At 56.2% G+C, this 136,919-nt stretch overlaps 7 protein-coding genes across 9 annotated transcripts in view; 5 read left to right on the forward strand and 2 right to left on the reverse strand.

The window, feature by feature from the left end:
• Positions 1-11,637: 11,637 nt before the first annotated feature.
• COL26A1 (collagen type XXVI alpha 1 chain) lies at positions 11,638-67,895 on the reverse strand. Of its 2 annotated transcripts, none has more exons than XM_040973812.1 (13): positions 67,735-67,895; positions 53,204-53,326; positions 41,592-41,689; positions 19,786-19,847; positions 16,351-16,507; positions 15,574-15,672; positions 15,134-15,262; positions 14,367-14,450; positions 14,133-14,185; positions 13,315-13,350; positions 13,056-13,103; positions 12,384-12,468; positions 11,638-11,801 (listed from the first exon to the last, which is right to left on the reverse strand). In XM_040973812.1, exons 1-13 carry the CDS (start codon positions 67,893-67,895, stop codon positions 11,638-11,640), a joined length of 1,299 nt encoding a protein of 432 aa, XP_040829746.1. The 2 variants fall into 2 exon arrangements, with proteins under 2 accessions (XP_040829746.1, XP_040829745.1); XM_040973811.1 differs by having other exon boundaries at positions 41,592-41,695.
• A 14,883-nt stretch (positions 67,896-82,778) lies between these two features.
• Positions 82,779-86,551, forward strand: IFT22 (intraflagellar transport 22). 2 transcript variants are annotated; one of them, XM_040973815.1, is made up of 5 exons: positions 82,779-82,845; positions 83,537-83,613; positions 83,734-83,823; positions 84,822-85,024; positions 86,225-86,551. In XM_040973815.1, exons 1-5 carry the CDS (start codon positions 82,807-82,809, stop codon positions 86,371-86,373), a joined length of 558 nt encoding a protein of 185 aa, XP_040829749.1. In that variant the 5' UTR covers positions 82,779-82,806; the 3' UTR covers positions 86,374-86,551. The 2 variants fall into 2 exon arrangements, with proteins under 2 accessions (XP_040829749.1, XP_040829750.1); XM_040973816.1 differs by lacking the exon at positions 83,734-83,823.
• Positions 86,552-108,407: 21,856 nt separating this feature from the next.
• On the forward strand, positions 108,408-111,751 carry FIS1 (fission, mitochondrial 1). The gene is made up of 5 exons (XM_040972862.1): positions 108,408-108,587; positions 109,627-109,759; positions 110,637-110,713; positions 111,135-111,240; positions 111,417-111,751. The coding sequence occupies exons 1-5, from the start codon at positions 108,543-108,545 to the stop codon at positions 111,512-111,514; spliced, it is 459 nt and encodes a 152-aa protein (XP_040828796.1). The 5' UTR covers positions 108,408-108,542; the 3' UTR covers positions 111,515-111,751.
• Positions 111,752-112,631: 880 nt separating this feature from the next.
• Positions 112,632-116,557, forward strand: CLDN15 (claudin 15). The gene is made up of 5 exons (XM_040973817.1): positions 112,632-113,515; positions 115,015-115,179; positions 115,645-115,726; positions 115,812-115,928; positions 116,008-116,557. Exons 1-5 carry the CDS (start codon positions 113,299-113,301, stop codon positions 116,108-116,110), a joined length of 684 nt encoding a protein of 227 aa, XP_040829751.1. The 5' UTR covers positions 112,632-113,298; the 3' UTR covers positions 116,111-116,557.
• A 3,711-nt stretch (positions 116,558-120,268) lies between these two features.
• ZNHIT1 (zinc finger HIT-type containing 1) lies at positions 120,269-124,742 on the reverse strand. The gene is made up of 5 exons (XM_040972863.1): positions 124,259-124,742; positions 121,321-121,491; positions 120,870-120,949; positions 120,589-120,758; positions 120,269-120,505 (listed from the first exon to the last, which is right to left on the reverse strand). Exons 1-5 carry the CDS (start codon positions 124,278-124,280, stop codon positions 120,484-120,486), a joined length of 465 nt encoding a protein of 154 aa, XP_040828797.1. The 5' UTR covers positions 124,281-124,742; the 3' UTR covers positions 120,269-120,483.
• Positions 124,743-125,107: 365 nt separating this feature from the next.
• On the forward strand, positions 125,108-131,501 carry PLOD3 (procollagen-lysine,2-oxoglutarate 5-dioxygenase 3). The gene is made up of 19 exons (XM_040972864.1): positions 125,108-125,323; positions 125,599-125,690; positions 125,830-125,966; positions 126,055-126,218; positions 126,347-126,459; positions 126,553-126,616; positions 126,952-127,049; positions 127,160-127,261; positions 127,395-127,520; positions 127,624-127,745; positions 127,837-127,941; positions 128,084-128,209; positions 128,453-128,594; positions 128,694-128,807; positions 128,937-129,005; positions 129,327-129,431; positions 130,326-130,472; positions 130,727-130,852; positions 131,062-131,501. Exons 1-19 carry the CDS (start codon positions 125,212-125,214, stop codon positions 131,215-131,217), a joined length of 2,220 nt encoding a protein of 739 aa, XP_040828798.1. The 5' UTR covers positions 125,108-125,211; the 3' UTR covers positions 131,218-131,501.
• A 4,742-nt stretch (positions 131,502-136,243) lies between these two features.
• Positions 136,244-136,919, forward strand: part of LOC121151842 (2-acylglycerol O-acyltransferase 3-like) — a 2,420-nt gene continuing 1,744 nt past the window's right edge. Inside the window, exons 1-3 of the mRNA XM_040973695.1 lie at positions 136,244-136,352; positions 136,546-136,653; positions 136,734-136,804. Of these exons, the coding sequence (XP_040829629.1) occupies positions 136,244-136,352; positions 136,546-136,653; positions 136,734-136,804 (288 nt within the window). The remainder of the gene's footprint in view (positions 136,353-136,545; positions 136,654-136,733; positions 136,805-136,919) is intronic.

Consider the following 136,919-nt stretch of genomic DNA (forward strand, 5'->3'; position numbering starts at 1 on the left):
TTGTCCCCAAGGCACTCCCACTGGGAGTGGAAAGATCAGAAAAGTGACCTTTTAAACCCAGGACGACAAGTGAAAAGTCAGGAGAAGCCCCTGGACTTGAGGAAACACGGAGGACTTGTCAGTCCCAGCAAGGAGGGCTTCCTGGCAGAGGGGGAGGTGCCTAGCCACAGGCAGCAGGTGTGGGGAGAGAAACTTCCAGCACAGGAAACAGCCCCCACCCCAACCCTCACCCCTGATGACATGACACCTGTCTTCTTTCTACCCCAGCCTCTCCTGCTTGGTCCCCATAGCCCTGGGGCACTCAGCTTCATGAAGGATGATGCTGGAAAGGGGCCCTCAGCCCCACATTGAGGGTGAGCTCGGGGCTTTCAGGAGAGGGGCTATGTTGGACTGGGGTCTCTGCAGCTCTGAGCCCTGGTGGATGTGCAGCTATGGTCTGTCTACGGTCTGGCAGGCAGAGGCCAGCTGGAGCCACCCTAATCTAGGGCTTAGCTTCAAAGCTGATGGCTTTGGCTGCGGGGGGACATCCAGCCATTGGGGAAGGAGGGGCGGCCTTACCTAGCTCCCAACTCATGAAGGCTGCAGACAGATGGGCAGGGCTATGGGGGGCATGGGGACTGGGCTGGGGGTCCTTAAGGTGGGGACATTCCCAGTGGCGCCCTTTCTTGGGCTGTGTGACCTTGACCTGTCTGAGCCCTCCCATCTCTCAACCAGCAGAGCCTCAGGTGAGTGTCCTCGCTCCCCATCTCCCATTTCCTCAATCCTGGCATAATCCTGGTGCTGGGTCCAGTCTGCTTTGAGTACGGACAGCCATCCTTGTGGCCTTGCAGTGCCATCTAGTGGTGGCCATGCAGCCTTGCCCGGCTGCCCTCTGCGGTTCTGTCTACCTCACCACTTCGGATTTAACCTAACAACTTAGCCTCATAGCAACTCAGACAGCAACCCCTGAGCATGCTCTCCCAGTAACCCCACCAGAGTAGCTACAATTGTTGCCAGCCTTGTTTTGCGAGGCCAGCAAGCTGCAGATCCCACAGCCAGGGCTTGCAGACCCAGCTGGGACACCGGCCTCATCCAGCTGCAGGTTGCAGTCCCACCTGGTCATACAGCTGAAAGCTGTTCTAGGAATACCCACAAGATGGGAGGCCCTGATTGCTCTGTGTCGTGGCTATGAGGGCACGCTGGGTCACAGAGTCCTATGCTGTGGGCCCCTCAGTGCCCTGAGTGCTCAAACGGAACAGCTCACTCGGCGCTCAGGACCCTGGAAGGTGTTCACCTGTAAAATTGGCTGAGATATTGTGAGAAATCAGTGCAAATTTGCCATGGCTACAGGCGACAGAGGACCACCCTGATGTCATCTGGCTTGTAGCCTGGCCTTCACCATGGCCTCTGAAGCAGGTCCCAGCACCCTGTAGGTGAGGCTTTATAAAAATAAATTTATTTGAAAGGTGGAGTTACAGAGAGATCCTCCACCCATTGGATCACTCTCCAGATGATAACAATGGTCACAGCAGGAGCCAGGAGCTTCTTCTGGGTCTCTCACATTAGCACAGGGTCCCAAGCACTTGATCCATCTTCCGCTGCTTTCTTAGGCGCATTAGCAGGGAGCTGGCTCAGCAGTGGAGCAGCTGGGACATGACCCTGCACCCATATGAATGCTAGCATTCCAAGCAGTGGCTATTTTCCCATGGCGCCACAGTGACAGTCCCTGCTGGTAAGCTTTTCATTCAACCCTCTGACCTCATGCATACTGGGTGATCTTGTGGGGGGGTAGAACAGGAGGGACCCGCTTGTGGCTCTGAGGGACAAAAGGGACCCCGCTGTGGTGTTTATCTCTCCTCTCCCCCCAGAAGGAGATGGAAACTTTTTTTTTTAAGATTTATTTATTTTTATTGGAAAGGCAGATATGCAGAGAGGAGGAGAGACAGAGGACAGAAGATCTTCTGTCCGATGATTCATTCCCCAAGTGGTGCAACGGCCAGAACTTAACTGATATGGAGCCAGGAGCCAGGGTTTCCCACATGGGTACAGGGTCACAAGGACTTGAACTGTCCTCAACTGCTTTCCCAGGCCACAGGTAGAGAGCTGGATGGGAAGTGGAGCAGCCAGGACATGAACCAGGCCATATGGGATAATGGCATGTACAAGGCAAGGACTTTAGCCACTGGGCTACTGTGCTGGGTCCCAATGAAAGCATGCTATAGCAACACAGATGATAAGAATAGGATGGAATGGTTGAATCGGCGTTGGGGCTGCTGCGCTCACAGACTTGAAGTCCAGCCACTCTGCACCCTCCTTGGCTCAGCCTTGGCAGCACCTCCTAGGCTCTCTGAATGAGGCTGCGCTGGGCTGTGAGAGCCCATTCCACAGAATGGAACATTGAGGCTCAGAGATGTAAAGCAACTTGCTCCAGGTCACACAGGGAGGGCGCACTTGAGCCTGAGTCAGGATTCACTTCCTGGGTTCTTGTTTCCCATTCATTCCTTTATGTCCTCACTGCTACCTCATATCATTATTCATTCACATAGAAGCTGATCAAAGGTCCCCACCCTGACCCTCCCATCCTCTCGCTCCACCCCCCCGCCCCACCTCCTGGCTACTTGATGTCCCCTGGCCAGCTCAGGGTAGCTGTGGTTCCAAGCCAAGCGTCTAGGAGGTGATGAGACCTGACCGTCTCGCGGGGGTGGAGAGAGACGGATGCTGAAGGCAGGACGGGATGCTCCACGAGGGAGGGAGGCTGCCCGCTCTGCTCCACCCAGGTCCCGTGGCATAGCTAGGCCTGTGGCCCCAGAGCAGCGGAGGGACCGGTCCAGGCAGGAGCCCACCCCCCGCTGCCCACCCTTTTCTGCCCGCGCTGTCCTGGGCTGCCCGGGAGGAGCACAGGGTTGGGGCTGGCGGGCAGGCCGGTGTAGTCTCCACCGGGGCTTCAGCGAGGCCCCGGCCCGCCAGGTGCGCCCCAGAAGTCGGCATCAATCTCTCTCTGTGTCTCTCTCTCTCTCTTCTTTCCTGGAGACTTCTCGGAGAAAGGCGGAATCAAAGGCCAGGGGTTGGCACACCAGGGATGAGGCGATGGAAAACAAGATTCCTATCTGAGTAATTTCCTCTAATTGCGGCCGAGAGACACTCATTCTGCTTTTGAAGCTCGCGCCGGGCCCCGGGCGCCGCGGGCCGGGCCAAGGTGGCAGCAGCCGTCTGGCCGGATTAGCTCAGCGCCTGCCGGCGGGGCTGGCGCGGGGCCACGGCGGGGGTGGCGGCGGCTCGGTGCTGCCTGCCTGTCCGCCCGCCCGCCTGGGCTGGACTGTGCAGGACTGGGATGGAGCGGTGAGTGAGTGAGTGTGTGTGTGTGTGTGTGTGTGTGTGTGTGTGTGTGTAGGGGGCGGGGAGTGTGCTGTGCTGTGGGCAGGGCTGTGGCCTGGGTGCCCACCCGGAGATGGGCATAGGCGCAGCTGCACCTCATACAGGGACCGCATTTCAGCACCTCTCTTGCCGGGTCAGCAGGGGTAAAGTGTGTCCCCATTTTTCAGATGTGACCACTGAGGCTCAAGGCACTGAACTGGAAGAGGAGGTCGAGGGCTGCTTTCATCCATGAGCTTGGAGTTACAGACTGCTTTTGGGGTGACAAGGGAGGGGGAACCCAGATTCTCCCATGATGGGCTTCCTAGACAGTCCCAGCACACCCAGTTCCCCACATGGTTTTCTGTCCCCTGACTCTCCCTGGGGCTCCTGGTCCCCCAACTACCCCCAGTGTTGGCCACCCTGAGTCTGGTGCCTCCTTAACCCCCCCCCCCCGAACCTCAGCTGAGCCCCAGCTCATATGTTCCATTCTGCAGGGTGCTCAGAGGCTGGCAGGAAGAAGGAAGTGGTGGCGGGTTGGGGGGCTGTCACCTCGCCTTGTCCCCCCACCACCACCCTACACACTCACCCCACCCTAAGAGTTTTCCCTTTTCTTTGATCCCGGGCATGGAAGGGAAGAGGGCCCATGTGTTTCTGATTAATTTCCACCCTGATCACGGAAGCGTCAGCTTCCTGGGAAGGGCCAGTGGCTGCTTGTTGGGCGGGGGTGGGAAGGGTGAGCTTCTCTCATTTTTTTTTTTTTTTCAGAATCCTGCCTTTGTCCGGGGTATGAGTCTGGGGAGAAAAATAAGGGAGTGGGGTGGGGTCTTGATATGGACCCTGTGAGGTTTGGGACTGGCCATGGTGGAAAGGTGGCCAGTGGGGCACCTTGCATTGCAGAGTGGGCATGGAGTGGAGGGCTGCCTGGAGGCAGCGTTGACCACACAGACCCCTCTAGAATCACCCAGAGGATGTCCGACCTCAGCTCAAGGCTTCCACCGCCCAACCCTCTAATCAAGGTCTCTGCACTCACACTTCCCTCTGCTTCAAAGGGTCTTCCCACCCAAGCTCTGGGTGTGTTGCCTCCTCCAGGAAGCCCTGACCTCTACCCGTACTGACCCCCCCACTGCCACACCGAGTCCTCCTTTGACCCCCAGAGACCTGAGCCTATTTGGCCTCCCAGGGTCCCTGGCCTGGGGGGTACACAGATGAAAAGCTCCTGTGGGGTGGGGATGAGGTTGAGACCATGAGAGCTGTGCCCGGGGGTGTCTGCATCTGGGGTTTTATGGGGTGCTCCAGAAGGGTGAGAGATGGAAAAGAGAATTCCACCGGGAACAAGTAACAGATTTTTCCCTGGGGATGGGAAAAGGGGGAGGAGAAGGAGGGGTAGGCCTCTGGGGCGGAGGCTGATCTGGTATCTTGCCCAAGTTTCAAAAGACCAAGTATGGTGGCTCCAGACCCCAGGGAAAGCCCACACTCCATCCCACTCCCCCAGTAGGGGCTGTGAGGCCAGTTTGTTGGACAGGTGGGACAGATACCAGCCCACTTCATGGATGGGCAGAGCAGAGGCCTGGACATGACAAGAGTTGGCTGGAGGATGCATATGGAGTGGGCAGCCAGGCAAGGAGGAAACCCCAGGCACCTTCTCCTCCAAGACTTGCTGCCTTCCTCCCTTCCCACAACCCCCTGCTTCAGCACACCAAGGGAGGGAGCAGGGTGTGCATGACAGGTTCCAGTCATGAAAAACACCTGATCTAGCTTGGAGACTGCCAGCCCTGGGGACAGGGACGCCCTCTCCTGCTGGGTCCCCTCTTCTTCCTCCTCCAGGCACAGTCCCCAAATGGCTCACCCTTTGCCATGCCTGCAAGTGCCAGAGAAACCATGGAGGGCTTCGTGTAGCCAAGGACCCAGCTGCAAGGTGAAGAGCCATCCTCTTGGGTAATGGGAGTCAGAAGCCATGAAAGAGGTGAGGGGGGAGCCACAGGGACTGCTAGGGTGCTGGTCCTTGGGAGAGGCGAGAGTGTGGGAGAGTGCAACAGGGAGAGCCTGGTCTGATGGACCGTGCACTGTGTCATGAACCAATTGCACCCCGGCTCCTGGGAACCCTCCCACATTGAGGCCCCCATGGGGCTCTCACAGGGACCTCCACCTGCCTGCATATGACACAGAAGGGGGCTGCGAGGGCTGGGGACTCACCAGGGAGCACAGTGCGAGCTCACAGCAAACTCACTTCCGTTTGCCTCACCTATGCAGGATGGAAGTTGGCTACCGGTTCTGTACCTGTTGCGTGGCAAAAGGCAGGTGGAGGCGACAGGGCGGGCAGGGAGAACGCCAGGGCTGCAAACACAATGCAGATGCCTGGGGGGATCGAGGGCCTCGCTAGAAGCTAGCTGACCATCCCATCCCGCACATGCACCCAAGCGCATCTTTGAGGCTTTCCGAACGATCCCATCTGACTGAAAGTGATGTCTGGTGGTGAGTGCGCACTGAGAGCAGTGGGTCTAGCTGGCAGTTCAAGGTCTATGCTGGGCTCCCAGGTAAGCCAGGAGTGGTCCCGTGTGTGTGTGTGGGTGTGTATGTGTGTGTGAGTCCTGGCAGTGGACACTGGTCAACAAGAGCACCTGCTGTTCTGCGGTGTCGGGTGCTGAGCCGAGTCCTGGAGCTCATCAGCCGGCCAAGGGAGGAGAGTGATGACAATGATGGACAGGATGATTGACAGGTAGATGGATGAGGCTACGGCCTGATGTGTCCTTGCCTTCATGTGTTGGAAACCTGTTCATCCATGTGAGTGTTGGTGGGGGTGGCCTTTAAGAGGCAGTTGCTCAGGCCCACCTACAAGAGGATGCTAGATTTGTGAGCCTCACAAGGTGGGGGATTCGCTGGGACTTAGGTTGCCAGGCTCAGGTCTTGGGACCAACAGCAAGGTGGGGTACTGTTTTCATGAGCCCCAGGGGCGGGGGGATCTGCCGGGGCTTGGGCCCACCTGCAAGAATATGCCCTCCTCAATGAAAAAGGTGGAGCAGTGGACACAGATCCTGATGTACATGGAGAATATGGCAGCCCATTTGGTACCATAGCAGAAGAACAGAGCAAGTTGGACAGCATCCCAGCCAAACGATGACAGCAAAAACCTGGAGTGATGGAGACTTGAGACTGACCATGTCAGCCAGTTGATACTGGGAGGGTTGCATCATCCTTATTTGGAAATAATGACTTCATCCATTTATCCCTAACCCTCGATCCTTTCCATTCTGATCAACTATGCAATTACCATGAAAAAAAAATGCACTAAAAAAAAAAAGAGGTGGTTGCTTCAAGAACCTGCCCCCCTCGGGGATCACACATGAGTGGCAGGGACCCAAACACTTGGGTCATTATTTGGCGCCTCCCCGGTGCATTAGCAAGGAGTTGGATCAGAAGTGGAGGTGGCATTCTATGCCTAGCACTCCGGTAGGTGGTGGCTTAGCCCACTATACCACAATGCCAACCCCACCGAATTCATCTTAATCTGCTGGATTGCCGGATAACAGCGTTCTAATTTTCTCTGTACATTTGCTTTCTGGTCTTGTCTTCTTACTTTCCCTTTCTTTGGCTTTGCTCACCTTCTGCCAGGAGGGGTCAAAGTGCAAAGCAGTCTCTGCTTTCTTTTGGGGTACAGTCAGAATCACATCTATGCTTTTGAGGGTGACACCTGTTGCATCCCCATCCTTTTTTAAGTTCTGTTTTTCTTCTTGTGGAGTTCAAATGGTTACAACAGCCAAGACTAAGACAGGAGCCAGGAACTCCGTCCAGGTCTCCCACGTGCACACCGGGGCCCGGCCACTTGGATCATCCTCTGCTGCTTTCCCAGGCGCATGAACAGGGAGCTGGATGGGAAATGGAGCAGCCGGGACTCGAACCCACACACATGGCATGCCAGTGTCACAGGTGGTGACTTAACTGGCTGTACCACAATGCTGGCCCCTGCTTTACATATTTTGGAAATGTGGCATTGGTGGCGGGGTGGGGTACCTCCTGCTGAGGCAACATCTGCATGGCTGTAGTCTATTTATCTCAACTGTTTATCTCTACCCTTGCTACTTAGCTGGAGGTCTGTTTTGTCTCCTGCGATTTCAAGACGCCAGCTGTGTGGGGGTTAGTATGCCTGTGATGCTGACATCATATAGGCATGCAGGTTTGAGTCCTGGCTATTCTACCTTCAATCCAGTTCCCTGTTAATGTGCCTGGGAAAAAAAAACAGAGGATGGCCCAAGTGCTTGGGTCCCTATACCCACATGGCAGACCTGGAGGAAGGTTCCTGGTTTGGGGCAGGACCAGCCCTGGTAGTTGTGCCCATCTCTGCCTTTCTAATAAAAAAAAAATAAACAGAGGGTGCTTACTATGTTTTCTTTAAATTGGCCTGGACAGACTAGGGCAGGTCCAGGGTGGAACTTCGCATTCCAGCTTCCTGCCCATGCTCATCCTGGGAGGCAGCAGGCAATGGATCAAGTCCTGGGCTCCCCTGCCACCCTTGTGGAAGACCCAAAGGGAGTTCCTGGCTCTTGGCTTTGGTCCAGTTCTGATCTGACTATTGCAGGCATTTGCGGAGTAATCCAGTGAATGAAGCTCTCTCTCACACACACACATTCTCTGCCTCAAATAGGGGCCAGCATTGTGGCATAGCGTGTTAAGCCACTGCCTACGATGCCAACAACCCCTATTGGAGTCTAGGTTCGAATCCTGGCTGCTCTGCTTCCAATTCAGCTCCCTGCTAATGTGCCCGGGAAAGCAGCAGAGGCTGCTTGGGGGCCCCTGCACACATGTGAGAGACCTGGATGGAGATCCTGGCTCCTGCATTAGGCCTGGCCCAGCTCCAGCTGCTGCAGCCATTTGGAGAGTGAAATCTATGGATGGAAAAATTTCTCTGTGTCCCCTTCTCTATCTGTAACTCTGCCTTCTCAGATAAATAAATCTCCAGTCATACATCATCATCCTCATCCATTAGCCATCGGGAGCCCTTCCTGTGCTGGTGATAAAAGTGGCCCATGTGCCAGGGTTCTGCGGTCCCCCTTCACAGCCAAGAACATCAAGGCCCCACTGTCACCCACATCCCACACATACATCAGGTGGCGGGTGTTAGCTCCTCAGTCATCAGCCCCTGCCCGAGAAAGTATTTAAGTTGCTTTTGACAATGCACTGATTGGAAGCGAATTAAGTGGCAACTAGAATTTATTAATAACATTGGAAATAAATCCCCTTGGCATTCAATTAACTGGGAACCTCCTGAAGTTCTCTTTTCATCATCCAGAAAACACATCTGGGAGGCAGGGATTCTGGAATCCAAGGCATGGGTGGTGCCAAGCACAGGGGTGGGACGGTCTCAGCATGGAGGGAGTGGATGTGCTCTGATTTGGGCTGGTCTCGGATGCCCGTGTGTACCTGCTCTCAGAGATGAGGCTGGTACCCCTTGCCCGTTGTGAAGGCCCTGTGACGTGTCAGTGATCTCTGTCACTGCAGCGCCCACCTCTTCTGCTCCTGGTGCCAATGGCTGGTACCAGGGACATAGCCACTCACTGACCACTGGGGAGGCAGAGCTGCAAGGGCATCCCTGGAGGTCCTAGCAGGTGACAGCTGGGGCTTGGGCACTGGATGGGGTTCAGTGGGGCTTGGGCTCTGGATGGGGCCCAGCAAGGTTTGGGCACTGGATAGCATCCAGTGGGGTTTGCGTACTGAAAGGGGCTCAGTGCCAGGGTCGGGTTGTTCTTGCCACTTGTGGATTCTTGGGCAGGCTGAGAACAGTGGGTCCCTACCACATGGTGCCACCTTTCATGGGCACCTGACCTAAATCCTCAGCTGACTGGAGGGGCTCCTAGTGGCTGGCTGTGTTGGGGCAGGCAGAGAGCGTGGCTGAGTTCCTCAGGAACCCGCCCAGGACTCCGCTTCAGAGATCCTGCCTTATAGTCAAGGCACTGCCTGAGCATGTGCCTGCTGCAGCTGCAGCACGAGCTGAGAGGGTCCTAGGAAGTCTTGGGGACACAATGAGGACCATGAGGGATCATTGCAGGGGTGCCAGCCCTATTTCCAGCTCACACGCATGCACACACATGTATATGCACACCTCACATACACACGCACTGTGCAGGCACATGGGTGTACCCAGCTCGGTATACCATGGCACCTACACACACATGGTACACACTCATTTGTGCATGCAAACAGAATCACATGTGTAGCCAGAGAGGCCTGGAGTGGTCAGCTGTGAGGACCACCAGTGGGCCTGGCACGGTCACCGAGGGGGAGGAGAGAGGAGGAGGAGGGAGGCAGCTGCAGGGCAGGTGGGTGGTGGGGTGAGGCGAGGTGGGTGGTGGGGTGAGGCGAGGTGAGGCGAGGGGGAGGCCTGTGCTAATTCTCCCTCATTAACCCCCTGGGTGGCCCTGGGCAGCAGTCCAGAGGTGCAGAGCAAGGGTGCCTGAGGCGGCGAGAGGCCTTGCCAGCCCTGCCAGTCCTGCCGTGAGGTCTTCCCCAGGGCCAGGGCAGTTTGGGGCAGAGGAGGAACCAGCAGCTGGGGGCCCAGCTCTCAACACCCGGGCTGGGACCCTCTGTAACCTTCCCTCTAGCGAACATCATGGGCTGTGCCATCTGTCTGAGCGTGGTCATGTAGGCAGGGGCCCTGAGGGCACCCGTAGATACAGGAAACTCACCTGGGTACACTGCCCCAGGACCCAGCCCATCTCCTTGGCTGCAAGGCCCAGGGCAAGGAAGCCCTGAGCCGAGGGCTGCACTCCCACAGGGCCTGTGAAAGCCTGCACCTTGCTCAGACTCCCTACACAGCTGGCGCTGCCCCCATATACCTAGAAAGCAGCACCCGTGGTGGCATGAGGAACCAGCACCCATGGTGGCATAGGGCCGAGGCTGCTCACCGGGCTGAGCTCGCGGGGCACTCCTCAGCGACCAGGAGGACAGGGGCCCCAGGCGGCCAAGCCCAGGCTTGCACAGTCAGGGAGATGGTCCTGGGGCCATGTTCTAGCCACTGCTATTAGCATCCTGTATCATTCTTAACAATGCACTCAGGCCGGCAGCAGAACTTGACCCAAGCGCCAGCCCTAGGCCTGGGCAGGAGCCTTGGGCACAGACCCTCTGCTAAGCTTGGAATTCCTGGGGTGCAGAGCTAAGTCACCCTGCTTTTGGGGGGGAGGGGGGCGGCAGATGCGGCTCGGCCTCCCCCTCCCTGCAGTTGCCACTCGCCCCTCCTCCCTAACCACATCCCCAGGAACAGACACACAGTGGGGAGAGCACCTGTATTGTGGGGTACAGTCATGAGGGGCACGTAAGTGGCTGCCCGTGCCCCTTCCCCCAAGCACCCTTCCCGGGAGACAGAGATGGGGCAGGGCTCCCGAGCACCACAAGGCCTGCGGGCACAGTCACTCCTGTCACTGGACATGCCAACATCCTTGATTGGGAGCTCCTCCACAGCCAGGGCTGAGGGTCTGGAGGGCGGGCTGTATGGAGGTCGTGAGCTTCTTTGGGGTCTTGCGGTGCATCCCAGGGTCCTGCAGCTGCCGTCCCCTGTCCCTCCACAGTTTGTGCAGGGAGCGTGGCTCACCCAGGAGGTTCCCCCAGGGGGACAGGGAGGGGCAGGGGCTGCAGGTGCCCTCCTGCCAATGCACACCCCTGTGCAAGACTCCTGTTTGTGATCGGCAGGTGGGAGGGCTGGGCACGGGATGGTGGGCTCAGTGAGACTGGGAGGCAGCAGTGGGGCACCAATTGAATCTGGGAGGACTTGCCCCTCTCCTGTGCCCCCTAAGTCCATGTAATAGTCAGGAGTTATTCTCTGGTGCAAGCCAGCTTCCCCACCCCAAAACCCAGAACCATGGAGCAGACCCCAAGGCTGGAGAAAGGACCCCACAGAGCAGGGTCCTGCCCAATCTTGCCAAGGAGAAGCTGGTAGGGGCCACAGCTTGGGGCCTCAGGAGGCCCGAGTTCAAGACCTGCCCCCAGCGCCCCTGGGCAAGCCATCCCCACAGAAACAAGGACCATGAAGGGTTAAGTCAGATGACCGGGCCAGCGCCTGGACTGACAGGGGCAGCTGGGACTCAGTAAACAAGGAACATGAGGATTTGTCCCCCCAGTAGGTCCCCTGGCCCCCAGACAGGTTGCACAGAAGGGGCTCTGCCTGGGTGCTGCCCCTCCCGACTCCACCCACGGAGGCATGGCGTGTGCCCAAGGCCCCAGGCCTCGGGCGTCAACAGCTCTCCCTAATGTCCATGGCAGCTCCAGTCCCGTTGGGGTTTCTGCCAGGCTTGGGGCTCAGCCTGGAGTGAGGCGCTCTCACTTCCTGCCACTGGCCTGGTCGGCGGTTCGCTTCTGCCCAGGGTCTGAGCCGAGCAGGGCGGCGAGGGCGCCATCCGACTGGGGGCCACCCCGTTTCATCTTGAGGCTGGCTCTTAGTGCGGCGTCCTGGCCGGAGCCCCCCTCCGGGGAGGCCAGGGGATCTGCGGGGAGAGCTGGGACTTCAGATACAGCTGTGGCGGCAGCCCCCACCCACCCACAGAGAGGGGCTTGGCTTTCATCCCCTCTCCCATTCCTTCACCCACCCACCTACCTACCTAGGTGGCCATTCATCACCCACCCATCCATCTGCCCACCCAACCCTTTGCCCATGAAGCTTTCATTCATTCATTTATGCAAACACACATTCATTTATTTATCCACCCATGCGTTCATTCACCCACTCATTCATTCATTCATCTATACATTCATTCATTCACCTACTCATGCATTCATTTGCCCATCCATCCAAGCGCCACCCTCCCCAGGGCCTCTAGAGTGCCAGGGCAAGACCTGTAAACTCTAATGACTCCTCAGGGCATTTGTGGGGAGGAGAGGAGGGCTCAGGAAGGCCCTCCCTCTCCCAGGGGAGCCCTGTGGGTGGGTCCTGCCCTGGTCCTGCAGCCACGCTGGGGAGGGTCCTGTGATCTTGCACAGGGCCCTGACGCCAATTTGGGGCAGGCCAGTGCGATAGTGGGGAGTGCAGAGGCCACTGGACAGCTCAGGGGACCCCCGGGGGTGCTCACCGTGGACCCCAATCATGTGCTCCAAGATAAGGACCCTCTCCGCCAGGATCTTCAGGGCCTCCCGCAGCTGCTGCACCCCCTCGCCCTGGTGGGGAGGGAATGGTCAGGGCCAGCCTCTCCCAACGCGGGGTCTGAGGGCTTCCCGCTGCTACCCTCACTTCCCCCTCCGCCCCCTCACCATCACCCGCCTCACAGCCAGCACAGACTGAGGCCCTGCTACGTGCCAGCCCGCGGCAGTGGGCAGGGAGTCTCCAATTCTCAAACATAACAACAGAGGCTCTGAAAAGTAGCCGGCGCCCCTGGGGCCACACAGCCCTGCCCTCCATAGCCTTCTTCTATTGGCCTCTGGCTGCCACAATTCCAGAAACTTTTCGGGGACAGGGCAGTACACCTGGTCCAGGGAGCTTTCATTTCCTGCCTGGGCCGCCAGCCAGGGGTGGCTGCGGGAACAGTGCAGAGAGAGTGGCCACAATCATGCTTGGCCAAAGATGAGGGTGGGGGCTAGGGGACACCGAGAGGGAGCCCACACGGACCAGCAGGTGCCCATGTGGGTCAGCAGGTGCCAACATGGGCCAGCAGGTGCCCATGCAGGCCAGTAGGTGCCCACATGGGTCAGCAGGTGCCCACATGGGTCAGTAGGTGCCCACATGGGCAGGCAGGTGCCCACATTACCTCTGTGGTAGTTTTCTCCTCGCTGTCTCCCTTCCCAGCAGGTTCACCCTAGAAAGCAAGTGAACCCATCAGTACCCCAGGGCACAGAAGGTGGCAGGGGCCAAGCCACCCCATCCCAGGCCATCGCTGTTCCATCCAGGTCTTCCCTAGGTCCAGCCCCCCTCCGGCTGGGGACACTGTGAGGCTGAACTCCAGAGCCCTGTGTCCTAGGCCCATCTCCCAGCCCCATGCCTCCAACCCTGCACACGTCCACACTCACGGATGGCCCCGCCGTGGCCCTCTCGCCCGCAAGGCCCTGTAGGAAACCAAACCAGGGAGTGACCCAGGAGGCCACACAGGGTGCTGCTGGCAGTGACCATGGCCCAGGCATCAGTGTGTGGCAACCCCTGACCACAAAGGTCCTCTGTACCTCCCTCAGCAGGGACCCCAGCTTCCCACTCCCACTTTCTGGCCAGGTCTATCTGCTAAATCCATCACCATCCTGGGCCAGCCCACAGCCTCACTGCCAGCCACCCCGGCCTCCCTCCCAGCGCCACTCCGGCCAGCCCGTCCCCACCCACAGTGGCTAGAGGACCCTGTATGGGGGAAGTGGGATCCTGCGCTGGCTCTCCACACCACCTAACGAGAACCAACCCTGCCTGTCCCCTTCCCCCACCCTGCCTCCTCAGCGCATGCTGCTGGTAGTGCCCTGCCTGTGCCTTGAGCCCCTACACTGCCTTCCTCCTCCACCTGGAACAGAGGTGGGGTGCACAGCTGGGGATGCAGTGAGCCCGGGCCTCAGAGCTGCCCAGTCGGGCTCTGGGCACCCCTGCCCACAGATGAGGGGTGACAGGTGGAGGTTGACAGATGAGGTGCCAGGTGAGGGTACAGGTGGGGTGACAGGTGAGATAACACGTGAAGGGTGACAGGTAGGGGTGACAGGTGAATGTGCTGTGACTCTGCTATCCCCTGCACAGTCCCAGGCCTCCTTGGAGCTCAGCTCATCTGTGAAACAGAAGTGACGCTGGCATCGCCTGGCATGCGCAGGAACAGGACATGGGTTCCCCTGCACTGTGCTGGGAACAGTACAGTCCTTACCGGGGATCCGGGGGCTCCTGGCGGTCCCGGGGGCCCGTGTGGTCCAGGGGGGCCTGTGGACAGAGTCACAGATGGGCCTGGTGAGGTCCACTGCCCCTGTGGACCTCCTGCCATGACCCCAACGCTCCGGAGGACAGCAAGAGGAGCCTGGGAATGAATTCTGGGGAGTCAGGGCCCACCCACTCTCCCTACACCTGCTCAGAGGAGAGAGCCCCTCAGAAGCTGTCCACTTGCCTGGGGGGCCAGGGGGACCTCGGGGGCCAGGGACTCCTGCCAGCACGGTGTCCACAACAGCAGGGACCAGCTGGGAGTCTCCATCTGGGAACAGAGCAGAGCGGCTGGTGACACGTTGGAATGGGAGGGAACCTTCATGCCCTGGCCAAGAAGGAGGCCCAGGGCAGTCAGCGGGCAGGGGAAGGTGGGTCAGAAAACTTCTAGAACATTCCAGACTTGCCCCCAAGCCCCAGACTAGTGCTGTCCTCCAAGTTGTGCCCTCCTACGGCCGTCGATGCACCTGCCTGGTTCCCTCTGCAGGGCCTCCTCCAGAGAGCCCTCCAGGCCCAGCCCTCTGGGCTGCGTCCAGCACCACTTCACAACCTGGGACCCCTCCTCAGAACTTCATCCCGTGCCATCCCCAGAGCCCGAGCACCAGGGTATGTGTGCGCAGGTGTGGGGTATCCCCCACTCGAAGGCCAGCTCAGGTGCCCCTGCTGCCCCATCCCCCGATATTCCTGCCTCTCCCCAACCCCTCCCCACCCCCACCAGGGTCAGCCCCGGCTGGCACTGGGCTTTCGGCCTTGCTACACAAAGTGGACATTCCAGCAGCAGTGGCCTCCCCAGGGTTTCTTGTCCCGGGAACACGCATGTGAATGGCACCCCGGCCAGCGGTCAGCCCACCTCCAGGGACACCTGCTGTCAGCTCCCTGCATGCACCCTGGGTGGCTGCGGCGATGGCCTGGCCACCCTCAGGGGAAGACCTGGATGGGGTTCCCAGGACTGACCGGCTCTGTCAGGAGTGGACCTCAGCGAGTAGAGCACACCTTGTGGGCCGGCTGGGCCAGGGGGTCCTGGGGGGCCTGGGCGCCCTGTCTCTCCAGGAAGTCCCCGAGGCCCGGGTGGCCCCAGGAGCCCTATGACAGAGAAGAGAGGGAGGCGTATGTAAACCAAGTAACTTAGGGGTGCACACACACACACACACACCACCACCACCACCACCATGGGCCTAGTGTAGGCAGGGACATGGCAACCAGCTGCATGGGACAGAGACGGGGCCACCTTGATGGGTGGCAGCGCTGTCCCCAGCCTGCCCAGGGGTCACTCCCTCCTGCAGGACCAGGACCCGGTGGGGGGAGAAGGAGGGGTCCCAGAAGTCCTCCAGTGGCTGACAATGCGCCCCGCCCCCCACCAACACGTTCACCACCAGTTGTGGGTGTGTCCGCACCGGGAGGCCCCGCTGGGCCCTTCTCTCCTGTCTGGCCTCGGTCTCCTTTGGAGCCCGGGGGACCTGCAGGGCCTGGGGGTCCCGTCTGTCCTGGGGGTCCTGGAGAGAGAGGAAGATGAGAGCCGAGACCTGATCCATCTGGTCCAACTCACCCGTGCCTCAACCCTCACCCCTACCCTGGGTTGGCATGCCATTGGTCACAGTGGTCTTAATCCATGACCTTAAGGCATACTGCTGCACCCATTACACAGGTGGGCAAACCGAGGCTAGGGAAGGCCAGCTCGGGACCACGTCTCAGGTCCCTGTTAGGGCTCAGGGGGCCCCAGGTTGAACCCTAAAGAACCAAGCAGGATACGCCTGTCCAGTTCCCATCTCCTGGCCCCAAGAGAAGGTAAGCACGCGTGAGGGCCAATCGGTGGTCTGCGGACAGCCGGAGGCCACCCTGGCCACGCCGGCTGTGCCCACTTACTGGCCTGAGGAACAAGGCAGCCCAGAACCAGCCAGGCTGCTCCATTTACGGGGTGTGGGCCCCACCCAGTGGCCATCCTCGGAACTGCACTTCCCCGCAAGACATTTTCCTTCACCTCCGCCCCCACAACCCCATTGCCAACTTTTAGAAGCTGGGAAATTTGGAGCCTGGAACTTCTGCCGGGTGGTATGCGCCCTCTGTCAGTCCCAGAAGAGATACTGGGCATGGGGAGGGGGCGTGAGAGACTTCGGGGCCAGTAGCTTGGGGCTGTGTTCTAAGAGAACCAGAAATCCTGCAGGGGTGCTCACCAGCTGGGCCCGTGGGCCGCCTCCTGGGGGACCCCGGGTAGGCGAGGGGGATGGCGCCAGGCAGGAAGTCCTGGTCCCAGGGCGGCGCCGTGCCGCGGGCGGCCGGCAGGTCGTTGTCCCTGTCCTCTGGGCGCTCGGCAGCTTCCAGGAGGAGGACCTGGGAGAAAGAGGGGTGATGAGGCGTATGGTCAGGCGCCCTGCGCCAGGTCCCCTTCCTTCTTCCCAGCTCAGCGCACACACTTCGTGGTTCGGGAACGCTAATGGCTACGAGGGAAGGAGCAGGAATGCAGGCTGGAGGTAGAGGGTAAAGGGCTGTAACCCTGGGACCCTATCCCCTCCATTCTTACCCCTCCAGCCAAGCAGGATTCAGATTACCCAGCCTGGTCCCGGTGCCAGCCCTCTCTGGGCAGCAGAGGGAGCTGTGCACCAGCCATGGCTGCAGGCCGGTCCCTCTGGGGACGTTCGTGGGTCAGGGCACACAGATGGACTCCATCAGCTTCAGAGGCAGGCCTGGAGGCACTTCTGCGGGTGCACACGCCTGGGGCCCCTCTGGGTGGTCCCTTCACCAACTGCAGCTCCTTGCCCCCACACCACGAGGGGTCACCTGTCCTTTCCCTTCCTGGGCCCCTGAGACAGGTGATGGGCCCAGCCCGTCAGCACCTCCTCCTCCCCACAGCACTGGAAGAAGAGCAGCCTTGAGCCCTGGGCCAGCTCCTGGGCAAAGCTAGGACTGGCCATGGCAGAGAAACAGGAGGGTGTGAGCACCCAGCAGAGCATGGCCACTGGGGGCAGGACCTGGGGCTGGGCCTGGGCTGCCGACCATGAGGCTCACCCACCCCAGCGAGGTGCCCTGCCCTGCCCCCCCACTACCCCCTGTCCCAGCAGGGCCCAGCTCTAGTCCATCTCATCCAGCTCAGCAGGGAGGGTGGCAGTGGGGGTGGGGACTCCAGCCAAGAAAGTCAGACCACAGCTCAGAGCGGGGGCAGGGTCGGCTGGGATGATGTCACCCACTGGGGCCCATCCTGCCCCAGCGAGTGGCTTCTCACAGCCCTTGGTGGCGGAAAAGGCGGATGGAATGTTCCGGTGCCTGGCTGGCCTGCTGTGGGTTGGGTACACCTGCACCCTTCCTCATGCCCCAGGCAGCCTCGCTGTTGCTGGGGTGCCCCTGGTTTCTAACTCCCTGGCTGCGGTCCTGCCTCACTGGCTCTGCCTTTCCCTGCTGGAACCTCAGCCTCTGCTTCACAGTAGCTCTGGGTCCCCCAGGGACCCCCTGCTCATGTTCCCCAAACTCCCTCCAGGCTGCCACCTGGCAGGGACCCCTGCTGTGGGCCCACGAGGCTCTCAGTAGCCCCATTAATTCAGGGGATGCCTGGGCACGTGGGACAGCTGGAAAATGAGCTGGACAAGGTGAGTCAGGGGTTTCCCAACCCCCAGCTGGAAATTCAGGACTAAGGAGAGTGTGGGCTTGCTGCCTGGCCCCTCGCCCCCAGCTCCCACGGGCGGACCAGCCTGGAAGGCACAGGGTGGAGAGGGGACCGAAAGGAAGGTGACTCCTTCACGTCCACTTTACAGGTGAGTAGACCGAGGCTGCTGAAGGAGGGGGCCTGCCCAGCCCACACACCCTGCAGACCCTGCCTCGGCCCACAGGCTCCTCACCCTGCAAGGACTGGAGTCCCAGGCACACCACGCCCCTGCCTGCTGCAGACTTGGGAGCCAAGGAGGGGGCGGAGCTGCTCATGGCAGGCGGGGTGGGTGAGGGCAGCTGGCACGGGGCCGCTCCCCTGCAGCTGTGACTTTTCACACCCTCAGTGCTGGGCAGGGGCCAGGCTGAGCTGTTGGCAGCTGCTTCAGCTGCTCTGTGCCAAACCTCGTGCATGGCTTCCCCAGCCACGCCACGCCGACCCCACCCGTTTCCAGAACGCGGGAGCTGGGAGTTCACTCCTGTGGCTTCCCCAGTGACACCCCTCGCTCTCCAGAGGGCTCCCCAGTTCTTCCTGCCCCGCTAACCTATAGCCTAGGACCTTGCCCATGTGTACCAGGGCCCAAAGCTGTGGGAGGAAGCTCATGGCTGGGGACTCCCCAGGTCACGTGGCATGGGTTCTGACTCAAACCCAGATTCCAGGTCAGCACCCAAACATGGCCAGAGCCGAACTGGGTCCTACCGGCCCACCCGTGGTTCCCAGCAGCCTCAGGAGTCTGGCGTCCTTTACTGCTGGTGGTGCCGATGTGGGGTGGAGGTGCAGGAGCCTGGAGAGAATGGGCGCCCCCTGACTCTGTGCAGTGGCGCCTGTGGGTGCCCACAGGTTCAGGGCTGCCAGAGCAGAGAGGCAACGTGGGCTGTCCAGGACTGCATGTGTGTGCCATGTGTGCATCTGTGGCTATGCGTGTGTGCGGCTGTGTGCACACATTCACACATGCACACGCGTATCTATGTTAATGCAGGGGAGGCCGTGTGTCACAGCTCTATGCATGCATGGGTGTGGCTGTGTGTGCACTTACAGACATATGTTCATATGTGCATGTGAGTGACTGCGTGCAATCAAACCCACACAGTGGCTCTTGAGGCTTCTCAGCCAACCTCTGGGCCTGCCCTTGGGGACTTGTGCTGTCTGGGGCCCCGTGCCCATCCACCTCTCTTGTCTCTCATCCCCACTCGAGCCTCCCTGCCCACTGTGGCGAATGCAGCCCCTCCTGGGTGGCCCCGGCTCTCTCCACTGCCCCAGGAGGCTTGCAAGAGCCGTGGTGCTGGCCTTAGCAGCCTGGTCCCCCGGGCTCGTGCTCCTCCAGGCCCACAATTGTCCCCTCTCTCCTCATCATGGTGGACGCTGTCAGAGCCCCACACGGACCTGCCTGTACCCCACGTGCTGAGACGTCTGTTTGCGGACGCCTGTGTCTCTTGGCTGCGGGGCCCTGCTCCAGCTGCGGGCGTGTGCTAGGTGGGTGCACCCTATCCAGGCTTCCGGAGCGGGTCAGCCCAAGTGCCCACAGGTAACTGCTCCACAAGCACGCCTGCGCCAATCACAGCCTTCCCATTCTTGTTCCTCAGCCAGGCTGTCACCTCAACCCTGACTGAGTCCCTGGAATCCAGCCAGGCTTCTCCCCACATCAGCCCTGGGCTTGTCTTCATGACTGGCATGGGGAGGAGGGGCCGGGGCCAGGACTGCACCCCAAAAAGGGCCTGACAGTGTCCTCTTTACACTGATCTGGGTGCTAAGGCCCCTGGCCCCTTGACCTAGGACTCAGGAGACAAGCACTGCTCCAAGAGCCACAGCCATGTCAGCTGGCCCGGGACCTTCAAATGCCTCACCCTGTCACTCTCTCCATGCCAGGATACCAGCCAGCCCTGCCCAAGGAGGCCGCCTACAGCCAGCCAGAGCCCAGGACCAGGCCGCTCAGGTGTCTGATGTCTTCCAGCCCCGCCCACAGCCCGCTGACCTTGGACTCCAGCGTGGTGAGCCGCTCGCTCATGTCACTGAGCCGGGTGCAGTTCATGCATTCTGGAAGAGAAGAGAGGTGGGGTGAGCCCAGCACAGAGACCCTGGGCAGAGGGGTGCTTGTGGGACCCGGTATTTGACCTGGAAAACTTATTCATCTCCAGGACTTTGTCCTTAAGATCCTTCGATCCTGGCAGTCTGCTGGACCTCTCAGCTTACTTTCATTAGGAAGTCAGAGACTGCTCACCTACTGAGGGCGTGATTGTGTGGGGGCGTAGTCTGCCTGCATGTGTCTGGTCATGGCTGCCCCCGTGTGAGCCCATTCCTGGGCTCCTGACACTGCCTTGCCCCCTCATCCCGGCAACACACACACACACACCCCTCAACCACAGCCCAAGGTGATTTCAAAGGACTGGGGTGCCGTGTCCAGAGGTTGGGCTCTTGCACGTTAAGCCCTATCTCTTTAGGAGAGCGCTTCAGACACCCCCTCCACCCCCATGCCTCCTGTGGGATATATGACCTTGATCAAAGGCTGGGGATCCAGGCCAGGTGCAAATCTGAGAGAGGAGGAGGAATCAGAGCATCCTTGAGTCTGTGATAAACCCCGGAGGCCTGCTGCCCTGATTAAGAAATGGAGGTGGGGGCTGGTCCCTGGCGTAAGCCAGCTTTGGACTGGGTCATCTGGACTTCCGTTGGAGTGCCCCTGCTTCCAGGCCAGGGAGAGGCAGGACAGTCTGCAAGGGCCACAGGGGTGGTCGCTCTCCAGCACCTGCTGACAGCAGGAGCCTCAGGGGAGGGCTTCAAGCTTCCAGATTCCTCCAAGGACGCATCCAGCGGCTGCAGCCAGTCCTTGGGGATCTGGGAAAGGAAGGGGCTTAGGGTCTGTCCCCCACCCCAGGAGAGGCGATCAGATGGGGTTGTTACAAGACTGGGGATTGAGGCGGGGGGTGGGGGGGATGGATGAGGTTTACGCCACACGGCAGGGGCTTTCCTGCAGGTTGCAAGCTCATGGAGGGCCATGTGGGCTCATGGCCCGCACGCTGCATGCTCCTGAACAAGGTCTGTGTGTGCGCGAGGAGAGAACTGTGCCCTGCCTTTGGGAAAGCTTTCCAGCCTGGCGGAGCAAAGCAGAAACCTCCGCCCCAAGCTGCGAGCTCCGCCCATGGCTGGTGTCCACCCGGCAGGCCCACACCTGCCCCCCAGGGGAGCGAGCAGCTGCAAGGAACTCCGGCAGAGGAAGATGCAGGGCGAGCGACCTCCCATCTGACATCATCCGCCTGCGGTTCCAAGAGACTAAAATTAGGCTGAGAAAACGGAGGCCACAGAGCGTGTTACTTGAGGTTTCCAAAGAAAACACGGGTGCGGGCCAGGAAATGGGTCAGGAAAGAATTTCTGTGACTCAGGCCCAGCATGTGGGACTCCATTCACCAGCAGAGGCGAGGCGAGCTGAGCCACCAGTGGGACTCAAGTTTCGGGAGGCTAGCACGTCGCCAAATCCAGGGCCCTGCCTCGCTGAGTCCACTTTACAGATGGCTCAGAAGAGATACGCATCCCCGGGTTGGCTGAGCGCCATCTGAGAGCACCCCCACTCCTACCCCTACCACGACAGAAGCCCACCTCCTCAACCAGAACACTTCCTGAAGCGCTCAGCGCTGCTCAGCAATCAAAGGAATGCCACTAGCACTGGGTGACCAATCAGGAATGTGGACACGAGCTGGACACACCTCTCTCGCCCCCCCCCACTTGAGCACATACAAAGCTTCACCCCTAAGTCCTTGGGAAGTCCAGGGGCTCAACGACAGCAGCTCCTTGCGCTGCACTCGACAAATAAACATCTTCTTTCTTCCACCACCCCATTGATGGAGATTTTTCTAAAGATGTGTTTTATTTATTTGAAAAGTAGAGTTAGAGAGATCTTCCATCTGGCTGGTTCACTCCCCAAATGGCTGTGATGGCGGGGGCCCGGGGCCAAGTTGAAGCCAGCGGGCCAGGAATTCCAGCTGGGTCTCCCACGTGGGTGGCAGGCCCCCCTACTCTCCCCCCCTCTCCCCCTCCCCCATCCTTGGGCTCTTCTGCTGCTTTCCCGCATGAATTAGCAGGGAGCTGAATGGGACAAGGTGCAGCTGGGACTTGAACCAGAGCTTCTATATGGGATGTCAGGGTTGCAAGCAGCGACTTAACTTTCTGTGTCACAACGTTGACCCCCCAGTTTGGGGGTCTGGCAACAACTCCTTCAGCTAGTTGGTGTTGGCGGGGAGGCGAAGCTGTTTTGAAAAAGCAGCGTTTGGCTTCTTAGGAGACCACGACCACGGGGGTTCTGATAAACCCCTGCCACCCCATGGAAATGAGGAGTATCTGTCTCCATAGCAGAGGAAGAAGGCAGGGAGCTAGCAATTCACAAAATGCCACCCGCCCCACAAGGATTTGGGGTCTTAAGTCCAAGAGCAGTGAGAGTTTGGGGACTAAGGTGAGGTTGTCTGTGGCCTAAGTTTGTGTGTCAGCCTCATCTTCTTACAGTGAGAGAAACGTGGCCCAGAGAGGCACAGTTATTTGCCCAAAGTCACACAGCAAAAAGTGGCTAGAGCGATCCCAGCTAAGTCACCATTTCTCCCTCAACCAGCACCCTCTGCCGCCGGCCGTGGTCCTGGGCGGGGGTGGCTTGCCCAGGGGAGACCAGCTGGCCTCGTTGGCTCACCTGAGCAGGTGCATACAGAGTGTGAGACGCAATGCCAAACACAGGAGCAACCAAAGCAGAGAAGTTGGACATCATTCAAGTTAAAAAAAAAAAAAAGAAAGAAAAGAAAAGAAAACCAAACTTTCACACCTCACAGGCTTGTCTCCAGAGAGAAGGCAAGCTACAGAACGGGAGCAAAATCCTCGCACATCTTCGTACACCTGATGAGAGCTGCTATCCCGCTTCTGTGTGATCACCCCAAGAGCTGGCTGGCGCAGCTGGGCAAGGACTCGGCCAGACATTCTGCGAACAAGACAGTCCCCTGGCCAGCAGACACGTGACAAGATGCTCGGGGTAAATGCAAGTCCAAACCACAACCGGATGTCCGTGCACAACCACTTCGATGGGTATAATTAATAAAAAAAAACAAACAACCCTCCAAACAGAACACTCAGCCAGCACTGGTGGAGATGTGGAATCTGCTTGGCTGGGAGACGGTGTGGCTCCTAGGAAGCAGTCAGGGGCAGGACGAAGACCCCACCGTCATCCTCCTCCTGCACACATGCTCAACGGCACGGGCCATCAGCGTCAACAGCACAAACACCAACCGCCTCCACCCCAAGCTGAGAATGCCCATCGACAGACCGGGGGAACCGATGACACGTGGAATACTACTCAGCCATGAAAAGGGTGGAGTTCTGAAGGGGCTACCAGCACACTCGAACCTCCACCACAAAGGTCTGTGTGTGCCCAAGTGTAGGTGATATATTCATAGTAAACAAACCCCTGGGGACAGAGTGTGACTTTTGCTGGTCACAGGCTGGGGAGAAGGAAGGGAGAAGGTCAAGAAAGGACAGCAGCACTCCACGTGGAGTGATGGGACCACATGCAGGGCCACTGCATTTTCGACTCTATGCTTCTTGCTTTAAAAACCAGCCAGAGGGGCTGGCATGATGGCTCAATTGGCTGATCCTCCGCCTGCAGGTGTTGGCATCCTATATGGGCACTGGTTCGACTCCCGTTTACAACCACTGTCCCAAATCCCTGCTTGTGGCCTGGGAAAGCAGTTGAGGATGGCCCAGCGCCTTGAGGCCCTTCATCGGCATGGGGGACCCAGAAGAAGCTCCTGGCTTCCGGCTTAGCTCTGGCCATTACAGCCATGTGGGGAGTGAACCAGTGGATGGAAGATGTTTCTCTCTTTCTCTCCTTTTCTGTATAAATCTGCCTTTCTAATAAAAATAAACTATTAGAAAAAAATCAGGCAGAAAAGGCGACATGGGGGTGCCTTCCTCTGTAGTCCCCGTGACTCCTCCCTCAACCCCAGGAGAGCTGCAGCAGAGGTGGGGGTGGGGGCATGGATCCCAGCCTCATGCACTTGATGGATGCTCACGGACCTCACATGAGGAGGGGCGATCAATTCAGGACCCAACAGGAAAGGGTCTTGGTCTGAAATGTTGCCACTTCCAGCTTGAAGTAGCATCACTTCCCGTGGAAAACGAAATCCTCCAGCCCTGGGATTCCCTTTGTCCCTTCAAAAGGTGACTGCCACCCTCACTGGAGAAACCTCTCCCAGGCCGAGGCCACAATGCTGCCTTCCCTAGGGGGAGCTACCCCACTCTCTCAGCTCCCCAGGAGGGTCAGACTCCACCCCTGCCATCCGCCAGACTGGGTGGGAATTCCTGACGCATGCCTGCACTTCTCCAGAGTGCGAGTGACGGTGGGACTGGAGCAAGCTACCTAACCGGCAGAGCCTCGTGGTCACCCTGTGTTGGCTGTTCTTACTCGTTTTTGTCATTTATTCTACCCAATCCTAACAAGAAAAGTCCCACCTGTCTCACCGAGTTAACCTAACAACCCGTATGACAGTCACTCTGCCTAGAACCAGTGTTAAGCCACCAAAGGCTGAAAGCGAGTGGAACTGATTTTTCAAACTTTTGAAGGTTCCGTGAGGTCTGGAAACTCCCACTTCTCAGGTCTTCCCCAGCTAGGGGCATAGGGCCATGCTTAGGGGCACCGGGGGAATTGAGGGAGCCTCGTTCCAGTCTGTACTGAGATGCAAGGAGACGTGGAGGATGTGTGAAGAGGCAGGAAGAGACAGGACAGACAGGGAACGGAGCTGAGGGATAACAGCCACAGTAGAAAGTACTAATGTGACCTTGGCAATGAACCCACCTGTTTTAAACACAGTCCGACTGTTCACCATAGCCCCGTGGAGCAGGAAATACTACAAGGTGCAGAAGGGAAACTGGACAGGTTAGAGGATCTCGTGGATGGAGCCGGACAGAACTGGGGGATTCGGTCTCCAGGGACCCCCTGCTTGGCCACCACAGGGGCTATCACCAGCCCTGACCAAGGTAAAATGTGAGTAGTTACAGGAGGCGTGAATCCATGTCCAGGCATGCACAACCCCAGGGGGCGCTATTGCATCGCCAGCACCCTGGCTGTGTGCATGCATTGTACCAGCTGTCCAGCAGATGGCAGTCACATGCCTGGAGGGTGAGTGCCTTTACCCAGCAGACCTTGGCTTAGGGCCAGGTGCATCCCACTCAGGGAAGGGGAAGGTTTCTATTTCCGCCAGACAACATGGTCTTGGCTGGGAGGAAGAGGGTGATCCAGGTGAGAGAGGTCCGGGGCCAGGTGCAGCTGGGTACACAGCAGGACCTTTGGGTGGGGACTTGAAGGCTCCAGGGTTCAGCCTTGGATGGAGGAGGGGGCAGGCAGCTCCATCCCTGGGCCAGGAGTGCAGAAAGAGGGGCCTCTCTGCAGCCCAAAATGGAGGGCAAAAGGCAGCTCAAGAAATCTCATTGGGGTACCAGCTTAAGCCACCACCTGCAGGGCTAGCATCCCAGATGGATTCCAGTTCCTGGTTGCTCCACTTCCCATCCAGCTCCCTGCTAATGCACCTGGGAAAGCAGCAGAAGGCAACCCATGTGCTTGGGCCCCTGCACCCATGTGGGAGACCCAAAAGAGGCTCCTGCCTCCTGGCTTTGTCCTGGTCCAGCCCAGGCCGTTGTGATCATTTGGAGACAAGCAGCTGAAGAGCTTTCTCCTTCTCCATCTGCTAACTCTACCTTTCAAAAACGTAAATGCTTCTTGAACAAAAGAATTCTAGATGGCAAGTTGTAGGGAAGTCCGGATACCCTTCTCGCCCACCCCAGTGGGACCCTTGGCCACTCTTCCTTTCCTGTCCCCACGGTCTTTAACCACCTGGGCCTGGTCAAGGTCCTAGGGGAGTCCCTCTCTCAGGAGGCGCAGGCCGGGCGGGTCTGTCCTCTGGAGGATGGCTGGGGTTTTGCCAAGAGGCCTCCCCCAGCCCTTTGATTCCCAGCCAAGAATGCTTCTCTCCAAGTGAGAAAGCAAAGTGAAGCGAGTCCCTCTCCTCCCATTTATTTTAATGTGGTTTGCAACACTGCTTGATGCTGAGCAGGGCTGTGGGCGGCAAACATGTGCTTGCAAGATGCTAGGATGGCGGGGATGCCACTGGCACCAACAGGCGGGACGGGTGGGAAGCTCAGCGGCCCGGGTCTCCGGTGACTCTGGGGACAAGGGGCACTGCCCAGAGCGCTCATTTTCCCATTTGGGGTTCCTTTGAGCAGCTGTCGGGAGATGCGGGGTCTAGCCTGAGACCACCTGGGTTATCTCACTTTTGGTTTCCCCACATAGGAGAGGAGGTATTTGGCTTCAGCATTAGCAGGCCATCCCAGCTCAGGGGGCGGAGTACACCATGGGAGTAGGGATGCTGGTGTGGCCCCAGCTCTCATAGCATCAGGGGTGCCTCAGATGTGAACAGTACACCCCAATATGCCACCTGACTCTGGACCTCAACTTCTCCCTGCTAGCAAGCTGGACAGGAAGTCGCTGTCCAGTCCTATGGGGTGGGGCTTCTCTGACCATGACCCTGGCCCCTCCAGGCCATTTCTCCCAGGTCTGCCCCTCTGGCCTCTTTCCCCACCGTGACAGATGGGTGGTGAATCTCTGTGGACGTGGCTGATGATCCTCTCCCCATCTCCACCATAGCCTCACCCCTCCCCAGGTCAAAGTGGACAGGAGTCCATCCTGTGCTCGGTGCCAGCGGACAGCCGCTGGCACAGCGGATGTTACGACACAGGTCCAAGCCATCTCCCCTTCTGCAAGCCCCAGTCACTCCGAATGCGAGGCTCCCAACAGGGCCCCCCCTCACCGGGCTGTGGAGAGGAACCAGCTGGGATAAACCACCCGCTGGCGCAATGTCAGATGCATACTGGATGGAGGGCATGGCGGCAAAGTGCCAGGGCACCCCACCGGAGTGCCCTAGATCAGAAGTGACCCAAGAAGGTCCTTCCCAAAGGCCAAAGGTTGCCGGCACCTCTTGGAGGCACAACCAGCTAATCTGCCACCTGTAATGCCGGCATCCCATATGGACGCTGGTTCATGTCCTGGTTGCTCCTCTTCCCATCCAGCAACCTGCTTGTGGCCTAGGAAAGCAGTAGAGGATGGCCCAAAGCCTTGGGACGCTGAACCCATGTGGGAGACCCAGAAGGAGCTCCTGGCTCCAGCTTTACCCTGGCTCAGCCCTGTCCGTTGCAGCCACCTAGGGAGTGACCCAGCAGAAGGAAGATCTCTTTATCTCTCTCTCTCTGTAACTCTGACTTCCACTAAATAAGTTGATCTTTTTAAAAAAAAGATTTTATTTTATTTTTATTGGAAAGGCTGATATACAGAGAGGAGGAGAGACAGAGAGGAAGATCTTCCATCCAATGGTTCACTCCCCAATGGCCGTAGCTGAGCCAATCCGAAGCCAGGAGCCAGGAGATTCTTCCGAGCCTCCCTCGTGGGTGCAGGGTCCCAAAGCTTTGGATTGTCCTCGACTGCTTTCCCAGGCCACAGGCAGGGAGCTGGATGGGAAGCAGGGCTGCCGGGACTAGAACCGGCGCCCATATGGGTTCCCGGCGTGTTCAAGGCAAAGACTTTAACCACTATGCTATCGCGCTGGGCCTAATAAGTTGATCTTTAAAAAAAAAAAAAATGGAAATCAAAGGTAAGTTTATTTTAGTACAGACATTTTGAAGTCCAGACATACAAGGGGTTTATGAAAAGTTCACTAGAAAATTCCTATTAAGAAGAAATGGTGGGTGGATTTCTAATGTTTTTGCAACAAAATCAACTTACCTTTGCATTCCATTTCCTGTGGACTTTGGCAAGGGCCCGCACATGTTTCCCATTATCCCCTGCCAGGGCAGCCAGTGTCACAGCATGGTGGTGACCGAGTGTCACAGCCGTGCAGTCGGCCTGGCCTGGGGGGTGAGAGTGAGGAGGGGTCTCCCAGAGTGCTTTGCAAGTGCTAATTGAGGCTCTGATTTGCTCAGAGTATCACACTGAGCCTTCGCCTGAAGCAGCAAGCTGTCAAACACCAGAGCAGAGCTGGGTGGGGGTGGGGGGGAACATCCGGCATCAGGTTCAAGGCTGGAACCGAGAGAGCCTGCTCACTCCGCTCAAGATGTGTGAGAACAGTGGGGGCTGGGTGGGGCTGGGGGTGCTAGCGTGCTTGAATGGGGTACCAGGCTCTCTCTCAGGCCTGGGCCTCCATGGGTGTGCTCTGTGGGTCACCTGCTAGAGGCTCACAGTGACCATGACCTTGATAGATGGTTTCCTCAGGGGTGGGGGCCAAGAAACGAAAGGTCAGGTCACACTGTCAGAGCTTTACTTCTCCTTACAGATTTATTTGAAAACCTTAAAAGGAAAATCTGCCATTTGCTGGTTCCCCAAATAGCCGAAACACCTGGGCCATTTTTCAAAGCCATCTACCCAAGAGCATTAATAGAGAGCTATATGGGAAGTGGAGCAGCTAGGGCTTGAACCCCAGTACCCAGATGTGGGATGCTGACCTCGCAGGAGGTGGTTTCACTTGCTGTGCCATGGTGCCGGCACCTCTCCGTCTAGACACAGGCCTTGCCGCAGCTGGCCAGGGTGTCATCGCCACTCCTGCTGGACCTGCACCCAGAGGGGACGGAAAGGATGATGCAAGAGCCCACATGGGAGACCCAAAGAGGCTCCTGGCTTCGGATCGGCTCAACTCCGACCACTGCGGATGCCTGGGGAGTGAATCAATGGACAGAAGCTCTTCCTCTCTGTCTGCTCCTTTCTGTATATCTGACTTTCCAATAAAAAATAAATCCTTTTTTTAAAAAAAGGATGGTACAAAAGGTAGGGAAGTGTAGGTGGAAGAGAGAAAGAAGTCCCACCACTTCAGCCCATGCCCGGCTACAAGCCCTGAGAGATGCCAGCAGAGGAAGGGGTCAAGTTTGGAGTCTGGGTCCTCACCTTCCACCCACACTGGCACGTGGTGAACAGCGGCTGTGGCCTGGCCGACTGTCAGATGCTCTGTCCTGGGCTACAGTCACCCAGAGCTTCCTGACCACGCCCCCATGGCCAGCTTCCAGGATACAGATGTTTCTCAGCATCCCTTTCCCCATCTTTAGGGAGCGTTGCCACATACCCCGCCCCCCACTTCATGGTCAGTGAAGTGACCATGCCCACCTGTGTAGGCATCAGCTGCCATCCTTTTGGCTCTGCCAGCTTCCCCAGCTTGGTGGACAGCCAGGGGAGGCCATGTGACCTGGCTGGGCCAATCAAAATCTTCCCTGGGCCTTTTGGCTTCCTTGGCTTTGGGCAGGAAGCTGTGAGCTTCTGTCACTCCTGGGTGTAGGGGGCAACTCCTGGGAAGGAACGTAAGTGACACATGGCACAGGAAAGACCCAGAGACAAGAGACAGAGATGGGTCCCGGTCCCCAATCTTCCCTCTCTGGAGGCCAGGTCCCAGTCACGCCTCAGCCGTTTGCTTATGAGTCTGAGGTTTTGGCCAGGAGCATGCACAGGACAGCAGGTGTGTCCCCTAGACAAGGCGACGGGGTGGGGTGGGGTGGGGTGTGGGCTAGCTGTCAACAGACTCTTCCCTGCTGGGGGGAGGGGGTGCTGAGGTCACCACCCCACTGTGACAATCATCCCGTCAAGTGCCGAAGATGCTCATTAAAATTCCTCCTCGGCTGACACAGCTGTTTGGTCGATATGATGTCATCCTGTCCTCCCAGCGACCCCTAGGAGCAAAGTGTAATTATTTCCATCATCACGCAGGGCTCGAACCCAGGCTGCCCTGCCTCCCCGTGGCCTGGATCCGCCCCAACCCCACTTCTACCATAAAGGTGCTTCCCCCAGAGCCTGTGGCTGGGCCAGGGGCTCCAGGGCAACACGACACAGTGAGCTTCCGCCTTCCTGTCGTTCCCTGCCTCATTTTCCCTACCTGTAAAGTGGGACAGTCACGGGGCCTCACCTCCTCCCAGGCTAAGCAGGAGCTGGCGTGGACAGCTGTCCTATGCCCTCCCAGGTGTTTATGGAGCAAAAAGACACAGCTGATGGAGACCCCCAAAGAAATCTTCACTGCACATCACCTGCCTAACACTTGGGCCAGCCATGCCGTCCTGACACTCTGTGTGTGTGTGTGTATGTGTGTGTGTGTGTGTGTGTGTGTGTGTGGTGAGGTATATGCTGTTTAAAAGGGCATTGACCCTGAGTCTTGGGGTGGTGGGCTTGGAGTGCTCAGGAACAAAGGGGGGCCTATGAGGCTGATGAGGGGGGCAGCCAAGGAGGGGAAAGCCCTGCCACACCTGAGGACAGATTGTGCCAGCGTCCAACCAGAGAGGTGACCACGATATTCTGCCCAGTGCGACGCTGGGATAAGTGGAAAGAAATTGGTACCCTGGGGTTCCTGGTTTGTGCCCCCAACACCCAATCTGTTACTCTGATCCTGGCAAGTTCCACACCCTTTGGAGTGCTTAGTGTGCTAAGAACTGAGCCTTCTAGGTCATGGCTACAGATGCTAGGCCCCCTGCTCCAGGGTCACCCACCCAGCACCCTGGGTTCAGGGGAGGGGGTCAGTGGGGCTGGGGGAGGGCTCCTCATCCTTCAATTCCCCAGCTGAGCTTCTCTAGGAGGGAGCAGACTCCTGCCCCCCCACCCCCCGAATCTGGAAAGCATTGAGGCCCGATGGCTCCATTTCAAGCGCAATTATTACAAACCCCTCCAGGGAATGCGCACTCCGAAATGAAATCTCGCTGTCAAAACTTTCATGAATGCGCCGTTCAGGGTGGGGATCGGCTTACACGCCTGCCTGCCCGCCCGCCTGTGCCCCCAGAGCGATCGATGGAGACCACATTCTCAATGAGGGGGAGTAGGGGAGGAGAGGATATGTGGCAGGAAGCCAGGGGGGGAGCCTCTGTCTGCAGCCTGTGTCTCCAGAAGACAATATGGCCTTGGGCTGATAAAACCACCCTGTGGATCTCCCCGCAGCTGGCAAGGCAAACGCAGGACCGCTGGCTGCGTTGGAAGAATCCTTGATCTTACCCCCACCCCACTCCCAAGGAAGGCCAAGACCTTGAGATAACACCCGGGTATAGCAGGTGTACACAGGCACCCACAGATGGAAGGTAGGGGCAGGTTGGTCAGGTGAGGAGTGGGATTTAGAGGTGTCTGTCGGGTGCTTGTGGAAGGTTCAGTTAGGGCTAAGAACCCGGGATCACTGCTCTGTCTGCCAGCCCACCCCAGTGCTGTGTCACACCCTAGACTCCCGTGCACAGCCCTGGCTCTCCTCTTTCAGTCACTCACGTGTGACTTCAGCAGGCACCAGGGCAGACTACAGCCCTGGGTCTGAGCTGTGGTGTTCACCAGCATTGACTGAAGGTCACAGGCTTGCACGGAGCTCCCGTATCCACCTGCACTGCACCAGATGGGAATGGAGCGGCTCCTGGTAGAGCTGCATGCTGAACCTAAGTGGTTTACCTGACCCCATCCGAGAAATCAAGAGGGCTAGGGATGACTGCCACCATCCTCCCCCAACCCAAACAGACAGCGTACACGCAGGCAGGACCAGAGAGCCATCTCTCCTGCTCAGCTCCGTCAATCTGTTTGTTTACTGGAGAGAGGGTACCAACAGTCCCCATGCTCCTTGGGGACAAATCCCAGGGCCTCCAGCACTTAGCCCAGGGGCAAGTCAAGAGTGTGTCGGAGCACTTCTGGCCGACACACACCACTGGAGGTTGACAGGTTCAGGATGGAGCCCCGGCTGGCTGTGCTCAGGCCGAGGCCTTCAACCCTTCTTGCTCTCAGTGGCATCGTTTGCGTCAGGACACCTGTCTCCCAGGTTGCACGCCTCCCAAGGAGCTCGGCTGGGTTCCTGGCACATGAGGGATGCAGTGCACTGTCAGGCCACAAGCACGGGATGCAGACACTACAAGCGCAGTGTGGTCTCTGCTTTTCCGGCGTACAGCTGTGTGACAGAGACTGCCCTGCTTCCCCATGACTATGGACTCCGTCTGCTCACAGATGAAGGCCAGCTCCCTATTGACACATCTGCGGAGGCAGCAGAAAATGGCCCAAGGGCTTGGACCCCTGTAACCCACCTGGGCAACTGGAATGGAGTTCTTGACTCCCGGCTAACATCGACTGTTGGAGCCACTTGAGGAGTGAACCAGAGATCAAAAGATCTGTCTTCCCAGCTTTGTCACACTCCCTCCCAAATAAATAAATCTTTAGAAAAAAAAAAAATAGGGCCCGGCATGATGGCCTAGTGGCTAAAGTCCTCACCGTCAACACACCAGGATCCCATATGGGCGCCAGTTCTAATCCCAGCAGCTCCACTTCCCATCCAGCTCCCTGCTTCTGGCCTGGGAAAGCAGTTGAGGATGGCCCAAAGCCTTGGGACCCTGTACCCGTGTGGGAGACCTGGAGAAAGTTCCTGGCTCCTGGTTTTAGATTGGCGCAGCACTAGCCGTTGCGGTCACTTGGGGAGTGAATCATCGGACCGAAGATCTTCCTCTCTATCTCTCCTCCTCTCTGTATAGCTGACTTTGCAATAAAAATAAAGTAAATCTTTAAAAAAATATTTAAGTTATAAAACAAAAAAGAAAAAAAAATAACTGATTCAAAGAAATCAAATAAGTCTTTAGAAAAATAAAAATAGATTTATATATGTGAAAGGTAGAAAAACAGACACAGGGATGGACAGGGCAGAGCTGTGCTAGCTGCTGGTTCAGCAGTTACCAGGAATGGGCCAGGCTGAGGCCCGGAGCCCAGAACTCCACTCCAGGTCTCCCCCATGGGTGACAGGGACCCAAGCAGGAGCCTCCTGGGGTGACCATTAGCAGGAAGCTGGAATCAGAAGTGAGGGTGGAACTCCTGGCCTAGGAGGCTCACGGGCTACAGAATAAATCACCCAATGTCAAATTTCCTAAGTTGTATACATTACCCTTGGCTTTGGACAGTACATGGCCCAGTGACCAGGACTACATGGTCCCGGGACAATGGCAGTCCCCAAGATTGGTCAGGCTGGGGTATAGGTGCCAGGACTGGGGCCCAGGGTCCCGGGTATCTCCTCAGCCCTCAGGGCCTGATGGAAATGAAAGCTCCCAAGGCACCTGCCTGTCCCTAGGGCTCATGAGTTCTGGCTGCAGGCCTGGAATGTGACATCACGGCAGTCACAGCTGGCTCACCATGACTGGGCAGGGGAACTGCCCGGGCCAGGGCCGTGCTAGCCAGGGCATCACCAGACAGCACTCCACCCTAGGGAACCAAAATCCGCCAACCTTTCTGGAACTTTCCCAGCTCTACCATCTTGGAAGGCCCTTTCTCAGGCTCAGCTGGCACTAAGCAGAGCACTCCAGCCTTAGCCCAGCCCTGGTTGCCAACTGGGGTGCGGTCTGGGCTCTCATGACCTTGCTGGACAGTCTCCCTGACCCCCACCCCAACCTGCAACTGTGTCTTTCCCCATTGCCCTGGGTCGTGGCCTCTTCTCCAGGGCCTCACCAGCTGCTGTCCAGTGCGCCCAGCCCCGGCCACCCTGCCTGTCCCTGGGCTTTAGAACATCTGTATCCTGTTCCCCCCCCCAATACCCACTCGGCTTCTGTGGTCCCCAGGGCCCTCCAGCCTCGCCCCATCAAGCCCTCACCTGCCGGGAATCCTCTCCATTGAACTCCCTTCCTCCTACAACCCCAGGTCCCTGCTGGGGGAGGGAGGGAAGGGAGGGAGGGGGAGGAGGAAGGTTACCAAGGATGGCAGGGGTGGGGGTGTTGTAGTATCTGTCTGCTGACCGTGGGGTGGACACATGGGGCTTGCGGTTTCTTGCAAATCCGCCCACGGGCTACAGAATTAATTTTCCGGAGTCGGATTCCCCAAATCGCATAAATTCCTCCCCCACACTGGAACTGCTCGGCTCTGATGTGTGAGGCAGGAGGAAGCAGCGGTCTGCAGAAGAATAAAAAACATCCTGGAAGCCATTACAGTCCCGAGTGGAAGACAAAGGCTGCGGGAAGGGACGTTAGGGGACGGACGTGCCTAATAGCCGCCGTGCTGGCATCTCCCTTCCACCGGCCATGGATTAACAACAGATGGACCACGCCGAGGTCAATTTGCATGCTAATCTGAAACAACTGCGTGGCCTGCGCTGCCAGGAATTCCATAAACGCAGTGGCGGGAGCAGGGTTGGCTGGGTAGGGGGGTGTCTGGAGTCGCCCCCCCCCGCCGCCGCTGCAGAGCTGCCTGGGGTGGGGGGCACCCCCAACTCGGGCGGCCAGAGCTTCAGCTGCCACATTCTTACTCGTCTCTGCTGAGCCTGGCTGTGAACCTGTGGGGATGGGACGCAGACAGAGAGGACATGGGATGGAGAATTCAGCTCTGTTGAGCTCTGACAACCATGACCGCACCTCCAGGTCCAGCCACGCTCAGAGAGCACAGAGTCCTAGGACCGGTCAGAGATGAACATTGGAGGTTGAGAAGGGTGGAGGCCCCAGCATCCTGACGGGCACAGAGACGGAAGGAATCAGAGGAGCTTGGTCTCCTTGGCCTCAGGAAAGGTGATGGCACGCGGAATCCCGCACGCAGCACCGCACCCATGTGGCACTTTGGATTGTGTCTCCAAGCACGCCCACATCTGGCCTACCATGAGCTCCCACGGGCCACTGCCCCTCAACAGCAGGACGGCCACTGAGGGCCCTCCTCGGCCATGTGGCTCTTCCCCTGGCGAGGCAGCGGGAGACAGGAGGAAACTGCTGTCTCCACTGCCAACCAACTGGGCATCACACACACAAGTTCCTTAATGCCTCAGAGCTGCGGTTTCTGCATCCATAGGTCTGCCCGGCAGCACAAAGAACAGACGTCGCACTGTATGGACGCTCAGAGCTGCGGATTGCAGTGAATTGACTCCTATTCTGCCCAGATACGGCACAGATACAATCACAGACAGTTCTTAAGAAAAAAAAAAAACACCAAAAACAAAAACAAAATTTGAGTTAGGGCGTTATGATGTAGTAGGCAAAGCTGCTCCCTGCAGCGCCGGCATCCCCTATGAGTTCTAGTCCTGGTTGCTCCATTTCAGAGCCAACTCCCTGCTAATGTGCCTGAGAAAGCAGCAGAGGATGGAACCAAATGCTTGGGCCCCTGCATCCACGTGAAAGGCCCTGAAGAAGCCGTTGCTGGCTCCTAATCTGGACCTGGCCCAGTCCTGGCTGCCGCACCCATTTGGGGGAGTGAACCAGCCGATGGAAGATCTCTCTCCCTCTCCGTTACCCTGCCTTCAAAACACACACACACACACACACAATGTAGAGACATCTCCTTCCAATCCCTCTGCCTCACTTGGTTTCCAGGGGGCAGATGCTGGGGGTACCCCATCCAGGGGACAGATGTCCTTAGGGAATTCTGACCTGCCATGGGCTCACCAAGGACTTCTAATACAGTGAACATGCACACACAGAACACCCATGCAAGCCTCCCACGCCACACTAACACACATGCCCACACATGATCATCCTAGATACAACGTCCATCCCCATCCTCGGACACAGCACACAACACCCCGCGGTCCAACACACTGGCAGGAGTCCAGAATAAAGGCGTGGAGCCAAGCGATGTTTGCATCACAATAAGCTTTTCATGCCATGTCTCCGTGACTTTTTCAAGTTCCCTACAGATGGTTCTTGATTGACAATGGGGTGATAATCAGAAAAAAAACCCACCCTAAGTTGGAAATGCATTGAGTCCACCCAACTGATGGTTCCCGCAGGGATCACACACCCACAGGTTGCCCACAAGTCGTCCACAAATCATCCTTTTCGCTGAAGACACAGGGACCCAGAGCAGAATGAGAGCAGGCCACGATCAGCCCCACCTCCCCCAGGCTCTTAACTACCTGGCAGCTCCCACTTTTCCAATCACACTTCTCCAGACCCATCCACTTCTTCACGGAACCTTGAACACACATGGTTGCCAGTTTCTTTGGATTTTTGTTTCTGAAGGTTCCCAGAGCACAAAAACAAACTTGTACTAAAGAAAAACCCACAGAAACTGGGGTTTGAGTCCTGTCTGCTTAGCTCCAGATCCAGCTCACCACTAAAGTGCCTGGGAAGGGTGCAGGTGATGCCCCAAGGGAGTTGGGGCCCCCAGCCACTCATGCAGAAGACCCAGATGAAGTTTCAGGCTTCCAGCTTTGGCCTTGCTCGGGGCCCCAGCTATTGAAGGCATTTGGGGAGTGAGCTCTCTGCAACTTTGTCTTTCCGATAAATCATAAACCCCAGTTTCAAGTCCCAGTGTTAATTCCAGGCCTTTTAATCATCCACTCGCTCTTCATTCATTCACTGGTTCATCCCGTTTGCTGCATGTGGTGTGACAGGAAACAGACCCTAGCCTCTGGTCAAGCACGGGTCACCCAGCATCAGACTGACTGCTAGTCCCAGATTTTCCAGCTAGGGAGCCGGTGCGGTCTGAGGGCTCCAAGCCCAGTTTTTCTTATTCCTCTGGACATGGTCTGCATAGACAGAAAACAAGAGAGAAAGAGCCAGCCCTTGGGGATCACCAAGACTCTCTAGGAGGACAAATAGGTAGGCAATTGAAAGAGAAGGACAAGGAAGAAGACCCTGCACGGGGCCGGAAAGTGCTGAATGAGAAGATTCGGTAATAAATAACCACTCAAAGGCAGAGCAAGGCTCAGGGATTCTGGAACATTCCAGCCCCACGATGGGGACAGTGGAGATGCAGAATCTTAATGAGGAGATTCTCGTGGCAACTGCGGATTTGGAACGAAACACACCCCACCCCTGCAGAGCTGGGGCACCCCGGGGAGCTCCCGCCACACTTCAGCTGGAAGGACTGAGGTCCTGAGCAGAGATTCCAGCACCGAGGATCCCGGAGAGCAAGCAGGTCCTTACGTCACTGTGATCAGATGGCGGGCTGCGGCCAGCACTGGCCTTGCCCCAGCGGTAGCGCACTGCCCACTCTGCCCACACGGTCTCCATGCCCTCGGGACTACAGGCACACACGTGTCCTGCAGTACAGTGGCCCTACAGACTGTCTGGGTCTTTTGCATTTCACTCAGGAATTCACCACAGCCTTCTGAGCTACGCCTGAGCTCATGGTTAACAGGTGGCCCCAGGAGGGGAGGCCCTGGGGAAGTATGGGGTGGGGCTGATGGACCCCAGAGCCCACCACGTGACCACAAGGCCGAACTGGTGACCCCAGTCTGGTAGGGCAGGAGAACTGAGCACTGGGTTCATCACTGGTAGAGGGCCACCTGGTCCACTGGGCCTTATGGAATGACACCTCATACAGAAGTCTTGCACGATGGCTCCCTGGTTGGTGAACACAGGGATGTGCTGGGCAGTGGCGTGTCCAGAGGCTGGCATGGAGGCCCTGCCCCCACACCCGCTCCATCACACCCCTGGCTGATGACACACTCGTTTCCCTCGGCTGACCCTTAAGCAGTCTCCTTAACCATAAAGCAAGCAGCTGGAGTTATCCCCGGGAACTGTCAGATCCGAGGAGGAAACTGTTGCATGGTCGGTGGCTGCAGCTGTGGTCTGAGCAAATTCCCTCTGGTTCACATGATGGGAGCTAAACCCTCAAATTCACAGGATGGATGATCGCGTCTGGAAGGGGCCTTTGGGAAGGAATAAAGATGGGGTGATGAGGGTGGGGACCCCAAGATGACATTACTGGCTCCATTAGAAGAGGGTGTGAGACCGCAGCTAGCAGCTGGCTCAGTCTCACCATAGGATGCCTCCAGCCACAACAGGCCACACCCTGCTTCTGCCTCATGCCAATCCCCGACATCAATGCCACACCCCCTGTTGCCAGTGTTGTGCCCCTCCCATTGGTGCCACACCCCTTGCCTCGGGTGCTACATCCCTGGCATCAGTGCCACCACCCCTGACATCTGTGCCATGCCCTACCATGCCAACACCACACCCTGAGACATGAAGCATATGAACTTGTATTCTTTACAAACGACCTGGTCTCGGGCATTTCGTTATAACAACAGCAACCAGACTAAGACATCTGGCAGATGAGCAGGTAGCCTGGGCAACCCTCTCCCATTTGTGGCAGGCATCTGAAGGAGGGACAGCTTTGTGGAACCGAGCCCTGAACTTGCAAGGCATCCAACTGTGGGAAATCTGGCGCATGTCAGGCAACTGGAGCATTGAGGCTGGAACAATGCAGTTGGTGTAAGAAAATAAAAAACAAAACCCTACTGCTACAGTGGCCATGTCTTTGTCCACAAGGATGAACCCAAGCTGCCACCTGCATGACCCTTTGGAAAGAAGAGACCTGGCCTCTCCAGGAAGGACCACATGCAGACACACAGCAGTCCTGACCCATCAGTCACCCCTCTGCGTGCCGGGGTGTCATTTTCTCACCCTCAGTGGCAGGCCTCCTGCTCCACATGGTGTGGCTGGGAGAGGGTCAGGAGATTTGAAACAAAACAAAACAAACAAACAAACAAAAAAAAACAAAAAAAACTTGTGCCCGTTCAACAGATGAGGAAACTGAGGCCAGGGGTAGCAGAGCAGAGAGCCCCAGTCGCCAGTCCTCCCCTCCCAGCCAGAGGCTGCCCACATACGCTGAGCCCCACCCCAAGCAGTTTGTTCTGTTCTGCCTTGTGTGCGGGCAGCGGGAGGGAACCCCAGGAAAGGCTGCATCCCCCTTGGCTTCTCCTGCCCCTGTTTCCCTGTGCTCCCATGGGCTCCCTGTCACAGGAAATAGCAAGCAACCACCACCAATCAAATGTCGCGGGCGCTCAGCTCTGGGGCGGTCACACAGTCACCTCTATGCATGCAAACCCCACAGGTGCACAGGAGGCTCTGAGCCGGGAGTCTGGCCTCACCCACTGGCGAGCGAAGATCCAGGAAATGAGGAAACTGAGTGGGAATGAAAGACAAAGATGGCGCTGGGGAGGGATGGGAGGAAGTACAAAACTGTTGAGACTGCCTCAAGGTTAAAGTTGCCTTTAAGAGCATACAGACAGGGTCTGTAGGAAAGTGGGCAAGCCACGAGGTGGGCTCAGAGCTGGAACCACAGGGGCTCTGCGCGTGCGCTAAACAGCACCCTCCCCCTGTCCCACCCTCCTGTGGGATCCAGGGCATCTCAAAAGAACCTTGAGTGCAGCCTCAAGTCCACGGCACTGGGGTTTCCTGGCCCTTCTGTCAGCTCCTTTGCCATCAGCCAGATCCCAGACACCCCTTCAGCACTCAGGGGCGTTTCCTCAAAGGCGAGGAGGGCAGGTCTCAGGAATCTCATTGAGAATTGGGTCCCTAGAATGCTGAGCTGGACACCCTGGCCAGGGAGGCTGTGGCTTTGCTCCTGGGACAGCCCCTCTTGGCTCTGAAGTCCCCATCATTCCAAACCCAGAAAGGCAGAGCCCGGGGGGCGGGGGTGGGCAGCAGCAGACCCAGCCTGGGCTCCAATCAGTCAGCTATGTGCTGCAGCTGCTCTGCCCCAGGTCTGCCCTGCCCACATGGGGGCCCCCACCACCAACCCCACTCCTCCCATCTCCCCAGGGACTCATTTCCTGTGCTGGCCAGATTCCTGTCCAGCTGGAAGAAAGAAGAGGGGGGCGAAGAAAAGAGGGGGGAGGTGGAATCCCCTGCTTGAGTTCAACCTAGCATCTGTATCGTTGGATCTTCCCAATATGCAAGGCCAAGGTCAGCTGAGGCATAGAAGCATGCCAGGAAGCAGCCAGCCAGGAGCCCAGCTGCCCTGTCCCTGACCCTGCCACAACGTTGGGTGGGATCTCCCACAAGATCACAGGTCCCAGGCAGCTGAGAGCAAACAGAACCCTGGTTCAGGGACCTGCACTGGTGGAACGTGACCCTAAGGACCCACCTGTGATGCGAAGAAACACCTGTTCCTTAGAGCCAGTCCCTGCAATCAGCCTTAGCCCAAACCACTAAGGACCAGGTGCACAGCCCGCTGGCGCCCGCAGAGAACCCTCACTAAGGGACCTTCGAGAGGGACCAAGACGATCATGCTCCACCACCTTCCACAACCTCACTGTCAGTCAAAACAAACCCAATTGGGCTAATTCTGGGGACTCAGAAGCCTCGATATGGCCAGTATATGTCCTTTGATTGGACAGTTCCGCATAGGAGTTTATCCTATGAAATGATATAGCAGATAAAGCCACTGCCTGTGGTGCTGGCATCCCTTCTAGGTGCCGGTTCATGGCTCAGCTGTTCCACTTCTGATCCTGCTAACCTGGGAAGGAAACAGATAGTGGTCCAAGTAGTAGGATCCTGCCACTCCCATGAGGGACCACAATGAGGTTCCTGGCTCCTGGCTTCAGCCTGGCTCAGTACTGGCTATAGCAGCCACTCAGGAGGTGAACTGGTGGACAACAGATCTCTCCCTGCCTCCCCCCCCCCCCATTCTGCATTTCAAATTGATAAACAAGTAAATCTTTTAAAGAAGATAGCTAGATAATTTTTTTTTCTTTCACTTCTTCAAAAGACAACCTATTTGATACAAAAAAAAAATATGACACTGAATTGCGAAGTTCACAACCTATTTAGATTTAAGATCTATGGCAACAGACACGGGACAGAATGGAGGCGGGGATAAATGGAGTTATATTATTGAAAGTTCCTTCCATCTGACATGGAATCGTTCCATATATGGGCTAAGTTTATGATAAGCTAAGAACGCATGCTGTAATTCCTAGAACAACTCATAAATAATACAGTGAAGGAGCACCAAAAAAAAAAGCTAATGAGGAAAAACACACATTTCTGCTTCCAGTCAAGCTATCCTCACTCACTCCTAAACGTGTCCTCCTGCCATCCACAGCCAGAAACGAGGACAAAAGGGAGCAAACGCACATTTGCAGATGGTGGCTGTGAGGTGATGGAGAACGGGGATCTCGCTGACTCCCACTCAGCCCAGGAAGTCTGCCTCATCCTGATGAGCGGATGGGCAACCAAGATGGAGGGAGCTTTATCAGAACGTCTTTCTTCAGATGAGATGCCAAGGAGTAGCCCTGCTCGGCTCAGCAGGGTGGGCCCAGAGACCACTGGCACCTGCACCAGCCCTGGAGGTCAGGCTCTCCTGGGCAGCTGGGACTGCCCTTCACGGAACCTTGTTGCACCTGCTGGACATGAGTGGCTGTGCTGTACCCATTCAGTCTGTGAAGAGTATCCAAAACAGGCAGCCAGAGCAACAGGTGCTAGGGTAAACTTGTACTGTCATGGCTGGACACTAAGAAAGTCCACAATGCGCCCAATGAGCCCAGGAGGCGGCCTGCACAGGTGGGTGGGTGATGTTTACTTGTACCATCTAGCTCAACCTCTGCCTGCCCTGGCCATGGAGCAAACCCCTTTCTTCCAAGCTCCGCCAGACCACTGCAAATGAGGACCCCAGGCAAGACAGCCAGCCCCATCTCAAGCAGCCAGCCCAGCGGCCTGGGTCAGACAGGAAGTAGTGCAGCCACAAAGCACATGTGGGGATGAGGCAGTAGCCCCCAGGACTAGGGGCCCAGGAGCCAGAGGCATCCAGAGACTCGACCCACACCCAGCCGGAGCTGGCGCACCTGCAGCTGTATCCTAGTAGGGAGAGAACCTTCACTCCCCCTGTAACCACGCCCCACCAGCTCCTGGCATAGCTGCAGCCACATCCCATCAGGGGAGACTGCTCTCCCTGCAGCTGTGCCCCACCAAGAACTCACTCCCTTTGCAGCCATGCCCCGTGGAGGCATACCTGCAGCCACACCAACCTGGTGCCGGGGCACCCGAAGCCACGCCCAGCCAGCGCGTCAGGCACCTGCAGTCACGCCCAGACAGACTCACCCTCTTCGCAGTTGCTCCCCGTAAACCCAGGGCAGCACTTCCACTCCAGCGCTGTCACTGTGCGGTAAGACACTCGGTACGTAGGCCTGATGAGGGTCCTGTAACTAACAGGAGGACAGCGTCAGCAAGGTGCCCGCTTCCCTCTCCTCCACCCCGCTTCCAGAGACCACCCAGGCTGCTCTGCCTACCCAGCCCCATGGGACGCTGCTCTACTTCCTGGCTGTGTGGTCCCAGCCGAGTCACCTCCCCCATCTGCGTGAACAGCAAAAGGTCTTCCTGGCCCCGCCTTTCCACAACTGTGTGTGTGTGGGGGGGGGGGGGGCAGGGAAGATGTTACACCTGACTACACAGGAATATGAAAACACTTGGGATGCATGCCAGGCTGAAGCTATGCCTGTGGCAGCCACGCCAACCTCTCCCCCAGCCAGCTTTTCTTCCTGCTGATTTGTCAATGAATTTATGTCCAGCCCCCAGTTGCACCCTGCCTACAGTGGTGGTCATGGACTCAAAACCAAATCCCCCAGGCCCAGCGCAGTAACCTAGCAGCTAAAGTCCTCGCCTTGAACACGCCGGGATCCCATATGAGTGCTGATTCTAATCCCAGCAGCCCTGCTTCCCATCCAGCTCCTTGTTTGTGGCCTGGAAAGACAGACCAAAGCCTTGGGACCCTGCATCGATCCGCGGAAGAGGCTCCTGGCTCCTGGCGTCGGATCGATGTAGTTCTGGGTTATGGCCGCTTGGGGAGTGTATCAGGATATGGACGATCTCCCTCTCTTTCTCTCCTCCTCTCTGTATACTGGCTTTCCAATAAAGAAAAATCTTAAAAATAAAAAAAAATCCCAGCCTTGAGAACTCGGACTACAGGCATGGAACTGTCGCAGCAAGCAGACAGCTCCAGCATAAGGCTGGGGTGGCACTGTGGGTTAAGCTGCCCACTGGCCCATCACCATGCCAGCATTCCATACCCTACCTCAGGCTGGAGTTCCAGCTGCTCTGCTTTCCATCCAGTTTCCTGCTAATGCAATGGTAGATGGTCCGGGTGGTACTTGGACTCCTGCCATTCATATGGGAGACTCGGATGCAGTTCCTAGCTCCTGACTTTGGCCTGGCACAGCCCTGGCTCTGGAGGCCATTTGGGGAGTGAACCAGCAGATGGAAGATCAATCAATTCAAGAGTATCTTGTGATGCTTCCAGGACAGTGAAAACAAAACATGGGACCAAGTGCCACAGAAGGACTTCATGGAATCCTGTCGCTTGAAGATAGAGGTCATCTCCTTTGCAAATAGAACTCTCGGCCTCATAAACATTTCCTCTGCTGCCTACGGGCAACATGAAGGGTGCATGGAGAGTGACGACCCCACTGGGGCACACCCCAGTGTGACACCTGGAGACCCACATACACCATTGACCAAAACACATGAGCCAGCAAGTGGATTTCTGAAATTTGGAAGCAGAACAATCCCATCACACCGATTTCTTATTTTTTAAAAAGATTTATTTATTTTTATTGGAAAGGCAGATTTACACAGCAAAGGAGAAAGACATCTTCCATTTTGCTGGTTCCACTTCCCAAATGGCTGCAATGGCTGGGGCTGAGTTAATCCAAAACTAGGAGCCAGGAGCTTCTTTTGGGTCTCCCACATGGGTGCAAGGTTTCAAGGCCCTGGGCCATCCCCTCTTTATTTCCCAGGTCATAATGCAGAGAGCTGGATAGAAAGTAGAGTAGCTGGGACATGAACCTGTGCCCATACAGGATCCCGGTGCATACAAGGCAAGGACTTAGCCACTGAGACATTGTGCCAGGTACACCAGAACAGTTTTCCTCCCACCACCTGCAGCAGGAACCCGGATCCAGGGGGAGATCTCATTCCCCTTCCTGGAAAAGGTGAGGTGGGGTTCTCTCTACCACCAGTGCACCCCTGTTCTGAGGGTCACTGAGGCTGGACCATGGACCACCCAGCCTGCACACGCATGGTGAGAGCGCACCAGTAGGTGGCGCTGCTTCCCAAGGCTCAGCATGGGTCTCACCTGCATGCCAGAGGCTGTCCAGTGGGGCCGGTGGGGTTGGTGGAGCCACTAAGCCTAGGGAATTTCATCTTCCCGGCCCGCCTCCACGTCCAGCTTGGTAACTACCCTCTCTCAGAACCTCCAGTGACTCTCAAAGAGACACCAAACCCCCCAGGTCAGCCTCCTGCCACCCCCAGCCCAGGCGTCCGCCACCACCACCTGCATACCAAGCCACCAGCTGCTTTTCTGGCCCCAGTGCCTTTGCACATGCAGGGCGTCCTCTGCCTGCCCCCTTCAGGGTACGACTCAGATGTCCCCTCCTCCTGTGCGAAGCATCTCTGCCCCTGGCCAGGGTAGATAGGCTCCTTCCCCTGTCCTCCTCTTGTTCAGAGCGTGGCTATCACCTGACCCCTGCCCATACCCTCAGCAATCACTACCCAAAAGCTTACTGTGGGCAGTAGGCAGGATGCCCAGTGAACAAGGCCACTGTGGCTACAGTGTGCCCGGGCATGTGGCTGCAGCCCTCCTCCCACCACCACCACCCCCCCACACACACGTCCCTCACGCCATCCACACGTAAACGCAGGACCACACACAGGTGAGCGGTGGGAAGGCAGCCGTGTGCACACAGCAGCGGAGTTTGCAATTGACATGCAGTGAGATGGAAGGATCAAGGCAGCCTTTGGTGGGGTAATGCTCACCTGGGGTACACAGCACTGCCGTAAACCTGCAAGTTCCCCAGGTGATGGGGAGTCCCAGCTCTCTCCCTGTGGATGAGTTTTGTGTGTTCTGCTTTAATCTGTCCCATCTAAGATCCACTCATATCATTCAAGGCAATGGGACTTTATTCCTTGTTATGCCTGTGTAATGCCTGCTTATACAAACACACCGCACACCCACAACCTGCACATTTTCCTGTGGACAGATACTTGAATTGCCTCTGATTCTGTGCCACAGTGAACAAGAACACTACAGGGCCTGGCACAATGGCATAGCTGGCTAAATCCTCCCTTGCAAACCACTGGGATCCCAAATGGGCGCTAGGTTTATGTCCTGGCTGCTCCATTTCCCATCCAGCTCCCTGCTTGTGGCCTGGAAAAGCAACAGAGGATGGCCCACCCTGCACCTTTGTGGGAGACCTAGAGGAGGCGTCAGATCAGCTCAGCTCCGACCGTTGTGACCATCTGGAAAGTGAGCCAGCAGATGGAAGATCTTTTTTGTCTGTCCTCTCTGTAAACTTGCCTTTCCAATAAAAAAATAAATCTTTAAGAAATATATTGATATTACAAACACCCCTGCACAGGTCCTGGTGAGCACGATCCCTCCAGAGTGTACGGCCAGGAATGGACTTGATGCTAGATGATCCTACCAACCAGAAGTTAATGGGAAAACGTAGGATTTTTATTTTGATGGAAAAAATAGTTTGAAATCTGCACAGAGCTTTTTCATGCTGCACATTTCCGTGAACATGTTGGAAACCTCTCGTGGGTATGAGTTCCCCCATTCACACACAGACACACCCTGCAAAACAAAAAAAAAAGGCAGGGACAACGAACAGATCTCGTAATTCCATATTCCATGACTTGCTGCCAGCAAGTCCCACCACACCCACCCGTAGAAAGGGCTAGCCGTGGTGTGAGTGTGCGCGGGGGGCTCCACGACCCTGCAACGTGGCATGCTGCGGGTCACGTTCCCTGGAGCCCTTCCCAGCAGCAGGAAGCAGCCTTTAAGGTGCACGCTTTGATGCCTACTTTCATGTCTGTCACCAGGGTCTCGTCCCCTTGTGAGAAGCCTGGAGAATGGGCGGAAGAACAGGGACGCCCCTTGCTGGCTCCATGTGCCCATTTTCTACAGGGTAAAAGCAGCTCAGAAAAAGGAAGGGGGAACTTAGAGGAATCGCACTCCCTGATTAGCTGCGTGCCCCATCCTTCCCGCCTGCACTGCTGCCCCCGTATCACATAGACCAGCCAGGGATCTGCGCCCCACCCTGGGCTGCTGCCCACCTGCCCCTTCGTTGTATTTGGTGCATGTGGGGGAGCAGGGTGCTCTGATGGGTCGATGGGACAGCTCCTAGAGAACAGGCTGAGAAAGTTCTGGAATGGAGGCAGGGAGGCTGGGCTCAGCCTGTGGACACTGGGCTGTTTCTGAACCCACAGTGGCTGCCTGTTACCGTATGTGTGTGCTGTGCACTGCCCATATTTGCATATATGAAAATCAGCAGTTCCATCTCTCTTTGTGTAGAATGAACAATAAACAGATCTGATGTGGTTTTTCTGTGATTCAAAAGACAGCCTTGTGTACACTCTGGGAGACCACCCCCTACCCTGGGCACCGACGCAGCTATCCAGGGCTGTGGAGCAGAGAAATTCCTGGAAGCTGCTTTCAAGAAAGACCACCCCCCCCTGCCCTGCTTACCCCTGGCTCCCGGGGGACTACGAGAGAACCCTGGGAATCAGACAGAGATGGGAAGGGAGAAAGAACAGAGAGAAGGGCAGAGGTGGGTAAACGGCCCCACTTGACAGAGGGCAAAACTGAGGCCAGGGTTAGCACCCAGGCTACAAAGCAGCATAGCCCCTGGCCCGGGGGGCAGAAACTATGTTATCCGTTTGACAACCCCCTGAGAAGGGCCACGCCCCTGCAGCTGCGCCTGCCCCAGGACCCTCCCTCACAGGGGCCACGAAATCCTTGCAAGACCCTCCAAGGAACAGCTGTCCAAAGCCTGGGTGGGGGCTGGGACCTTGCCCTAGAACCTAGACCTTCACCCTACGTGAGTGTGAAGGGCGTCACAGCCAGCCCAGAGACCCTTGTGACCGAGCTGGGCACCCCCTCCCTGGCTGGGCACTACAGCCTCTGGGCCCCATTTCCTCACCAGGGACCCCCATGGGGAGCAACAGACTGGGAGGCAAGCGAGACAGGACGGAGACTCAACAGGAAACGGGAGTGGGGGCTTCGGAGACGCAGGCAGGAGGTTAGGCAGCCCTTGATTAATAGCAGCGGGGGGTCTGTGGGGAGGGACGGGGAGGGGTCCGGGTCCAGCCCCAGCCCGTGCTGGAGGCAGCAGGCGGGGGTCCCAGCCTCTGGCCAGAGCACAGATGGGTGGGAGAGCGGCCCAGCGGGTGGTTTCCTCCACCCAGGCCTCCCTTCCCACACCAGCCCACAGCCAGGGGCCTCTCTGCGAGACAGTGGATAGGGCCCAGTCAAGTCCCCGCTGCAGGGTTGGGTGGGAGGGACAGGGAGAAGAGGGGATATAGCTTCACTCCTACTGGAGGAAGAGGAGGAGGAGGATGGGGGACAGGAAAGAAAGACCAAGTTCCCAGAAAGAACTTAAAATCCAGGGTTGGTTCTAGCCTCGTGGGCTTCCAGAGCAGGCAGCAGTACCAGAGGGGAGGAGGCTGGCTTGTGGGGGGCCGTCTGGGCAGGGGGGAAGAGAGGAGGCCCGTGAAGCCCCCCTGGAGGGTTCTGGCAAGCCCCACATCTGGAAAAGGTTGGCATCAAAGAACTCGGAGGGGCCAGCGGGCCAGCCCAGGGTAGGGGGAGCCGAGGAAGCAAACTTAAGCCCCGCCTCCCTGGGTCAGGCCTTGGCACTCTAACAGGGCCGGCTGGGGCGGGGGGAGGGGGAGTCCAGGGACAGTATACGTAGCATCAGATCTCCCCAACCCCCCGCCCCAACCGTGCAAGGAACATGCACAGGCCAGCACATGCCAGCATGTTCCGGCATGTTCCGGCACGTCCTCCAGTTGGGAACCAGGTGTGTATGGCAAAAACAAAGGACACTCAGGGTGCTCTGCCTCACAGGGAAGCGCCCTAGTCCAGCCATTTCCCTGGAGAGCGGCCCCTGGGCAGGAATTCTTCTTCCCTACTCACAGTCCCTCCCCTCACCCCCCATCTCAGCTCAGGCCCTGCCCCCCATGGAAACCCCTGACCCTGGAGTCCCTCCAAGGCTGCCAGGCTTGGAGTCACACAGCACCCCGCCACAACACACCAGCTTCCAGCTCTTGTCCCACGAAAATGCTTGTCCACACCAAATGAACCCAACGTGTAAACTGGTGGGTAGCTGGAGCGCCTTCCCACTCCTATTGCGAGGCAGGGCACCCAGGCATTGAGTAAACCAGGCCCAGCAAGGCCTCTGGGGCTCCTGCTGGCCAGTGGCTGTCAGCTGGGGGTGCCATCCCTCACCTTTGCCTGTAATTCACTTGAGCATGTGACACAACTCCCCTAGATTAAAAACCACAGAATAGGAAAAAGCCACAGCAAACAGCCCAGCCCACCCTCCAGGATGCCCCTGCCCACTTGGCCTTCCACCCCAGTCTCCTCCCCAAGGGCCATATTAACACCACCCTCCTTGGGAAGGGACCTGGGAGCCGCTTTGTGGACCCAGTGGGCACAGTCACCTGAGGCACTATGGTGCCTGCGCCAGGACCACACCACGTCATGCCCTTGCAGGCAGTGATGTCAGCACGCTCAAGGCATGGCTGGGAACCAACCTTGCCTGTGTGGCTGTGATGAAGCATTCCTTTCTAAAAATTGATTGATTGTGAGGCAGTCACACACACACACACACCATCCATCCACTGGTTCACTCCCAAAATGGCTACAATGGCCAAGGCTGGCACAGGCAGAAACCAGGAACCTGGAACTCCATCTGGGTCTCCTAGATGGGAAGCAAAGTCCCAAGCACTTGCGCTGTCTTCGCTTGCCTTCCCAGGCGCATTAGCAGGAAGCTGGATAGGAAGTGGAGCAGCTGGGACATGAACCCCCGCCCATATGAGATGCCAGTGCCTGCAGGTGCAGGATTAGCCAGTTGAGCCATGGTGCTAGTCCCAGCTCCTCTACTTTTTACCCAACTTTTTATCCCAGCGAGTGCACCTGGGAAAGCAGCAGAGGATGGCCCCAGTGCTTGGGTCCCTGCATTCACATGGGAGACCCAGATGGAGTTCCTGGCTTCTGGCTTCTGCATGGCCCAGCCCTGGTTGTTATAGCTATTTGGGGAATAAACTAGCAGATAGAAGATCTCACTGTCTCTCTCCCTTTTTGTCTTCTCTTTGCCTGTAAATAAATTTTTTTTTCTTTTTCTTTTTTTAATTAATACCTTAGGTAAGACAGAACAATGAGAAAAAAAGAAAAAAAAAAAAAGGCAGGCAAGAGATGACCACAACTCGCTCAATGCAAACAGACCACTTGAACACTCCCTGTAATTATACAGGAAATGACATTGGTGGCTTATAAATTGCCCCAAAGGAGTAGGCAGACGTAGCTGCTTTTTCTGCAGACTTCTACCAGGCACGTTCACAAGCACGCACATCTGTGATACAACGGGGCAGCAGACAACACGTCCTTGTTTGGTTTGTGAAACGGTTGTTACTACCCTGGAACGAAGGCCAGACGAGGCCAGTGCAAGCCAGGCAAGCTGGCAGCCTGCAGCCCCGGTGGCTATGGACGCAGACACTCCTCCCAAGAGACTAGGCAACAGGGTCTGGGTGGATGCTCGCACGTCCCCTGTTACCACCAGCCAGCTGCAACGCTGGTTTAAAAGGTGAAAATCCCTCCAAACAATCGCCACACTAACAAGACAAGGGGAGAAATTCACCCAATGATTAATCAATATTAAATATATATATATATATATAGAAGAAAATTCAACACCGCCACGATAAAAACTTTGAGAATTGCCTGGGCCTGAAGAAGTGCGTCTGCTAAAGGTGGACAGCTAGTCCCATCCCTGGGAGAGAGCACAGCAGCCCCTGGGTTAAACACCTGCTCCGGGCTCCTGGCTCCAGGCTCCTGCTAACACCGCCCCAGCGGAAAGCAGAGACGGTGCAGCAGTTGGCCGTGGAGATGAGGTAGTTCTCAGCCCAGCCTTGGTGGCTGTGGACATTTTGCAGCGGATGAAAGTGCTCTCTCTCTCTCTCTCTCTCTCTCTCTCTCCGTATTGGAAATGTAGCACTCTATCTTCTCTCTCTGTTCTTGTTCAATTCAGTGCTGGAAGTTTAGCCAGTCCAAAAGCAAGACCAGGAACTAGAAGGCACACACACATCAGAAAGGAAAAACAAAACAAACAAACAGAAGGCTGTCTCTAGCTGCAACTGAACGCACAGAAAATGTCCCAGAATCTGCAGAAAACTAAACACAACTCCCAGAGCCAGTGAGTGAGTTCAGCAAGGTCACCAGCTACAAGATAAACACGGACACCCAGGGTATTTCCATATACTGGCAAAGACTGCTAAGACATCAAAATAGAAAATAGAACTTGACACATTTGATACCCAACAATACTTTTTTATGATCACTCAAAAAATAAAATAATCTAGAGAAAAATCTAGCAAAACAGGTATATTCTAACTATTTTAAAAGCATAAAATGCATAGAGATATTTAATACAATTCCTATTAAAATCCCATCAAGTATTTTTTGGTACACACGGACAAGATTATTCTAAAATGTATATGGACATACAAAGGATTCCACTATTCAAACCAATTCTGAAGAAGCATAAAGTGAGAAGACTAAATCCACCTGACTTCAAGACTCACTAGAGATCCAACAGCCGAGACTGGCAGAGTAACTGGTACGTATATCAACAGGCCGAAGCACAGAGCTTAGAAACAGATGGACACATGGGGTAGGGTTGGGGGCAGTAGGTTAGGCTGCTGCTCGCAACACCACATCCCATAGCAGGACACCAGTTTGAATCCCAGCTGCTCCACTTCTGATCCAGCTTCTTGCTAATGTGCCTAGGAAGGGAGCAGAAGATGGCCCTCGTGCTTGGGGCCTGCCCACCCGTGTGGGAGACCCGGGAGGAACTCCAGATCCCTGCTCCAGACTTCGGCCTAGCCAAGTCCTGCATTTCATGGGCATTTGTGGAGTGAACCAGCAGATGGAAGAGCTCTCTCTCTCTCTGTCTGTATCTTTCCCTCTCTTTCTGATGATCTTTCTTTTTTTTTAAAGATTTATTTTTATTATTTTTTTATTGGAAAGGCAGATATACAGAGAGGAGAGACAGAGAGGAAGATCTTCCGTCCGATGATTCACTCCCCAAGTGAACGCAACGGCCGATACTATGCCAATCCAAAGCCAGGAGCCTCTTCCGGGTCTCCCACGCGGGTGCAGGTTCCCAAAGCTTTGGGCCGTCCTCGACCGCTTTCCCGGGCCATAGGCAGGGAGCTGGAAGGGAAGCGGGGCTGCCGGGATTAGAACCGGTGCCCATATGGGATCCCGGGCGTGCAAGGAGAGGACCTTAACCACTTGCGCCACCGCGCCGGGCCCTCTGATGATCTTTCAAATGAAGAACCTGACACAGATATGTCCAAATGAGTTTTGACAAAACAATTCAGTAGGGCCCAGCGCGATGGCCTAATAGCTGGGGTTGTTGCCTTGAGTGTGTCGGGATCCCATATGGGTGCCGGTTCTAATCCCGGCAGCTGCACTTCCCATCCAGCTCCCTGCTTGTGGTCTGGGAAAGCAGTCCAGGACAGCCCAAAGCCTTGGGTTCCTACACCCATACAGGAGACATGGGAAAAGTTCCTGGCTCCTGCCTTCGGATCGGCACAGCACCGGCCATTGCGCTCACTTGGGGAGTGAATCATCAGATGGAAGATCTTCCTCTCTGTCTCTCCTCCTCTCTGTATATCTTACTTTGCAATAAAAATAAATAAATCTTAAAAAAAAATTCAGTAGACAGTCTTTCCAGCAAAGGATGCTGAAACTATTAGACATGGGTAGATGTAAACAAAAAAAACAAAAAAATCCACCCCTTGCTTAGCCATGACCTGCTGTGCAACCAGCCCACAGGAGATGTGAGTGAACAAAATGCATAAATGAACAAAGGAAGAAGAGCAAGGTGAAGCAACAAACACCCCAGGCTCCAGTGCCAGGGAATGCTGCGAGGGGGCAGGGTGCCAACATCCAAAGGCACTCCTGCTGATGGGTAAGGCTAAGTTCACCTCCACGTGGGAGACACGGGCAGTGCCATGAGAGCTCACAACCTCGGATTCCTTCTGGACTCCATACTGGGACGCTGCCCTCCCAGTAGTGGGCAGTCCGAGAGGCTGGCGGGGTGTGGGAACAGGGGCGGAAAGGAAGAGGCTGACACGGGAAGAAGTAGGGAGGGAGTTATAAGAACAAGCGGATGTGGCTCCCTCTCCAGGGGCCTAGAGGACAGATGGGTAGAGATAGGTAGGCGGACAGGTGCTTCCAACAAGCCCCCGCTGTGCTCTGAGAGCGGGCAGAGAAGATTCTGGAAGGACAAAACTGAAGGACTTAGCATGCTGCCTGGCAGGGGTCAGGCAGCGGCGACAGGTCTTAACTGGGGTCACGGTGCCCGGAACATGCCTGCAAAACTTGTGCAGGCACACACATGCAAGCTGCAAGGCTGCTTCCAAGGGAAGCGAAATGGAACCCCGCACAGCTTCGGGAAAGCGGGAAGGAAATGAAGAAACAAACAGAAAGTTGGAGAGGGAGGGACAGCCACTCCGAAGACCTCGAAGTTTCTGAAACGCGACTCTCTGACCCAGGTCCTGCTGCAGAAGCCCGCCATGAACATCGAGAGAGAATGTCACAGACCAGTCCACAACCCCTGAGTACGCTCCAAGGTGCAGTACTGCACCCCCAAAATACGAAAACCTAGCACATAGCAGGATTTATTTCATTCACTTGAAAGGGACAGTGACAGAGCTCTTCTGTCAGCTGGTTCACTCCCCTAAATTGGCCAAAGCCTGGGTTGGACCAAGCTAAAGCTAGCAGACAGAAACTCCATTGGGGTCTCCCATATAGGCGGCAGGTGGATAAGTGTTTGGGCCATCCTTCACTTTTTTCCCAGGTATATCAGCAGGGAGCTGCATAGGAAAGTGGAGTGGTTGGGAGTTGAACCGGCGCCCATGTGGAATGCCAGCTTTGGAAGTCCTGACACTGCCACAGCACCGGCCTCAACTTGTACTTCCGAAATTAAGAGACCTTGCTTGCTTCTCCCTTCATTCTAAGCTTTTTCGGACAGAGAGTCTCGATGGATCGTCTACTAAACCCAAAAACCATTACATAGTGCAGGCACATATTTGAGCTCAGCGCTGGCCATTGCAGGCGCTTGGGGAGTGAATCAGCAGATGGGAGATTTTTCTGTATCTCCTTCTCTCTGTAAATCTGCCTTTCTAATAAAAAAATGCAAATAAATCATTTTTTAAAAAATAGACATTTTTAAAAGGTATGGTCCCAGGGAAGGGTTGTGGGAGGGTTGGGGCTGGTAAGAGGCATGGAACAGGGCTCGTGATGGGTGAGCTAGGAGGCGTGGGTGGGCAGAGCTACCTGGATGGTGGGGGTCTGGATGTGGGACTAGTGGAGGAATTGAGCTAGTAGGAGGCGTGGTCGGCAGGATGCCCACTCCCCAGCCCCACACTGGGTTTTGGGATACCCCCTGGCCGCTGGTTCCCTCTTGAGTTGCTCTTGGTCCTTCCGCATCCACCCGGTCCACTCGGCCTATGCATCTGGTGTGGTCCAGCCCTGCTGCCCGCCACTTGTAAGGTTCTGCCTAGGCAGGAATAGGGCCCCTCTCCTGTTTGCACCCCGCGTCCCGTACCCAGCAGATGACCGGACGAGGCAGCCCAGCGGCCTTTACCTCACGAGGTTGGCACAGGGCCCCGGCCAGCGGCAGCTCTGGTACACACGTTGCACCACCGTCTCCGAGCCGTTCTGCACCTGGCAGGACACGGTCCGCGTCACCGTATGATGGCACCAGTGCCTGTGGGGACAGCAACAGTCAGGTCAGCGGGTAGGAGGCTGTGAAGGACGGCGGCCCCTCTCTCAACCGGGATGCCTATTGGCATTGCTGCAAGGGCACCGATGTCCTGTCCTTCTGGTCTGAAAGGAGGTGACAGTGGCCCACCTTTCAGCCACCAAGCCCTGTTAGGATCTGCCACCGAACGCAGCTGAGAAAAGAATTGGTGTCGCTAGAATAAACAGGGGGTTGGGGATGAGGCCTTATCTCCCAGGAGTGCCCAGCTGTGGGTGGGTCCCCAACCAGGTGCCACCCTCCCCACAGAATCATCCCCAACTGAGCAACTGCTTAGCTGACCACAGGCATGAGGGCCTTGCAAGGGGCCGGCATGGGCAAGAGGGAGCCGTGTGGGTGGGTTCCAAGTGGCTTCAGGATGGGACAGGGCACCTGCCCCCTCCTCCCAGGCACAGGCAGCATCTTGAAAGCTGTCCCTGAGCACGACCCCGACACCTATACAGGTGTGCTGCCTCTGTCTGGGGCCCTGCTTTCTCACAACTCAATCTGGTCCTGTCCAGAGCCCCTGGAGGAAGAGCAGCCAACTGCCATCCAACATTCTAGAGCAGATGGCTGTGGCCACTGGCAGAAGACGACCGACCAAGCTGGAAGGGTCCCAGGCTGGCCTCGGATTGGGGACCATGTCCGGCTGAGGGAGGGGGAGAGCCCTGGGAACCCCAACTTCATGTCCTCAAAGTCACTTCCCAGTGGTATTTGCAGGAGGGATGTTGTGGTCAGGAGGTTTTGCTCTCCTAAGCAAACTGACCCACCTAGGGATTCAGAGTGCTCTGTCGGACTGCCAGCCCAGGACCCAGCTTCTCCACTGCTGCTCCAGCTCCCTGCTAAAGCACCTCTGCTGAGCAGGCAGCAGAGGATGGCCCAAGTGTTGGACCCTGCCACCCACGTGGGAGACCCAGGTGGAGGCCCAAGCTCTTGGCCCAAGCTGAGGCAGGCCCAGCCCTCATTGTTGTACTTTTAAAAAAAGAGAAAGAAGGAGGAAAAACGGAAATCTTGCTTCTGCTGATTCACTCCCCCAGATGGACCAGTCAGAAGCCAGGAGCTTCTTCTGAGTCTCCCACATGGGTGCATGGAGGGGGTCCAGAAACTGCTTCTCTTTTTTCAGCCCATTAACAATGGGGGAGCTGAGTCGGAAGTGGAGCAACCAGGACTCACACTGGCACCTATGTGGGATGTTGGCAGCATCACAGGCAGTGGCTTAATACGCTCTGCCACAACTCCGACACCCAGCCCAGTCAGCTGAAAGAGTGAACCAGCTGATGAAGGACCTGTCTCTATGGGAGGCAGGAACTGCATTGTGTTGTGGTGTCCTGTGGGCCAGGAGCGAGAATTTCGAAGGCTTTGAACCCCAAAGGGGTCCAGGGAAGATCATCTTACTCCTACCCGCCCTGATGTGGACATATGAGAACCCTGAGGCCCCAGGAAGGAAAGGAAGGGTCCGAGGGGGCACCACCAGCTGGTAACAGAGCAGGAAAGAAAGCGGGGACTCCTGTTTCTAATTTTCTCCCAACCTCCTGCCATCAACACAGGAGATTGGTTCTCAGTATTCACTCCAGGAACTAAAGGGGGAGAAAAAAAAAAAAAAAAGCTGATAAGAATCTGTGGAATGTGGCTGCTCACAGCTTGGCTGTGGAATTCGGCATCGGATACCCACCCCGGCCAGCCAGCCGGCCGCCACTGCTGCAGCACCGGATCCCAGCTGTGGGCGCCTTTTGGCTGCTGGGAGTCCGCAGCCGGAAGAACAGGACTCCCCTACAGTGTAAACGTGAGGTGGGGGTGCAGGGCAGCTGCTGCCTGGGGTCTCCAGCCAGTACAATTCCCCCAGGCACGGACAATCCTCACCACCCCTCGCAGCAACCTAAACAACTTGGAAACCATGGGATGCACCCTGCACATCCTCCAAGCCCTCTTCTCTTCCTGCTTCAGTTGGCTGCCATCAAAGCCCCAGCAGGTAGGGGCGGAAACAGGAAGTGATCCCCCAATACAAAAAGTCACAGAGGCCAGACAGTGGAGAGGACCACCCCTCTTCTTATCGTCCAGGCCTTCAGAGCCAGGCTTCCTGTCCCAGGGGCCTCAAGGTAGTGGGGAAAGCTTTTGTCACTACACTCTCCAGGGATGATTAATTCAACAAACACTTAGGTATGACACAGTGGCCTCCGAGCTCACAAGGCTGTCCCCAAGCTTGGAATTTGGGTGGGGAGTGCTTCCAAAGAGAGTGACCAGATAGGACACATGGACAGACGTCCACGGCTGGCACCTGCCCTAACAGTCACCCCAGGTTCGTATCTTTCTAGTCCCTGACCCACGCATCAGTAAAAGAGCAAATAAATGAAGGAAGTAGCCCTGGGACACACTGAGCCCACACCTGGATGACCACCCTGTCACTGCCAGAGGTGCTTCGTGACAGCCCTGCCTGCTCTTCCCTGTTCCTGCAGGGACAAGGGGGGTAGGGGGTCTGCCTCCGCCCACCCAGGCTGAGCGGTACCCACCTCCGCTCCCATCCCATGCCTTTAGTTTTTCTCCTAGGGATACACGTGCCTACCCTTGCCTCCCTAGGAGCTACCCCACTGATCCTGTGTGTCCAGCCCTGTTGACACAGGTCTGGCCCCCTCTTTTGGCTCCCCTCAATTCTGCCTATGGCACTCACAGGTGCCACAATACCATGGGGTATCACAATTCTGTGGGGTGTCACTGTGTGTCGAGCTTCCCCCAAGCAGGTAGAACCTGCCCCAGCATGAGCCTCACTGGCAGTGTCTGGCATGGAGCGGGCGAGGAACAAGTGTTTGGGAAGGAGGGTCGGGGCAGACAGGGAAGGGGTTAAACAGGCACAAAGTTGTGAGGGGGGTCAGGCCTGGAAGAAATCCTGCTCAGGTTCTCACGCTCAATCCTGATGATGCTTTCAGAATGGGGGGCATGCAGTCTCATCCTTTAGACACCCCCTCCCAGGGAGGACCCCATCCCACACCGGGGGCGGGGAGGATGGTTAGGATTTTCTGCCTCCCTAGGTAGAGATAAGGGCACAGAGCTGAGGCTAAAGGACACATCTATACTGGGCTCAGGAGCCAGTTCTTGGGACACACAGAGCATCAGGCCACTCTGTACTGGACACACAGGGCGCCTGCGATGATAGCCACTGTCACTGCTGGACTCGCAGTAAGCGGGGTGGGGGCGGGGGCTCCGATCTCTGCAGCCTGCAGATATGGGGCAGTGTCCCATCGGGGAGTCCATGTGCCATCCTGGCTCCAGTAAGATATCCCACCTGCCGGACTTGGCTCCAGAGGACATTCAGGAGCCTCTGATTCTGTTCACCACAGGGAACCCCTGGGGAACTCACCTACCAGTTCTGCAGGTCGCTCTGAGGCTCAGGAACCCCAAATCCCCCACCTCAGCATCTTTGATTCTAACACAATGGGTTCACAGCAACACTAGCTCTCCAGCTCATCCCGACCGGAGATGGTACTCAGTGGAGGCAGGAAGCAGCTAGGGAGTCCAGCAGAAGAAAGGGTGAGGCTTGAAGGGCTCCTGTCGGAAGCCTTGGCAGCAACGAGAGAACAGATTGCAGCTACATAGAGGTCAGCTGGAGCCACAGAAGCCAGACCCACCGCAGTACACACAGGACGCAGATTCTGTCAGTGCTTCGTTCACGCAAGGCGCTGGGGATGCTTGCATCCCAGAGGGCAGTACCTGGCCCCAGTCCCAGCTCTGCTTCCCATACAGCTTCCTGCTGAGGCGCACTCAAGGAGGCAGCAGGAGATAACTTAAGAATCCAGGGTCTGCTCACTCAGGTGGGAGACCCGGATTTGAGGTCTGGGTTCCTGGCTTTGGATCTACCTGGTCCTGCCCTGGTTGTTGTGGGCATTTGGGAAGTGAACCAGCAGGTGCAAAGATTTTCTGTCTGTGTCTCTGCCTTTTAAATAAAATCAAAATCAAAACATTTTAACATTTTCAGAGGAGGCTACAGTCCTCCAAAATTGGGCTCGTCTCAGGGGCAACCTTCTCCTAAACCACCCACACCCCACCCCGGGGTCCTACATTTCTGCCAGCCCAGTTCTCTGAGCTCCACCCACTCCTGATCTTCCTCCTCAATGGTGCAGTCCCCCAGGGTCCACAAGCCACTGTCCTTCACACTCTAGACCCCACAATGAGTGGCGGTCACACACCTCCCATACAGACCCCTGTTCCTGCAGCTCAGCCTGGCCTCGCTGACCGGGTCCCTCGTCTTGGCCCTGCTCTCCAGATTCCCACCCCCACACACTTTTTTGAAAAAAAAAATTATATATATATATATATATATATATATATATCTTTCATTGGAAAGGCAGATTTGTAGAGAGAAAGAGAAACAAAGAGAAAGATCTTCTATCCTCTGATTCACTCCCCAAGTGGCCACAATGGCCAGAGCTGAAATTATCTGAAGCCAGGAGCTTCTTCCAGGTCTTCCACGCGGGTGCAGGGTCCCAAGGCTTTGGGCCGTCCTTGACTACTTTCCCAGGCCACAAGCAGGGAGCTGGATGGGAAGCAGGGCCACCGGGATTAGAACCAGCGCCCATATGAGATCCCACTGCATGCAAGGCAAGGATTTTAGCTACGACTGTGCCAGGCCCAGATTCCGCACGCTTCTCCCCTATTTTAAGCATCCAGCTGCCACTGCCTCCCAGTCCAAGCCCTACCATCTTCGGGTCCCCAGTCTCTCCACTCCAGGACAGACAAATGACATCGTATTGTGCGGAGCCCCACCAGCCTATGTAGCAGCAGGGACATGACGCCTTTGCCATGGCCAGAGGGATAGCAGCTCTGTGGGGCAGGAAATACAGGATGGGGAGGGGACTGCCGTGGCCACATCTGGGAGAGACTTTGAATGCTGTGCCATGGGATCAGACTCCTGGCCTTTGGCTGTGGGGAGCCATCTAGGTAGGGCCGGAGATGAACAAAGCCAAGTTCCAGAAGGTTTTCTCTAGCCACCCCCATGTGCCCACTGACGCCTCCCCCACACATCCAGGCTACCCGCCCAGCAGCCCCGAAATCTGAGCTGCGGGGCCCTCTTTGTTCTCTGTGTGATTAAAGGCAGATGTGGCTGCAGGCGAAGGTGGCAGCACCCACCTTCCCTCATCTGCTCCCCTACTCCCCTGCCCCCACCAGCAGACATCACAGTGCGGACCACAAGAAAGGCCCGCAGCACAGCAGGGATGGGGCAGCTCCCCACTACCCACCCAGCACAAGATGCTGCTTCAAGTTCAAGGGCTCTGTTTCCCAATGGCGTTGATTAAAGAGTTTCCCTCCCAGGGACTGCCTCCCCGCCAGCCCATCATGGTCGTCATCGACTACCCCAGAACTGCCTTCGCTTCCACCACCAGGCCCGGCTCAAGGCAGGGCACAGCTGCCTGATGTGGCGTGACTTGTTTGTGGATCTCACCACGAGATCAAAACCAGGAAAATGAGCTCCCTTGCGACCAGGCCACCCCCACTGTCACCGCCACACGAGAGAGCCGGAACCCAAGGCCTTTCATCAGCAGCCGTGCAGTGTCTTTGCCAGGCTCCGGGTTAGAATTCCTGTGGATAATGTTCTCTGTCCCCACCCCTTGCCCGCACCCCAAGGACCTCACAGCAGGGCAACTAGGGGATGGTAACAGCGAGGTCGCAGGGACAGAAGTTTCTACCACAGCCAAGCAGCCCCCAAGGGTCTCTGGCTGTCCAATCCTCGGGGTCTGCGAATCAGGCCCAGACAAGGATGCTGAGCCCATTCTACAGATGAACAGAGTGTGTGCCCAGGGACGGGTTTCCTGCAGCTGTTTTAGCTGAATGATTGGCCTCATGGTGCGACCAGTTTAAACCATCACCTGTAATGCGACTATCCCATTCCAGTGTTGCTGTGGACCCCGGCTGTTCCACTTCCCATCCAGGCCTGCTGATGGCCTGGGAAAGCAGTAGAGGATGACCCAAGTGCTTAGGCCCCTGACACTGATGGAGGAAAACCTAGAAAATCTCTGGGCTCTTGGTGTGGCCCTGCCCACCCTAGCGTGGACCCCTGGCCTGCTCCATGACCACGCAGTTGCTGCGTCCATCCCGACTCGGGCCCTGAGCTGCAGCGTACGCGTGACCTAGGAGATGAAGCCAGAAAAGCCAGTTCTGGGTCCCAGTTTCGCCACTTCCCAGTAGCAGGGTCTTGGACAAGGCTTTAGCCCATTTTCTTTGTTTGGGGGAGCGGTGCTGATCACAAGAACCCCTCCCCTCACCCAAGAAATGATGAACGCATGCGTGGTTGGTGTCAAACCAACTTTGGGTCCACAATACTCAGCATCATCTTGCCGACACTTCCTGAAGCATGTGGGGGTCCTGGGGTGGTGGGGTGAGTGTCACGGGTCCCTGCCCTGGATGAATTTAAGAACCAAGATCCCCCCATCAGGCCCTGGCGCCCCCAGCACAAAACAGGTGACCCAGCCCTTCCATTCCTGCACACGTGCACGCACACACACACACACACAGACGTGTGTGACAAACTGCTCTCACCAGGGGCTCTGGGATGACAAACAAGCCAGTGTCTGCGCTCCCATGTGCTCTAGCCCCTCGTCCTTGCACTGTGCTGCCCCTCCCTGACCCTGCCCCACCCCACCAGGTCAAGCAGGGACAAAGGGCACGGGCCCCAGAAGAGACCTGAGGCTGGGAAACGCTCTCCCCTGAGCAAGCAAGGGAGGGACCCAGATCTCTGCAGACTGTGGGACCCCCCAATCCCTGAGACTTCCTCATGAGATACTTCTACAGAGGCCCATCCTAAGGTACACTCTGGCACCCAAGTCAAAAGAAACAGGATGCCCCCACTAAGGCTGCTGGCCTCCATGCCTTCAGGACACTGCTCCTGGTGTACGTCTGACCCACGGGAGCTCCTGGGCCTGGTGGCACCTGCCACGGGCCACCGCCAGCTCCTAGCCCCCAGAGGCCCACAGGGGCAGGGGGAAAAGCCTCCTGTTTCCATCTTCCCTTTCTCAGAAAGCTACTAGAGGATGTGCTCCAGCAGCATCTAAAACATCCGGGGGCTGGCACCGTGGCTCAACAGGCTAATCCTCCACCTTCAAGCACTGGCAGCCCATATGGGCTCCGATTCGTGTTCTAGCTGTTCCACTTCCCATCCAGCTCCCTGCTTATAGCCTGAGAAAGCAGCAGAGGATGGCCCAAGTCCTTGAAATCCTGCATCCATGTGGGAAACCCAGAAGATGCTGACTCCCCTGGCTTTGGATCAGCTCAGGTTATCCATTATGTCCATTTATGATTTCTCTTCATCCTTTTCTTTGCATATCTGCCTTTCTAATAAAAATAAGTAAGTCTTTTTTTAAAAAGCCACATTCAATGATTTCTTTCTTTCTACTTTTCCAGATTCTCTGCAATAAATATAACCCTGGGGTGGGGGGATAACTTATTAAAAAAAAAAAAAAAAAGGAAATGTATGACACCCAGGTCAACTGCGCACCTGCCTGGGCCACAGACGCCTGAGCCGCGCGCTCCAGCCCTGGGCCACAGACGCCTGAGCAGCGCGCTCCAGCCCTGGGCCACGCCCTCCTTCTGGCCGTTCTCTTTACCTGATGCCCACATTTGGTTTTCATTCCCAGCATCATTGTTGGAGCAGCCCAGCTCATTCTGGTTTCAGGCCCAGCGGAAAGCAAATGGCTTTGGGGAGGGTCGCCTTGCGTCCTGTGGGGGAGTGTTTGGCGCAGCCACCCTCATAAGGCAGGCCGGGCTGCCCACCCGCTGTCAGCAGGGCGGGCGCATTTCCTGGAGCGAGGTAACCCTAGCTCCTCACTGCTCCCCACGGGCCAGCCAGGCTCCGGTACTAATCTCCATTCACAGCCAAGACAGCTGTCCCCACGTGTGTGCAGCTGTCCCCACCGCCCTAGCCCAGCAAGCAGACAACTTTCGGCGCCAGCCCCCTTCACCAGTGGCCAGGCAGACACGCAGGACAACGAGAGAACAAACCATGGCCACAGTGTGACCGTGTCTCACGGGGTCATGGGAAGGTGCGAAAGCCAGATGGACATCCGCTATTGGGCTACCAACCAGGCCCAGGCCAGGTGCCAAGGTCTGACCTTGCACGTGAGACCATCCCCATGGTGTTGAGTGAGGCAGAAGCTACCGGGTTGGGGTGGGGGATCCCTGGGGCTGGGCCCTCCTCCAAGCAAACAGCAGACGCTGAGTCTGCACAGTTAGCAAACCCCTTTCTCTTGGGATCCCAACCCCGCCCGACCTGTCCGGATCATTTTCCTAATGGGGCATCAAGTCCACAAAGGCGGGGAGGGGGGCGGCGAGGAAGGGTGAGAGAGGGGGTAGGGGAGGGGACAGTTGTGCGGGTAGGGTGGATAATCTTCCCTGAGTCCTCGGGGGTCCTGGGGTCTTGAGGCTGTCATCTCCGTGGGTCTTAACCTTCTGGGAACGCCCATCTGAGCACCCTGACCCAGGCTTCCTTGCTGTGGGTGAGACCTCAGCCCCTTCGCAGTCACTGACTGTACTGAGGTCCAGCGGGGGGTCCGGATGGGCCCTCACTGACCCCCCACCACCACCTCTCTCTCTCACACACACACACACACACACACTCCAAGCCTCCAAAGCCTTTCCTGAGTCCTCTGGGATGAGGCTCCGCCCACATCCCCGCCCTCCCCACCCCTCCCATTCCCCTTGCTCAGGCTCCCAGCAGCCTGGAGGGTGCGAGTGAGTTCAGCCCAGACCCCACTGCTCAGACCCTGAGCTGATCCATCCTATGAGATTCCTCCAGGAAGTCCTCTGCCCTGGGCTTCAGGCACCAGGCCAGGGAGCAGGGGTCTGGATCTGCCCCCCCTTCAGACCACAGGAAGTTCTGTGGCTTCATCTGGAGGGTAAAGCCTTCCCTGCTACACCAAGCCTCTTAAGACTGCATCAGCACATGGTGGAGGTTGAACAGTCCCCTGCAGGTCGGCTTTTGGGACGCACAGAGAGCGCTGGTGAGGCATTGTTCTAAAGCTTTTCAGGTGTTCTTAGAGGGACGGGTTTTTTGTTTTCAAGATTTATTTATTATTTTTATTGGAAAGTCATATTTACAGAGAGACAGAGAGAAAGATCTTCCGTCCACTGGTTCACTCCCCAAGTGGCCACAACAGCTGGAGCTGAGATGAGCCGAAGCCAGGCGCCTTTTCCAGGTCTCTCAAGTGGGTGCAGGGTCCCAAGGCTTTGGGCTATCCTCGATTGCTTCCCTAGGCCACAAGCAGGGAGCTGAAAGGGAAGTGGAGCAGCCAGGACACAAAACGGCACCCATATGGGATCCCGGTAGTTGCAAGACAAGGATTTAGCCACTAGGCTACTGCACCAGGCCCAAGGGAAGGGTGCTTAATGCAAGTGTCAAAAACATGGCCTGGGACACCAGCATCTCATCCTTGGAGTGCCTGAAGTTCTCACGGCTTCCTGCTAAGGCACTCCCTGGGAGTCGGGGATAATCAAGTATTTGGGTCCCTGACACCAATGTGGGAGACCCGAGGGAGTTCCTGGCTTCAGCCTGGCTTGTCCCTGGCTGTTGGAAAGCATTCAAGGAAAGTGCCCACAGATGGAAGTTTTCTGTAGCTGTCTCTGTTTCTCTCATTTTCTCTACCTTCAAAATAAATAAGAATATGTAAATCAAAAATTTTAAAATAGAAAAATAAGAGGTCTATTGGGTGCAGAAAGATGATCAAAACCTATCATACACATGGATTTCAAACTTTTTTTTTTGCATGAAAGCAAAGTCACTTTTAAAAAGGAGCCCAGCGCGATAACGTAGTGGTTAAAGTCCTCGCCTTGAACGTGCCGGGATCCCATATGGGCGCCGGTTCTAATCCCAGCAGCCCCACTTCCCATCCAGCTCCCTGCTTGTGGCCAGGCAAAGCAGTCGAGGACGGCCCAAAGCCTTGGGACCCTGCACCCACGTGGGAGACCTGGAAGAAGTTCCTGGCTTCAGATCGGCTCAACCCTGGCCATTGTGGTCACTTGGAGAGTGAACCAGTGGATGGAAGATCTTTCTCTCTGTTTCTCCTCTTTGTAAATATACCTTTCATAAATAAATGAATAAATATTTCTTTTAAAAGCCAGAGTTACACACACCGAAAGAGTTCTTCCATCTAATGATTCTTTCATCACCCAGATGCCCGCAGCAGCCAGTGCTGATCCAGGTCTCCCATGTGAGTGGCAGGGGCCCAAGGGCTTAGGTCATCCTTGGCTGCTTTCCCACATGTCTCAGCAGGAAGCTGGAGCAGCAGGGACTCGAACCTGCACTCAGATGTAGGATGCTGGCATTGGAGGCGGAAGCTTACCAACAGTGGCACTGGGATGGTCTCCTGCAGGTCTCCAAAGCCCCATGCCTGGGAGGCAGGTACAGGGAGGCGGGTCTAAGGAAGCTGGGACTCCTGGATGCCTGGATGGGCGGGGCCCATGACTACAAGTCAACAGGACTGTCGGCAGGGTCCCTGGGAGACCCTGTGCAGAGAACGCATTCCTGCGAATCCTCTTGGTGGTGACTGCTGCTCCCCTCCCCCCGCCACAGGCGTTCTTGGGCTGGCTCCAGCTCCCCCCCACACACACTCTCCAGCAGCGACAGTGGAGGAGTCGGTAGGCCCAGCTGGAACCAAGAGAGAGAAACCCAGAGCTGTGTTCCTGCGGCTGCAGTCCTGGGAATGGCTTTTAAACTAACAGAGAAGCTGAAGGGGAAAGAGGGATGGGATGGGGAAAGAGGAGAGCCAACATTTTGCCAAATGCCTTGCCACACATGGGTGTGCAGCCCTGTGCCTCCACTTCAAGGCACTAAGCCAATGGCCACCTACGTGGTCCCTTGAAGAAGTGACTCCTGGAGGTGGGAATCAAGCTCGGAGGAGGAATTCCCTCTTGGGTCCCCCAGGATTGCAGAAGGAAGAGGAGGAGGCTTCTGTATATCCATCCATCCATTTGTTCTCATGCACATGCTTAGCAAACACTGGGCTCTTTCGTGCACAGCCAGGGCGAGGTGGCGAAAGCCGGGTATGAGAACTCCATGGCAGAACTGAAGGGCACAGTTGGGCTCTCTCTGTCTCCAGACCCCGCACCCGCAGTTGTGGTTGCTGCATTCTGAACACAGTCGGCCAGAAAATGTTCCGTCTGCTCAGGACACGCAGCTCTCAGCAGCGTGGTCTAACGACCACGCACATGGTATCGACAGCATCCGAGGCCATGTGTGCAGGACCCTGCAATACTACCCTGGTGCATTGAGATGATGGCAGACCTGGAGGAAAGGAGGAGGAACGGCTATGTTTTACAAAAGCACAGTGGATATCAGCTGTGGGCTTCATTGTCTTTTCAAAGGAGAAAATCGTCAAGTCTTTGTGAGCTAGGGAAGCACAGCAGGGGGCTGCAGACCAGCCAGGATGTCCACAGCCAGCTCTGAGTGTCCCCTCCCTCTGCGCCATCCACAGCCCCTGCCAGGCCGCCGCCCTGGCCCAGCCACTCCAAAGCCACCCCAAGTCCACATCAGCCAGCTTCTATCCTATGACACCCAAGGTGGCTGCCCTAGGTGTCCGTCTGCCTCCAAGAATCCTGCTCACCCTCCAACCACAATGCGTCCCGGAAGTCCCCCGGATTTAGCCTCGTCTACCGAAGCCAGCATTTCTCCAAATGTGTTAGGGTTCCCCAGAAAAGGGCTCATCCATGGTGTGAACTGAAGTCAGTGTAGGAGTAACCCCACTTTGCATATGAGAAGAGTGGGTTCCCAGACTCCCCTACACAAGCCCTTGCACCATCACCTACAATACAGGCATACCATAGCAGCACCTGTTCGAGTCCTGGCTGCTCTGCTGCCAAGCCAACTCCCTGTTAATGCGCCTGGGAAAGCAGCAGAGGGTGGCCCCCCTGCCTCAAGTCCCAGGTGTTAGGCACTGTGCTTGTCAAGGCCCAATAGTAGAATATGTGTGTATATATATTTACTGATTAAAGATTTTTGTTTTCACTCAGTAAAAGGCAGAGTGACAGTGAGTAAGAGAAAGATCTTCCCTCTGTTGGTTCTCTTCCCAAATGGCAACAACCAGTGCTGAGACCAACTGAAGCCAGGAGCCAGGAACCCCATCCTGGTTTTCTGCATTGAGTGCAAGGACCCAGTTGTGCGAGCCACCACCTGCTGCCTCCCAGGTGCACCAGCCAGTAAGCCGGATCAGGAACGGAGCAGCCAGGACTTGAACCGAACCAGTGTTCTGATAGAGGTTACAGTTGCCATAAGTCACAGCCCAACCCACCACAACACAATACCTGTTCCCAGATTATATCTGACCTGCAACCCCAGATGTGTCACCACATATGTGAGAGGTACACACTTGTGCCTTTGTCCTGGGTCCCTATTTCCTGTAGAACCCCTGGGTGCTACAATGTAACCCCACCCCATCCCACTGACAGGATTCAAGTTAGCACCTTAGCACGGCCTTGTAACAACACATCAGGTTCCTCAGCTAAGGACCCACTGCATCCACTCTGGTGATTCCCGTCACAGAGCAGTGTCCACGTTATACAGGGGCAAAAAGCTGGGTGCAGGGGCCCACAGTCGGCCTGGAAGTTAAAATGCTCCTTTCCCTTATTGGGGTACCTGGAACATGCTTGGCTCTGGCTAACTGACATCCTGGGGAGCAATGGTGACTACTCAAGTCTTCAGGTTCAGCCACTCATGTTGGAGTTCCTGGCTCCTGGCTTCAGCCCTGGCCCAGCCCTGGCTGTTGCAAGCCTTTAGGGAGTGACCCAGCAGATGGAAGATTCTCTCTCTCTCTCTCTCTCTCTCTCTCTCTCTGTTTTCATGCCTTTGAAATAGCATAAGTATAAATACACTGTATGGACCAAGTGCTTGGGCACCTGCACCCATGTGGGAAACTTAGCAGAAGCTCCTGGCTCCTGCCCGGGGCCAGACCTAGCTGTGGTGGGCATTTGAAGAGTGAACTAGTGGATGGAAAATCTCTCTCTATTTCTCTGTCACTCCACTAGCAGAGAGCTGGATCACAAGTGGAGCAGCTGGGACTCGAACTGGAGCCCATAGGTGATGCTGGCACTGTAAGGTGGCGGCTTTGCTGACTATGGAACAACACCGGATCCCAAATAAACTTTTTTTTAAAAATTTGAACCTGTTCAAGTTTGTCATATAAAATGACACGGTGTTTAGCCGGAGCTTACACACTCCCTCCTGTAGACCTCACAGAATCCAGAGTCAGGTAACCGCTAAGGAAACAGCTGCTACTCTGCGTTGTTTAGTGGAACAAGGAGAGCAAAACCGAGTCTGCAGAGGCAGCGGTACACATTTGTTTTTCAAAGACCTGCGACCCAGGGTGGGGTTGGGGAGATGGGGTACAGAGCCCCTGGCGCAGCCCCAGCGCTCTCTAGAACAGCCACTTACGCAAATAGCTTTCCTGGGCGTTCACACACCTGCAGGTCGATTCCTGGGCTGTTGCCATGAATATCTTTGTATCCCTAGCCGCTTACCAGGGAACAGGCCCCTTTCAGGTCCTGAGCTCCACGCCCCCCACCCTTCCGGGGAGACGCTGGCGAGGGAGGGGTTGAGGGCGCACACACGGGTCCGGGCCGTGTGCCAGGGCGCCACCAGAATCCGCGCGCGTCGCACTTGCCAGTCAGCGCGGGAGCTCGAGTTCCCGCGGGTGGCGCCAGCGCCGCCGATTCGCGTTTTGCGGCTGGGACAGAAGGGCGGGTGAAGACGCGGCGCGAAGCCTCCGGGGTGGAGTGGGCGGGAAGGGGGGTGGCCAGGACGCCACCTGGTGTCGGCGAGGCCAGGGGTCGGTCCGCGGGCTCTCCGGGTCCAGCGCAGAGCTGCAGCCGAGCCCCCCGGGGTTGGCGCTGGAGGCCTGGGGACTGGCTCTCCCGCGGCCTCAGCGCGCACACGCACCACGGACTGCACGGCGTGGCCACCTCGGGCGGCCCGGGACAACCCCGCCAACCTGTGGCGCCACACAAAGCGCCGTGGCGCAGGTGAGCGCGGCGCAGCCACGTGGGCCGGGGGACGTCCCGGGGAGCCGCACCGCGGGCGCCGACGCCGCACTTTCTGTGCCCCTCAGGAGGGCGGAGGTTGGGAAAAGCAAAGAAAGGAGGGAAGAGAGTGGGCGCGGCCAGAGAGTCTCCCCCCACCAGCCCTCAGCCCGGGCCCCACCCTCAGACCCCCTGCCCTGTGCGCCCCCCACTCGTCGCCCCTCCAGACCCGGCTGTCCCAGTCCCCGGCTCTCGCGATCCCCAATTGTCTGCGCCTCCAGCCTCCCTGTTCAAAATTCCTGAGGTCCCAAAGCCCGCGCCCCAGGCCACACACACACCCTCCACACCCCCACGATCTTCGGGGTCCCCACCGTGCCGAGCCTCTCACTCACCGGCGGCTCGCGTAGCCGCTGCCCGGGGAGCCGGCGGCCGGCTCCGGGTAAGCGTGCGGTTGCGGCAGGGCTGCGGCCGGGTAAGGGTAGAGGAAGCCGGTGGCCAGCGCCGACCCGCACAGGCAGCAGCACGCCCACGGCAGAAACAGGGCCAGCTTCATCCTGCGCGGCCGCCCGCGGGGACGCGGAGTCCCCGCAGTGTCCGGCGCGAGGACAATGAGCAGCGCGCCCGCGGCCGGACCGAACCCGCGGCCCCGGCCGGGAAGCGAGCGCAGCCGTCTCCGAGCTGGGAGTTTGTCTGGGGCGGTGCGGGGGTAGGGGGGCGCCCCACGCCTCCCCGAGGCCGCCTTTTTCAGACTCGGTGAGGTGGGCTCAGCGCCGTCAAAGGGGGCGTGGGGCTTCCTTATTAACCCTTGGCGGCCCGGGGCCTCTGCGCTTGCGGGAGGTGGAAGGGACTGGGTACGGGGCCGCGGGGCCGAGGCGGGCGGGGAGAAGGGAGGCAACTGTGTGAATTGAGGTTCCTCCTAGGGTTGAGCAGGCTGGCTGCCATGTCCGAAGCCCTGGGTTCGAGTCCTGGCTTGGAATTCCAGCTTCCTGCTGATGCTCCTCCTAGCAGACTGCAGATAATGGCTCAAGTTCTAGGGTCCTTTGCGACTCACGTGGGACTCCAGGCTGCTTGCTGTCTTTGGCCTGGCCCATTGGGAGCATTTGGGGAGCAAGCCATTCCTTTCTCAAAAAAAAAAAAAAAAAAAAGCAAAAATAAATGAAAAAGATAAGTAGCTTTTGTTTCTAAAGTGAACACTAGCAAAAGGCCTACCCTCTCTGGGCAGGCTCTGGGATCAACCCTCCACGGGCCAGGGAAGCCATTCCTTTCTCGCTCCAGCTGCCCCCTTACCAGCTGACTATTTTTTTCCCTCCTCTTCCTCCCTCCCCCGGGTGAACCACAGACTCAGAAGGCACCCTGTGTGGACAGGGCATCGGTGCTTGAACCCTACCTTCAGGGCATATGTGACCTGAGATGTAACCGCACTCCGCTGCCCAGGTTGGAAGCCCGTGCCTCATCTTCCTGAAAGTGTCAACAGGCTGGCAGAGGCCCCAGGCTCCTGGTTTCCAAAGTTTTCAAAGGAGTGAATACGTAAGTACAGGGAATGGGGTAAGGGTCCAACATTCAAGTTCTACCTGCTCCACTTCTGATCCAGCTCCCTGCTACTGCTCCTGGGAAAAGCAGAGCAGGATGGCTCAAATGCATGGGACCTTGCCAACGAGGTGGCAGACCCAAATGAAGTTCCAAGCTCCTTCAACTCGGCCCAGCCCTGGCTGTTGTGGCCATCTGGGGAGTAAACCAGCAGATGGAAAAAAATCTCTCCTTTTCTCTCTTTGTGTCTCCTCTCTCTGCCACTGTGCCTTTCAAATCAATACTATTGATCTTGTTTTTTGGTTTTTGGTTTTTTTTTAAGAAATGGAACTTCAAGTTTGCTTTGGTGTGAGCACTATTGAAGTCTGTGCCTAAGCCCTAAGCTTTTCACCATGTGCATTTTTCATCAATCTTTTGAAGATCCCTTGTAGGGATGGACTTTAAAATCTTTAGCATCAAAACTAACTTAACCTTTGTCTCTGTGTTCTAGAAACTTCCTGAAGTCCCCCTCTCATTGCATGCCCCAAGAGACCCTTGGCAGCCCCTGCCCCAGGCTGCACCTCCCAGTCCCCCTGCTCTCCTGGGAACCTGATTTTTTCACTTCCCAATCCTGGGTCTCCGCTACATGTGGCCAGGAACAAGAATCTTGTTTCCTTCCTCTTCCTCTTGCCTTCTATCCTTCCCCCTAGGGGCCTAAAAGATTTAGAGAATTTGGGTTATCAAGGGGGTTCTCACTGCCTCCTCCAAAAGGAATTCCAACTGTGCTCCTAGGGCAGTTGGCCAATACCTGACAAATGATGAGGTCATCCTCTCCCCAAGGAATGTGTCAGCTCTGTCTCCCATCTTCCCCCCTTGCACCCCCTACCTAACGCCCGCCCCTGTCCTGCGAGCTTGGAGACATGCAGCATTCCTTGTGGTTGCAAACCGGTTTCATCCTGCAGGCGTCCCGGGATCAGCCCTGGAAGCCTAGGGAGTCTTGGGAGCTTGTGTCTCCAGCACCCCGTGGGCTGCACCCCAGCTGGAGGGGTCCCGGAGATATGAGGACATGCTGCTGTATGGCATGGCGCAGGAGATGATAGAAACATTCCAGAAGCAGTGGTCCCACTTCTGTCCTTGTCCTCGTGTCGGCTGGACATCGCAACAGTGTAGCAGTCAGTCTCTGTGGGCCCAGCACAGTGAAAGCTAATGCTGATGCAAAGCCTGTGTAGTCCACATCTTCTAGATGTTTCTTTGTTGGAAGGCATGAAAATGGGAGGGTGGGGAGGCTCTGCAAACAGGGCTGGGCGGGGTGGGGGATCCACTGAGATGGTGAACAAACATCCAGGTGCAGGAAATCAGTGAGAGAGCTGGCATCAAGTTCAATCCCTCCGGCCCAGCTTCCCTATTGCTGTGCTGTGGGATCCAGGGGAACCACCTGCCCTCTCTGGTCCTCACCAGCATCCTCTTTTGTTCAGTAAGCATTCATCACCACCATTGTTCATTTCAGGACTTTGTGAGGGTGAAGTTGAAGGACTTCACACATCTCAAATATGCAAATAGGGTCATACCCAAGATCCTGGGAGCTTTCTCAGAGGGGATACACTTGATATAGCCATAGTTTAAAATAGAACCTTATTTTTTAATTTTAAATTTGTATTAGAAAGACATTTCTAGAGGGAAGGAGAGAGAGACAGAGACAGAGAGGAAAATCTTCCATCTGCTGGTTCTCTCTCCAAGTGTCTGTGACAGCCAGAGCTGAGCTAACCCAAAGCCAGGATCCAGGAACTTCTTCCAGGTCTCCCACGCAGGTGCAGGGTCCCAAGGCTTTGGGCTGTCCTACACTGCTTTCCCAGGCCACAAGCAGAGAGCTGGATGGGAAGTGGAGCTGCTGGGATTAGAACCGGCACCCATATGGAATCCCCGTGCGTTTAAGGTCGAGGATTTTATCTGCTAGGCCATGCCACTGGGCCCGGGTGTTAGGTTTTTAACTCACTTACAGTTCCTAAAGTTCTTACATTGTTACACGCAGCTAATTCCCACAGCCAAGTCCTCTAGTCACGATATTTACCGCAAGCCAAAATCCCAGACGCAGCCAGGTGCTTAGTAGGTCCTTTATTCCAGCAAAGTAGGAACAGGAGCCAGGGTAGAGGAAGGGGGAAACTGGAGGGGACACAACAGGAGCCATGGTGGCAGGATGGGGGCTGCCAGGGCAGGGGAAGGGACAAGATGGAGGGGGATGGGGAAGAGCTAGGTAAGAAGGAAGAGAGGGGGAAGAAGGGAGGGCTGTGTGGGCTGTGTGCTCTGGCCCCCAGGGACTGGGGACTGAGAATATCTGAGCCACAGGTAGGTGGGTGGAAACTAGGGGGAGGCGCCAGAGACTGGGGAGTGTGGATTCTCGGGTTACATCTGATTGCTGGATAACCAGCACGAGGCGAATTCCGTGAGCTGTGAGGAGGAGGAAATGGCTCAGAGTCCAAGATGGGATGTTCGAATCACTCCTCACATGGGTAGAAGGAAGACTCTGTGTATGCGTGTATGTATGTAATCCTACCTTTCAAATACAGTGTATATATATTTAAGCAGGTATCCTCGGCATTTTCTCCCTAAGGGATGCTAAAATTCTCGAGGAGGCATCAGGGGCCACTGTCTGTTCCTGGGAGCCCGAGGAATCCTGCATCCCAGGCTTGGAGCAGGGACCTGGGTTTTTTGTGCTGGCCTCTGCTCACTCCTCTGTGACCGACCATGGGTAAACACAGTGCCTCCTCTCCCAACAAGCTGGATAAAAAATAAGCAGAACAAACAAGTCTCCCCCAGTCTCAGAGGCTTCCTTGGTCTTTATGCCCCTCTCCAGCTGCCACCTGGGGTCTCCTGCTCCGGGCCATTCTGATGGTGGGAAAGCGCCCTGGAGCCAGCCCCTCTCATATCTAGAGGGGGGCCACAGGAGCAGCAAGCTCACGGAGCTACATTTGCAGGCCCCATGTGATAAGAACATTGTAGTCAGCATCCTTTCGGAGCCAACACAAAGCAGACCCCCACTTGTGCTGAAGTCAGCAGCGAGAGCCACCGGACAGAGACGTGAAGACTCGGCAAGCCGAAGCCAAGGTAAATATTGACCTCTTGGCATAATCAATCCTGCAGTTAATCTAAAACAGACCCCCCACCCCCACCCCATTCCCACCGCCACCACCCAGATTGCCCTGGACGACCCAGGTCCTGTGCTCCTCCAAGAGGCCTGAGAAGGTGGCTGTAGGAGCCGCAGCAGCCACGCTCCCGGTTGCTCTGGATCCCTGGTGTTACTCACGGGCAGGCTGGGTTCCACTCGATGGAGCAGAACCATCACAACCCAGAAGCTTCTTGATCTTGCTCCAAAGTGTCTGAATACATGAATGGAACATGATTCTGGATTTTCTTCTTTATTTGATGCCCCCCTAAAGTCCATCCAGTCTTCCAGAGAAGTCGCTGGTTCCTTGCATTGTTCTTGATGGCCTACCTACAAATATTAGCCGCTGGGTCTCCCTGGACCTTGACCAAGAACAAGACAAGCCAAAGCCATGGCACGGATACCATTACAGCCTGTGATTGCAAACAAAGATTTGCAAGGGGAAATGAGTATTGAAAACCAAATTCTAAAAAAAACTGCTTTAGGGCCCTGCGGCGTGGCCTAGTGGCTAAAGTCCTTGCCTTTAATGCACCGGGATCCCATATGGGTGCCGGTTCTAATCCCAGAAGCTCCACTTCTCATTCAGCTCCCTGCTTGTGGCCTGGAAAAGCAGTCGAGGACAGCCCAAACCTTTGGGACCCTGCACCTGCGTGGGAGACCCGGAATTGGATCTGGGCTCCAGGCTTTGGATTGGCACAGCACCGGCCATTGCAGTTACTTGGGGAGTGAATCATTGGGCGGAAGATCTTCCTCTCTGTATATCTGACTTTGCAATTTAAAAAAAAAATGGTCACAAAAATGAAATGTAATCAATAAAAAAAAATGCTTTCAAGCGAAGGGGAAAAGATGGGACCTTCTAGATAAATAAGAGGTTGCCCAATGCCAAGGCCGAAAGCCCAGCTCTGTTATGGTGATGGATGGGACAACCTATGGAGGTTGCCCCCACAGCAGGTGTGACCCAGGGAGCACAAAAGGATCACTTTGTGGAGAGTGGGGCAGTGGAAGGGACGGAGGTGACCAAGCAGGGAAGAGGCAAGCATGAGCTGTGGCCCAGCACAGACACGAGGACAGCAGGGGATGCAGACACGGTGACTTCACACTGTGGTGTCCACTAAAAATGCCATACCAGCTCTCCACTGCCAAGTTCTGTGTTCTTCCCTGGGCACCCAGGAGATGAAGGTCAAGATAAACAATCACGGGCATTTGGCACAGCAGTTGTGCCTGCATTTTATGTCAGAGTGTCCGGTTCAAGTTCCAGCTCTGCTTCTAATTCTAGCTTCCTGTTAATGTGCACCCAGGGGGTCAGCAGGTGAGAGTTCAGGCACTAGGATCCTGCCACCTGCATGGGGAACCTGGATGGAGCTGTTCCTGGCTCCTGGCCCAGCCTCCGAGGTTGGGGACATTTGGGGAGTGCACCCAAAATGGTTGAGACCCACTTCTCTTTCTCTCTCTCTGTCTGGCTTCCAAATAAAATAAATGAATACATTTTCTTAAAGATCATTAAAAAAAAAAAAAAAAAAGGAAAGCTACAGGGAAAGTAAACAATAAGGCTTCAGGTGTCTCTTCCACTTTCCTGGGGTCCCCCTTCCTCAGGATTTCATGTGACCTTTGACCTCCCCAAAGGGCTACCTTCAAGTACCATTAACAAATAAAGGTGGCTGAGCTGACTTGCAACACCAGCGGTTCATGTGAGCTCTCATTCCAGTCCTAACTTTTCCACTTCCGATCTAGTTTCTTGCTATTGCACCAGCGAAAACAGCAGACGATGGCCCAAGGGTTGGGGCCCCTGCACCCGTGGAGGACTCCCAGATGACCATCCTAGGACAACAAGGAAGAGCTCAACACTCCTCCCAGGGAGGGATCAGAGCCAGCTCCTCCCGCTTCTGTCCAGAATGGTGGGGTTCAGCCCTTGGGCGATTAACCCACTAAGGTTTCCCTGGTACAGAAACCCCTCCTAGGCTTCCCGGAAGGTGAGTTTTGTAGAAAACTCTGTAGAAAGTGAGGGAGGGCTTGTGTTGCAAGCTGTTATCAAGAAAGAGGGTGATGCCCCAGCTTGATCAAAGGCTGCCATGAGCATACTGAAGTGTGTGTTTGAAGTAGAAGTGGATTCCAGATAAGCCCATCTCAGAGAGGCAAGGAGATTGCAGACTGCAGAGGAGCATTAATTAATTAAAGCTCCAGAAAGTCCCCTGGAGTTGTCTATGATTTGGAAAGCTGCCTGCAGAGTTCAAGGCTCTCAGAGGGCAGGAAGGAAGGTTTTGGGGGGGGGGGGAGGACGGTGAATGCTCTCCCACCGAAGGCAGCCAACAATGATTTCCAGGATTCTTAGAGCAAGGCATGAAGATAGCAGTGACTGCAGTTATGACCTGGAGACCCTGACGACTTCATCAGAGTCTCATGAGGTTGAGGGGAACTCAGAAGGGGCCCAGGCAGCTGTTGGCTTTCCACAACCAGATGCCCCAAGTGACCCTGCCCTGGGGGACAGCCCAGAGCGCACTTGCTAGTGCTAGAGGCTGCTGACCAGCTGGCCAGGGTCCTGCTCATGGGGCAGGGCCAGCTTGGTGCTCCCAGGTGGCTGCGTGGCTTCCTCTTCCTGTCTGTTGCCTTCCAGGCCTCTACTTCAGAAACCCTCCCACAGTCTGCTTTGGAGCTACAATCTCCTCTGAAAAGTGGAAAGAATTTGCTTTCCCTGGCATCCCTAGGATGTTGGATCCCAGTTTGCTTTCATCCACAGAGCTCTTGTATAGGCGTGATCTGCAGCAGGTCCGGTCGACCCCCTTCCTCCCTTCCTTTCTCTGGCCCATCCCTTTGTGACTTTCAGAAAAAGTGGATCTGGGTGGGCAGGTGCTGTGGCATAGCAGGGGAAGTCATTGTTTGGGACGCCCGCATGCCACGTCTGAGTGCCCTGTTTGAGTTCTGGCTGTGCTGCTTCTGATCCAGCTTCTTGCTAATGCAACCTGGGAGGCAGCAGGTGATGGCTCAGTTGCTTGTAACCCAAATGGAGTTCCTGGAGCCAGCACAGTGCTGGCCCCCCCACTTTTCTTTTTTCTATTAAGATTCTTTTATTTTTACTGGAAAGAAAGATTTACATAGAGAGAGATCTTCCATCTGCTAGTTCACTTCCCAAATGGTTACAACATCCAGAGCTCCACTTCTGACCCAACTACTTAATGTGCCTGGGATAGCAGCAGAAAATAGCCCAAGTCCTTGGGACCTTGCATCTCCATGGGAAACCCAGAAAAACTCCTGGTTTCTGATTTTGGACCAGCCTAGTTCCAGCCATTGCAGCCATCACAAGAAAGATATGCCTCTCCATCTCTCTCTCTTTCTCTCTCTATAAACCTGTTTTTCACATTAAAGAAAAAAAGATTTATTTTATTGGAAGGGAAGATGTACACAGAGGAAGATCTTCTGTCCGATGGCCGGCGCTGCACCAATCCAAAGCCAGGAGCCAGGAACTTCTTTCCTGGTCTCCCATGTGGGTGCAGGGTCCCAAGGCCTTGGGCCATCCTCGACTGCCTTTCCAGACCACAAGCAGGGAGCTGGATGGGAAGTGTTTCTGCTGGGATCAGAACCGGCAGCCCATATGGGATCTCAGCGCGTTCAAGGTGAGGACCTTAACCATTACGCTATAGCGCTGGGCCCAAAGAAATAAATCTTAAAAGAAAAAAAAAAGTGCCACAATCTAATACAATGGGTGATCCTTGTTTGGATTAGGGTGGGAGCAAATCACTTGTGGAAACAGCCGAGGACAATGGAGGCTGCTTGCAAATGGACTGAGTATTGGATGGTATGAAGGCATTATTGTTCATTTTATTAGGTGTGATAATAGCAGGGGGCTTATGGGCTTTCAAAAGCCCCTATCTGGTCAACACATGTATTTAGTGGTGCAGTGACAAGATGTCTGGGGTTTGCTATACAATACTCTGGGGAAAAGAAAAATGGTGATAGTGGTAGATTTAAGGAGATTGACAGTGGCTGATCCTGGCTGAGGCAGATGAGGAGGGTATGAATTGTCCACGGGGACAAGCCTAGAAGAACAGAGGGGCAAGCAAAGGGAAGAAAGAAGCAAGTCCCCTCTCTGCAATGGTGTGGGTGTGATTAACATCTGTGTTGGAAGGGTGGTAGTGGTGCCTTTAAGAGGTGGAGCCTATTGGGAGGTGGTTAGGAGGGATTTGTCTCGAGGGACACTGAGGAGAGAGTTGTTGCCTGTCCAGGAAATCTTCTGGTTTTCTGGTTTCTGATAGGATCTCCCTCTCTCCCACTAGTTGATGTGATTTAGCACAGGTGCCAAGGCTCAGAAGGTCCTTCCCGGGAGGGGAGGTGGGGGAACCACAGTTCTGGGACTGTCACCCTTCCAAACTGTGAGGTAAATGTTATTAAAAATTTTTGTTACATTATTTCAGGTACAAAGAGACAGCAATCCCTTTTACTCTCCAAATGCCCACCTCTGCCACGGCGGGGCTGGAACTACAGCTGGGAGCCAGGAAGAGAACTCGGGGTCTCCCACATGAGTGGCGAGAACCTTACCACCTGAGCTGTCACTGCTGCCAGCCAAGGTCTGCCTTGGCAGGAAGCTGGAGCCAGGAGCTAGAGCTGGGGATCCATCTTAGCCACTAGGCTAAATGTTCAACCCCTCTTTTCTTTATAAAGGAGCCTGCTTCAGGCATTTCATTATAGTAATGAACATGGACTAGCACACTCTCTGTGTACTTTGTCCCCCATCAGTAGGTTTGTGAGCATCTCACTGAGATGTGTGTCACCCATGTGGTCACGAGCTTGCTTTGTCTCTCTGGTTAAGACTCAGGGCCTGGTGCTGTGGCACCACAGCTTAAGCTCCCTGCAATCCTAGTATCCCATGTGATGGCAGAATGTTGGAATCTCAGCTGCTCCACTTCAGATCCAGCTTCCTGCTAATGTGCCTGGGAAAGCAGCAGAAGATGGCCCAAGCGTTTTGGCCTCTGGATGAAGACCCAGATGCAGTTCTTGGCTCCTGGCTTTGGCCTCGCCCAGACCCCGGCCCTTGTGGCCATTTTGGAGAAAGAACCAGTGGTTGGAAGACCCAGGAGGCTGGGTCCTAGCATTCCACAACCTTCATTCACATCCAGGAGAACCTCAAACATGTCACAATTGCACCTGCCCCATAGGTTGCTGAGGATTTGAAATGAGTGAATATAAAGCGCTTGGACTTGGATGTGGCTCCTAAGAACAACTCTGCAAATAGCAGTTGATGTCATCATCACCCATGCAGACAGCCATCAGGACACCACCGGTCCCCACAGCCACAGCAACCCCACGGTCAGCACAGTCTAGTCTCCCTCACTTCCCAGCCTTTTCTTGAATCCCTAACACATCCCATATGCACGGAAGAATCCCCTCCAGTCATTTGGCCATGTCTGTGCCTTTTTGTTTTCACATGCTCCTCATTTTCAAATTAAATTCCCTTGTTTTCATGGTCTTTGTCAAAAACAATTTGATTAATCCCTCTCACCATTTGGCAAGCCTTCTGTTGGGTCAAAGAGATCTCTTTCAAATAAGAATTTGACCAACCTCTCTGGTCTTCCCTTAGAACTGGCTGATGACAGATATGACATAAGGCTGCACCTCATTGTCTCGGGTCCCTGGGGGCACAGCCTGCCTGTCTGTCCCATGGCATCCTGTAAGCTAGAGCATGCCTTGGAACTGTGGGCTGAGCCAGCCCTGTCTGCTGCCCAGCTTTTGTACAACAGCTATCCCAAGGACAGAAAGCTTGTGGGGGACATGAAAAGAATCCTTTCTTGACATTCAAATCCTCCTACAAGTGCAGTAGTATGTAGCTTGTTGGGTTGTTCCTGACAACCCAATCATACAACACAATCAAGCCACTCCCTGCCTCATCCGTGGTTCTAATTTGCAATGATCTTAAATGCCTTTCTTTGCAATTTTTCATGCCTACGGAGGAAAAAAAAAAATGAGTTGCCTGTGAAACAGCATGCTAGGCTGGAGTTGAATCAGGCTTTCACAGTTGTAAAAAATCTAATGTTAAAAGATCTCCTTCCTGGGTACTAGGGACCAAGGTGAATGCATGGATTGATGTGGGACATTTATTCTCACTACATCTTCAAAAAGCAGGTGTTAGAACTGTGGCTGTTTTATAGAGCTAAAAATTAAGGCACAAAGTAGTCAAGTGGCTGGTCCAAGGTCATCTATTGGTCAGTGAATGGAACCCAACTTTGAACAGGGTTTTCTGACCTGCATCCCTAGTCCCGCCTGTCACAGCTACCCCTGTGATCACTGGGATGGCAATATTGTGGTTTCCATTTTCTTTGTAAAGTTCCCCTGATGGTCACCAAGCTAAGCCAAGCCATTTCATCATCCTTGCTTTTGCTGCTGCTGCTACTGTTTGGTTTGGTTTGGTGGGTGGGCTGATGTTTGAGCAGTTGGGTGGTTAGCTGACGGCTGACTAGGTGCTTGCTTGGTGGTTGAGTGATTGATTGGTGGAGTGGGTAGTTGAGTGGTAGGTGGGTGGTTGATGGTTGGTTGGTAATTAGGTGCTTGACTGCTGGTTGGTTGGTTATTTTGTCTAGATCCCGTGTTAAGCATCTTCAAGTCCAGGATCTCATTTTATCTTCCTAATAAAGCTGTGACATACAGGCAGATAATTATTGTACTATAAAAGTTCACACAAGACCTTAAGTCACGTTGCTAATTAGAACAAAAAGCCTGCATTACCCATAGCCATAGACAAGGCTCTTCTAACACAAGAGAACCTACTCAATCAGCCTCAAATATCCACCAAGATATTCCAAGGGAGAAGGCAGGGTTCCTAATAACACGGGGCAGCTAGATGGTTGGGGAGCTGGATAGAAGGGGAGGAGACACAGCAAGATTGCTTCCTATTCTGTGTGGTGTTGCCTTGCAAGGTCCTAACCTTCAGGCAACAGGGACAGAAGGAAAACCATCTTCCCTCCCTAGCCCCATCTGAAGATTGATGAGATAGCCGCAGCCAAGCGCTTTGAAGACAAGGGCTGGAGGAAACCCCGCCCCCCCTGGGGTTGGATGACTTCCCAGGGGGGACTTCAGTTGAGAAAAGAGATGATGAATGGGTCTGTTCAGGTGGCTGGGAAGTTTGGGGTTAGAAAGTAATTGTTGCCCCAAATATGCCTCCTGGTATTGCTGCTAAAAAAAATCACCTTACTCTACTCCCTATCAGGCACTTCTCACTTCTGCTCAGCTATCCCGTGAAGGAGAGGAAACTGGTATGGTGTCCTCCGGATGGGCCCATTGGCTGTGCCCGCAGCCAAGTTGCTGGACCAGGTCCCTGGCTGGTCTGCTGGCTGTCTCACTTCCTTTCTTTGTTTCAAAGCGTGCCAGGATGAGTGGGGGAAGAAAGGACTTCCAGATTACAGTGGGGTGTTTTTTTTGTTTTTTTTTTTTTTTTTTGTGACAATGCCCATTTTGGAACCTGGAACCAAATGTGTGCCAAATCCACTTTCTGGCGGAGGAGGTGGAGGAGGGACCTTTTGATTCCCTCAAGTCACAGGAAATCCACAATTTAGTCTCGAGTAATAAAAACGGCATGTGTAATCGCTAGGACCACGGAGGGTCTACCCAAATGAAGGATTTTTATGGCTGGCGGTTATATTAAATCTTTTCAGCAATTTTAAGAAAGGATTTGAAATATGTCAAACTTATTTCTTTACCTTTTTTTTTTCAAGTGGGAGGTTTTATTGCCTGGAGTCGCAGCATCAGAAGAAAAAAAATGGCTTTTGGTTCATCCAGCCCTCACCCCTGCCAATGTCGTCTCTCTCCCTTCAGGACCCAAAGGCCTGGTATTATGCTGTCTAAAATCAGCCTCTTCCAATTAAAATGAAAGTCATAAAGCAAAGAATGCCAGTAATTTACAATCATAATAATCTCGGAGTTATAGAGTACATCTAGCCAAGAAACCCAAGTGAGTTCACATTTTTATTATTATTATTATTTCTCTCACCTGGAAACAACAACTTAAAGCCCCCTGGCCAAGTCTCAGGGAACCCTCATTAGCTTACATATTTATAGAGTCAGTGAGTATGTGTGCATGCCTGGATGTGTTGTGTATGTGTGTGTGTGTGTGCGCGCGCGCGCTGGGAGGGAGGGAGAGAGGGAGAGAAGGAAGTGTCCGTTAGCCGGTGTTTCCTGTCTCAGACTTAGAGCTGGGGCCCATTAGGCCAAACACGACCAAGATCCCCCTTCAGAGAGAGCACGTGTGGGTTGTTCAGGGGTGGGGCACCAGGGTACTACATGTCAGTCACAGGGTGGGGGTAGCCTAGGCTACATCCCCAAATGGGCAGGTGGCAGCTCACAGCAAGGAGAGGAAGCAGAGGGCAGAGAGGGGCCAGGCAGAGAGGGGCCAGCCAGTCTCTGGGCTGGTGTTGTGTGCACACGCAGGTTGTTTCCGAACCAGCTCCCTAAGAACGTGCCTGACGTGCCTGGGAAGGCAATGAAAGATGGCCTGAGGGTCTCGGCTCCTGCCACTCACCCTGGGTGAGTTGATGGAGTTCCACATTCCAGGCTTTCGCTTGGCCCAGCCCTGGTAGGTGTGAGCAGCTGAGGAATGACCCAGTGAATGGAGGATGTCTCTCTTTGTAACTCTGCCTTTCAAATAAGTAAATAAATGCATATTTTAAAAGAGTGGGAGCGGGGAGTGGAAATCCTAAGCAGGTCAGGTTACTAGACAGCAAAGAGGGGCCAAGTTTGCTATTTTTTTGTTTGTTTGTTTTGAAGTTCATTTATTTTACTTGAAAGTCAGAGTTAGAGAGAGAGAGTTAGAGAGACAGAAAGCTCTTCTATCTGTTGGTTTACTTTCCAAAGGCACAATGGCCAGACAAGAACTGGTGTGAAGTTAGGGTCCAGGAGCTTCTTCTGGGTCTCCCACGTGGGTGCAGGGACCCAAGGATCTGGTTATACTCTGCTGCTTTCCCAGGGAGTTGGATCAGAAGTGGAGCATCCAGGATTCGAACCAACACCCACATGGAGTGCTGGCACCACAGATGACTAGCCTGTTGAGCCACCACATTGACTCTACTTGCTTTTTGTATACAACCTGTTCTTGGGGAGAGCTAATTTGCCCCGGCGACCTGCATCAGCTCCTTCCAAGCCCAGCAAATTCTGTGATCACCTGCCCCTAAGCCCCACCTCTTAAAGGTCCCACTGTCTCTTCAAGGATCCAGCACAGGAGGCTTTGGGGCACCCAAACCTGCCTGAATACCTGGACCTGGCTGTCCCAAAGCTCCAGCAGGAGACCTAAGTGCATGTTCCATACCACAGGAGGTGAAGGTGATGGTGGTGGAGGTGATGATGAAGGCAGTGGAGGTGGTGTGGACTTTTCCAGGTGTGAAAAAAAACACAGTTTTTGAAGCTCCTTGGATCAGAATCTCTTGCTTTTCTAATGCACAAAAAAAGTTGCATATATTATAAGGTGACTAACGAGCAATCCTAATGGAATAAACATGTGGCAACACAGGCTGCTGAGAATTCAAGGAAGCACTGAGGTATTCCAGAAAGATCCGCATGTGAGCCAACCACGGACAAGTTAACATGAAGGTACACACTGAGGGCCACTCAGAGAACCCCTGGTGTCCAACAGTGACCCAGGGACCACACCTGTGCGTGAGAGATACCCAGCATCGGAGCAGGCACAGGGGTGCAGCCCTATTGGAGCTCCTCTTCCCTTCCAGCTCCCTGCTTGTGGCCTGGCAATGCAGAGAAGATGGCTTAAAGCCCTGGGACCCTGTACCCATGCAGGAGACCCAGAAGAAGCTCCTGGCTCTGGATCAGCTCAGCTCCAGCCGCTGTGTTCATTTAGGGAGTAAACTAGCAGATGATCATCTCTCTCTGTCTCTCCTTCTCCCTGCAACTCTTTCAAATAAAAACAAGTCTTTAAAAAAGTTAAAGCATATTCCATACACATGTGTGTATACTTGAATGTCAGTGTATATTTTACCGAAAGCATAATACCCAGCAATGACACTTCCTAAGTGTTTAACCAAGAGAAAGCCTAGGGGCCGGTGCTGTGGCACAATGCGTTAAGCCACCATTTGGGACTCCAGCATCCCATTTGATTCTTGGCTGCCCCATTTCCCACCCTGTTTGGGACATAGGGCTAAGTTCCTCCCATGGCAGGCCCCTGGGCCTAGCTACCCCTGGGCATCCCCGACCGTTCCCATCCATCCTCACGATGCCCAAATTTCCAGAGGTCAGCGAATCCCAGAAGCCCCAGCTTTCCTTGGATCTGAGGGGAGCACGCGGACCTGGGTCTCTGCTCCCAGTAATCTCATATATTTCTGCGAAGGCTGCAGACTGCGTCTCAAGCTTCGGCCCAAACAGGGGCAGAGGGACCCTTGAGCAAGCTGTTCGGGATCTCAATAGAACAGGGATATGGAAGATGAATCCCCCCACGAGCAAAAAGGGAAAAAAAAAGTATGGAGAAAATCACGGAAGGTCCCAGGCTAGGTTACCAGGCATTCTCGCCGGGAGTCGATTTAGCGCTCTCTTTCCAGCGGGATGCAGTCCTTCTCGCACTTCCAGCCTCTCCAATGCCCAGCTCTGACCCTCTGGTGGGCTCGGGATGGCGGGGTGCAAGGTGCAGGGACTGGCCGCCTCCTTCGGCCCTGGCCCTGGCCCGCCAACCTTCCCGCCCCTGCGTGCCCCGGAAGTAATCGCACCCCGTCGCCTTGGAAACGTAGCAGCCAATCGGCGCGGCGAAGGGCGCGCTCGCCTTGCCGACCCTTGGGGCGCTGTGGGCTCTGGCGGGCTCAGAGACAGCTCTAAAACCAGGATGCTCAAAGCCAAGATTCTCTTCGTGGGGCCCTGCGAGGTGAGACCGGGGGCAGCGGGCCGCCCCTAGCGGGTCAGGAGGTGGGACCCCGGGTTCCGTGCAGGTCGCTGGCCCCCTGGGTTAATGCTGAGCAGCCCCTCGCAGATCAGGGCCTTGCTCCGGGAGCTCGCACTCCCACCCTTGTGAGGTAGGACCCCAGGTTTTGTGCAGGTCATCGTGCATTTTTACCGTGGTGGCCTCCGGAAGACCCCCTCCCCCACCTCCACCCCTCCGCCCCGTGCCCTGATGTTGAGTGGGGCTTCTGGTTTTGGACCACTCTCTTTGGCTCCCCAACTTGGTGCCTAAGGAATGTTTCTCTGGGACTTGCGGGGGATTTTTGCTCAATGGGCTTGGAGCTGTGAAGGTGTATGGTGGTGGAAATGTCCGGAGCGGGGAGCTGGAAGGGATGGGCATGGACGTGGCGGTGATGACGCTGTTTGGGGTACCCCCCCGTTCTACCTCGAGCACCTTGGTTCTGGTTTCGGCTTCCTGCTTATGTGCCCCCAGGTGGCAGCAGGTGGCTCAGGTCACCCACACTGTCCAGCTCCTGGACCATACCGTGCCGGTGGGAGTGCCATGGGTCCACTCTGCGATGGGGTGGAGACGTGGCCTGTCCACTGGCTCACCTGTGCAGGAGTGGGGAAGGGGCTCTCCAGCCGAACCTGGCCCTCCCACCTTCTCCTTTGTACAGAGTGGGAAGACAGTTTTGGCCAACTTCCTATCCGAATCCTCTGACATTACCGAATACAACCCAACACAGGGAGTGAGGTGAGCCCTGGGCGTCCCCCAACCCATGTTCCCCTGTGCCCCCTCCTGGCATTGCTGGCCTTGTCAGAGTGTGTCATCCCCTGAGACGGGCGCCGCCACCATTGCTGTCTGTGCTTCCAGAATTGTGGAGTTCGAGAAGCCGCAGATCAGCAGCAACAGCCAAGGCCCCGGCTGCGAATTCGAGCTCTGGGACTGTGGCGGCGACAGAAAGTATGTGCCATCTCTCTCTCTTTTCACATTTTAAAAATATATTTATTTTCATTGGAAAGTCAGATATACAGAGAGGAGGAGAGAGAGAGAGAGGAAGATCTTCCACCGGCTGATTCACTCTCCAAACAGCCGCAAATACTGGAGCTGAGCTGATCCAAAGCCAGGAGCTTCTTCTTAGTCTTCCACATGGGTGCGGGGTCCCAAGGCTTTGGGCTATCCTCGACTGCTTTTCCAGGCCACAAGCAAGAAGCTAGAAGGGAAGTGGAGCAGCCAGGACACGAACCAGCACCCATACAGGATCCTGGCATGTGCAAGGCAGTAGGCTACTGTACCATGCCCTATTTTTCAAGTTTTAAAAATTTGTTTGTTAGGCAAAGTGACAGAGGAGGGAGAAAGAGAAAGATCAGTCTTGTGTCTGCTGGTCACTCCCCCGATGACCAAGGCTGGGCTGGGCCAGGCTGAAGCCAGTCACCTGGAACTCCATCAAGATCTGCTACACAGATGCAGGGACCCAAGGATTTGGACTATCCTTCACTGCTTTCCTAGGTGCATTAGCAGGGAGCTGGATAGGAAGCAGAGCAGCCGGGATTTGAACTGGCACTCATATGGGTTGGCAGCGCTAACAGGGGGAGGATTAGCCTACCATGCCATGCTGCCAGCCTTGGCTTGGGCATCCCAACGATTAGGGCAAACACCTGCCTCATGCCTTGTTCTTTTGCACAATTCAATGCTTGGTTCCACTCCCAACTCCAGTGTTGTATACCTAGGAAAGCTGCTGCTGGTGGCTTATGGATGGGGGTCCCTGCCACCCAGCCGGGAGATCCAGAAGCAATTCCCGTCTTCTGGCTCCAGCCCAGCCCAATCACACTGCAGGTGTCTGGGGAGTGGACCAGCAGGGGAGGCCTCTCTTGCTGCCTCTTCTTTCTCTCTCATGTTGGAAGTCACCGATTCAGAACCTGCCTGAGCATTCCCACCCCCGGCCCCTCCCTGACCCACAGGTTCGAGTCCTGCTGGCCGGCCCTGATGAAGGACGCGCAGGGAGTGGTGATCGTGTTCAACGCTGACGTGCCAAGCCACCTGAAGGAGCTCGAGATGTGGCATTCCTGTTTCGTGCAGCCTCTACTCCTGCAGGACGCCCAGTGCCTGCTGATCGCACACCACAAGCCGGGCTCCGCGGCTGGCAGGGGGAGCCTGAGCCTGGGTGAGCGCCTGGTGTAGGGGTGGGGCGAGGGGGATGCCTTCCTTTTAACCTCCTTTGCCCATGCGTGTTCCCCACACTTTGGTCTTGCCATGTGTCATGGAAGGCAGCAGCGGGTGATGTGTGGTTCCTAAGCACCCACTGTGTCCTGGGTGCTTGTGTTTTTTCACTGTGTATCTTGGGATCACCAAGTCGGGAGAGATGCAACCCAGGCCTGAATACGGATGCCTTAAAGACCGGCTGTCGCGGGGCTGGCTCTGTAACTCAGAGGGTTGAGCCACTCCTGTGCCACCAGCATCCATATGAGTGCTTACTTGACCCCGACTTCTCCAGTGTGGATCCAGCTCCCTGTCCATGAACTTGGGAAGGCCAGGGAATATGGCCCCTGTAAATATGTCCCCTGTCCCTCACGTGGGAGACCTGGATGGAGTTCCTGGCTCCTGGCTTCGGCCTGGTCCAGTCCTCATTGGGGAGTGAACTGGTGGATGCAAGATCTGCCTCTCTCTCTCTCTTTAAATATTTATTTATTTTTTTTGGAAAGTCAAATTTGCAGAGAGAAGGAGAGACAGAGAGAAAGATCTTCCATCCAATGATGCACTCCCCAAGTAGCAGCAGTGGCCGGAGCTGAGCCGATCCAAAGCCAGGGGCCAGGAGCTTCTTCTGGGTCTTGCACATGGGTACAGGGTCTCAAGGCTTTGGGCTGTCCTTCACTGCTTTCCCAGGCCACAGGCAGGGAGCTGGGAGGGAAGTGGAGCAGCTAGGATACAAATTGGCACCTGTATGGGATCCTGGTACATGCCAAGGCAAGGACTTTAGTCAGTAGGCTAAAGTGCCGGGCCCTCTCTCTGTGTGTAACTTTACTTTTCAAATCAGCAATCCGTCTTTTGAAAACGTAGACACTACGAAGGAGAGCCAGCTTGCTGTGACTTCCACTGGCACAGGGTAGAGAGGGATGGTGCTTCTTGCTCGAAAAAAAACCCACAAATCACACGGGACACACACACACACACACACACACACACACACACACACACACACACGTCAGGTGACTTAAAAGACAAAAGCTGGGATGATGTGCTCGTTTCCCTCCCACTGGAGGTGCACCTGAGGACACTTTGCAGAACTTTGTAGAACTCTAGACCTGGCCATCTGTGGCTCTCCCTGACGGGGCGCCCTAACTAGATCCCTGTTTTCCCTTGGCAGCGCCGCCCCTGAACAAGCTGAAGCTGGTACATTCCAACCTGGAGGAGGACCCCGAGGAGATCCGGGCGGAATTCGTCAAGTATCTAAAAGGCATCGCGAGCTCAGTGTCCGAGAGCAGGGACCGCGAGGAGATGTCCATCATCACGTGACTGCCACCCAGGTCCAGAGCCCACACACCACTGGCAGCTCCCCCCACAACCCGCTCCTCCACTAACCTGCCCCCTGGGCCGCTGGCCAGGCATCCCCTGACATGCTGCCCCAGGAGTAGACCGCTCCCCTTAGCTCAGGAGAGGATACCCGTGGTTCCAGGCCTTTCCAAGGAGCTGGGATTTCACCACCCCAAGAACTTCTCCTTCCTCCAGCTATAAAAAGTGTGGAACTTTTTTTTAAAGATATTTTTATTGGAAAGTCAGATATACAGAGAGGAGGCGAGACAGAGAGGACGATCTTCCATCCAATGATTCACTCCCCAAGTAGCAGCAATGGCTGATCCAAAGCTAGGAGCCAGGAGCTTCTTCAGGATTTTGCACATGGATGCAGAGTCCCAAGGCTTTGGGGTTGTCCTTGACCGCTTTCCCAGGCCACAAGCAGGGAGCTGAATGGGAAGCAGGGCCGCTGGGATTAGAACCGGCGCCCATATGGGATCCCAGCACATTCAAGGCGAGGACTAGTCTCAGGTGCTGCCTTCACCCCCAGATGGGAGCAGGCTGGTTCTGGAATGCGCTGGCGGGGGTGGCTTGGGGCCTCTGCATCGCCCATCACACAGGTCAGCAGCCATGGCCACTCGGTCCGTCACACCTCCTTGCTCAGCTTCCCAGCTGTGGACGAGTGGCTCAGCCACAGGTTCTCCTCCAGCCCCAGGCATTGTGCCAGAACGCCGTGGAGTTGGTGTATTTTATTAAATTTTTAAAAGACCTATTTATTTGAAAGGCAGAGCAAGATGGTGTTCCGAAGTGCATGAAGACTTGGAGGTGGCCTTGGTCCTAGTGTGAGCCAGAGAGAGAGACACCACACACACACGCCCCACCCAAGTACGTGGGAGGCGAACTGCGTGTCTAAGGGGACCCGAACGTCTCCATCTTCCCCTCCCTGGCATGCCCGACTTCTGGCAGGAAGTGTCCGGTGGCCACGTGTGGTCAAGACAGGCAAGTCCCCCCGCCAGAGGACTACATTTCCCAGAGTTCTCGGGGAACGCGCCGCCCGCACTTCCCAGGGGGCTGTGCGACGTCCACTCTAGCCGGGAGCGTCGGTGGAAAAAGAAAAGTTCACAAGAGAGGCGTGCTCCCTTCAAGTCGCTCCTCAACCGAATGCCCAACTCTCGCCTTCTCTGTTTCGTCTTTTCAGACGTCCACTCTTCAGTCTGCGCGCTTCCGGAGTCCCAAGGAACCTGGAGCCCGTCTCCTTGGCAACCACACTCCGGGAAGAGGAGAGGGAGATACAGGAAGTGACGTTTCACAGCATGATGGGAAATGTAGTTGAGCCTGTCCGCGCATCCCCCAGACCAGGGTCCGAGAAGCGGACGAGGAGGTCTTTCTCTGTAACTATGCCTTTCAAATAATAAAGAAATAAAAAGAAATTCTTTTGGGCAGACGCTTGGCTCAGGAACCCCACATCCCACAAGGGGGTGCCCGAGTGGACCCCCTGCTCCATATGGCATCCATATGAGATCCTGGTGCTTGCAAGGTGAGGACTTTAGCCACTGGGCCACCATGCCAGGCCCTCTTACAAGGATGTAATGTTTAATCTTTTATACAAAAAACCATATAGGTGCTGGTTCATGTCCCTCTTGCTCCACTTCTAGTCCAGCTCCCTGCCTGTGGCCTAAGAAGCAGCTAAGGGATGACTAAGGCCTTGGGACCCTCCACCTGCCTGGGAGACTATGAAGAAGCTCCTGGCTTCAGATCAGCTCAGATCTGGCTGTTGCAGCCATTTGGGGAGTGAGCCAGTGGGTGGAAGATCTGTCTTGTCTCTTGTCTCTACAAAAATTTGGGTTTTTTATGTTTTAAAGAAAATACATTGTAGGACCTTCAGAACCTTCAGACCTCTCAGGTCTGGCATAATGGCTCAGTGGCTGAATCTTTGTGTTGCATGTGCCTGGATCCCATATGGATACTGGTTTGTGACCTGGCTGCTCCACTTCCCATCAAGCTCTCTGCTTATGGCCTGGGAAAGCAGTTGAGGATGCCTTAAAGCCTTGGGACCCACGTGGGAGACCTGAAGACACTCCTGGCTCCTGGCTTCAGATTAGCAGATTCAGCCGCTTGGAGAGTGCACTGGTATATGGAAGATCTTTCTGTCTCTGTAAAATCTGACTTTCCAATAAAACAAAAATGAAACAAAACCATATATATATACAGTGGGACCTTAAGAACTAGTTTCTTTTAAATGTGTGCGTGTGTGTTTCATATATTAAAAGGGAGAGTAACAGATAAAGAGAGAGGATCTTCCATCTGTTGGTTCACTCCCAGATGGCCACAGCAGCTAGTTCTAGTCCAGGCTGAAGTGAAGAGTCTCGAACTCCCTCCAGGTCTCCCACGCGGGCGGCAGGGGCCCAAGCACTCGGGCCGTCCTCTGCTGCCTCACAGGTGCATTAGCAGGGAGCTGGATGGGAGGCAGAGCAACCGGGACTCGAACCAGTGCCCGTATGGGATGTGCCCATATTGGAGGTGAAGGATCAGGCAGCTGAGGCCCCGCAGATTTATTTAATCCTAAAATTGAAGCACATTCATTGTGGAACTTTCAGAAAATGCAATTATACCGAAAAGAGTAATAAAAGCAATCCACCCCGTGTGTGTGTGTGTGTGTGTGTGTGTGATGACCTGCTGTGGATAAATGTGGAATCCTGTACTGTGCTTCTCCAGCCTCCTGTTTGTGGCTGTGTTTTAGGTTGTGTGTCTGTCTCTGTCTGCCGGGGTGGGCATGGGTGCTGGCTTCTCCCCTCATCCTCACAGGAAACAGGCTATCCTAACTGGTGACGGGCGGTGACAACAAGACTCAGGACAGACCAACTCTTTGGGAACCCCTCCCTCAAGCCGGGGCCTTCACGGCTGGGAGCACCCACGGCTGGGAGAGTGTTGCACCTACAGGTAGCACCAGAGGGCATCCCGGGAGAGGCTGATCAGCTCCTACGAGGTGGGCAGGGTGAGTCCTGGTCCCATCAGACACTGCCCTTCCTCGGAGTAGGACAGTCCCCAAGTAGAAAAGCCCTCTCTCTCTGGCAAGGACAGGCTGGCTCTGCAGGAGAGAAGCTGCCCGAGGCCAGGGACGCCCTGGTGGCTGGAGATGGGCAGTGCTCCTGCCAGGTTTACACGGCTCCTGGAAGCAGCAGGTGCACCGGGAAGTGGCACGGGCAGGAAGCCATGGCCTGTGTGCCACTTGCCTCCCTGGGCATGGGTCTGACCCGAGGGAGCGTGGGTGTGGCTTTGCCCCCAGAGTCTTTGACTTGAGCCCCCGGCTTGCAGTTACACCCGGGCAAGTTGACTTCTCGAGGCCCGGTCTGTGTGTTTCTAACGCAGGGCCAGCCAGCCTGGAGAGTGGCAGCGTGTTGACCAAGCGTCTTGCTTATTTGGGTGCTTCCTGTTTGTCACATCACACTCTTGGGGGTTCCAGCATCACAGGCAGCCTCTGCCCCCAAGTATCGCGGGGCTGCTGAGCTGGCAGGGCCTGAAGGACAGCATAGGGCGCCCCTCTGGAGACCTGAACCCCATCTCAAGATGCCTTGTCCTGCCCTGCCCAGCTTTGAGGTCAGCCCGGTTGGTTGGGAGCAGGGAACGCGGGCAGCACCTGAGTGTCCTATCTGCCTGTTTCCCGTTTCCCAGGCGTGTCCGGGAGGCTCACGGACGCCCTGCGGCCCCAGCCCAGCTGACTTGGCTTGCTGGAGGACCTGGAGGAGGTGAGCCCGGCTGCACGCCTGACTGCGTCGGCAGCAGTACCTCCGCAGGCCACGGGAGGGCAGTGTAGGCTCACGAACCTCGCCTTGAGCCTGGTGCCAAGAGTAGCCTGTACCTGCTAGGGGTCCTGCAAGGCCCAGCAAGGTGTCTGGTCCCAGAGCTAGGAAGTCCCTCAGAGACAGGCTCTGCTGCTCACCCTGTTGTTCACAGCGCCTCCCGAACCCTTCGCACAGATCTCCCTTCGGGGTTTTCCTCTGGGTGCCTGGGTGGGGCCTGAGGACACCTGCAAGCCCTGTAACCCTGCTTTCCTCAGGGGCCACTGGGGTTCTTGAGTGCTGGCCCTTTCAGAGCCCGGGTCACTTGGCCCCTAGGAGCTCCAGCATGGAGTCAAGATGCCCCAAGCACAGATGGGTCGGCATGAAGGTTGAGTAAGTGCACTGAGCTCTGGTCCCCTGAGTCCTTGCGTGCAACAGACGCCAAGCCCTTTGTCTTCTTCCCTCCCAGGCCCTTGCCGATCACCCAGTGCCTCCCTCCATCCCCTAAGCCCAGGCCCCGCTCCTGGGGTCACACCCCTCTCTCTGCAAGGCAGGTGTGATGGCTTCTTTCTGTTCCACCAAGTCTGGGGTGGCCAGCGTGGCTGCAGATGACTGGCATGCTGTGCCCGGGACTCTGGAGCCAAGGGCTGGGTTCCTCCCCACCACTCATGGCAGTGATGCCATCAAGCCTGTCCTTGTCACCCACGAGTCTGCCCCCTGCCCCATCCTCCCATGGTCTCACTCCAGCAGCTGGCCGGGCTCCAAGAGGCCACAGGCCCTCTAGCATGTGGCCTTGTCTTCCAGGGAGTGTCCTGTGGCCACAGCCATCTCCTCTCCTTATTGTTCCTTCCCCTACTGCTCCCCCAAATCCTCCACCCTTTCTGCCTTCAGACAAAGCTGGGAGCCCGAAATGTCCCCAGTCAGGATTGCTGAATCACTTTTGTCTCAATGAAAGCGTTAGGGTGGTGGGCAAGGATGTCTTCACTGGGTTTATGTCCAAGTCAGGACGACGGGAGAGGTTGGGAGGGGCGGGAGCCATGGCAGCAGGGACAAGGATGCGAGAAAGCTTTCTGCTGGCCCGGCTTCGAGTGAGCCTGGAGTTCGTCGGGCACCTTCGACCCAACAGAATGTTCTCCCTGTTTTCCAGCCCTCGTCCCTGGAACTCGGATTTGTTGGCTGATGTGGGAGAGCGGGGGACCCACCCGTCGCGGTATCATAGTTACCAGCTAATGAAACCATGCACAGCCCCTCCCTGGGCAGCTTTCACACTGGACAGAGTCCTGTCCCCAGGGGCCAGGGCCAGAGCCAGCATGGCCGCGGTGTCTGCCCCACGGCCGCTGTTTCAGCCAGCAGGTCTGGAAGACTTTAGGAAGCAGCTTGGGATTCCTAAGAGAAGCAGAGACCATGGGAGGTGGAGAAGGCAGCCCTGGAGCCCTCCCCTGGCTGGTGGCTGACGGCCCGTGTTTCCATGTGACACTGAATCAGCCCTGACCTCGCCCCCGCGAGGTGTGCTGAATCATCACACGGCTTCTCGGAGGCCCAGGCAAGGAGGGGTGTCCGTGTCCTCCCACCCTTCTCCCCTGGGGTACAGGAGGCTGATTGCCCCTCCCTGCCTGCACAGGAGCGCCTGCTTGCCTCGGGCCTGCCGTGCCAGCTAAGCCACCCCCACACTGACTCCATTCACCGCTTCCAATCCGGGCTGAATGATCTGACGTTTCCTCCCACATTCATTCCCTGGGGCCGCTTCAGGTTCCAAAGGAATCAGCCGATATTGTCTAAGGATGGGATGGGATTGGCGGCCCACCCTCGGCCATTGTGCACCCAGGGGGCCAACGGTGGGTGGTGACACCCCAGCTGACTAATGAACTCCAGGTGCCCCGCCTTCCGTGACATCCACTAGGCGTGAAATCTCTGATGCTGGATCAATTTTCTATTCCCTAAAACCCTCACGCATCCCAGAGCGTGGCCAGAGCAGCCGCATCAGCTGACGGCTGCCTCCTCCGCCCTCAGCATCCTCTGAAGGACAGGGCCCCCTTTTCACAGGGGTCAGAGATGTTCCTCTAATATGGATATTGTAACTGTTCAATAAACCCAGATTCTGATCCAAGACTTGCCCACTTGTATCTTGTTGGAGTTTTTGTCTTTTGTTTCCCACTTCTAAGAGACAGTAGGGGGAGTTGCATACCTTTCCATATGGATCACACTCAGGGGATGTAGTGGCCCTCCCCAAAGCAGGTGCCCGGCCAACACCCCGAGGTCACAGGCACGCTGTGCTGTAGGTGTGGTCTGAGGGTTGCCCCCAAGGGTTCACAGGTCGGAGTTTCGTCCCCGTGGTGGGGAGGGGGCATCAAGAGAGAGAAATGAGGTTGGTGGTAGAGGCCATGGGGTGGCGCCTTCTGCTGGTGACCTTAGGAAAGGACAGAGACTGCAGGGGGCACCCATGCCCACTCTCCCTGCCAGGCCACAAGATGCCCTGTACCACCTTGGGCCGGCTTAGCAAGGAGGCCAGTGCCAAAGATGGCCCCTCCACCCTGAAACCTCCAGATTGTGAGAGTGGCCCACCTCGGGGAGGAGCCACCCAGGCCTTGGGTATCCCACCCTGTTTCTGCAAGGGGGCTCAGCTTGCCTGGTCTAAGTGAGCAAGCACACAGCACGCCAGCATCCATTCTTCTCACCTGGAGGACCAGCAGGTGTGACACCAAGAGCGGAGGGAGGAGAGTAACTGCCCCACACAAAATGGTGTTTGTGGCACAGGCCTTCATCAGCATCCCAACTCCGGGCCCGCGTGCAGAGGCAAGAGAGGGTGGGGTGCTAGGGGCAGCCAGGGACCCCCTTCTGGAGACTCCCCCTTGCTCAGTTGTGGGGCTGGAGAGCACTTACTGTCAGGTTATGGCTGTGCATCACTGTCCTGTGTGTATGGCCCCTTAGGTTTTGTTTTCTCTGTTGCGGTTCTTGATTGTAAACGTCCCATGCTCGTTGAAGATACTTTGAACACGTTGCAGATTCCCTCCCTTCCAAGGGTGTCCGTGGCCTTGGGGTGTGTGTTTGTCTGTGTGTGTGTGTGTGTGTGTCAGGAAAGATCACATTTCTGTTACATGGCTTCTGAATTTTGTAGAATAGTCCTGCTTGTTGCAGCCCGGTAGAGTTTACTGGTCTCATCTGTGTGTGTGTGTGTGTGTGTGTGTGTGTGTGTGTGTGTGTGTGTGTGTGTGTGTGTGTTTTGAAATCTGACACCCTCGTGGAGTTTGATATGCAGTTTACTACCATGTCCAAAATGAGCTAGGAGCCAGTCCCACTCCCAGTCTTGCCCACCCCAGCATCGTGATCCATGCTGTCCCAGAGCCGCCTGGGACTCACACACTGCACAGCTCTAACTCCACGGTGAGTGAGAGAGAGAGAGAGAGATCTTCCATCTACTGGTTCATTCCCTACATGGTCGTAATGGCTGGAGCTGAGCCAATCCAAAGCCAGGAGCTCTTCCGGGTCTCCCACACAGATGCAGGGTCCCCAGGCTTTGGGCTGTCCTGGCCACAAGCAGGGAGCTGGTAGATCTTTTTTCTTCAGTTGCTGCATCATCTGCCTGCCTGTGCTGTCTCCAGGAGCTAAGTATTGTCATTGTTTCCCATTTTGCTTTAATTTCCAATACACTGCACACCCTCCCATAAGCTGAGCACCCTGTTACGCTTGTTTGTGAAAATACTCACAATGCAGACAGAGCAGACAGGGTATGTATTGGGAGGTGGTCCTGCGGAGACTGACACAGGACCCCGGGACACGCTCAGGGGGCCAGGGAGCTGACTGATCAGAGAGGATGAAGACGGAGGGAGGGGGTGTCAGGACCACACCGGCTGAGTACACACGCTCTCACCACGTCACTCCTTCAAGCAATTGTTATTTTTCTCTGTGTGTATTCCTAGACCTGTTTTGTAAGAAAGTTGTATTTTCTCCCAATGACTACTTGCATCCAAAAAGCCAGCATCCAGCAAGTTCTGATCCTAAAAGATGTGTGATGGAAACAAAGCTGTAAAAACCGCTGTGGTCTTTGCTAATATAAATACTCATATCATGCTTCAAGTCCTGCACTGTGAACAGGAAGAGAGAGAGAGAGAGAGAGAGAGAGAGAATTCAACATTGATTCATTGACAGCCGGGAGTCTATACAAAGCACAAAACCCATTTTGCCATTTTAGCTAGTGTAAAAATAGCCCGTGACAAAGCCCAGTGCTGGAAAGTAACCACTGCGGGTCCCGTGCTGAATGCAGAAACACGATGGTGAGACGATGTGAGAGCTCCCAGGCTCTGCTGAAATCAGGCTTCCAGGGACGGCAGAGGTGAGCCTTCCCCCAGGGCGCTGGCACAGTGGCGATGATCTCACAGACGCGTCACACCTCAGCTGTGTTTCTAAAAACGCCCGTCACGCGGACCTCGTTAGGACCTGATGGAGCGCGCGAGAGGCCCGGGCGAGCCCGTCCTCGCTTCATGCCGACGCAGGCAGTGTTCCTCCGCCTCCCAAATGCTCCACGTGCGTGCAAGGTTTGGGAAGACAGGGATCCTGTAAAAGAAATATAGTGGGAATGTTTTCAGAGTCAATCAAAGTGTGATTTAAGCATGAGATAGATATTATTACTTCCGTCCAAAGAGGATGGGATGGGAGGGTGGGGGCAGCTCGGAATAATCACAGTGGAAGAGCAGGTCACGTGTGCTGAGAGCACGTGCTGGGAGTGCGTGTCCTTGAGTGATGTGCAAGTCATGCGTGCTGATCACGTGTGCGCTTCGCAGGCCGTGCTGGTCACGTGTGCTGGTCACATGTGCCCTTCACAGGACATGCAGGTCACGTGTGCAGAGAGGGTGTGCCCTTGAATGACATGAGGAGGCCTTCCTCTTCCAAACCCATGGGTGAATTCTCACAGTGAGAAAAATAAAAATGCAAGACATTCTCAGAACTCCTACCAGGACTGCTGAGGCGCCAAGGTCACCAAAAAAACAAGGCACGTTTGAAAGACTGTCCCATCCCAGAGGAACCTGAGTGGATGGGATAAGGAAGTGCCTTCTGGGGCCCAGCGCGGTGACCTAGAGGCTAAAGTTCTCACCTTGAATGCGCTGGGATCCCATATGGGCGCCGGTTCTAATCCCAGCAGCTCCACTTCCCATCCAGCTCCCTGCTTGTGGCCTGGGAAAGCAGTTGAGGACGGCCCAAAGCCTCGGGACCCTGCACCTGCGTGGGAGACCAGGAGGAAGTTCCCAGCTCCTGGCTTTGGATTGGCGCAGCACTGGCCGCTGCGGTCACTTGGGGAGTGAATCATTGGACAGAAGATATTTCTGTCTCTCCTCCTCACTATATAGATCTTTTAAAAAAAAAAAAAAAAAAAAGAAGTAGTGTCCTCTGACCTACTGGATGGGATGTTGGATCAGATTACATAAAAACTACAAGAAATCCAGATCAAGTGTGCATGCGATTTAAAAATGCATGAAAATGGTTTTGTTCATTATGGCTGCAAGACTTTGATGAGGAGGAAACCGAGCTGTGTTGCATGGGTGTTCTCTGTACTATCGTTGTGAGCTCAGCATAAATATAATAAAACTATTCTGAAATCTCTATTTTACACATAGGCCAAAGGAGCTGGCACTGTGGTGTAGTGCGTGAAGCTGCTGGCATCACAAAGCAATGCTGCTTCCAATCCAGCTCCCTGCTGATGTGCCTGGGAAAGCAGTTCCTGATGGGCCAAGTGCTTGGGCCCCTGCCACTCGTGGGGGAGACCAGGGCGGAGAGCGTGCTCCTGGCTCCAGCCTGGCCCAGTCCTGGCCGCTGCAGATGTTTGGGAAGTAAACAGCAGATGAAAGATACCTCTCTCTCTCACCCTGCCTTTTGAAGATAATCTTAAAACAAATAAACTAACAGGGCCTGGCACGATAGCCTAGTGACTAAAGTCCTCACCTTACACGTGCCTAGATCCCATATGGGTGCTGGTTTTGTGTCCTGGTTGCTCCATTTCGCACCCAACTCCCTGCTTATGGCCTGGGAAAACAGTCAAGGATGGCTCGGAGTCTTGGGACCCTGCACCCGCATGGGTGGGAGTCACGGAAGAGGCTCCTGGCTCCTGGCTTTGGATCGGCTCAGCTCTGGCCATTACAGCCACTTGGGGAGTGAATCATCAGATGGAGGATCTTCCTCTCTGTCTCTCCTCCTCTCTGTCTACCCAACTTTCCAATAAAAAGTAAGAAATCTTAAGAAAGAAAGTGATTCACTTGCATGCTGTGTGTAAGAAAGTTACTTCAAATGCAAAGATATTTGTGAAGGTGGGAAGTAAAAGGATGAAGTTACATGACGGAACCATTAACAAAGGAGTGGCAGTATTAATATCAGATGAGGTTTATTTCAGTGTCAAGCAGATCAGCAGGAATAAAGTGACTCCTCGATAAGACCGTCATTCCAGCGGTGTGTCCTCCGGGATCTGTCCTCCGTGGTGGGCCCGCCACCGACATGCAGATCTTTGTAAGGCCCGTACAGCAAAGTCCGCCACGCCGGAGGTCGCATTCCTTGGCACCAGAGCAAGTGGAGGCCACGTGCCAGGCGAGGGGAGAATTCCTCCCGGGCAGCCACTCTGACCTTTGTGGGCGGCCTTGATCTGACCGGGCCTCCAGAAGAGAAGCAGCTTATGGAGGAGGGATCGGCTGGCCACCTTGCACCACAACGGCAAGGCGAGCTGCCCCTGGCGGCCAGGGCCCCTCAAGGTGAAACGTGGGGTTCCTGGGGTTGCATCTCGGCAGACATCGCTGTGGCCAGCCCTAGCCGGCCTGCTGTGTCCGCAAACCGAAAGACAAGGAATTGCCCATGAGGAGTTAGTAAAAGTCATGACATAACAGCCACCACCAATCCAGTGGTGGACATTGTGGACACAGCGGGGTATGCTGCCCCTTGAGACCCCCACAGCCCACGTTGGAGTGCCTGGTGAGGGTTCTAACTAGCGCCGCCTGCTGGCAGATGTGGGAAGTGAATCAGCAGGTAAGAGCTCTTACCCTTGTGTGTCTGTGTCTTTGCCCCCAAATAATTTTTTTTTTCTTGAAAGATTTTATTTATTTTTATTGGAAATGCATATCAGATTCATGGAGAGAAGGAGATACAGGCAGGGAGCTGAATGGGAAGTGGAGCAGCTGGGACAAGAACCAGCACTCATACAGGATCCCAGGGCTCACAAAGTGAGAATTTAGCCATTGAACCGCTGAGCTGGGCTTATACCCAAATAATTTTTGAAATCATAATGAACTGAATAAAAATTAAAATGGAACTTACAAAAATTTGCACGACACAGTTAAGTAATCCAAGATTAATTCACAACACTTAACAGAAGGAATTGGACCTACCATTAAGTTCCCACCATAAGAAACTAGACAAAGCAAAGCAAAGCCCAAGACATACAGAAAGAAACAAATCCTACATATAACGAAAATCGCTGAAATGAAAAATAAAACCAGCAGTCCATAAAACAAAAGCATGTTCTTTGGAAGGTCAATACAGTTAATAAACTTCTAATGAGATGAGTAAAAGCAGACACAAGTTCCCGGTAACATAGGCCAGAGTCCACCTGGTGGCACAGCACGTGAAGCCATCTCCTGGCATGCCTGGAGTCCCATATTGGAGTGCTGGTTCAAGTCCCAGCCACTCTACTTCCAATTCACCTTCCTGCTAATACACCAGGGAAAGCAGCAAAAAATGGCCCCTGTGCACAGATGGAGCGCTGTGCTCCTGGCTTTGGACTGGCCCAGCCCTGATTGCTGTGGTCATTTGGGGAGTGAACCAGCAAATGGAAGAGAGAGAGTGTGTGTGTGTGTGTGTGTTACTCTGCCTGTCAAATATTTTTTTTTTTTCAAAAGAATGACATTGGCTGTCACTTCAGACTCCGTAGATTTGAAAGGATAATAAGGACTGGCCTTATAAATCAACTCTACTTGCAAAAGTTAAACAATTTGGGTGAAATAGACCAATTCCTTGAGAACCGTAAAACTACCCCCAAACTCACTGAGCTTGAAATAGATCAGCTGAAAAGCAGCAATTTTAAAAACTCAATACATAGTTCTTTTTTTTTTTTTTTTTTTTCTGCTTCAGTCCCACACAGCTAGTTAGGTGAGTCATTCAAAGGACCCACAGAGTTCTCATAAAGATGTGTTCTACCGGAAGGAACCTTCTAGCAAAGCACACAATGCAAGCACAGCAGGAGGAAGCTATAATAGGCGAGGGCTGGCGGGGTCAGGCACACCCTCTTTTGTCCTCCCTGCTGGGGACACATGTCCACAGCCTTGCTGGGACCTACATATGAAGTCCCCGCCCGGGCAGTAGTGTTGTGGCGTGGTAGACTAAGCTGCCCCTTTTGACACTGGCATCCCCTACCCCAGTCATGTCAAAGCAGGTAACTCCATTTCAGTCCTGGTTGCTTTGTTTCTGATCCAGCTTACCACCAATCCACCTTGCCAGTGGAGAGACCAGGATGCATTCCTGGCCATTACAACCATTTGGTGAGTAAGCCAGTTGATGAAAGATATATTCCTTCTCTTTATGCCTTTCCAAAGAAACAAAAGAAACATTAAAAAAAAAAAATTCTTGCTCAGGAAATCCCACTTGAATCTTGGAGTTAGAATCCTTCATGGGAGCTGTTTACATTTCTGCCACGTAGCCAAACAGCCCCAAGCCTGGCACCAGCAGCAGCCTGAGAATCTTTAGCCTCTGGTAAACCTGCTGACTGACTGGTGTGCCTTGGGCCCACTGTTGGGGAAGAGAGAAGAATGCCTCACCCAGATACTGTGTGAGTATTATAGAAGTTTAGTTCTCAGAGGTAGATGGAGGGTCACCATCATGGCTTTTGCGGTAAGGGCGAGAGGCGGGGAGAATAAAACAAATTTCTTGGGCCCAGTACAGTGGCTTAGTGGCTGAAGTCCCTGCCTTGAATGTACCTAGATCCCATATGATGCCAGTTCTAATCCTGGCAGCTCCACTTCCCATCCAGCTCCCTGCTTGTGGCCTGGGAAAGCAGTGGAGGATGGCCCAGAGTCTTGGGACCCTGCACCCACATGGGGAGATCTGGAAGAAGCTCCTGGCTTCAGATTGGATCAGCTTAGCTCTGGCTGTTGCGGCCACTTGGGGAGTGAATCATTGGACAGAAGATCTTCCTCTCCGTCTTTCCTCCTCTCTGTGGTTCTGCCTTTCCAATAATAAATAAATAAATCTTAAAAAGAGAGAGCTTTTCAGAACCAACTTGTTTTCCTGTAGAATTACAATCATGTTTAAAGGACTGTTGAAACTAACAATACAGAGAACATCTTAACTTCTGAAGGTGCCTTATTATGACACTAACAGCAAAGACTGGAGACTAAATCCTTTGTAAACATGGGTGGAAATTCCTCAATAAAAGATCAAGTAGGATTCAGCACTGCATAAAAATAATGGAGGCGGCAATGCTGGGGCGTAACAAAACCACTCTCTTTATTACCAGCATCTGATATGGACACTGGTTTGTGTCCTGGCTGCTCCACTTCTGATTCAGCAGCCTGCTTACAGCCTGGATTGCATTGGCAGACGGCTCAAGTGTTCGGGTCCCTGCATGCAAGTCGGGGACCCAGCTGAAGCTCCCGGTGCCAGGCTCTTGCCTGACTTAGCTGGATCTGAAGTACATCAGCCAGGACTTGAACCAGTTTTTATATGAATGCTGGCATGGGGGATGGGGCAGCAGCTTTACCTGATGGACCACTGTGTGGGTGGTTTTTTTTTTTTTTAAGATTATGTAAATGATAGGAGCCCAGAGCGATGGTGCAGTGGTTAAAGTCCTCGCCTCGCACGCCCAGGATCCCAGCAGCCCTGCTTCTCACATGGGACCCTGCACCCATGTGGGAGACCCGGAAGAGGCTCCTGGCTTCGGATTGGCATAGCATCAGCCGTTGCGCTCACTTGGGGAGTGAATCATCGGACGGAAGATCTTCCTCTCTGTCTCTCCCCTCTGTATGTCCGCCTTTCCAATAAAAATAAAATAAATCTTAAAAAAAAAAAGATTATGTAATGATAGAAAGCCCTGTCCTAGCTGCTCTTCAGCGATGTCTTCATGTGTTAGGGCTGCCTGACCTTGGCCCACAGCCAATGGAACCTTAACCAACGGAAGCTCATTTCCTCAGAGCTGAGGCCACAAGCCCCAAGGGCCAAGGGCTGGAAGGGCGGCCTCTGCCCGGGCCACCCTTTGTGACTTGCCAACATGGTCTTCTCCCCAGGCCTTCACGTCTTCCCTTCACGTGTCTGAGCCCCAGTCTCTTCGCCTCAGGACTCCAACCGTCTTAAAAGGTGCCCCGAATGACTCCATGTTAACCTACTTCCTTTGTCTTTCCAACAACAGTCACCTTGGCAGGTGCCGGCGGGGTTAGGATGCCAACCTAAGATTTTAGAGGGGAGTGTGTGACCCAGTTCAGCCCATACCACCCAAAAGGCCCAGCAGGCTTTTGTGTTGAACACAAAAACTTTCCAAATATATAAAATCTTCCCCGGGCTACAGGTTTCTTCATGCTTTCTCGTGGCTTTCATCTTTGCTCGGCTCTCAAGGCCATGAAAAGCCCAGGGTTATAAAAATACCTTGGCCATTGTGACATTCAGGAAGGTTCCATGCCGAGCCAGCGCTCACACGGCCCAGCTGGACGCCATCTTATTTCTTAGAGTCGCAGCTGGCCACCTGGTGGTGGTGGTGGGAGGGGTATATGATTGTACCCAGCCACTTTGAGGACTGTGACCCACTCAAGGAGTTCCTCTCCGTCCATGCCTGAACCAGTTCTGCCCAGAAATGGGTCCAGTCTTTGTGTGTGAGTTCCTTCTACAAAGTGTATCTGCCACATACAAAAAGACACGAAAACCCAGAGCCAGGCAGCTGAGCGCTAATAGCTGCTGTGGGACAGTGGGTCCAGCTGCCATCCCCTACCTGAGGGCTCCAGATGTGCCGCTTCTGTTTCCTGCTAATGTGCCTGGGAGGCAGTGAATGATGGCCCAAAGGACGACCTGCATGACAGGCTCAGATGGAGCTCCTGGCTCCTGGCTGTGGTCTGACCCAACCCCAGCTGTTGCCGGCATTTAGAGAGTGAATCAGTGGATGGAAGATGTTCTCTCTTTCTCTCTCTCTCTCCCCCTCTGTGTGCGTGTTGGTGTGTTGTGCTGTCACTTGCCCCAAATACATTTTCAAAAAATATACAAAGACCCAGATCAGCAGCTGGTAACCTGGGAGCGTTACTGACCACGCATATGCCTTGTGGAGGATCTTCAGTGGTTTCTGCCCAAGACTTTCATATAAAACACACAGGCACCTCCGTAACCCCGGAAGCCTCCTGCGCCAATCTCGAAGTGAAGATCTGGGCCCAGTTCAATGGCTCAACTGGCTCAGTTCTTGCCTAGTAAGCTCTGGGATCCTCTATAGACACTGGTTCATGTCCTGGCTGCTCCACTTCCATCCAGCTCCTTGTTTATGGCCTGGAAAAGCAGCAGAGAATGGCCCAAAGCCTTGGGACCTGCACCTGCGTGGGAGACCTGGAACAGGCTCTGGGTTCCCGGTTTCAGACCAGCTCAGTTCCAGCTGTTGTGACCACTTGGGGAGTGAATCAGTGGACAGAAGAGCTTTCTTTCTGTCTCTCCTCCTCTCTGTAGATCTGCCTTTCCAATAAAAATCAATAAAACTTTAAAAAAAGAAAAAGATTTGTGTAGCTCCTATTTTGTTGGCCAATCATCCGAGTTCAGCCAGCCCCCCTTCTGTTGGCATCTGGGGAAGGTCTTTTGCCTTACACCATCACAGGGCAGACGGCATCACGTGGCAGGACCCTGTGACATCAATCACATAGCAGGATCATGTGACATCACCACGGGCAGATGGCATCACACAGCAGGACCCTGTGGGGTCGTCATGGGGCAGACAGCATCACATTGGTAAGACCCTGTGTGAGAGAGGGAGCAAGAGAGCGGGGAGGGGCTGTACTCTCCTGGGAAGGCACTTCCTCCTGTAAGCCCCCTAACCCACCAGGAACACCAGCCTTGGAGCCTGGCACAAGGTATTCCCTGGGGCCAGGCCCTCCACACTAGTACATGAATGCCCAGGCTGCCAGACACAAGGACAAGTGGGAAGAAATGAAGGGAGAGTGAGAGAGACAGGAGGCTTCGAGGCAGAGACGGCAGTCTTGGGGGACGTGCCAGGTGTTGTCAGCGCACCCCTACCCTGGCCAAAAATCAGGCAAAAAAAAAAAAAAAAAAACCCGGAAAGAAAACAAAAGGTAGAGAAAAGCTGAAAGGGAATGAAAGAATGGCTAGCTACGGTGCTGAAGAACAGCCCGCTGAAGAGCTCTGTTAGGCAGCAGGCTGACGCTGCCGACAGTAAAGCCAGACTCCTCCCTGGCAGCTCGGGGTGTCAGGGACCCCTGCTGCAAAGCAGCTTGTGGCTTCTTTCTTTTCTTTCTTTCTTATTTAGAGATTTCTTTCTTTCTTTCTTTCTTTCTTTCTTTCTTTCTTTCTTTCTTTCTTTCTTTCTTTCTTTCTTTCTTTCTTTCTTTCTTTCTTTTTTTTCAATTAGAGAGGCAGATTCACTATGAGAAGGAGAAAGAAAGATCTTCCATCTGCTGCTTCACTTCCCAAGTGGCCACAATGACTGGGGAGCTGAGCCAGTCCAAAGCCAGAAGCCAGGAGCTTCTTCCGGGTCTCCCATGTGGGTGCAGGGTCCCAAGGTTTTGGGCCATCCTCTGCTGCTTTCCCAGGCCATAAGCAGGGAGCTGGATGGGAAGTGGAAAAGCCAGGACATGAATCAGTGCCTGTATGGGATCCCAGAGCTTACCAGGTGAGGACTGAGCCACTGAGCCATCGCCCTGGGCCTAGGTTAGGGTTTTCCAATGGATGACCTTGCTTTCTAGGCAAGAGACGGAGCAACCCTGGGTCAGGGCTGCTGACCCAGTGTCCCTGAAGACTGACACAGCAGGAGATACCAGCGAGAGACTGCAGGCAGACCCCAGGACCTTCCATGGCTTTCCTGCTGGCTGCTGGGTGTCTGCCACCTTTTCCCTCTGCAAAATGAACTCACTGTAATAGAAATAGAAAGCTCTGGGGCTACATGTTGTGGCCGCCTGTCTATAACGCCTGCATCCCATGTGGACACCAATTCGAGTCCTGGGCTGCTCCACTTCTGATTTAGCTCCCTGCTTGTGGCCTGGAAAAGCAGCAGAAAATGGCCCAGGTACTGGGCCCCTTCACCCATGTGGGAGACCTGGAAGAAGATGCTGCCTCTTGGATTCAGCCTGGCCCAGCACTGGCCAATTGCACCAAGCTGAGGCGTGAACTAGCAGAAGGAAGATCTTTCTCTTTGTATAACTTCGATTTTAAAATAAATAAATCATGGGAAAAAAACACAAGAAATTTGCACTCTGCTCTCCCAGCGAATGCTTTTATATTTTTAACTTAAGCTGTGGACACATAACTGCGGGTCTTGGAAGTTAGCGTGAACGTGCAGGTCCAGAAGTTGGAGGTGGCAGCCAGAAGCAGCACGTTCGTGCAGGGTGCTAAGCTCAGCTCTGACTACGGGGAAAAGTAAACAACCTAGAAATCACAAATAACTAGGTAAGCACATGCTTGGGACCCGCTGCATCCCCAGTTTCGGGGTCCCAGCCACTCCAAAGGTTCGCACTCCACCGACCACCTGTCGCAGGCAGAGCCACGCCCCCATGTGGTGGGCGGAGTCCCGAGCCCCGCCTCCCCGCGGCGGGAAGCTACTGCGCAGACGCCGACTCTTTGCCCCGCCCCATGCCCCCCTCTCCCACCGGGTCCTCCAGACCACCGAGCCCTCCTCCTAGAGCAGCCCCTGGGCGCCAACGGCAGGGTGACCGGAAGTGCTGGTGTCCGGGAGTCACAGCTGGTGTCCCTGGCTCGTTCTGTTGGTTGGCCGACACCTTGGGGGTCCGGCAGCGTGGGCCTGGGGGGTCCTCGGAGGTGTGGGGCGGAGGACACAGCTGTGCATGGCCAGTGAGCGCGCTGGGGCCGTGGGCGTGCCATGATTGACCCTGGAGCGTGTGTGCCTGGGTTCGCGTCTCTCAGCTGGCGCTCAGCAGGTGCTCCCTGCCTGTTGGCTATATAGAGAGGCGGGTGTTTCTGCAGGAGAGCAGGTGCACAGGTAGAGAGGTTACGAGAAGCAGAAGCGCAATGCACGTGGACTGCAAGCAGGTGCCTGTCGGCCCTCTTCCTGGTGAAGGAGCGAAAGGCTGGAACCTGGAGCAGGGTCCAGCTGCTGCTGGCCTCAAGGGAGGCACCCCGGAAGCAGCGCACAGGCGCCAGTCCTGGCCTTTAACTCCGGAGCCCGTGGCTTTCCTCTCCTGCCCCATGACTGGAGCTTGCGAAGTTACGTAACCCGTTAGGTTTTTGAATGTTACCATCCACACTTTAAGTCCATGTGTCATTGAATAAAATCATCCCATGGCGTTTGGTGGTGGTAGTGGGTGCGGGTGTGTTTGCCTTCACACAAAATGCTGGAAGCAGTGTGGCTTCTTCTCCCTCCTTTGCCCCCCTTTTCATTGAAAGCTGTGTGCAGAGGAGGCTGTTTGGCTAAACAGCATTGCCTCACTTGAGAGACTTACTGTATGTGGCCGCATTGCTTTCCAAAGAGCTGTTGGTGGACCGTCCTGGGACCCATTTAGGATATACTTGTCCGTTGGGCATTTACCGGTGCTAAGCGTGGAGCTGGCCATGGGGGAGTGGCGAGGGGAGCGGCCTAGGAGCAAAACAGACGCTGACCAGCCCCCTCCACCATGCAAGTGTGTAAGGAAGACAGACGAGGGGTCTGCAGATAGTGCAAGGGAAGTGAACATTATGAAGAAGCAATTCTGGAGATTTCCGTTCATTTGCACCTCTTTTGAGGGGTTCCCATCAGAATTTGTTTCAGGACTATACTATTGTAATAATATGGGGGAAGGGCCCGGCACCATAGCATAGCAGCCAAAGTCCTCACCTTGAATGAGGTGGGATCCCATATGGGCGCCGGTTCTAATCCTGGTGGCTCCACTTCCCATCCAGCTCCCTGCTTGTGGCCTGGGAAAGCAGTGGAGGATGGTCCGGAGTCTTGGGACCTTGTACCCGTGTGGGAGACCCGGAACAGGTTCTTGGCTCCTGGCTTCAGATTGGCTCAGCTCCAGCCATTGCGGCCACTTGGGGAGCGAAACATTGGATGGAAGATCTTCTTCTCTGTCTCTCCTCCTCTCTGTAGTTCTGCCTTTCCAACAAAAATAAAACAAAATAAACCTTTAAAAATATGAGGGAAATAATTTGCAGGGAAGGAATATGGGAAGGGGATATTGTACCATAAAGGTAAAAATAAAATAAAAGAGGGGAAAAAACAATTTATTTCAAAAACGAAGAGAGAGCCTGGCACGGTAGCCTAGTGGCTAAAGTCCTTGTCTTGCATGTACCGGGATCCCATATGGGCACTGGTTCTTACCCCGGATCTCTGCTTCCCTTCCCATCCGGCTCCCTGCCTGTGGCCTGGGAAAGCAGTAGGGGATGGCACAAAGCCTTGGGACTTTGGTGCCCATGTGCAAGATTTGGAAAAAGCGCTTGGCTTCTGGCTTTGGATCAGCTCAATTCTGGCCGTTGTGGCTCTCTTGGTAGTGAACCAGCAGGCTGAAGTTCTTTGTCTCTCCTTCTCTCTGTATATCTGACTTTCCCATAAAAAATAAGTAAATCTTAGAAAGAAATGAAGAGAGAGATCTCCTCATTGGTTCACTCCCCAAATGGTCGTAGGGCTGGACCAGGCTGAAGCCAGGAGGCTAGAACTCCATCCAGGTCTGTGGGAAGGGTGGCAGGGGCCTAAGCATTTAGGGCCTTCTGCTGTTTTCCCGGGCACATTAGCAGGGAGCTGGATGGGAAGCAGGGCTGCTGGGATTGGAACTGGAGCTCTCGGGGTGCTGGCATTTCAGGCAGAGGCCTACCCTGATGTACAACTTGGCTAGCCTCACTGTGTCCCAGTTTAGAAGCATCTGGGCCAGTCTGTGGTGCAGGGGGTAAAGCTGCAGCCTGTAACACTGGCATCCCATAAGGGCACTGGTTGGTGTTGGGCTGCTCCGTGCTCCGTGCAGCTCCCTGCTGACTGCTCAGGTACTAGATGGAACCCCTGGCTCCTGGCTTCAGGCTGACCCAGCTCTGGCCCCTTGGGGACCTCTGGGAAATGAATCAGCAGATGAAAGATCTTATTCTCTATAACTAGGACTTTTAAACCAATAAACACATGTTAAAAAAAGAAAAGAGAAAGCTTTCCTGGATTAATTCCACCAGTTTTTGGCTTTAACGTGAATTGTTCCTGAATTACTTGCTGCTTAAAACACTTGACTCCAATGAGACAGCCACTTCCCCAGGTGGCTAACGAGAGCCCACCTGGTCACCTGTCCTTACCTTTCCTCCTGGTTGTTCTCGACAAATGTCCTCACTTTGCTGAGTGTGTGGCCTCATGGCATGGCCTCATGTCCCTGTCTTATCTGGAAGGGCCACAGGAACCTAGTAGAGGGTGAACCATGGGTTTCAGCCCCTGCTCCTCCACTTCCTCACCCTGGGAATACTCTCTGGTGCACCCACTCCTGGAGGCTTCTCTCCCTGATGCTTGCCAGGTAGCCTGTATCAGGTACACCCCTGCCATGACAGCCCAGAGCCTCTTAGTTGCTCCCGGCTGACACCAGGTGTGTGGGTTATCTTGACCCCAGGAAGTTCCCTTCCAGTTGAGTCGGTTGAGTCATGACCCAGTCTTATCTGGACTTGGCAATAGCGCTGACAAGCAGAGGAGTTCAGCGGGCAGGACTGCCAGCCATCATCTTGGTAGCCACCTGTGCTCTAACCGCCAACACATAAATCAGGGGTCACGGAACTTGGGGGGTAGGGCTAGGTGTGGGGGACGGAGCTCAGCACAACCCCGCCTATGCGCCTTCCCTCCCAGGACCCCCCTCCCCTTAAAGCCTGCAGTGGATTGAGATGTATGGAGCTTTTATCTCCAGGGATCTATGGTTCCCATGGTCTCCAGCTCGTCCCCTTGCCCTGAAGGACAGCGCATGGGGCTGGATGGTCCAAGCTGCTGCCCCTGACATGGCCTTCTTGGTAAGCAGACCCCATCCGGGAAGCAATCCCAGAGTTCACCGAGTGGCCCCTTGCTGAGATCAAAGTTGCCTCCTTGCACTCCGGAAGCTCCAGGGACTGGGACAGAAGGATCAAACGCACACTTCTTATTGGTCATGGTGTTTTTATTTGCTTCCATTTTTTAAAATTTTCTCCCCATCCTCTTGAAAATGAAAGCCCATAAAAACTTTATTAGAATTAAATGCTAACCCCCCTAGCCTGGGGTTTAATAGATAAATAAACCTTTTAAGATTTCGTAAATCTTAAAAGGTTTATTTATTTGAATGGCAGGGCATCAGAGAGAGGAGAATCACAAAGAGATATAGCTCCTTTCTGCTGGTTCCTTCCCCAGATGGCTGTAACATCCAGGGCTGGGACAGGCCGACGCCAGGAGCTCTGTCTGTGTCCCCCACATGGTGGCCGGGGCCCCAGTGCTGGGCCTTCTGCTCCTGCCCCCCACCCAGGTGCAGGAGCAGGGAGCCGGACTGGAAGTGGAGTGGCTGGGACGACAACCAGCTGGAGGCAGTTAAGGATCTGCTTAAGGATTTGCTGCACCTCAGTGCCTTCCCGTCATTTAAATCCTGACGCCCAGGCAAAGTGGAGAGCTCATCATAGCTCATAACCTGTATTTTTCTCCTTGAGTCTCTGGTTTGAGGTCCCCAGGGAGCCAGTTCCCCAACTGAGACTTCTCCCCAAGTTTACTGAACTTATTGTATTAAGGTATTATCAGGTACCCGTGCGGAGCAGGGAAGAGTAACTTTAGGGCCATTATGAGAGTTTTTTTTTTTTTTAAGGCCTACGAATTCTCGTGGCCTCCAGGACCCTTCATGGCCAACACACCTTAGAGGGGTCCCCTAAGAGGACGGAGTCCCTTTTCCACTTGAGGACCCAGGAGGGAGGCGGGGGAGCTAATCACAAGGACGTTGTCTTACATGGTGCCTGGCTAATCACAAGGACGTTGTTCCCAGGAAAGAGGCCGGGGCATCCTGCAACACGAACCTGGCGTGCGTGTGTGGGGTGCGGGTGATGGGAAGCGCGCATGCGCGCCGCGAGGTCGCGAGTGATCGGGCCGAGCCTGTGTGCGCGCCCCCTGCCGGCAGGCTGCGGGGAGCGGAGGGGGCGGGGCATCGCCGCTCCCGGTCCAGCGGCCCGCATCCGGCGGACGCCGGAAACGCTTCTCCGCCCCTGCCACTGGGCCATGGAGACTGTAGCCCAGTAGAGTGCCCTGAGAGGAAAAGCCGGGGGGCGGCGGCGGCCATGGAGGCCGTGCTGAACGACCTGGTGTCTGTAGAGGATCTGATGGTGAGCCCTGGTCCCGCGGGTGGGGAAGGGGGAAGAGTTGGGAGGACGGACCGCGAGAGGAGAGTCGGCCCCGGAGACGAACCCTCCTGCCAGTTTCAAACTTGGCGAGGGGAAGCCGAACTACGGCTCCCGGCAGCCCCCGCGCCACCCGGCTCCTGTCCCAAGCGCACTCTTTGCCGCGGAGGCTGCTGGGGCTCGTAGTTTCTCCCGCCACCACACCTCCAACTGGAGCAGGCCCACTGGGTCTAAAACCCCAGAAAGGGGTTTTAGGTTCTGTCAGGTTCTGGGTCCTGTGTATGGTGTGGGAGATCAGTCGTGGGGGGCACACAGCGACCCGGCGTCGCGCTGCACACACTGCTGACACCGGCGCGATGCCCAGGGCATTGCCCTCCAGGTCTCAAGCCTTCGTAGCCCCGGGAGGTAGGCAGGCACTGGCTCCCCAACCCTCCGCCCAGCCACCCTGTTCTTTTGCCAGACAAGCCAAGGGTGCAGGCGCGGCTGGGTGGGGCAGGCCGGGCCCGCGTGTGGGCTGTTTTGAGCAGTTGTGACAGCGTGTTTACTGTGCTGCTCGCGGTCAGCTGCTCCGGGAGCGGTGCCTGGAGCTGCCACCAGGCGGCATCTCCACCCGGGACCGCCAGGGGCACCCCGGGATGGAGCTGGGTGTGTGTGTGTGTACCCCGGGATGGAGCTGGGTGTGTGGGTGTCACAGTGTGTGACAGTGTGTGGGTCAGGGTCCGTGTGTGTGTGTGTGTGTGTGTGTGTACCCCGGGATGGGGCTGGGACTGGGTGTGTGTGTGTGTGTACCCCGGGATGGAGCTGGGTGTGTGTGTGTGTGACTGTGTGGGTCAGGGTGTGTGTATGTGTGTGTGTGTGAGGGTGTGGGTGTCAGGGTGTGTGTATGGGGGGGGGGTACCTCGATCTCAGCGAGCATGGTAGGGCAGAAGCGCAGGGAAGGGTGACTGGGGGCCAGACAGGAAATGAGTGACACCTGTCATTTCCCCATGATGGTCAGTCAGCCTCTTTCCTCTTTTGCGGGCAGAAATTTGAGAGGAAGTTTAAGTCGGAGCAGGCGGCCGGCTCGGTGTCCAAGAGCACGCAGTTTGAGTACGCCTGGTGCCTAGTGCGGAGCAAGTACAATGATGACATCCACAAAGGCATCACCCTGCTGGAGGGTGAGCCGGCCGCCCCTCCCCAGTCGCCGCTGGCCATGGGTGGACCTCACCGCCCAGCACAACCCCGGGTCAGCCCAGTAGGCTCTGCTGTGCCTCCACATTGGATGCCTTGGAGGGAGAGTTGGGAGGAGATGGGAGCAAGTGCAGATGGTGCTAATGGGATGGGAACCCTTGTCCCTCTCCTGGTATGTGCTGGATCCTCCATCAGTGGCCACAGAGCTTGGCCAGTGCCTCTGCGCCCCTTTTCTCTAGGTTAAGTGACCATTTCCGAACCTTTGCTATTGGCAAAGGCTGTCTGTTGTTTGCCCATTGTAAAACTGTAAAAATAAGGGGCTTTCTTAACACGGAAGGATCCATTCTGCCTGTGCAGCGTGGCCAGTTTTAGCTTACAGCTGGGCACAGCTGCAGAACTGCCTGTCCCCGCTCCTCTAACTCCCCAGGCACTGCCACTGTAGCTGAGGGGACCTAGGACAGCTGCAAACTGACCTAGTGACCCGTGTGGTGTGGGCAGAGCCTGCAGGAGGCCTCTGAAGCCAAAACAGGTGGAGTGGTTCAGGGGAGCCCAGTTCTGAGCAGGTGCTTGAGGAAGGGAGGTGGGGAGTACAGCCCTCATTATGAGTAGCAGCCCCTCAGCCCCCGCCTCCCGCTCCGTGTCCTGTCTGCTCCAGGACAGGGATGCTGATGCGGTGGGGGTGGGAGGCACAGGGCTGCTGCTGTGGGCCCCAGAGCCGTGACTTGGACAGCTGGGAGTTTGAAACTGACACTGGGGGCCCAGAGCTGTGAGCCTCCCAGGGTCCCTTGGCATTGGGGGTGGGACTGGGTGGGACAAAGGGGAACAGTGTGTGACTCCTCCCCGCCATGCCCCATGTCCCCTCAGAGCTGCTGCTGAAAGGCAGCAAGGAGGAACAGCGGGATTATGTCTTCTACCTGGCCGTGGGCAACTACCGGCTCAAGGTAGGCGCAGGGCGCCCTGGGTGTGTGTGTGTACCTGTGGCCACTTGGGGTGTCCTAGCCAGGTGCATGTGCCTGTGCACGTGTGGGCTCAGGGTGCCCTTGCTGTTCACATGCGCGTGCGTGGCAGTGAAGGGTGTGGGGGTTATGTTGGATCTGGGAGGCAAGAGGGAGAGGGAGGGTGTGGCTGGAGCTCAGCCTGCGTGGAGGTGTTGTGGGGGGGGGGGAAGTTATTATCTCCCAGGCTTATCATCCCCAGCAGTCAGGCGGAGCTGTTGGTGGACTCTACTCCCCCGGGTGAGGCCACAGGGCAGCAAGGGCTGTCTGGCTGGGCGGTGGCGTGAGCCCCTGGGGGTGAAGGCTGGAGGGGTGCAACCTGAGTTGCTTGTGTGCTGCTCTCCACCCCCTACCACTGTGAGTGCAGGAATATGAGAAGGCCCTGAAGTACGTGCGGGGGCTGCTGCAGACTGAGCCCCAGAACAACCAGGCCAAGGAACTGGAGCGGCTCATCGACAAGGCCATGAAGAAGGGTGAGTGCCATGCTCTGTCATACCCCCCTCCCCCCAGTAGATGATGCCACTCCCAGCTGCCCCCCTCCAAGCCCCGCCTCTCGGAAGCTGTCTTGGCAGCCCTCCTGCTGCAGGGTGGGGTGTGTGTATATCCGGGTGGCACTTGACATCAACTCCACCCCCCCATTCCCCCGTAGATGGACTGGTGGGCATGGCTATCGTTGGGGGCATGGCCCTGGGTGTGGCAGGACTGGCTGGACTCATCGGGCTTGCCGTGTCCAAGGCCAAATCCTGAAGACGACAGCATCACCCCCTCCGCCCCGGGGGACTCACCAGAGCCCTGGACGACATGGACAACGTGCAGAGAGAGGGCCTCAGCCCTGCTGCCCCTAGCCTGTCCTCCCATTCCCCACACACCCTGTCACCCTTCCCTGTGGCCTTCAGCCTCTGCCACCCCTGGGGAGACCTGTCCTTTAGCCCTGAATCATGTGCTCTGGGATGAGTGTAAATAAATGCGCGCCATGGCTTGGGAGCCTCTGTGTGTCGTGGGCTGAGGGCGGGGTGGCGTCACAGGGTACTGAGGGTGAGGGTGGTTTCTCCAGCAGTCCGCAGGCCACTGTGGGGTTCTCTCCTGCTCCACCCCCATCCTGCAATGGCAGACAAACCTGGGGGACAGCAGCAGAGAGGAGGGCACGATGGTACCTCTCCTGACCCACTCCACCTCCTCCTGCCACCTGGAGTTTTCTACTCCACCCCCAATCCGCGCCACTTCCTCCCTTTGTCTTCCCACACCCTCCCCTTCCTCCTCTCCCATCCATATCCCCAGGGTAATGGAGGAGGGAGCATTGGCATCAGGCCTGGGGCAGACAAGGGTCTCAGGGTGGGTGGGAAATGCAGGGCCAAGGCCAAGCCCACGCCCTCTCCTCTCGTGCCAAGCTCCGCTCGCTGCATACCTCTCGTTCCACAGCCCAGCACGGCTGGGAGCGGGGGGGGGGGGAGGTACCCTAGGGGAGCCTGGCACGGGAGGGGCAGAGTGCCATTCTGTCCAGGGGGCACTCCAGTGCCACTCATCAGAATTGGGTCTTGGGACAGGCAATGAGAGCGCGGCAGGTGCTTGAGGTGGCTCGCCCCTGGGGGTGCTAAATCCGTCATCAGCCAGCAGAGTCCTTGGCAGTTCGCCGTAAGTGAAGCGGTTAGAGATTAGCCACAGTAGTGGCTTCCCGCTTGGCAGCAGGATCAAACTCAATGCCGGGGGTCAATGGTCAGACCAGTATGGCTGGGTGGGAGGAAGGGGGATTCAAGTTCAAGATGTTTGGAGAGGGACTCTTTGGTGGCCTCACCCCAGCCCTGGGGCCTCAGCTAGAATGGGGATGGTCCCTGAAGGCAAGCGCTTGGTCAGTGTTGGGGGGCACACACTTCACCCCCAGTTGCTTTGCCAGAAGACATGGTCAGCCTGCCATCCTCACTGATGGGACGTCAGAACCGTTGGCCTCTCCCCAACTGCCACCTCTCCCCGTGGCTTTCTTGGACGCTGCAGTGACCTGACCCCGGGTCACTCTCACCCATCCCATTCCCAGTCGCGGAAACCCCTGGCAGGTGTCTTGGGGTCTGTTTTTTTTCCTCTTGCTCTCGGGGGCCCCTGACGAAGGCTGAGTCAGACCAGCCATTTCCCCTTGGCACCCAGAGCCGCCCATGGGGGCCCCTCCTCGGCCGTATCCCATATCCGTTCGTCATTCCTGGGTAAGTCCGTCCCCCCTACCGTGGGGCGGGGAGCCCTGGGCAGCAGTGCTCTGGGGGAGGGGGTGGACTTTTGGCCTGTTTGGCTTATTCCCTCCATCTCCGCAGCCACAGCTGCCGTGGGCTGGCCTCATTCTTCTGAGCCGCCAGGAAAAGGGGGCCCCCGAGCGAGCCAACAAGTGAGGGCAGCTGTCACCTGGGCCACCGCGCGACCTGTGGCCTGAGGAGGAGGAGGAGGAGGAAGGCAGGGGCTGCTGCAGGATTCCGGCCCTTCCCAGCTGCCCTGAGCCCCCTTTCCGGTTCCCCACGGGCTCCTAGCCCCGTCGGGGCCCTGTGTCTGCCATGTCCGTGGCCGTGGAGACATTTGGCTTCTTCATGACGGCCCTGGGGCTGTTGATGCTGGGGGTGACCCTGACCAACAGCTACTGGCGCGTGTCCACCGTGCACGGCAACGTCATCACCACCAACACCATCTACGAGAACCTGTGGTACAGCTGCGCCACCGACTCGCTGGGGGTCTCCAACTGCTGGGAGTTCCCATCCATGCTGGCCCTATCTGGTACGGGCTGGGCTGGGTGGGGGGCGTGGTGTGGTGGGCACCGAAGGCCCATAGGGATTCAGAGGGGTCTGGGGCCCAGGCTGCGGGGGACATGACTCCTGGCCTTGGTTGCTCTGCTTAGTCAGGCGACAGGCCCAGCTCCTAAGAGGTGGTCGTGAGACATGGATGGGGCGGATGTGCTTTTGTTGGCATTGGCGGCAGTGTATCCACCTGCTCCATGCCAATGGTGAGTGCCGCGGAGTGGGGTTGCCCGGCTCGGCACAGAGTGGAGGTGGCCCTGTCGTCCTGTGTGTAGGGGCCTCGGCAGGTGTATTTTGTGAGCTTGGTGGCAGCCTGAGGCTCTTCGGGGCCCAGACAGGAGCTGTTCCTCTCCTTGGTTCCACCTGGGGGCCACAGCAGTCTCCCGTTTGTCACTCACCATGGGGACCAGGCAGCCCCGTGCTTGGGGGCTCCCCTTCTGTGGTCTCCCAGACTCACTGGGTTTGGGGAGCCATCCTCTCTCCCACGCACTGTGTCATAGGTGCTGGGGTAGGGGAGGAGCTGAGGCCCACCTTAGCCACGAAGCTGTTCTGAACAGTGAGGGCTGCAAGGGAAACTCTTGCAGGAAGCTTCTATTAATTTCTCCAAGCCTTATGGTACAAGTCAGGCGAGTGCGCCCAAGACCTTTTACAGACAGTGCAGTATGGGCCGGAAACCCCTGAGTGCCGAGTGACCAGAGGAACTGGGGAGGCAGCCCCCACCTGGCATGTCTGTGTGAGTGGGTGTGAGAGGGGTGCAGAAGCCGGCTGGCAGCAGGCCAGAGCCCGGGACTTCCCCGGCATGGTGTCCTCGGTGGCTCTGATGCTGGGCGGGGCTGGGGGTGTTAACTTGCTTCTGAGGAGCCCAGGAGCTGCTTGCACACACGGGAGGCCTGGGACCATTGTGGTTCGGGCTCCAAGCACTCACCCATGCCTGTCCCTTGGCCACCAGCACCATCTGCTGAGGCCCCGGGGGTGGGGTGTGGCAAACCGTGCTCCTGGAGAACTTTGTCCCTCCTCCCTACTCCCCTTCCAGAGAGGAAGACTGCCCCGCCCAGAAAGGGGGTGCAAGGTCCTGGAGAGTTCTTAGAATTCAGAGATGGACAAGGGAGGAGAGGGTCGGTCCTTCATCCCTCAGCTCTGAGCTCTGCAATGAGCTAGGTGCCCTTGGCAGTCCTGGGCCCTTGGCCGCAGCCCACTGCTGCCCCCTACCGGTCACTCTAGGAAGAAGCAATACAAGATGTTGACCCTGGGCCCTGCAGACGTGGGCAAGGGGCTGCGTATCCTCAAGTGGACGCTGCTCCCGGTGTGCAGCTGACAGAGGTTAGAGGTGCCGCCAGACGGCCTGCCAAAGCATCATCGGAAGAAGACCCTGTGGCCGAGGGGTGCGCAGGCCGGGCCCCCTCCCACAAGGAGCAGGGTCGTGAGGGGCTGGCCGGATTGTAGAGGGGAGGCACTGACGGCTGTGTCCCCCTTCCCCAGGGTATGTCCAGGCCTGCCGCGCACTCATGATCACCGCCATCGTCCTGGGCTTCCTGGGTCTCTCCCTAGGCATGCTGGGGTTGCGCTGCACCACAATCGGCGGCACGGACGGCTCTAAGAAAGCCAAGCTGGCGGCCATCGCTGGTGCCCTGCACATACTGGCCGGTAATGGGGGCTGGACCTGAGGTGGGTGGGGGAAGGAGGCCTTGGCTGCAGACCCTATTCTTGGAATTTGGGCGACAGGCAAGCCCACCAGCTCTGTTTCCTGAGCTGCCGCCACGGGTCAGGCTCCAGCCAGGCGTGGGAGGGACGTCGAGGGGGCTGGCCAAGCTGGGCGTCTGCGTGCGCAGGTGCGGGCTGGTACAGGGTGCCTGGGGTGCTGGCTTGTTTCCCAAGCTGAAAACAGCCTGGGAACGGGCAGTGGGCACAAGGTCTGTGTAGGATTTGGATGTGTCTAGGCGAGGCAAGCATGACCCCAGACCCCAGCAGTGTCAGCAGGTGGGAGGTTGTCCCTGCCAGTGCCAGAGGGAGTTTCCTGCAGGGAGCTGGTGCTTTTGGACTTGATGGATGCCCAAGTCCTACTCTGGGCAGCTCCTTCTGCAAGTTCCCGCACTGCTCTTCCACCTGCAGGGCTCTGTGGCATGGTGGCCATCTCCTGGTATGCAGCCAACATCACCCAGGACTTCTTCAACCCCTTGTATGCGGGAACCAAGTGAGTGTTGGGGAGGCCTTGCCTCGGGGGAGGGGCACACAGATTGTCCCCGGAAAGGTGCTCAGCTACCCCACCCCCACCCCAGGTATGAGCTGGGCCCTGCCCTCTACCTGGGCTGGAGCGCCTCCTTGCTGGCTATCCTGGGCGGCATCTGTCTGTGCTCCCATTGCTGCTGCTTCTCCAGGGAGGATCCGGACACCAGGTGAGGGGGGTGTGGGCTGGGGGGCAGCTGGGAGCACGGGCCTCCTTCTCTTCTGACCCGTGGGCTCCTCTCCCCACAGGGCCCGGCTTCCCTACAAGGCGTCCACTGCTGTGCTGCCTCAGGTTGCCTCAGATGAAGGCGACAGCAGCTTTGGCAAATACGGCAAAAACGCCTATGTGTAGAAGCTCCGGCCTGCACACCCCATTTTCCTTTCAACTCCCCCACCCAGTGAAGAGGGGTCCCCGGCCCCCAGGGCTCCAGGCTGGGGTTCATCCTCCAACTTGGGCAGGTCCCAGCCAAGCCTGGAAGCCACGCCCCCAGCCGGAGGCACTCCCCAGTCCCAGCCCTGGCCAAGCCACTCCCACCCACACCCTCAGCGAGTCCCGCCCACACCTAAACCACTCCCACCAAGCCACGCCCCTCCGAGACCCTACCCCAAACCAGAGCCACTCCCAAGTCCCCGCCCCCAGCCAGAGCCCCGCCCCGGCCACGCCTCCTCTCCCGGCCGAAGCGGCTCCTAGGAGGGCTGTGTCCCCAGTTGTTGGTGTTATGTGTAAATTCGCGCATTAATAAATGTAAACTGTGATTGTAGCAGGAACTCAAGGGGTCATGAAGAGGCCAGCCAAGCGCGCAGGAGGCCTCCAGGGCTCTGTTGTGGTCTTGGACACCGTACTGTCCTTCTACCCCACTTGGGGGAGGTGGCATCTCTGAGTCTCCAGGAGCTGAGTTCCAGGAAGGGGGAATCTTGGTCAACAGGGACCTAAGTCACCACCCCGATCATGGCTGTTCTAGGATCTTAACTGATCTGGAGCAGCGTCTGCCCTGGCCTGAGCCTGGCTATTTGGAATTACTAAGCCCTCTGGAGACTGGGTGGCAAGTAACCTGGCCTGGCTTGGTCCATGGGGAAGGCTTGGTGGCACACAGCGGAAGCCCCAGGGATGTGTCCATCGGCGTGTGCACCGCCCAGTGATGCCCAGCCTGGACAGGGTGGGCGTGGCACAGGCCTATGGGAGCTCAGCTGACCTGCACTGGGAAAACAAGCTCCCATCACAGCACTATTGCAAGCAGTTCCTGGGGTGGTTTGGGCCTGTCCCCATTCACCAGACTATGGCCTCCTGACCCTGTCTGTCCTGCTGTCTGCCACCCCCTCCGGTTGTTCCTCCCTCTGTACTATGAGCAGCAGTCCCTGCGGTGGCCTGGGACTGACTGCCACCCTGTTCCCATGTCATCAGGCTGTGGCCTCCTGATCCTGCTGTCTGCTGTGGCATACAGAAGACCGCCACTCCCTCTTGTTGCTCCTCACTGGCCTGAGCCCCTCACCCCTGGATGGCTCTCCCTGCCCAGGAATAAGAGCCCAGTCAGTCCTGACTTTGACTTTGACACCTGCCTGCCTGTTTCCCTGCACCAGCTTTGTTCTGCACAAGCTGAACCCACCCACAGAGTAGGGCCTGGGGGGCCTCTCAGACACATACCCCCCAGCAGGCCACATTCAGGGCCACAGCTGCTGCCTAAACTCCCTGCACAGGCCTCCCACGTGCCAGCCCCTCCCTACCCTGCCTTTACTACCATTTGCAGGTGTCCCATGGGCTGAGCCCAGAAGGAGGAGCCTCAGGGGGACAGTCGACTGCTAAGCAGGGATGGCTGTGCCGCCTGCTTGGTCATACGCTGGAGTGGACAAGACAATCCGACAAAAATCCCTGATGGTGGCAGCTGCCTCTGGCACCTACACTGTCCCCTTGGTTCATGCCTAAGGCCCTCAGCTCCCTTCCCACTCTCCTGGTCCCTCTATTGCCAGACACTGGGGTGTGTTCAGCACACAGAAATGACAGCAGTCAGCCACACCCTGCTCTAGGGTTGGGGCACCAGCAGCTTCCCACAGGGGGTAGCAAGTCCCAGTCCTGCAATGCCCGGGATGGTCTGAAGGGTGACCTGAGTTATCTGAGCCACACAGCTGGTGAGTACTGGGAGACTCAGTCTTCCAGAATTGGACCCTGTTCTCTTCCTGGACTCCTAGCAGGAGTAAGTGCTGGTCCTTCACATGTGATCCTGGGTTCAGCTTCTAGAAGCTTTGGCACAATGTAGATTCCCTACAGCATAGGTGCCTCGGATGTGGGCAACAAGGCTCCCTGGCACAAAGGGGGTCAGCAGAAACTGCCCAAAGGGGCTGGAGCTGTGTGGTATAATAGACTAATCCTCCACCTGAAGTGCTGGCATTTCATATGAGTGCTGGTTCAAATCCCAGCTGTTCCACTTCCCATCCAACTCCCTGCTGATCGCCTGGGGAAGCAGTGAAGGATGGCCCAGGTCCTCAGGTTCCTGTACCCTTGTGGGAAACCTGGAAAAAGCTCCTGGCTCTCAGCTCCCAGCTTGTGCCATAGTGGCTATTCAGGGGAATGAACTTGCAGATAGGAGATCTCTCTCTCCTCTTTGTAAATTCTTTGAAATGAAAACAAATCAATCTTAAATAAGCCAAAGTTCTCCTGGGGGAGTTCCTATTTTGAAGTCTGCCACCTCCCATGCTGGGAGCAGCCAGTGGGCTTTAGGGCATCCTAGAAGGTGGGCTGTGAGGCCCAGCCAAGGTGAGGTGACTGGTAGAAGGACAGGCTGAGGACCTGAAGTCCCCTCTCCTGGGAGACCAGTGACCTGTGCAGACAGCAAAGTGGAATCTGGATGTCCATCATCATGGCAGTCAACACAGCCAGGCTCGGCCCGGAAGGGCCACAATCCTGTTACACCAGCATGAGGCACAGGTCTGCCAGTCGTCACCACGGAGGCTTGGGTGGGGTGACCTGAGAGTGGGGTTCACCCAGGCCTGCCTGGGCTGGACTCCCCTCAGGCTGGCAGCTGCAGGGCTGGTGCGGGGAGGTTTCCTCTGTGGTGGCTCAGGGGTCCGGACACAGGGCATGGGGAGCTGCAGGGCCTTTCTGTGGCCTTGGCCCATCTTCGGTCGCTGTGACTCAACACAACCTGGGCAGCTTATGAAAGGGTCAAATGCAATGGGATGCTGGACTTCTACCACTGTCTGTACCTACAGTGTTAGGATACACCTAAATAGCAGAATGACAGACTTGGGATTGTTGCTGAATGACCCATTGTAATCAAAGGGAAATCTCTGTGTGAGGGGGAGATTGGGGAGGGTAGAAGGGAAAATCCCTGAGCCTATGGAACGGTATCATGAAAAAGAAAACAAGAAAGAAGTATCAAGGAGCCATGGCCAGCAGGGAAGGCCTGGAAGAGCCATGTTGGTGCAGGTGTCATGCAGCTAGGCGGAGTGAGCTGCTGGGTCAGGTGTCCCTTTAGATTTGAAAGGCAGATGAGAAACATCTTCTAGCTTGCTCTGACAGCTAAAGCTGGGCCAGCCTGAAGGCAGGAACTCCATCTGGGTCTCCTCAGGTGTGTTAGCAGGGAGCTGGCTCAGAAGTGGAGAGCTGGGACTTGACCACAGATGTTGATATTGTAGGCAGTGCAGCAACATGGGCCCTTTTGGGTATCTGTTCTTACCAAGCCACTAAGGCCAACTAGGACCCCTACCTTCCTAACTTCATCTCTCCAAACACCAGGAATATCGAAGTCTGGAGACTTGGGCTATGACACACAAACCCCTCGTCCTATATGTCCCACATTCTCACTTGTCATTTGCCATGGCTGACGCTGTCATCCCTCCCCTCCCCTGGGACCTCAGCAGGTGCCTCTGGCTGCTTGGGCTGCATCTAGTCTCAAGGCCACTTGATCAACAGATGCTCATGGGGCCAGCGCTACGGCACAACGGGCCAAGCCTCCGCAGTAGGCTTGTACATGGGCACTGGTTCGTTTCCCGGCTGCTCTACTTCCCATCCAACTCTCTGCTGATACATTTGGGAAAGCAGTTAAGAGAATGGCCCAAATCTTTGGGCCCCTTCACCCATGCGGGAGATGAAGAAGAGGCTCCTGGCTCTGTCTGTGCCCAGGACGTTGCACTTCAACACAGCAAATGCCCAGGGGTGGGGCTGACACAGTGACAGCCCTCCCCCGCCTCCGCTCCTACCTCCTGGGCACACAGTGTCAGGGTTGCCTGAGGCCAGCGGCCCCCTCACATGGGCAGCACCACTCCCCACTGGTGGAGTACCAGGAGACAGGGGCTAGCTCCGCCAGCAAGCAGCTCCCTGTACCCGGCCCCCCAGTCCTGGACCCCGACTTGACTTCAAAAACATTCAGGACAACTGGAGAGGTGAAGATGCAGAACCAAACCAAATCAGTAACCCAGGGTGAGTATGCACTCTTGAGTCGCAGAGGGGATGGAGGGAGGGTGCAGGTGGGAGGAGAGGAGGGGCCATTGCCTCCATCCCACAACAGCACAAGTATAGCTTTGTGTGCCTGTTTATTCAAGTAGCCTTCTGCAGGCTCCGCCCCCGCCCCATCCTCCTTTTCCCCTTTGCAGTCCTGGGCCGGGCCGGCCCCTCTGGATGGGTGGAGACAGTGTTTTGGCTGAGTCCGTGGTGTGGCTCCTCCCTTGGTCCCGCAGCAGTACCTTCTTGGGTGATGTGGCCAGGAGGCCTTCCTGTCCGGGTAGCCCTGCTCACACAGTCCACTTCAGACACCTGTGCGCAGAGAGGGAGTCAGGAGGAGAGTGTGGCCTGGGGCAGGGGTGCCCGCTGTGGGGCAAGGCTGGTCCTTGGCTCACCTCGTTTCCTGGTGCGTGCCTAAACAGCGCACAGTGCAGTATCGGGCTCCACAGCTGACGCAGGTGTAGGGGGAGGGGAAGCCGCACACAGCACAGAAGGGGCGCTGGGGCCGGGAGGGGGGCCCTGCACAGGCAGTAAGGTAGTTGGGGCCCTCTGCCATACTCAGGTTCTGCAGAGACGAGAGGGGCCAGAATTGCAGGGTGGAGGGGTCTCCTCTACTGTGCAGGCACCACACACCCATTGTACTTGTGGGTTCTGCCCTCACCTCCTCCCTCCTCACCTGCTCCTCCAGCAGGGCCTGGAAGTTTTTCCGGAAGCGAAGTTTAAAATGATCACCTCTAGTCTTCTTCTTTTTCTTTCCTGGGTGGGAGGGGGAGGGCAAGTAGATGGTTTGTACCAGCTGAGAAAGGCATTCCCCTCACCCCCGGAGCTCCCCAAGCCCGCGAGTCCAGTGGCCGCTCCTGCCCTTCCTGGGCCAGGCCCATGGAGCACAGAGGCCCTTCTTCACACATGGGCTATTGTAATCTCTCTTCCCTGCCACCTGTCCCCTCCTTGGTTCCCAGCCATGACTGCTGCCTGACCACTTAGTGGTAGGGGACCCTCACTGGGTCCTCTGGTTCTCCAATCCTAGCCATAGTCTCCCTATCCTCGCCCCCCAAGCCCAGGACCTGCTCTGGCATTCTCCCTCGCCTTCCCCACCAGCCTGACCCCTCCATTTCTCCTCGCCTCACCAGTGTCTGCATCGTCATCAAACTGTGGGAGCCTCTTGCCCAGCTGCGGGAGCCCCGCGTGGGGGTCGTCCTGGAAGTTGTCATTCTCCAAGGCCTCAAGCTGCCTGTTGATGCGACGCTGCCGGGCTGCCCGGTCCAGCACCCGCCGCTGGCTGGGGTCCTGGGAGCGAACTGAGGCATGTGAAGAGTTACAGGGGGTGCCAAGGAAGGAGAGGATGGGGTGGCCTGAATTGGGGAGGGGGACCCCACACTTTACACAGTCCCCAAGCTTGTGACCCTTGGGTTTCCTCCCAGGAGACCAGCGCCTTCCCCACCTGCTCAATGCCCCCTGGCTCACTTCCTGTCTGCACTGGGCTCAGTCTCTCGTGCTCATTTCCCAGCCCCCATGGCCCTGGCCAGGCACCCCTTTCCTGAAGGGCTCTCAATAATGATCAAGTCACATGCGCAGGGCAGGTGTCTGTTGTAGGTTCCCTTCCTTGGCTGCAGAGCCTGGGTTTGCATCCTGGCTTCTGATTCCAGTAGCTTGCTTGCACCCCAAGAGGAGGCAGGTCATGGCAGGCGTGTGGGTCCTTGTCACTCGCATAGGACACCTGGAAGGTCCCTGGCCCAGCCCTGGCTGTTGCGAGGAATGGATAGTGGGTGGAAGAGCTCTCTGCCTTTCCCATGGATAAAAAGCACTACAGAAGCAGCAACCACCAGACCACACACAGCTGTGTGGAGGAGGCTTGTAGGTGCCCTGGAACCGTGTGCACTTGGCCTTCCCGACCAGTGAAAACACACCACAGATGGACACGCTCCCAAGCCACGCCCCCCAACATAATTGTGGGACACCCATCCAAGCTGCCTTCCCTTGCTCAGCCTTACTGTTGAACCTCACAGTCTCCAGCTCCAGGATACCCCACTCTCTGTCCCTCCTCTCCACTTGGACTTGGCCAGGCCCATGGAGCACAGAGGCCCTTTTTTCCCTACCACCTGTCCCCTCCTTAGTCCCCAGCCATGACTGCTGCCTGACCTCTTAGTGGTAGGGGACCCAGGACACTGACCACCTCCAGGGCCAAAGCCACCACGCAGTGCTGGACTCCACACTGGACTCGTGTCCCCACCCCCTCCTTTGGTGACAAGACTCAGGCCCTGCTCTCTGAGCCACCGAGGCCAGGGTGGGAGGTGGGGACATTCCCCTCTCCGTTCCCAGCCTGTGTCCTCTTCCGTACAGTCCTGCTCCAACATGGGGACCTACTACTCGCAGGCCAGCGACTGCAAATGTCATTCTCTCTGGCAGGACCTCTCCACTGAGCCATGGGTCCTGGCCTGCCCACACGATGACAGCTCAAAAGTAAAACCACATTGCCCCAACACACTCTCTCCCAGAGAACGGAACTGCAGATATAGGACGCCTAAGACCCAGGGGGACAGGGGGAGGGGCTCCCCCTGTCTCAGCGGGTTAAACTACCACTGTGACACCAGAATTCTATATAGGAGCACCAGTTCGAGTCCCAGCTGCTCTGTTTCCGGTTTAACTACCTGCTAATATGTCCTTGGAGGTGGCAAATGGAGACCTGGATGGAATTCCTGGCTCCTGGCTTTACCTTGGCCAAGCCCTGGCTACTGTGGTCATTCGGGGGATGGATCATCTCTCTCTCTGTATTGCTCTGCTTTTCAAAACACAAATAATGTTAATTTAAAAAACTGTAATGCCAAATCAGCTGCTTATTAGCTTCCAATAATTCAACACAAATTTCAGCGCTTTGATTTTTACCAAGAGTTTGCCAGCAGAAATCAGGGTGTTGGGTACCTCCTGTGAGCTGGCACCACCCAAGCTAACCACATAAATTACGTCATCTTCCCCCAATCTGTGACTTGGGGATGGTGACTGCCCTGAGTCAACTGACAACTGATCAGAAAGAGAGAAAATCTTTTTCTGTCACTTCCATCAGCATGTCATTTCCCAAGTGGCTGCCACCAGAAGCCAGGAGCTCCATCCTGGTCTCCCATGAGGCTGACAGAGGCCATCTTCTGCTGCTTTTCCCAGGGGCCCTGGATGGGAAGTAGACTGGTCAGGGCTCAAACTGGACTATGGTATGACGTGGTGAGAAGGAGAGACAGAGCAAGATCTTCCATTTGTTGGTTCACCCCTCCAAATGCCTGCAGTGGCTGAAGCTGAGCCAATAGGAAGCCAGGAGTGTCCTCTGAGTCTCCCAGGTGGGTTCTGGGTCCCAAGGCTTTGCGTCACCCTCCGCTGCTTTCCCAGGCCACAAGCAGGAAGCTGGATGGGAAATGGAGCAGCCAGGACACAAAGCAGTAACCAACGGGATGCTGGTGCCGGGCAGTGAAGGATTAGCTGACTGAGCCATGGCACTGGCTGGGAGATGGTGGCAACACCAGGCTTGAAACACACACATTGTGTAAGAATCTGATGGTGCTGGTTATTGTTACCGCTGGTTTGCAAACGACAGCTAAGGGAACTCTGTCCAGGTCTTCCACCTTGTGGGTGGCAGAGCCTCCCCCGACCATCTGCTGCCACCTCCCAGGATGGGTTCTGCCAGTCAGCTGGAGCCGGAGACCAGAATCCAGACACAAGAGGGGGGGTAGGTCTCCCCACGGAGGCCACCCCCGAGGGCCGTCGGAGCACCCAGGCACCCACTCCACACACTCGGTTCCAGGCTCTCTCCTCCCGAGCCCTCCGGGTCCCCGCGCCTAGGCTCCCCTCCACCACGCACGCCCTGAGTCACAGCAGCCACTTCCCAGCCAGTTTTGGGATCCCCATACCCCTGTGTGGGGCCGACATCACTAAATCCTGAATGAATGCGGGTAGGGAGACGGTGCCTTGATGCCAAGACCCAAGGGCCCAGAAAATGAACTTGAGACAGCTATGTGGGTGAAAAATGGCCGGTATACACCTGCAAGGATAAAAGGAGCGACCGCCACAGTCGTCACCTACCCGAAGGTTTCTTCTCCACCATTTGCGCCGTACAGCTGCCGGAAGTGTCGACTACACAGGCGCACTAGGCCGCCGGCTTGGTTAAGGGAGACATCACTTCCGGTGGCGGGTGCTCCCGCGCGTGCGCACAGCCACCCGCTCGCACTCGAATTCATTACGTGGTGTTTCCTTGGAGACAGGAAAGCTTTCCGCCATGTTTAATAGGGGAAAAGCTACTTCCGACCTCGGGGTGCTCTGTGCAAATTTTGTGAAGAAAGGGGCCCGAAATGGGTCATTTAAAAGTGGTGATGCTGGCGGTTTCTGGAGAAATGTTGTTTTGCACTGATCCTTCTGCAGATGCCGTCCATACAAAAGCAGTCCTCGGAACATCTCCCCGAGAGAGGAGCGTGGGTGGGCAGGGCTGCCGAAGAAAGGGGGCAGCCCTGAGAGGGGGTGGGCCATCGGAGGGAAGCCAAGGGGGGCTTCTGCGAAAGCTGAACCCCCAGTGCCCGAAGCCGCAGCTCGGCGCAGGGTCCTCGGCCGGCCCACTCCGCCTCCGCGCCCCGTCTTCCGGCCGGTAGCAGCTCCGGGGCCCCATCGGGGCGAGGACTCGGTCCCGCGGCCCGCTGGACGCTCGGCGAGGGGTCACTCCTGCGTGCGAGGCCCAGCGTCCCGCGTGCGCCCCGGGTCGTGGGCCGGGCCGATCCAGCCCGCCCCGGGGTCCCCGCTGGCCTCACCCACGGCTCATGCGCCCGCGCCTCCCGGGACAATCCTCGCCTTGTCCGCCGTGCCCGCGTCTGGACTTTTCTACGGCCTCGGGTTACGTCTTCTTTCCAGGGCGGAGCCCCGGCCTAGGCGCCTCCTCTCCCCGCTGCGCAGCTGCAGCCCGGGTGGCCGGCTCCAGAGCCCTTCCCGGGACGTGGAACCCAGGCACAACGCTGCCCAGCCCCGCGTGAACGAACCCACGCCCCGGCATGGCCGCGTCCGGCCCGGACCCCCGTTTCCTGCTGCTCCTGCTGTTGTCGCTGCTGCCGCCCGCTGCTTCAGCCTCCGACCGGCCGCGGAGCGGCAAACCCGTCAACCCAGGTGGGGAGCTGGCAGTGCCCGGGCTCGGCGCTGGAAGGGCAGAGTGAGGGTGTTCAGCCTCTGTCCAAGAAGGTTGAATGGTGCCGGGACCCCTTCGATGACTCCTCACCCTGAGCGAGCAGGCGGTTTCTGGCCTTGCTTCCCCACCCTGCTCCCTTTGGAGTCCAAGGCGGCGCAAAGAGGAAGGGGCAGCAATGGGGCCTCCTGCAGGGGTGGGAAGGTGAAACGAGTGGGTGCATGGGTGCGTCCTAAGTGCCAAATCCCTGCCGTGACAGAGAAACTGCTGGTGATCACTGTGGCCACCGCTGAGACAGAGGGCTACCGGCGCTTCCTGCGGTCCGCGGAGTTCTTCAACTACACTGTGCGGGTGAGGATGCGCGCAGCCCCCTCAGGGGACTCTGGAGAGAGTGGAGGCGTCCTTAGAGGAACCTGTGGCCAAGAGCTACTGGGGAGGGGCAGACTGGGCCTGGCAGGCGGCTGAGTCCTTCCCCACTTCCCACTCCCAGACCCTGGGCCTGGGACAGGAGTGGCGTGGGGGTGATGTGGCTCGTACGGTGGGCGGAGGACAGAAGGTGCGGTGGCTGAAAAAGGAAATGGAGAAGTACGCAAAGCGAGAGGACATGGTCATCATGTTCGTGGACAGGTAACGGGGGAGACAGGAGGAGGCTGGGGTTCTGGGGCAGGGTGGAGGCTCCTGCTAGTCGCCCACACACATGCCCATCCTGGTACAGCTACGATGTGATCCTGGCCGGCAGCCCCTCAGAGCTGCTGAAGAAGTTCGTGCAGAGCGGCAGCCAGCTTCTGTTCTCTGCCGAGAGCTTCTGCTGGCCTGAGTGGGGGCTGGCGGAGCAGTACCCCGAGGTGGGCAGCGGGAAGCGATTCCTCAACTCTGGTGGTGAGTGGGCCTGGGGCAGGTGGCTGTGAGCTGGAGATGGGGCCGGCCAGGGCTGTGTGTGTGTGAGGGGGGTTGGTGCTGGGAGTCTTGGGGGTCATGTCTCCTCCTCTCGACCCCCAAACCCCCAGGGTTCATCGGCTTCGCCCCAACCATTCACCAAATCGTGCGGCAGTGGAAGTACAAGGACGATGATGATGACCAGTTGTTCTACACCCGCCTCTACCTGGACCCTGGACTGCGGGTATGAAGGGCAGGGGGGTTGGCGGGGGTGAGAGCTCGGGCTGGGGCTGGGGCTGGAAGGACCCTCCCTTCAATGAACTTCAATTCCCTCCAGGAAAAACTCAAGCTGAATCTGGACCACAAATCCCGCATCTTCCAGAACCTCAATGGGGCTTTGGGTGAGGAGGGGAGGCGATGGGTGAGGGTGGGCGAGGGAACTGGGGCAGCCACAGGCATTCCCTGAGGCCTCCCTGGGACTTTGCTTCTGCCATCTTACCCCAGCCTGGGCTTCTACCAGGAGAAGTCCCTGGTCACCCATGGGTACAGGAATCTAAGTAGAGAGAAGACTTCTCCAGGGCCACATTTTGGGACCAGTATAGCCGGGACACTCCAGGCACCATACTTGATCTCCGAGAGAAGTGGACTTCTTGTCCAGAGGATTTCTGTTGCAAGGCAACACCTCCCACCCTAAGAAAAGGGGTTCTAAAGCCTGGCTTTCCCTCTCCCGGTGCAGATGAAGTGGTGTTGAAGTTCGACCGGAACCGTGTGCGCATCCGCAACGTGGCCTATGATACGCTCCCCGTGGTAGTCCACGGCAACGGCCCTACCAAGGTACCGCCCTGACTCCCCACCAAGGACCCTCATCTTCCTGAGCAGCCCTAGCAGCAGCCACGCAGGGGAACCCCTCTCTGCTTCAGCCATTCCCTATCTTCCCCCAACAGCTCCCGCTGAACTACCTGGGAAACTACGTCCCCAAGGGCTGGACGCCTGAGGGAGGCTGTGGGTTCTGTGCCCAGGACCGGAGGCCACTCCCTGGGGGCCAGGTAGGAGGAGGGTGTGCCTGGTGGGGCAGGGAGAAGGTAGTGGGGAGCTGACCCCTAGGTGGGTGTGATGGAACTGGGGTGGTACTGGCTTGGGTCCCCAACTCCCAACTCTTCCTGGCATCATCTCTTGCAGTCTCCCCCCCGGGTGCTACTGGCCGTGTTCGTGGAGCAGCCCACCCCATTCCTGCCCCGCTTCCTACAGCGCCTACTCCTTCTGGACTATCCCCCAGAGAGAGTCACCCTGTTTCTGCACAACAACGTGAGGCCACGCCCCTGGCTCGCCTCTCCCCACATGACCATGCCCCTGGCCCCCTGGCCCCCCACCTACTTACTCAGTGTGCGTGCCCTGACCCCAACCCCAGGAGGTGTACCATGAGCCCCATGTGGCGGATGCCTGGCCACAGCTGCAGGACCACTTCGCAGCCGTGAAGCTGGTGGGGCCGGAGGAGGCCCTGAGCCCTGGCGAAGCCAGGGATATGGCCATGTGAGTGAGCGCTGGAGGGCAGGAAGGCAGCCCGCAGCTCTTGCTCTCCCTGACCATAGGGCTCACCTGGCTTTGGACTTGTCTTCCTCAGGGACAACTGCCGACAGGACCCCGAGTGCGACTTTTACTTCAGCCTGGACGCTGATGTTGTCCTCACCAACCCACAGACCCTGCGCATCCTCATTGAAGAGAACAGGTATCTGCCCTGCCCAGCTCAGAGAGTGCCCATGGTCCCTGGCATCCATCCTCTCGCTTCCTGGGGGCCTCTGCCCACCCCTGGCATCACCCTGTACCCTGGGGGACTCTGCCCACCCTCACTCTCTGCACTTGATCTGCAGGAAGGTGATTGCACCCATGCTGTCCCGCCATGGCAAACTCTGGTCCAACTTCTGGGGAGCCCTGAGCCCTGACGAGTACTATGCCCGCTCCGAGGACTACGTAGAGCTGGTCCAGCGCAAGCGTGTGTGAGTCCCACTGGGCCTCTGCTGCTCCCATTTGACCAGATGCAGGCGAGGTGGCCAGGTCACTCGTGCCATCTTGCGTGTGAGTGTATGTGTGTGTGTGTGTATGTGTGTGTGTGTGTGTAGGAGTGGCTAGGGGAGAGCAGATGCTTGTGACCTGCAATGCCATGCCCAGATGTGAGGGTCAGGAACTGGGAGGGTAGAATCTGGGGGTTGATACCCCACACCCCGTGTCTGGGTCTCCAGGGGCGTGTGGAACGTGCCCTACATATCCCAGGCCTATGTGATCCGTGGGGAGACCCTCAGGACAGAGTTGCCCCAGAAGGAGGTGTTCTCAGGCAGTGACACTGACCCGGACATGGCGTTCTGTAAGAGCCTGCGTGACAAGGTGAGATCCCCCATATAGGGTTCTGCTGCTGAGAGCAGCCTCCTGGTGCTATGGCCATCATCCTTCTCACATCCTATTCATCTTCTTCCCTGCCCCCAGGGCATCTTCCTGCACCTGAGCAATCAGCAGGAGTTTGGCCGCCTCATGTCCACTTCCCGTTACGACACTGAGCACCTGCACCCTGACCTCTGGCAGATCTTCGACAACCCCGTGGTGAGTTGGGGGGGGTCCTGTGTTTAGGGAAAGGCATGTCCCACCCCTTCCACCAAGGAGGATGCTGGTGCTGCGTGGCTGGGGAGTCTGGGGACAGGGTGTACTTCATGGTCACTCCAACCCCCCCAGGACTGGAGGGAGCAGTACATCCATGAGAACTACAGCCGGGCCCTGGAAGGGAAGGGATTGGTGGAACAGGTGAGTCTAACTGCTCAGGTAATGGCTGAGCAGAGGGTACTACAGCCTCCCACTGCAGTGTTGGCCAGGGTGCTGCCTCTGCTCTCTCTGGGTGCATGGGTTTCTGGGTAATGTTAGAATTGTGTAAAGAGGTGAATGTCATTGTGGCTGAGGGGAACCACTGTCTCAGAGCTTGGGGCTCCTACACCCTCCCACCATCCATGCTGTGCCTGCTCCCACCTTCCTCTGCATCAGCCTCCCCTCCCCTTCCCCAGCCTCTTCTCTTCTCTCTGGCTCTGTCCCAGCTCTGTTCCTTCTTGCACCCTCTCACCCCATCCTCAGCCATGCCCGGATGTGTACTGGTTCCCGCTGCTGTCAGAGCAGATGTGCGATGAATTGGTGGAAGAAATGGAGCACTATGGCCAGTGGTCAGGGGGCCGGCATGAGGTAAGGGGCCTGGGGGAAGACTGTTAGCTACCAGGACTGTCAGGAGGAGGAGGGGATGCTGAGTTGTGTCAGGAGCAACGGAATTGGGATGGGGCACAGAGAAGGGGATGCAAGGGGAAGGGAGTCTTGCTGCATCCATACATTTGTCCACTCATCCATGCATCTACTCTTCCATCCGTCCATCCATCCATCCATCCATCCAGTCATCTACTCATCCACCCATCCATCCATCCATCTTCATCCATCCATCTTCATCCATCCATCCATCTGTCCACCCATCCATCACCCATCCATCCTTCTGTCCATCTGTTATCCATCCATTCATGCATCTACTCATCTATCTATCCATTCATCCATCTTCATCCATCCATTCATCTGTTTTCATCCACCCATCCATCACCCATCCATCCTTCTGTCCATCTATTATCCATCCATTCATACATCGACCCATCCATCCATCCATCCATATATTCATTAATTCATGAAAACTTTATGGGGCCATTGTCTGGAACCTGCAGTGCCGTGAAGAATTGTGCAGGGTGGGCTCTCCCCTACTGCTTGTAGCAGCAACTGCCCAGCTTCCAGAGAGAAGGTGTGCGGCCCAGGAGCCACAGCATCTGCACTGTACAGACCTTAGCCTAGTGTTGGAGGGACAAGGTGATTTCATGGGAGAGGTGGCATCTTGGTTGGGATCTTATGGGCCAGGGGCCAAGAAAAAGAGAAGTGTGTTCCAGGCATAGAGAGCAAAGGTGTTAAAACTTGGGCGCAAAAGGCAGGAGGAGGCTGGTGCTGCCACCTGGCGGGGAGCCTGGCTCAGTGGATCAGGGATGTGTGTGTGTGTGTGTGTGTGTAAGTGTAAGAGGATTGGCTCAGTGCCCACTGCCTACACCACAGGACTCAAGGCTGGCCGGAGGCTACGAGAATGTGCCCACCGTGGACATCCACATGAAGCAAGTGGGCTACGAGGACCAGTGGCTCCAGCTGCTGAGAACGTATGTGGGGCCCATGACTGAGAGCCTGTTCCCTGGCTACCACACCAAGGTAGGCTGCTGTACCTGCTATTACTGCATGATTTGGGTCCCAGGAGTGATATAGGGGCTCGCTGGTGAGGACGGTTAAGTGGAGAGCATCCAAACTGGGTCCCAGGACCCCCATTAATGTTTGGCTCCAGGATAAGTTAGCAGGGAGGTGCTGCTGGGCCACCTCCCCAGAGAGGAACTGTCCTCTCCTTAGTGGTTCCATCTGCCCTGGGCCTTCTAGCTGCCCTTCAGCCTCTGCTCTGTGGCTCCCTGCAGACCCGGGCAGTCATGAACTTCGTGGTTCGCTACCGGCCAGATGAACAGCCCTCCCTGCGGCCACATCACGACTCCTCCACTTTTACCCTCAATGTCGCCCTTAACCACAAGGGCCTGGACTATGAGGTAAGTCCCCTCATTCTGAGCTCTCACACACACCCCTGGGGACCCTGCTAGCACCTTCACTGCCCCCACCCTGGCTCAAGGACCCTGCAGGTGTCATCTCCCAGGTCCTTTCTGCTTTGGGTGCCTCTGCCCCAGAATGTCCTTGTCCCTTGTGCCTGGCTGTGCTCTGTGCTCAGCCCCCTCTTCTGTTCCCTTTTCTCTCTCCCTAGGGTGGTGGCTGCCGCTTCCTGCGTTATGACTGTGTGATTGCAGCCCCGCGGAAGGGCTGGGGGCTCCTGCACCCTGGTCGTCTCACGCACTACCATGAGGGACTGCCCACAACGCGGGGCACCCGCTACATCATGGTGTCCTTCGTCGACCCCTGACACTCAGCCATTTTGCCAAGCCCTCCATCACCATTGTGCCTTCTCAGGGTGGCCCCGTCCCCCCACCCCCAGAAAAGGGGGACATAAGTCAGCCTCCTGGCTGCCTCAGCGAGTGGGTGCTGTGCAGTGCTGAGATCCACCGACTGACCGACTGCAGACACGGCCCCCTCCTCAGGAACCTCCTGGGGGCCCTCTGTCCTGCCTGCAGCCCACAAGGGTTTGTGGGGAAAGGAGCTCCTGGGGGCAGGCCCTGGGTGATAAATTATTAAGACTGCTCCCTCCCAGTAAACGAGGATTTGTAGCTCTCGGGTCTGTGGGTTGTCTGTCTTCCCCTACCCCACTCCCTACCCTCCCCAAGGGTAGGGGAGGGGAGACCTGCCTGACCACAGCACAGTGGGGAAGAGCGAAAAGGAGAGGTGGCGGCCCATCGGGTGCCGGGACCCAGCATTTTCCCTGTGCCCTGTCTCCCACCACCCTTGACCACTGATGCCAGGAGCACAGCGGATGGAGGACCACAGCAAAGGACAGGCTGCCCCTGCAGGTTCAGGTGGAGGCCCCAGCTTTGCACACTCCTCACCACCTTGCCAAGGGAGGGCCCAGCAGCCGGGGAACACTGGTGGTGCCAGAGGTTCCAACCCTTGGACATGCACATACTCTCTGGACCAACACTTGTACCAGGGTCATCCCTGGAGAGCTTCCTGGCAGAGGGGAAGTGAAGCAGCCGGGCAGAGGAGGAGAGACTTGGAGAGAACAGCCTCTGGGAGACCCTTAAGCTCTTGCCAAGCCTCCCAGGCTCCCTGGGGACTGCATGATGACATTCCGGTTCCCTACCGGAGACCTTTCCAAGGTTAACTACACTTGTCCAGCTGTCCCAGGACATGATTTATTTTCACCTCTGTCCCCTTCCCCTTCCGCCTGGGTCTCCCTTGTCAGATGGTGGTCGGGCGGCGGGGTTGATCATCTAGTCGTGTTAGCCTTCCTCGAGCGTCATGCATCATCCTGGACAGATGTTTCCCTACATGCTCAACCGCTCTCAGGCCAGGCCTTGAGCAGGGGCTGGAGAAAGTACCTCTTGGCAAGGTCTCTGGATGGGGGCAGAAAGGGTGTGCCCTGCACAGCCTGGGCTGGGGAAGCTGGCTTGCATCAGTTCCTACAGACCTCCTTCCTTCACCTACAGTGCTAGGTACCACATTGGGGGTCACAGCCACACACCCAGTAGCATCTTCCCAATGCTTCCTGCTCACAGGTGACCTGAGAGAATCACCCTGGTGACCGAGGCACCTGCTGGGGTGTCAGGCTTTGCTGAAGGAATGCCTCCCTTGACCTGGAGAGTCCCATCCCCATCACCTTGGACCTCCCTTGGAGCTGCAGCATCTTGGGCCTGGTCTGGATGCCTTGCCCATCACAGCCTGCCTCCCAGCCCCCAGAAAGCCTGAATGCCCTCAGGGAACCATCCCCCCATGCAGGTGCTGGGCCTCAGAGCCACTTCTGGGCAGCTTTGCCTGTGTGGACCTTGGCCCTACCCGAGGTGGCCTGGAGCTCTACTAGCCCAGGTTCCTGCTGAGTCCCGAGGTCCCACCTTGCCCTCTTCCCCAACAAAGGTCAAATCTCCAACCCTGGGCAAGCCCTTGGTCATTTCAAGGGCTCCTGTGGGTCATAGCGCCCTGAGCTCAGGTGGTCACCCCCACTTCCTTGATCGACCTCCCAAGTAGGGCAGTAAAAGTACTGGACACGTGGGTGGGACCAGGACTGGTGGATTGGGCCAGAAGGAGAGAGTGCTCAATGCTGTAGGTGCCCAAGTGCTTAACCCCTCCCCAGGCTAGTGGCTCCGGCAGCCCCCTCTGAAGGTGAGTCTCTCAGTGGGTCTTTTTCTTGGGACTCAGTGAGTCCCCAGAGGCCTGAGCTATAGATGCACCATTTCCCCATCACCACAAGGAGGAAGGTTGGGAATCCAAGGCCCTTGCCACTGTTGTGGAAGGGAAGGGGATGAAGGCAAATGGGCTCAAGGAAGGGGGCAGAGGGGCCATGGGGGCTACACTGTCCCCTCTAGCCCAGGTGGCCCTGAGAGCTTTGGTCTTCAACTCTGGCCAGGCTAGGATCCTCAGGGGTACCCCTCGTGGTCTGGTTCCCTGGAGACAAGGGCACCCAGGGCAGGAGGCCCTGCCTGGTGTGACCATCAAACAGGCTGGAGATATTTCTGGGATGGCTTCCTATCTCACGGAGGGTGCTGGGTAGGATGAAGCTTTGAAGGAGACTGGGGACTCCTCTAGTGTCAGATCAATGGGGCAGACACTCTGCCCGTCACCTCCCAACGGAGTCGTGTTGGGTGGGGCCTCCCAGAGAGTCCTGCAGGTGCATCTGCTTGGTTGGCTCTGTGCCATCCCCGCCAGGGTAAGCCAGCGCTATCTGCTGTCCAGGCCAGAGGGCGGGCAGGTGCTAACTTGGCTGTGGGTGGGCCCCCCTGGAGGCAAGACCTGGGGCACCCAGCAAGACTTGGCCCTGAAATGGGGGTGAGGGTGGCCAGGGCAGGTGCACTCAATCTGCGCAGTGGGTAGAGTGCTCAATTCCATGGACTAGGGCTCAGCTGTACCACTGTCCACCACACTCCAGTTGAGGGGAGGTTCTCTTGCTCAGGTCTTTTTGTTCAGGAAGAACACAAACTTCCTGGCAGTTCACCAATGCAACAGGCTCCTGGTTATGTCACGCGTGCAGGAAGCCTGGCCCTGTCACAGTTTCATGGACGCCTGGGGCCCCCACTGTTTTCCCATGCATTGGCACAAGCCAGTCAAATGCCTCACCTGTCCTGGTTGGGCTGGATCTTGTGGCTCAGCTGGAGCTTTGCTGGCCCTACAGCCAGTGTGTGGGCCATGAACTCTGTCACTGTTCTCAGCGACCGCTGTTGACACCTGCATTGATGGCTGTGACACTGGAGCCTGGGGCCAGGCAGGGCACAGGCAAGGCACTCCAGGCAGTTGTTGCAGGAACACAAAGCATGCGTCACTTAGAGGCACCTCCCACCATCTGGTCCCAACCGCCGCCCTCGGTGCATGTGGGTGAGCTTAGAGGTGTCAAGAGACCTGTTTTATGTGTCTATGTGCTCAGTGGGAGTTGTGCGTGGATACGACACTCCCTGGGGACCCACTCCAAAGAGGTGGACACTCAAGGACCTGCCCAGCCCAGTCCCAGTTGGGCTCCTTGCATCTGCCTGCACTCCTGGCCAGCTGCTATCCCTGGGCTCAAACACCCAGGGGCTGCCCTCCCCTACATATCCCATCCTCTTCCATCCCCTCTCAGGAACCAACCTAGGCCTACTCACCTGGGATGGTGAATGATCAGAGGAGCCTGGAGACAACTGGGGATCCAGACCTAGACAGCTTGACAACTACACGTTGCATGCTGGCACAGAGAACCCTACTTGATCCCTGAAGGCCAAGGGAACTACATTGATGAACGTCTCTACTGCACCTCTGCCCTCCTGCCCCCACCAAGACCCTGCAGAAGCAGTGGGCGCCTTCTGGTGCTGACTTAGGTGATGGGAGCAGGGAGGCAGAGGTGCCATGGGCGAAGGGACTGCAGGGAGGAAAGCTGTGCTGCTGGCATAGATGGCTGGTGAAGGTGGAGGATTTCCCCAGGAAGGTGTCCCATGCAGGTGTCAGGGAAGGAGGTGGTTGGATAGAGGGACTGTGGTTGTCAGAGGAACTCCTTTTTGCTTCCTACCTTTCACCCAGTCTGTTGCACTTCTGTTCTGCTCTTTCTTCACGCGGTATTGGTCTCTCACTGTTTTCTACCTGATGTGGCTTTACCTGGACTGGGGCACCCCCAGCCAAGGTGAGCTCAGGCAGGGCTCCAGGTGGGGAGACATAGGGAGACTGTCTTGGGGATTCTGCCACCCAGTCTCTGCCAGCAGGGCGAAATGGTTTGAGTGCATAAGGCACAGGGTGGTTTGGAAACAACGAAGGGCTTATCTTCATATCAGGGTGATGGGTCATGTTCCTCAAAGATGCCTCCTCTCTTTCTCCTCCCTCACCTGCACCTGTTCCCTCTCCCCTGTCCTGCAGCCTGAGCCCTGCTGCCCAAGAACACAGAAGAGCAGGGGATGGAGGGCTGGACCCTCAGCCCGTCCCAGAACCCTGAGCTCTGAGGTCTGCTGGGGCACAGGACAGCACCTCCAGCAGTGACCTGTCCTCTGTGCCTCCCTCCTCTTCTCCTGCCCAACTGTGCCAAGCTGGTGAAGATAGCAGAGCTTCCCTCTGCCCTTAACTACGTGCTGGGATCCCACCCCCACAGAATCATGCACATGGAAATCTGTAATTTCATCTCTGAATGCAGTGATTTCTCAAGCACTTCCTGGTCTGTAACCCTGAGTGGCTACACTGGCTGGTACCATCTCTGTCCGGTCACCTAGGACTGTATCCTGGCTGGGGGTGAGCCCCACAGTGAGCAGGGGAAGCAGCTCCTGGCCAGGGAGTTCCCCACCAGTGCCAGACAGTGCCCTTTTCCAATTGACAATGCTGGGACCTATCCTGAATGCTGTTGGGGTTTGGAAGGGATCAGATGTGGGGTTCCACCTTCCTATAGCCTAATGTTTTGTGAGAAACCAGGTAGCCAGGGAGGTCTGAGGGACTTCTTACACAGTCATGCTCAGCAGCTGTCAGCCTAGATTTCTCCTGGGTAAGATCAGCAAAGGAAGATGGTGTGAACTGGCCTCAGGGTGCCAAGGGCGGCCCTGTCTCAGACTGCATCTTGCATTCCAGAGTCAGGAGAGTGTCCAGGTGCAGGAGAGGAAGTGGCCGTGGGTGGCCTGGACAGCAGCAACCTCTGGCACAGGTATATCTCCCTCCCTTACAGTGGGCGAACTGCCCTGCTCCTCCCAGGGACCAGCCCACACTAACAGATCTAGGATCGGTTCAAGATCCGTCTCAGAGGAGCCTGGAGACACTGGGGCTCCAGACTCAGGCAGCTCACCAGCCACACACTGGACACCTGAGACCCTGTCTGAGTCTTGCAGGCCAAGGGAGCTGCTGGGATGGACGTCCCCACAGCACCTCCACCCTCCCGCGCCACCAAGACCCTGCAGAAACGACGGCTGGAAGCACTGGGTGCCCTCCACTATGTGCTGGCTTTCTGGTTACTGGGTGAGAAGAGGGGAGGCTGGGTTGCTACATGGGAAAGGATGGGAGGAGGATGCCTAGACTGCTGACCTGGAATCTTAGGTCAAGGGAGGGGGATGTCCCTGCTTGGATGTTCCTGCACGTGGGGAAAGGCACATGGCTGGGATGAAAATCTGGGTTCCCAGGGAAATTTGTTGTTCTATCTCAATTTCCCTAGCTCCATTCTCCATCGTTCTCTTCATCTACATGCTCTTCACACGGCTCTGGTTTCTGACTGTTCTCTACCTGCTGTGGATCTACTTGGACCGGGACACCCCCAGCCAAGGTGAGCTCAGGCAGGGCTCCAAGTGGGGAGAGATGGGAAGGCTGTCTTGGGGATTCTGCCACCTGGATCTCTGCCCGCAGGAGGAAGACGAAATGATAGCACAAGGCGCTGGGAAATTTGGAAACACCAGAGGGATTATTTCCCTATCAAGGTGATGGGTTACCCTCTCCAGAGATGCCCCGTCCCTCCTCTACCCACACTCCTGCACCTGCCCATCCTTCCCTGTCCTGCAGCCTGAGCTTTGCTGCCTAAGGACTCACAGGGGC

The sequence above is a fragment of the Ochotona curzoniae genome, unplaced genomic scaffold (assembly GCF_017591425.1).
Source record: "Ochotona curzoniae isolate NIBS_2020 unplaced genomic scaffold, NIBS_Ocur_1.0 contig_2321, whole genome shotgun sequence".
Taxonomy (NCBI): domain Eukaryota; kingdom Metazoa; phylum Chordata; class Mammalia; order Lagomorpha; family Ochotonidae; genus Ochotona; species Ochotona curzoniae.

Bases quoted from the DNA above. Each gene is read 5' to 3' on its own strand.
- PLOD3 (XM_040972864.1), top strand. From the start codon at position 125,212: ATGGCCGCGTCCGGCCCGGACCCCCGTTTCCTGCTGCTCCTGCTGTTG. The intron at 125,691-125,829 runs GTGAGGATGCGC...TCCCACTCCCAG, and splicing joins TCTTCAACTACACTGTGCGG to ACCCTGGGCCTGGGACAGGA. The intron at 130,473-130,726 runs GTAGGCTGCTGT...GGCTCCCTGCAG, and splicing joins TCCCTGGCTACCACACCAAG to ACCCGGGCAGTCATGAACTT.
- IFT22 (XM_040973815.1), top strand. From the start codon at position 82,807: ATGCTCAAAGCCAAGATTCTCTTCGTGGGGCCCTGCGAG. The intron at 83,824-84,821 runs GTATGTGCCATC...CCTGACCCACAG, and splicing joins GACTGTGGCGGCGACAGAAA to GTTCGAGTCCTGCTGGCCGG. The intron at 85,025-86,224 runs GTGAGCGCCTGG...TTCCCTTGGCAG, and splicing joins CAGGGGGAGCCTGAGCCTGG to CGCCGCCCCTGAACAAGCTG.
- FIS1 (XM_040972862.1), top strand. From the start codon at position 108,543: ATGGAGGCCGTGCTGAACGACCTGGTGTCTGTAGAGGATCTGATG. The intron at 109,760-110,636 runs GTGAGCCGGCCG...ATGTCCCCTCAG, and splicing joins AGGCATCACCCTGCTGGAGG to AGCTGCTGCTGAAAGGCAGC. The intron at 111,241-111,416 runs GTGAGTGCCATG...ATTCCCCCGTAG, and splicing joins CGACAAGGCCATGAAGAAGG to ATGGACTGGTGGGCATGGCT.
- ZNHIT1 (XM_040972863.1), bottom strand. From the start codon at position 124,280: ATGGTGGAGAAGAAACCTTCGG. The intron at 121,492-124,258 runs GTAGGTGACGAC...CACATGCCTCAG, and splicing joins GGTGGAGAAGAAACCTTCGG to TTCGCTCCCAGGACCCCAGC. The intron at 120,506-120,588 runs GTGAGCCAAGGA...CTCTGCGCACAG, and splicing joins GGCACGCACCAGGAAACGAG to GTGTCTGAAGTGGACTGTGT.
- CLDN15 (XM_040973817.1), top strand. From the start codon at position 113,299: ATGTCCGTGGCCGTGGAGACATTTGGCTTCTTCATGACGGCCCTGGGG. The intron at 115,180-115,644 runs GTAATGGGGGCT...TTCCACCTGCAG, and splicing joins TGCCCTGCACATACTGGCCG to GGCTCTGTGGCATGGTGGCC. The intron at 115,727-115,811 runs GTGAGTGTTGGG...CCCCCACCCCAG, and splicing joins CCCTTGTATGCGGGAACCAA to GTATGAGCTGGGCCCTGCCC.
- COL26A1 (XM_040973811.1), bottom strand. From the start codon at position 67,895: ATGAAGCTGGCCCTGTTTCTGCCGTGGGCGTGCTGCTGCCTGTGCGGG. The intron at 16,508-19,785 runs GTCAGCGGGCTG...TCTTTCTCCCAG, and splicing joins TCACCACGCTGGAGTCCAAG to GTCCTCCTCCTGGAAGCTGC. The intron at 13,351-14,132 runs GTAAGGACTGTA...GGTTTCCTACAG, and splicing joins CAGGAGCCCCCGGATCCCCG to GGCCTTGCGGGCGAGAGGGC.